Here is a 106,216-nt window from a genome sequence, read left to right as displayed (position 1 = left end):
CTTAAATCTTTTTTTGTTTAGTCCTCCTCATGCAGATCTTAGCTGTCCAAAAACACCTTGTGTCTTGACAGTGGAAATCCATTTGCATCACTGTGCTCTTAACTACTACCAGTTGTATTTTTATCCCCGCGAGGATTTGAGTCTAACAAGACCGTTCATTGGATAAACTGACGGACTATTACCAGGACTCAATCAGCCCAGTTCTTCCTTCACTTTGTTTCACCCAGCAGCCTCACTGACCTGAATAACGAGTCCACCTGCTCACCTGTCCCCAAACACACTTATCACTGCCGTGACGCCAAGGACAAATAACGTATTTGTCGTCTGACCTTGATTCTGACTCTAAACTCTAAAATGAACTCATCTGGAGATGTAAGTGCTTAAGTCGTTCCCCTTTTTCTCATTTTCGTGGTGACATTTGGGCACGTGGCGAAGAAGACGTCGAAAGAGCCCAGAAAGCTGTTAAACATCTCCCTGCCCCTGCATCTAGTGTTCAAGATAACGTTTTATTAATATTAAATAAAACTGTTTTCATTTTTATTGGTCACTAAGTGAACACCATGCAGTGAAACTCATGACAGAGCTTAAAACAGGACAACAAAAATTACTATGGATCAATACCAATGCCAGTTTAAATCAATAAAATTCGTGATTAACATCAATTTATAACTTTATTGTGTTTAAAGTGTAAGCTCCATCTTACCAACCTTGAAAATTCAGGACAAAATATATTTTTTAAAAAGTTATTTAAGGAGTTTGTAGTCTATAGGTTTCATCCAAATTTAGTCTAAACAAAGGCTGTGATAGTTATGATTGGGTTTCCCCCACACTCTTCTTATCATGGAACTCTTATTAGAACCAAAAATCCTCAAAGTCTTTTTTTTTTTTTACGTGAATAGGGGGCAGATATTATAAATTTATCCTTCATTTTCATTCATGATTTCTCTTCGTTGTTACATGAGCTATTCATATTTATCATTGAGTGAATGAAATAACAAAAATAAAATGAAATAAAACATTAAATTCCATATTTGAGATTAGCAGACGTTAGCATCGCTGTTTAAGGTAAACCAGATGTGAAATGTAACAGGCTGAACATGGCATCATTTCATCACCTGCCTTTGTTGTTTTTTAGTGATCATATTTCATGTTTTTCATTTGTTCAGAGAAGTGTAGTGTTGCTTCCGTTGTGAGCAGCTGCATGTAAAATGATTCTTTGAGATTTTGTTTTTGTCTACAACAGTAAATTAATTCTGTCTCCCTCTCAGCCGGTATTGAGCTGCATCATGCCGCTGCTTCTACTCTTTTTCTTTTTTCCGCCTTCGATTCTTGATGCCTTTTCAAGGCCGTGTCCAAACACAGGTGTGTGCCAAACTTGAGATTGGGGCATAATTGATAGGCTACATCCTTTTCTTGTTATTTTTGTATTTCTTGTATCTAATAACACTCTTTACACGTTTTTTTATTTTATTTTAAATGGGTTGTTATAATGATTGGCATAGATATGATTTTTTATGAACCTGACTTTCTGGTGCCCTTTGTAAATTTTTAATAATCAAAATATAGCAAATGCACATTGTCACATTAAAATGGCAGCACGAGAAAGATTCAGGTAAAATGGTGAGAATCTATTCTTCATCGGCAATTACAATGAAAGAGTTTTACTACATGCTAATCAACAAAACTATATTCAAAGCATATCCCCGTCAATATCACCCTTTTGTCTCAGTAAAAAGAGAGATGTGTTCAGGTTTCAGTCACGGTAAGATGGAAACAAGTGAAAGTTGATCTCTGTACATCATGGATTCCATCCGTCTGTTAGACACGGTGTCAGACAGCCAGTCTTTACCGAAACAATCTGTGCTTCCTCGGATTCATTAGTCATGAAGTGCTGAGCCAGGCAGGGTTAGAGCAGCTCTCACTACAATGCAAAGGTAGATGGGAGTCAATAAAAATCCTTAGGGGATTTATGGATTAGGACTTCTCATCAAAATGGAGGGGGAAAAAAACATCTATAGAGAATTACTTACCTGTCAAAAGCATAATTAGTTTGATATGAAAAGTGTATCTCCAGAATCTGCCTTTAACTCTAATATCAGTCATACGCAGCGTAGCCACGAAAAGATTATTGGGTATTGATGCACATCAATGACTGTGATTGTAAAGTTTATTTATTTTAGTAACTCAGATTCAAACATGACACATAAAGTAATTACATTGTTTAATTCTGCTGTTTTTGATCATTAAGGTGCTTTGCAACTAATGAAAGCCCTGAACTGAATTGCTCACTTCTGCTGAAGTTCAAATGTTGCAAAGGACCAACAAAGGAAGATGTTTAGTGCAGAAGCTTTGGCAGTTGTCCTGCAGATAGTCACTTCCACCGTCCACTAGAAATTAGGCCAAAGAAAGGAAAGGAGCCGCTAAAGAAACTGGCTAATCAAGCAGCGCTATATCCAAGCATATAATTTTTAAGCTTAGTTGAAGAAAAAGTGTGTTAGTGCAGCAGAAACAAAATGTCCACGTGGCTTCTTTTTATGATTCATTTTATAATATGTCTGTAATCTGGTCTATGAATTGGAGCTTATGCAAAAATATTACTTTCGCTGTGTTTTACACACCTTAAGAGGCGTTTCGTGTTTAACGTGTTGAGGAAGGTTTGATTTTCCAAGTCATTATTCCAACTTCAGGGCGTATTCTTGATCATTTTTACAATTTGCTAAATAATCTGGGTTTTCAGAGTTCTGGATGCAAGCATGCAATTGGAAATGCTAAGATTGTTGTGGTACAAAAATACATGTCTTTGGCATTCCTTGTTCATGTGTGTGATTTTATACTGATGTCATGTTCGAAATAAAATTAATAATAATAATAATAAAGTTAAGGGAAACGATAGTCTGTTATACAAGTGTAAGAGAATTAGTTCCATTTATTTAAAAAAAACAACTTTTTCTTGTGTTTTCTAAGCGCTACTACCTTTATGACATTTCAATAATTAACTTAACTCTCTCATTTTCACATATTAGGTGTTTTAAATATTAATGCTAGTCGTTTCCTGCCTAATCCAACCCATCATTGACTAACTGACCACACACAGGGTCTGGCTAGCTATTATTATTATCATTAGAAAATCCCTTGAAACCACGCTGAGAAAGTTGCAATTTTCCGGCATAATGGACTTGCTTTATCATTTGTTGTAAGTGTGGGGATAAAAGGCTGACAACAGAGTAAATGTAGAAACTCTCGATGATCTATCGCTAATCATCCTGAAACAACAGTGCTGCTCTCACCTGATCTTCTCACAGACCTCTTCAAATCTCTACGTAGTTAAAATCCCCAAAATAGCTCTATGGATTCATAACTCGCCTCCTGTGTGCTGTGAAAGGTTCCTGTAATGATCTGCACTGTGATGAGGAGACAATTTGATTTATGTGTGGGGGGGGGGGTCTTTTTTAGCTTCTTCTTGCGTAAAAATGCCAAAATTAACCACAGAAAGAAAAAGAAGCATAATCAACCTTGTGTTGCTTGTTTAAATCCACATGCCTCTAAAGCGGAAGCCCTCATATTTTAAAGATCGGGGTTATATTATTAACGTTTCCTCTGCAGTGTCTCCTTCATGCCGGTGCCGGCATGTTCTTCTGTGATGTTGTAGGTCATATCCCTCTTTGTGAAGGGCACAGTGGCCTCTGAAGCGATTCTCTTAAGTCCGAAGGGAGGGGCGGGCTTTCTTTGGATATTAGGCTGCTGTCCATCATCCGTGCTGCACTCTGAGGTCCCCAGAGACACTGAAGGAGGGGAAGGAGGAGCTGAAGGGAGGATGAAGAGTGGGGGAGAAGCGGAGGAGTTGCATGTAATTCTGTGTGTGCATGTCTATCAACCGCTGAAGCCCCCAGACATGGGGAGGTGTGCTCTGCTGCAATGCGTAAAGACAGCTTCATCCAGACAGCAGACACGCTGACTGAAATGCCAAATGACTGACTGGTTGACAGATGAGTATTACACGGCGCTTGTGAACTGACAAGAACAGCTGATTGCCTGGCTGGCTTAAATTTTTTTCTTTCTTTCTTTTTTTTTTTTTAAAACACAAAAAGATTTCATTATTCGGAGAGTCAGTGTATGTCAGACCAGTGGAAAGCGATTAGGAAGAATTTGGGGAAATTTATTTTATCGTAGTAAATAAAGTTACTCCAGTCAAAACAAACTTGAAGCGGAGTTTGTTGGATTTATCTCAAATGCTGGCGCTCGGATCTGGAAACGATGCGACATCCGAGCTCAAGGATTTTAATATTTCGACTTGGGAAAATCGGGTCAAGTTTCAAACCGTAATTTCCCCCCCGGAAGTCAGAATTGTGACGTGTAAAGTTAGCGGTAGGCCAGCAGTTACGTTTGCAGTGACGTGCGGTGAGGTTCATGGCTGGTGAGGCACTAACTTAATCAAAATTATAAGACCCCCTGCATGTTATTGTTTACATACGGAAATTTCGCGCATGCGGACAACATTGAAGGGAAAAAAGAGTATACTTTCACATGCCATCCATATAGCCGCTGCCAAGGTAGAATAATTCCGTTAACTGGAAATATAGATATTATTAATTTAAGCCTTTGAAGTACAACTCAAACCACCTTTTTCTCTCTCTCTGTATCGGCCAACCTACACGTAGACTCGTTGCGTGTAGCTTCCCTTATTTACTGTATCACTAGCTCGCTGTTACTGTCTCTTACTCTGCAGTTGTGGAGTCACAATGTCTGGGATCATGAGCGCCCCCTGCCATGGGGCAAGAGAACTGCCTGCCTCACCTCCAATCTGTTCTCTGCCGTTTCTGATCGCTTCTCAGCTCACGAAACACTTTATACACACACAGTTAGTGACAAAAAAACACTGTACATTATATAGATATGCTAAATGATGGGAAAATCAGCTCATATATTAAACGTTTTTTAGCCATTTTATTGGCGACGTGCAGACAGGAGGATCATGCTCTCATAGAGTGGCAATCCCAGGTGAGGCTCAGCTCGCTGCTGCCTCACCGGCTTCGCTTCCGAGCATTTGAATGGGAAATTGCGAAAATTCAGCGATTTTTGAAGAAAAAATTATCAAAATTGGTTAAGCTAAATGAACAATAAATACTTTGTAGTCCAAACCACAGGGTGAAAATAGCGATATAATTTATCTTGCATATTATTCTTCCATGATGGCAGGTGAGGCTCTGCCTCCCCTGACCGCACGTCACTGCATGTTTGGTATCCAATATGGCTGCCAAGTAGAGAAAAGATTATAGAGACTGGTTGTATAAACACTTTATCAACACAACAGATTGTGTCTCATCAAATGATTGTCGAGCATAATGCTGTTCAATAGTTATTTGCGAACATGTTATATCAGATTAGATGCGAGAAGTAGAGTAAAATTCATTAGCGCTGGTCAGTTAGCATCGCAACAACAGATTCCTCTGTTTTTCAGACTTACTTTCTACTTGAGCAGGGCATCACAAAAAAATCCCAGCTTAAACCTCTCTGTGGATAGACTCAAACCTCTGACACTCAGTACTGTTTGTGATGCTAGCTGCTATTAGCAACAAAAGCAGACAGCAACCTATTTCTCTCTGTTTTATGCATCAGAACATTACGGGAACATACTCGGATGTGAGCATGTGAAACTGTCGTGTGATTGGTCAGAATTTCATCGGCGTGTTTGTTTATAAGAAAAGCATCGCTGCTCCACCTCCAGGCGTCGGATTTACAGCTAGAGATCCCAACGGATAGTTTTTAGGATCAATTGTCTGAGACCATGTTGGACTAAATCATTAAACTGACCATAAAGAAACAATTACATGCAAGTTGATTTACTGTATAATCGTAATTTATTTTTATCAAAAATTTTGATTGATTTTTGTAGAAAAAATAAATACATTTCTTGCACCACATTAGTTTTAGCCCGCCATGAAATAAATAGTGATAAATCCTTTTTACAGTTTTATCATTAAACAGATAAAGTTCTTTATCTTGGCAGTCTGTGTGTCTGGCCTTAACCGAAGCACCTCAATAAAAAATAAATAAAAATGAAACTCTCTATCAACAGAGTGATTGGGTTTCCACCCAAGCATGACATCATCAGAGCCATATTGTGGTGTCAAGAGGTCCTTCGCTCCCGGAGGTCCAACAGGAGGACAAAGGACTGGGGAAGGAAGCTGCTCAGTGTGTCGACTGGAAAACCTCCAGTGACACTGAAAGACAAAAACAAGTGTGAAACCGTGAGGATGTCATGTTTCCTCGGGAAGAGTTTCCTGACGTACAAGAGAAGCAAAATAAAATCTTGTAAAGCAGGGGTGCCCAAAGTCGGTCCTCGAGGGCCGGCATCCTGCACATTTTAGTTCTCTCCCTGGTGGTACCAACAACCTTTTCAGCATGTCAGTTTTCTTCTTAGGCCTTCTAACGAGCCATCATTTGATCCAGGTGCGTTAAACCAGGGAGAGAACTAAAACACGCAGGATGCCGGCCCTCGAGGACCCACTTTGGGCACCCCTGTTGTAAAGTAAATGAGAGTGAAAGGACAGATGATGATGCTGTCTCTCAAAACTCTCAACTACTGTGCAGCTCCTTTTCGTGTCCTGTTGACCCCGGTCACCGGGCAGCAGAACCGCCCCCCTGCATCGCCCGCATCCCTTAGCAACCGGGCGCGGGCCGAGCAAATCCTCCCGCTGCCTCGGTTCTGATTTATACTCGTCCTCTCCGCACCTGCGTGAGAGGAGAGAAATGAAATACCGCAGGAGGCAGGGCTCCCCCTTTCTCCTCCACAACAACGGCTGGAAAGCGTCCAGACTGGAGTGCATCGTGCCCTAGAAAGCTAGTGCAGTGGAACTGTCACGGAGCAATGCGGAGCGGAGAGCAGGGGGGAGAGTGGAGAAGCGCCAGCGGCCGGATTCACGCCCACCGCTCCGACACCTACGAGTTCGTGGGTCGTGGCACAAGTAGGTGGTGAAAGTAAGAGATTTGGAATATGGTTTTCTGCATACGCTGCTGCACTCTCGTCATTATGCAAAACGTGCAAGCAAAAGAACTGTTTCATAAAGAAAAGTGCAAAAAGTGGATGCTTTAAAATATTCAGACTCATCAAACTAACAAAAATACATTTTAAAGACTTAAACATGTCTCTTAGCAAAAGTATTCACACCCTTTGAACATTTTATCACATTACAACCCAAGATCAGCATACAAAATGCAGATAATTTGCATATTCGAATGAAATTTGATTCAAATTAAATTTTTCAAACATTAAAATGGAAAAACCTCAACCCTTTCATGTGGTCACTGCAGTGGACAGCCATCTAAGAACCATTTTCTTGTGGGTTTTTATGTTATAAAAGCACACAGGCCACTGAAGTGGACCATCCATAGTGCATCATACAATATACTGTCAACTACTGGCCATCCACTGCAAGTGCAAGATTTTTTTTGTTTGTTAAATCCAATATGGCAGACAGATGAAAAAGCATGCTGACCAACTCAAGAATATCCAGTCTGTCCTACTACTGTAGAAAACTCTTCCAGAAAAAACTATTGTGACATCAAGTAACCCCTAAAGACCACTACTACTGATGTATTTAGAGAAAATTCCAACTAATCACCTTTTTACAATCTTTTTTTTCCTACCTTTTTTATGCCTTAAGAAAATCAAAAATACTTTGGGAAGAAAAATGCTGACATAAAGAATAATTTTTCATGCATGAATGGGTTAATTTTGAAGTGTAACCAATAGATTCTCAATTAGATTTTGGTCTGGACTTTTACTATGCCACATGAATATGCTTTCATCTGAACAATTCTAGTTCAAGTAGCTGTAGTTAGGGTTTTTTTTCCCCCCACCGATGTGTCAAGTCTTTTGCTGCCTATTTTCTAATAGTAACACCGTTATTCAACTCCACCCATATTTCATAAGGATTGCTGTGCACGAAGCCTTCTCAGACACTAAATATCACACAAGTGGACTCGGCTTACTTATAAGGTGACTTTATGATATCGAGTCAAAGTGAATTTTATTTAGGGAAGACGGTGAACAGAAAAAGAAGGTTTACGTTGGCTGTTTGTGGCGACTGTCTTGCTATTCAGCCCTGCAGGAACAGAGGCTCAGAGAGCTGAATGTGCTCTATAGAGGGGCATTTCCATCTGAGGAGGCAATTTGCACTCCAGGCAGTTCCTTGCAGAGTACATCTGACTGGACGTTGATGTTTAATGGATGCTCCTTTCAAAAAAAAAAAAAAGCAGAGAAAATCTTTTATCAGAGATTTGGATGTTTTAATCTTTGTTAGGAACAAAGTGTTTTGCAGAAGAGAAAAAAAAAGGGCTAAATGTCTTCCTGAGGTATCCTGCTTGGTGTTCTTTGAGTTAATCTCACCAGATTTCATCCCAGTGATTTAAAAAAGAAAACAAGAACAGTCCCAACCCGGAGAGAGCGAGGCAGGGAACTACGAGACTCGGCATCATCAACGTTGTGTTGCGCAAGGAAGGCATAGATGCAGGTAGAGGTGAATTTGGGTGTGCAGTTTTTTGCAGGAGAAGCCAGTTTGTGTGTGTGCGTGTGTGTGTGTGTGTGTGTTCGCTGGCTGCTCACAGAAGTCATCCTAATTAATAGCAGAGTGTGTTTGGCTTAAAGCAACATTCCTTAAATTAGAAAGCACGATGTTGTCCAACTTGGCCAGATGAACGACACACATTAGTGCCCGTATTTCTGTGAATATTACTAATGTTAAATAAATTATCTCTGTCTGTAATCTGTCATTATTCATGCTTTGTGAGCTGCAGTCGTCACGTTTTTATTTTTGTCATCCTTCTTTTTGCGTAGTTCCTTTCTTCCGCCTCTGCCACCACCACACACACGCACACACACACTCCATGCATTGATGGCGTTGATGAGGACGATTGTGCTGACACAGCAGTCTGGCAGTAACCATGTCTAATGTCTGACAGTGAGAGTATGTTAGGGTGTAATGGCAGCTTTTTGGCCAGTGGAAATTATTAGTTTTACACATTTATATATATATCCTTTCAAGAAAAAAAAATTACTTTTGAATTAAATTAATCATACTACAATAGATTTGTTATGTCTTATTGGTAGCATATCAGGAAATAATTCACCTACCCTTACGATTGGATTAAGCAGCTTATACATAGTTTTGCATTCACACCTCCTTTTCCACATTTTGCATTGTTACAACCACAAAACCTCAATGGTTTTTCTTTTGAGTTTATATATAAAGAAATCAACATGGGTTGATTTTTTTAAAAGTTTCTCTGTTTTTCTGTCTTCGTGTCCATCACATTTGAAATAAACCAAAATCCAATTTCTAATAAAGTGGCGAAAGCCGTAATGAAAACAGTTGTGGACGCCGCAGCGTCGGACATGTTGAGAGAGATTAAATGACATCTGAATCACTAATGAGGGGAATTTCAAAGAAAGTAGGCTGCCCTGGGGTTTTACTAAGAGGGATCTAAGTAAAGGGGTCTGAAAAAAAATACATGCTCACCACACTTTTCAGATTTTTATTTGCGAAAAGGAAGCAAAATGTGCCCTGTTCTTTTCCACTTTGCAATCATGTGCTGCTTTGTGTTAATCCATAAAATACACTGAAGTTTCTGGCGATAGCCACACAAAACATGAGGAACTTCGAGAGGTTTGAATACTTTTGCAAGGAACTCTGTCCTTTTAAAAACATTTCAATTTCAATTGTTTCCTTTTAAAGTGTCGTTCATGACACACGAACGCACAAAAGACTCTCTCTGAATTGGGTTATTGTTTCCTTTCAGAATATCGATCGTGTTGCCCGCCTCGCTCTGGAGACAAAAACACACTGACGGCGAAGCGCTGATGGTGAGCTTTCCGGCGCTGTGGCCATCTGTGAATTCATTGCATGCACTCAGAGGGGCCCATGCATATTTGATGACTATGAAAAGGTAAGGCTTTGGTAGAGTGTAGTTTTGATAGTTTGCTTATTACTGTTTCTACCTTGTAAAAAAAAAAAAAAAATGTTTTCAGGGTTGCACAAAAAAAGAGCAAAAGGTTTGCGTAAAAATTCAAATCAAGGAACGTTTGGGTCTGATTGATTGAAAGCCCCCTCCTCCTGATGCAGCCCTGTACTTATGATTGATACTCTCTCCTATTTAAAGCTTCACCTTTGAAAATGTGCAAGGGCAGCTTTTTAAAGGGTCCCGCTGCTGTTTTCTGCTGATGTCTAGACAACACTTTAGCATTTTTTTTCAAATTTGTTTTCCTCCCCCTTACTGTCCACCCCGCATGAATGCTGAGGCTAAAAACGCGCGCACAGCCTCTCCCTGCCTCACATGTGACTTTGCAGATATGATGGGTGCCCTTGAAAGGAACCTTGGCTTGCATTGCAGGCATTATGATGGCTGAGTGCAGAACTTTGACTACACTGCTGCCCCCCTGTGGCCAATGAGAAGAGTTGTGACTCGGGCAGAGATTTGCCTTGTTAGCCGGAGCTATTTTAAGTCATTTGATCGGGGAATTCCCCTGAATGACTGCAAGGACAACATCAGCAGCCCGGCCTGCAAAAAAAAAAAAAAAAAAAAAAAAGTTTAAACAAATAAATGAAACCTATTACAAATTTAAAATACAAGAACATTTGTTGGAGCATGGCACAAGTGCTATGAACAAACTGCTTTCAATATTTATCTCCAGATCTGCTTTTTTTGTCACCCTTATGTCTTTCAGATCCTTAAACTAATTTTAATATGGGATAAACATAGCCAGAGAACACCTAAGATATACATTTCAACTGATGATTTCATTTATTTAGATGAAAATAGCTCTGCAAACCAAGTTGGCCCTGTTTGAAAATATGATTGCTGTCTTGTTCAATTATGAATGTTCTGTTTTAAATGCATTAATTTTTTTGTTCAGTTTCACTATTTTACAGTTTAATACTGATTACTGCTTCACCTGTAAAAAAAAAAAAAAAAACTTAAATAGAAAAAACTAACAACAAAAAACATATGTAAATTTGTAGACGGGGCCGGATTTACCAGGATGTGGGCCCTTGGACAGAAGCCACTTTTTGGTGCCCTATTCACTAAGGAAATTTTGATTTACTAATACAAATCACAGAACTTTATAAACAAATATCCAGCAGCAGGTATGAAGTGAAACACTGTAGCTTTAATACATCATCTAGCCAATAACTCCATGTTGTTTCCAAATAAATCGGAAACATCATTTTCTTCATCATAAAATGATGTTTTATGACTTCATCATTTTCAAATACTTGAATTTTGTTTATATTTTTAAAAATAAGATAAAATAGTGCAACTCACATGATTTGGGCTCATGAGTTTTATCTAAAGTCTTGTTTTTGCAAACATTATACACACACTTATTAAAAAAGACACATTTTTGGGGCCACCCAAAAAAAGGACGCCCTGGGCTACTGCCCCTTTCAGACCTTTGTAAAGTCTGGCTCAGGTTGTGGAGGTGGTGGTGGTGGTGGTGTGATGGTCTGGGGCTGCCTTGCTACTCCAGCAACTGGATGACCTGCTTTAATTAATGGAACCAAATGTTCTGGTGTCTGGTTGAAATGGCTACCTCAAGCTCAAGCAGCAGCACAAAATATCCAGAACACACCAGAAAGTCCAACTGGTTTTGGAGTGGCCCATTCAAAGTCTGGAGAAACTTTATCAAGATTCTTGGGTGTGACTTTAAACAATCATTAATGCTAGAATATGTTAAAATGTGTTTATTTGGCAAAAAAAAAAAAACTAAAAAGGAAGAAATATCACTACCTTCCTAAAATAATGGCCTACGTTATTTGTTTTGCCAAAAGTAACTTTGGCCAATAAAAAAGACTGAAAGACTTAGACTATTATTTTATTTAAGATATTTAAGGAGAGGAATACCTTTCAGTACACTGTGTCTACCATTAGACATATACTGATAAGCCATTGAACATGCACAGAGTCTTCATGTGTGTTTAATGTCATGCTGTTAGCGTCTTACTGCTAAACCTAATCAGCAGAGCTCAGTATACTGAATTACCATCTGAGTGCAGGAAACACCAGATATTGCCGTTTAGCTGTGTTTGATTGGTGGTGGAATGCTGTGAAAAAGTATTTGCTTCTTTGTATAGTTCTTCTGTTTTTGGCTAGTTTGTCACACAGATACATTGGAGGGTTTTCCAGCAAGTCTATGCATCAGGTCATGTTCCAGTGTCTCAATCAGATTCCAGTCTAAACTTCCACTGTTCCACTCCAAACACCAACAGAATGGGACAGTGTTGTGAGAAAGTTGTTGCCCCCCCCCCCACTTTAAAAACTGAAAATCTGACAAATATCATCTGAGTGAACAGAAAAAAGAACATTAATAAAGCAGCTTAAAACAAAGTGTGTTTGTTTTAAGTTGCTTTATTGTCGTTCTCTGCTTCCTCTGGCTTTAAAAGAGTTTACTTTGAGTCTTCCCTTCCACACCGAAGAGTGTTTTTGTAACTGTGACCTGGGTAGCGCTCGGTTAAAGTGGGTTAGCGGATCAGAAGAAAAGATTTCAGAGTTTGCGTCCAGCTGCTGAAGCTAAAAATCAACTGATCCTGATCTCCGTGTAACTATAAGAAAACCTGAAGCATTCCCTCATGGGGGCGTAAACAAATCACACAACCAAAGATGGTATTCCTTTTTGTATAAAAACACAGACACTTAGTCCGTCGCCCCTTAAATTTTTATTTGAACTAATCCCGTTGGAGCCTTTTTTCACTGCAGAGATAACGACCCAGAGAAAGCAGAAGCATTTTCCTTTCCTGAGCCTGAGCAACCGCACAACAAACCCGGCAGATAATCAAACTGTACCTGGAGTCACACACCGTCGGTGGTTACTGATAAGTCCTGCGACGCAGTTTTGTTAGCGTGGTTGTCCGTCCAATTGGATCATATTATAGTTAGGAAGTGCAAGGCTGCGGTTTGTCACTCAAAAGCATGACAACATTCTCCCTCTGCTCACCAGTCTGCTGGACTGACTTTCTCACTCAGCGATCGCCATGCATATGTTAAATAAAATAAAGTACAATGAAATATAAACGGGTCAAGATGAAGGAAAAAGTGCTCTAGAGGTGTTCTGCTTCAAGACAATGGTTGTTCTTCCACTTCTTTTTCAGAAAACATTAAATGGTCAAAGTGTGTTTTTTTTTTAGGCTGTGTGAATTAGAGCCCCTCATGTTGCTCTACACAAAAGAAAATGTGCAAAGCATGAAGTCACAAGGCCTGCACATGAGCTGGACCTGTTCTGCAGCAGATACTTTCTCACTGTGAGAAACCTTCTTGCTGCAAGGCAATGGTGCTGCCAGACCATAAACTAAATATCAATAAATGAATCCATTTAACTTGAAAACAAAAGCGTTTAGCTTAACGGATCCAGTGAGTCGCCTTCCATTGATGATAAAGAATAAATGAATCGGGGAGAATCTCTTTTTGACTGGACACCTTCAGAGTTTCGATTCAATTTCACAATTGCGCTTCAACTTTAACACTTTAAAGATTTAACGCTTGCATGATAAATGCTGACTAAGACAGCAAATAACAACTCACACTCCAAAAATGAAATGGATACAGAGGCACGTGGAATATAATCTCATCTTCCACGTAGCTGTGAAGGTGAAAGATAATGGGGCATGATTTTTTTTTTTAGAGTTGAGGTATAAAACAATATCCTGATGAAGGACAGTCCAATCCATCATTTGAAAAAGGAAAAGCGTATGGCACAACTGCAAACCTACCAAAAAAATAAAAAATACAGAAAACTGAATAATCTTTGTTAAAGGCTGCCCAAGAATGGGGCGCAGCTTCACCCTCAAGGAGTGGGAATAGAATACTTTTGCAATCGCTCCGTGCAGGGGTCAGAGAGTTGCTGCCGGTTTGTTCGATAAGAAACGTCCACTTCCCCTGAATACTAATGCTCGTGTCAATAAGCTGAAAAGGCGAGGAGGTGCAGTCAGAGAGCCCATCGCTATAGGCAGCGGTCAGTGCTGCAGAGCAGCACTGCTGATGGAGCAGATGTAGCTGAGAGTCAGACCCAGACTGAGAAAATCCCCTCAGAATCACGTCACTCTCTAACAAGGAACACAGACCCCACAGATGTATAAAAAGCAAAGCTGTGTTTTGTGTGTGTGTGTGTGAAATCCATGAAAGAAGAAACAAAGCAGAGGAGCTATAGCAGAGAAATTTTCTCCCTGTGCATGTCCCACTGCGTCACACTCTCCCTCACTGTGACTCACTCTCACACCACCTCGCCCAGCCTCCACGCCTAACTATTGATCTGCCAGATCTGGAACTGACCCTCTTTATCCTCCGTGACTTCCTGGTCCTGCTTCAGGCCCTTGATCCTGAAAACAACCCCCAATGCCCTTTCTTTTCAAAAAAAACTTTCGGTCTTTGTCATCCCACCCTGGCCTCCTGTTCCCGGCCTCACTCCCAGAGAACGCCCTAACCCGCGGGAAGGAGAGTTCTTATGCAACCCCAGTCTAGGTTGAGGAGGGGGAAACAACCCTGCAATGCAGCAGAGTAATAAAATAAACAGCAGCTTGTGAGGGCGGCAGCCCAGACAAAGCGCTGCAACCGTGACCGGTGCTATTTGCTGTGCACTGGTTGCTGCTATGAAGCCAGCTTTAAAAAGCTTTTATTCACATAAGGTTCTTCAGGAATTGTTTTTTGTTTCTCCTCCTTTTTGCCTGTACGGAAAAAACTTTTTTATTTTATTTTTATTTTTTATTAAAGCTATTCCATCACCTTGTATGTCTTTATCAAAACACACACATGTAGGCATTTCATATCTTTTTTACAGATTCAGGTTTTCATACGTTATGCTTCCCTGGACGGACCCCGTCTGATGCAGAAATGCATCAATGTTTACATTAGCTATGCATCTATACCACGTGACTGCATTTCCAGCAGTGACAACCTTTATCTAGGCACGCCGTGTGCGCGCGCATTCACGTTCCCTGTTGCCAGGCTTCCAGACGTAGCAGAGCTCTCAGATGCGCAAGCTAGTAGAAGTAACTACGAACACTTCCGGTTTCCTGTCCAAAAAATAAAAGCTTTGAAAACAGATTCAGGTTTGCAGCTTAGTTGTAGTGCGTGAAATGCTAAATATGTTCTATAGTCATAAATTATTCTTAAATAGCAAACTAGTTAATATTTATATTAAAAAAAACCTATCATTCATTTATTTATTTCTAACAAATATACAAATGTTATTTACTTATTTATTTCAATTGTGACAGAAATTGACAAAATTGAATAATTGTAACAGTAATTATGTAATTTCTCATTTTTTCCCACTTAAGTGAGCAACACTATTTTAGAAAATATGCAACAATCTAAAATATATATAGCTTTATTACCGGTTCAAACTCGTTTTTATAAAAAGTTTTGGAATCTTTTCTTCTCCACATATAACATAAATTTGTTTTCACAACACAAATTTTAACAGTAAATTCAAACATTTTGCAATTTTACAATTCAGACTGTTCTGTATATATACTCATTATACATAATCATAGTTCATCTCTTATAGGAGGCTTTTTAAATACATGTACTATTTTTCCTCAAATAACATTTTTATATTTATACGATGTTTGCCTTATGCATAATATTTGGGATAATTAAAAATCCACAAAGCTATAAAACTATAATGTATTTAATTAACAAAAATAAATTAGGTTCCTCTATTTATAACCTTACTGATAATCAATATGGATCATTTTCAAGAGTGAAAGCTGTATTAGTAGTGTTTTTGTTTGCCTTCCTCCTCAAACAGTAGGTCATAAATGAAATTAAAAAGAACTGTTTGCAGTTCACTTTATAGACTGATATGGCTGACTTTTTTATTTAATTAATGTATGACTAATAATATATATTTTTTTCTGTTTAGGATTACTCCAAAATATTAATTGCAGACACTAATATTTTCATGTAATTTAATACAATTTATCAAAAGTTTAATAATGTTGATGAAAAAATATAAAGAGTTTAAATTTTAAAGATTATGCACCATACATACAAAGAGCCTTCCTTTTCATAGATGTGGCAGTCCACTCTGGTAAAGTCCTGGATTACTGTGACCTCGTATAATGTGTTGGATTTGATGTAGCTGGCTGAAGATTTGAGGACAGAGCCTGAACAGGAGGCTCAGAGCCAAAGCATAATGACTTAAATGGGTTAATTAAAGCGTTTATGACTTTTAAAAGAGACTTTTAATAAGCTAATGGGGGCTCCGATTGTAAGGTTTGCTTTTTTACCGGCAGACGCAAAGAAAACGTCTAGTCAGAGGGCTTTTATTTTGAAAGCTCACGCCTCGAATATCCGGTTTGGCTCCGAGAACTGTTCGGGAAATTAACAGAAAACTTCCCCGACCACTGTACCACTGCGGCATGTTCATGTTGGCTGTTATTATATGAAAACTCGCCGCGGAGGACCGAGTGAACCTAACAATCGATGACTTCAGCCTGAAGTACTCACAACGCCTCTAGTTTAAGGTAAACCTCATTACGTTTGAAACTACGCTGGCGCACAACACCATGTATCCCAAAACATCGAAACTTTAACGAACTTATGTGGACTCTGGCTAGCATAAGCTAAGCACAGGCCACTGCGAAACATCCCGTCAGTGAGTGAGGATGGTTTTTGGCCAACGTGTCCGTCACAGGAGGAGTGGTTAGACTGTAAAAGGTCTAACTTCGCGGTTATCTTTTGTTTACTCCTCCAACATGCTAGCTGATAGTAGCTTAACGCCATTGATAAGAGTAGCTCCTTCATCTTAACTGCCAGAGCGGTTGCGACAAAATCAGCCGAACAAGAAAGTGAGAAAACAAGAATTTATCTGGTCTTTAAAGTGAAATCGTTTCAGGAAATCCTTGACTTGATTTAGTGTTGGGTTTTAGCAGTGGGTGAAATTGCAACTCGGAGATGGGCCCCTTAAGTGTGGTCTTCTTATGGAGGGACAAAGATGGCATTAGAAGTTAACAGTAGGTGTGAAGGTACAGGAGCAGCAGAAAGACGTTCAAGTTTTTAACTGGATCATTACACACATCTACTTCTAAATAAAATACTTATTACTGGTGCAGTTTAAAAAAGTAGAGTAGCTTCGAAAGTGGATTGATTTAATTAACACCTAAAGTGGTGTCATAGCATAAAATACTCTTGTTTATTGATTTGATCTATTAAAACAAATACTCTGATGGAGTGAATTGATGTAGTAGAGAAATTACCTGTTCAATGACAAAGTGTTTTAATGCATCTATAGATTCAATTCAATTACGTTCAGTGCTGATGGATGTGAGCAGGAAGGATCTTCTGTAGCAGTCTGCATTACAGCAGTTCTGAAGAAGCCTCTGACTTGAGAAGAGGAATCTTGAGGGTGTCTGTTATTTTCTTGATTTTATTACTAGTCTTCCTTCAGAGGTTCCCCTGTCATCCCCACCAGAACAGAACCAGCCTCCTTTATCAGGTTGTTTAGCCTTTTTAAGTCAGTGGTTCTGACTTAAATGCTGACTCAGCAGAAGATGGCAGAAAAGATTACACTCTTTAAGGATCAAGTCATTACAATTATCCATACAACGCAGTGTGTAGTTCTTTATTCAGGCCTCAATGACATAATCAAAATAAACTACGCCTAATTAGTAATACGTTTTGAAAGAACACTCTCCAGTCAAGATTTGTAGACTTTCTATGTCAAACTTGAAAACACAAAAAACTTAGTTGTGTTTTTAAATCCCACATATCCTGCATTAAATCCTTTAAATCTGATCCATAGGTTGTAAAAGGAGGCAGATCAAGGGCCTTTTTTATATTGTAAAAAAAGCAAAAAAACTTCCTTCTAATAAGCAACATTTTTGGAAATAGCTGCCAACAAACTCCAAACATTTTTTCTTGTAAACAGCTGTTTGATATATGTTCTGCTTAATTGATGCTAATCAACCGTTTTTTTTGTTTTGTTTTTTGCATGTCCAACTTGTCAAAAAGAAGTGATTTGTCTTTAGCTTTGTAGGTGACTCCATTAATCTATTACAGCTTTTTTGTGATTGAAATCCTGGTGTGTTTTTAATACAGAACAATACATTCAAATCTATTTGAAAAAATCAAAAAGTAAAATTAATAAATCCCTTATTTGTCTTTACAATTTCTCCATATTGCACAGCACTTTTCATCTGTGTGTTTTATCTAAAAGGGTTTGTGTTACAGTCTATACTTGGAGGTACACTCCTCTCTCGCAGTGTTTAAACATAAACTCTCACCTTGTTTCCTATACACAGCCAGAACATAATATATCTCCTCTACTGACAGACTCTCTGTTCCTTCAGGTTACATGAGAAACCCCAACAGAACAATACCTGGTGTATTATGACTCTGCAGGTAGCGTTAACTTTGGATCAAGGTTGAAGTTGGGAATGTTTTGAGAACTCTCATTCTGGTCTTGGTTGAGTTAGTGATACAGCGCGTACAGCTGTAAATTGATCTTGCACGAGAATAATTAAAATCGGACTGAAATCTGTTCGATTTTTGCTGAGATTGTATTGGGTCAATATCGGTATCGACCAATGCTGAAAACTGCAATTTCAGTATCGTATCGGAACTGGAAAAAGTTGTATCACTTCTAATTTAAAGTAATATTTCAATTGTGCCAACACATTTCCTGTTACTGGAAATGTAAATAATAAATAAAATAATATTTTGGAGTCCTGATATTCAGGGTACAGATGAGGGTGATGGCACAGAGACTCTCCAAACTCAGACTTGAGGTCCACCTCAGATTTCTTGGTTGAAAGACCAACAATCTCACTCTGCCAGGGTTACGAAGACCTTGTACCACTTCCAAAAGTCTGTAGCAGTATGAAAAGATGCAAAGTTAAAAGAAGAAGAATTTAAAACAGCTTAGATCAGGTAGAGTGGCTGTAAGTTGAGCTGAAAAACGATTGTAGGTTTCCCAGTAATGCTGTGGAAAATGCCAGAACACTGATGGGTGCACAGTTCATGGCCTATGGCTTTGTTTGCCTTTTTACTTCATCGAAGTAGCTTGATATGGAAGTGACTCTTTTGTGTACTTTGATATCACAGTAACTACTTTTTTCAGGGGGAGTTAGACCAGGATGTCGCTACCGTATCAACAGTTTGCTCAGCTTCGTTTGCAGAGCTGATGGCGTTCCCTCAGGTCACACATGGAGTGACACGTCGTCAGCTGTTATCTGCCTAATAAGTTCAACGTGTTTGGGGAGGATATGAATCACATCACAATCATTTTCCTTTGGGTATATATTGCTCATTTAGAGTCAGAATGGTTTAATGTAAGATAGTTACTGTCTGTGGAATTGGATTAACAAACAACCCAAAATCTAAGGGTTTCATTTAGATGAATGAAAGAGGAGGGACTGTTCTTTTCCACTTTCCTGTCTGCCTGGAACGCGTGCTGTTGCTGCTTCTTCCTCGTGCTCGTCCAATCACGAGCCGCGGCTCGAGTCGTTGTCCCGCTTTCGCCACACGCGGCCCCTCCCCCCCTCCGTCTCCATGTCACCAGACCTTTCTCCCTTTCTTTCTCCTCATGTGTTTGCTGGTTGGTGCATGCTCTCCCTCTGCTGCTTAATGTTGGGATAAAAAAAAAACAAACCGGAGGATTGAATAGAAAAAAAGAAACCTGGAGGGAATTTTTAGCTTCTAATCAGCACATGTAGAAGATGGAAAAGCAGCCCGGTGCTTTGAGCAGAAACCCTCATGTGAGTCGGACAGTCTTTTTTTTTTTCTTTTTTTACCCATTCGTGGATCCTTTTTTTATTTTATTTTATTTATGTTGAGGTTCTTTTTTAAGCTTCCTCGCTCTCACTTTTGCCCGTTTGCGTGTTCGTATCTGTGGTGTGTACGTCTGCTTCGGCTGCTGTGTCATCTCTTGCGTCCTGCATGCATCCCTGCCCCCATGTCACACCGTCGGCTGCTGATGTTGTCTTGCGATGCTCGAGCGGAAGCCGCTTCGTTTCTGAATCTCATTCGGGTCGATCAGGCAACGTGTGACACCTACTCAGTGAAATTGATCGGCCCACGTGACACAGATGTGCCAACATTTTTTTAAAATGTATTTATTTAGCATTTTTAGACACGCAACACCTAGCTTATTGGTAGAAATTGACCTGAACTGATTCAAGTTCTAAGATGCTTCAGATGCCAGCCTAATTGGTTCTGATGGGGACTGGGGTTGAAGCTGATTCTCGACTGGTTCCAAAAAAAACCCACACATGGACATTTTTTTCCCACATCCAGGAAGCCACATCGAGTTATTATTTCAGCGGTGCGCCGAGTTTCTCTAAAAGAAAGTTTTCTATATATCGCAGCGTTTTTCTTGTTAGCACAACAAAAACATTTCTTAGTAGTACGTGTAAAATCTGTTTTATGTAACAGTCTGTCAGTATTTATAGATGGCTCTGCAAACAGATGTTGTTGCACATAATTTCACGTGGTATCTACAAACACCAGCTGGTAATGCTTTTAAACGCTGATATTGTTTCAGCATGAGTACCAAACCACGTTCATGAATGAAAATGAAACCACGTCGGTCAGGGTTAACAAGGTGACTTGGTTTTCTACCATAAAGATAAGAGAACATGAGTCGTTTTCCTGCCATGACTGACTTCACATCCGTGTTGGAAGCTCAGAGTTTTATTTCCCCTTTTCTTTTGATCTTCAAATCTTAAACTAAACGATGCACAAAAGTATAATATTTTTTTTTAAAGCAATAGTTTAGATCTAGCTAATGTGTGGTTTTACTAAAGCAGGTGCTTTAGTGATCTGATACTTTATGCACACAGGAGGGAGGAAAAAAAAAAAAAAGTACTGGCGAGTTTGACTTGTCCGGTCAAAGCTGTAACAAAAAAGCAGGCGAACCGGGTGAGTGGAAGATTTTAGTAACAATCCCTCTGTTGACAGGTCAGTCAACAGAGGGATTGACTCACCTGTCGCTGTACCTGTACAGCGACTTCCTAACTCTCTGAGGTTCAAGAATGAAAACAGTTCTTCATGTTTCAAAGTAATTAATTTTGTCGTCACAGTGACGTCAAACAGAGCTGCGAAAATGCCTCGAAGAAACGGCTCTGTTTTTCACAGAACGACCCGAACGAGTACGACAGCTGAAATTGCTTCAAGAATTCAGATGTTGCAATTGTTTTGTGTGCAGAAATGTCAGACATGAATAGTTTTGCCCTGGGGAGTTATTTAATTGACTTTTGTGGTATTCAATTTCCTTAGTTAGGATTTCTGGTGACAGAGCTGCTCCTTAAATCAGCAGGGTGTTTTTCACACGGTACATTTTAATCTAATTAAATCAAAAGTTGTTTATTCAGGTGGCTTTTACATGTTCATGCAAGTTAGTTTTAAAACGGTCAAGGAACGAAAACTACGTGTAAATGTGATTTTCCATATATTAGGGATTCACAATATATTGTAAAATATGTTCTGTGTAGAACTGCTTGGGCATCACTAAATGTGAGCTAATTATGAAAATGTACTAATAAATATCTGCTCATGATTTTTCTTTAAAGCAGCAGAAAATAATTTAGGAGGCTATTGATTGGTTCTGATAAAGCCTTACTATTTCAATTATCTAAACTAACCGGTTTGTAATCCTGTACCTAAACCATGACATACAAGGTTATGAATGGATTTTTATTTATGGGACAGTATACAATGTACATTATTAACCACTGATGGAGAGATGTATTGTACCAGATCATAGCTACAAATGCTACTTTCCACCTGTAGTCCCCATTTAAAATAAGTTTTTCCACAACACAATCACAGGAAATACTTTGTATTGCACTCCGTTTCCAGTTATTCTGGTTTGAAAGTGGGATGCACCAATTTAAAAATTTGCTTGACTTAGCTACAGTACAGTGTAGAACTTATGTTTTGATTAACCATTTAATAATTGGACATCAAAAGTTGCTTTTTAAAATTATTACAGAATTTGAACCGGGCGAAGCTAATACCATGCCACTTTTGGAGTGCAAGATATTTACAAAGATTATTTTCTATCTCAAATGTATATAGATTTGTACAGTTTTGGCTTAATTACTACATTTAGGATGTTGTTCTATCAGCAAACTGTCTTTTTTTTTTTTTTGAGTCTGTGTACTCCAGTTAATGCGAGATTTATTTCTAAATTAGTTGACGATTATTTCAATAATCAGTTAATCACAATTAATTGTTTCAGTCCAAAATTTGGTGACGGCCAAAATCGGAATTGGTCGGTAAAACACTGCAATCGACGCACCCCTAGCGAAAACAAAAAATATTTTGAGTCTTCTATTATCGATGCAGGTATGAAACTTTCCAATGGATAAGAGGCGAAGCATGGTTGGTCTAAAGTGTCACGATGTAACAAAACAAACACAAAAGAAATGTCTGCTTTGTAGAAAAGCACAAAAAGATTTGCGTGCTTATGGTGCTAGGTGAGTGAGTTTTGCTAAGAACCAGTTCTTTGTGTTTTGACTGCTGAAGCCTCAGTATCAACATTGAGCTGAAGCCTACTGAAAAGTAGAGCTGGATTTCAGAGCGGGATCAAATGCCAAATCTGAAGGTTCTATACATTGAAGAACTCAGGGCTGGAAGATAACCAGCTTAACTCTTGTGACCAGTACAAGGTTCTTAAGAACACTTCTTTTTTTTTTCAGCAGCATAACTCAAACACTGTTATCGTTTTTTTTAATTTTATTTATTTATTTATTTGCTTCTTTAAATGGTTGTCCTACACAGAATCTAAAGAATGTGCCAGTTTGAGCATCAAACGTATTGAAAGAGACTTTGAATGATGTGGCTTTCTGGCTGTGGAGAAACAAACAGGTTATTAACTGGTTTTTTGGATACAAGAGTCATGGAACAACTCTGAGATCAGCCAGGGATTAACGCAAATGAGAACAGTGGGGAAAAAATGTCAAACACTTACCTTAAAAAAAACACAAAAAGCCATGATGAGCCAAGAAAACATTGCAACAATTTCATTTGACGTTTAGCACTGGCTTATCACTGTTTCAACAAGTTAAATTCTGAAAAGACTTCTGAGTCGGATCAGTTATAAAAAAATAAGCTACATTTCCTTGAAGTTTGCTTAACCAGTTAAGTGGCGATGCATTGCTAGATAAATATGATGCACATGAGCATTGAAAATTAGCCATGGCTATAAGTGCTAATGTATACAACAAGTAAAACATATTTATCTGATGGGTTTAACTTCAAATAAATTAATCAATCAACCACCGCCTGATCAGGCTTTTCCTAGCCGCTACCAATTTCTGGTTTTCTTTTGACTCTGAAGTTAGAGAAAGACATTTAGCTTTTTTTATTCATTTATTTATTGGATAGATGAGAGGGATTTAAATCCAGCAGAAAATAGAGGAATTATAAGATTATCCTCAAAGTATATGCTCATCGTGTATTGTACATGTATTGTACATCGTGTATGCGATAGTGTATTGAATTCTTATTAAACTGTGACAAGTGTATTAATTATTTTTGGTTGACCTGCTTAAATGGTTCCTTTGTTTCCGACTATTGATTGAGTAGCAGAAAAATATATAATTTTTTGGTATTTGATTGGCCTTTTCAGGAAAAACTGGCCAATTTTCATACCTCTGGCTGATTAATTGGTAGATTTCTAACACTGTTGCTTCTTATTGTCAGTGTACCACTGAAAAAGCTGCTCGGACACTAAAGAAAGTTGAAAATTTCAGAGTTTAGATTAGTCTCACATTTTACTTTAATAAGACGTCAGAATATCCTGGTGTTAGCCTGCTGTCGGCCTGTTTACACTAGCATTATGTGTAATTTTCCTTTGTTGAATAAGGTGGGTTTGACACGCCTGTCCAAATAAATGAACTTATTCAAGTGACCAAGCATGAAAATTTGCCACACCTGCGTTCATGTCTTGTTCAGAACATTAGCTGTTAAAACATGCTAACAGGTTCTCCCAGTCAGTCCACATTCAAGATTCACCTGTCAAGATTTGAAGTTGAGGGGGGGGGAGATACTAGCTGTCAAAAACACTCAATATATCTGAAATAGAATGAAATAATGTGTATATATTTTTCTTTATTGAAGTTGAGGCTTGAGTAGACGATAAAGCTTCTTGGCATGTTTCATGTATGTGTCAATTGCTCTTATAGTGCAGTTTTGTTGTATTTTCATGCTTCAGACTCTAAATACATGGAAGGCTCAGGTGAGTATGACCCTGTGCTTGGACCTTGGAAGGTCTACAATGATTAACCTGCTTTAGCAGAAATATTAACCTGGAGGATCATCATCTAATCTTCTGGGCTTTGTCTCCTAGGAGCTGTACTATCTGAGAATGCAAAGAACCAAAGAGAAGATGGAGCGGGGAAAGACTGAAGAAGACCTTTACCAGGTAGGACGCTTCTGCCTAACTGGATGAAGGGAGTTGGCTAATTGTGGCAAATTTAAAAAATACCCCTTATATTTTCCGCATTTTTTTCACATTAAATAAAAAAAACAATGTATTTTAATTGGATTTTTAATAGTGGCGCACCAATTTATCGATCAGCCAATTTATCGGTGCCGATTTCCTTAATTTTGGGAGATCGGTGATCGGCCGATTTTTACATATCCACCTATCTTATCTAGCTCGGCAAAGGTCTAAGAATCAACCACTGTCCTCTTTTGTTCTCCAGTGAGAAAGGTTTGACTGACAGACCGGCCCACCAAGTTATGTCTGCACGTCTACTATTAACAATAGTCACCCCACTGTTGCCAACTCAACAACCTTCTTGCTATATTCAGCAACATTTCAGACAAAAAAAATTGAATCGGCCAAAATCAAAATTGGCAGGTTAAGCTTTATAAAAGATCGGTAATCAGCAGTCGGCTAGAAAACTGCAATCAGTGCAGCCCTAATTTTTAATGGTAGATCTATGCAAGGTTACACAAAATAGGGGCCTGGAGGGAAATATGCATGATTATCATGATTTCCCACAAATAAGAATCTGAAAAGTGTGCTATGCGTTCATAGTCAGCCCTCTGACTGAGTGAACTCACACATTCACATGTTCATTTCATGTCCATACTTTGACTAGGGCTTTTCTTCTGCAATTAACTAGTTCTGGACAATAAATTGGTTTTCTCCATTTGTCAAATTTTCTGTTTTTGAAGATTGAATTTTTGGAAAACCAGGATGTTTTTTGTCACATATGCACGCTTTGGGATGTCATAGTTCAGAGCAATGTCAAGCCCACTCAAGAACTACCATTGTGTTTCTTTGACAAGCGTCTATGTATTTCAACTTTGAAGTCAGGTCAACTCAAAGAATGATTTAAATAAAATAAAATTTTTTAGAGATATTGTCTGTCATTTCAATCTTTTTTTAGAAGAAAACATAGGGAAAAAATTATTTTTAAGGAATATATCACCCGGACCTACAAAATCCGTGACAATGCTTGAATAAAAAATGTTTTTTCCCAGGTTTGATAAGTGTTTGATTTCTGTATTGTCCTTGAAATTGAAGAAGAGACACTTTTTTTTTCTCATGGTCTGAAGTTAAGTCAGACCAAACATTTCTTATTTACATCAGTTAGAATTACCAAACTTATTTCCATTTGCCAGAAAACCAAGAATATTTTTTGGTAACTTTCTTTGTATATATTGTGTTTAATCATTAATTTGAGCAGGAAGGTTATTTACCTTAAACATTTGTTTGGATTGTTTCAATGTAATGAATATTTAATATCGATGTTGAAATAAAAGTTGGTTTATATTTTATGTTAAACAATCCTGAAATTGTTTTTTTTTTGGTTAAATTAATGTTTAGTTCTCTGTGTACTGTATATGGTGTGTGTGAAAGAGACATTTCGTGTGAAAGAGACATTTCGTGTGAAAGAGACATTTCAAAACATAAAATTTTGTTATGTTGTAGTTTACCTGAAATACTATTACAACACATTATTAACAGTGATGAATTATAAAAAATAGTGCATTGAAGTTGCCTTTCTTTTTTTTTTAGTTCACTTGTATTGTTTTTATCTCCAACGTGGTGCTGGAAAAGTTTGAAAAATTACCTTGAAAATGCTTGAATTTTACTGTGTGAAAAGTGTAAGAACCCTGTAAGTACAAAGTAATGGTGACTCTGTTTGGCTGTCATTTTTTCTGCAGAACAAGAATAGACTGAAAGTGTGTGTGGCAACATGCAACAGAGCCGACTACTCCAAGTTAGCCCCCATCATGTTTGGGCTCAAATCCCACCCTGAAGAGTTTGAACTGGAAGTCGTGGTTCTTGGTTCCCACCTCATCGACGATTACGGGTGAGAACCTGGAACAACTTTCCATCCGTTCTTCATGGTCGTCAAGGTTTTAACGTTCTCCGCCGTCTCCCTAGAAACACGTTCCGTATGATAGAGCAGGATGACTTCGACATCGGCTCCAAACTTCACACCATCGTGCGAGGTGAAGACGAAGCGGCCATGGTGGAGAGCGTCGGGCTGGCCCTGGTGAAGCTCCCCGACGTCCTCCAGAGGCTACGCCCCGACATCCTGATCGTCCACGGCGACCGTTTTGACGCGCTCGCTCTGGCAACTGCTGCCGCACTGATGAATATTCGGATACTTCATTTGGAGGGAGGCGAGGTAAGAGGACGCTGTATTTTCTGCTTTAATGGGAACTTTATCGTGTTTGTTCTGAAAATTAAAACTATGCGTTTTCTTTTCCGTCTCCTTCAACCCCTGTACAGGTTAGCGGCACTATCGATGACTCAATCCGACACGCCATCAGTAAGCTGGCGCATTATCATGCCTGCTGCACACGCATGGCAGAGCAGCACCTCATCGCCATGTGTGAGGACCACTCGCGCATCCTGCTGGCCGGATGCCCCTCATACGACAAGCTGCTGTCCACTTATCACCGGGATGACTACATGGATATCATCAAAAGCTGGCTAGGTGTGCACAGATTAATTTGGTCCAATCAAATAATGTTTATTCAGTTCCTATATCTTTTTTAAATGTATTTGCAAAATGCATTTTTTTAACATGTTGAAGCCCTCTTGTCTTGCATAGATTTTTTTTTATATATATGTAAGGCTACATAATTTTCTCAAAAGAACTCCTGCCACTCCTAACAGGCAACTTTCCATTTTTGTTCAATTCAAAAATATATTAATTATCCCAAAAGGAAATTAAATTATTAAATGTCATAATTCATTCGCTCTCCAGTAGCAGTCTGTTTTGCAACAAATCCAAAGACACCTCTGACTGAAGACTGTTGCTGTATGACATGACATACTAACAGTCCAATATCCACGCAGAACCATGACACCATCAGTAGTTGGCAAACTGCTAGTCAACCTCATTTGCTTTTGCCGCTCCTCTTTAAATCTGTCTGTTCGTCTAGTTAGAAAGATAGAGCGATGTTGGGGATATAATCCTTTAGGATCCATGAATCTATGGATTTTGATTACGCAAAATAAATCCAAATTTTACATGTCTGTAAAAAATGCTAATGCTAACGGTTTCCAAGAACAAGTAGTTTCTGCTGTGGGAATACAGTTGACTGCAATCAGAGACAATAGGCTGCCTTTGAAAGTCATTGAAGAGTCTTTTCTGAAGGAGAACAATCAGAGCTGATTGGAACAGCAGTCTGCAGAGTCAGGTTAGCGCAATGCTAGCTACAAAGGATTCTGCAGGTGTGGCCACAGTAGTCAAAACACAGCAGAAATTCAAGGAGATCAAACAGTTTTACTTTAACAATAAAAAAAAAAAACATAACAAACGTGGCGGAGCATGTTCTTTATTGTGGAAATTAGTCTGCTCTCCCAAACCAGGATAAGGATCAAGAACGTCGGACGTTTGTTATACTTTAACAAGACGCTAAAGGCCTGTGGCTCAAAGCAAACACGCAGGCGGGCCCAGTTAAGGCCATAAAATCAGATAAAGTTAAACTCTTCACAATGCATTTTATAGAAGGGTTATAAAGTTGAGGGTATAAAGCTAAGATTGAGATTTGTCAAAGTGGGAAAAAACCCTGTTTGTCAGATTACCTTGCAGGTTTATGTTTTCACATAAAAAAAAACCATTGTGCAGGATTGAATTCACTTTAGTTTACAGAAGAAATTTGCTGTTTTCTGATGGCTTTGCAGGTGACAAAGTGAAGGAAAATGACTACATTGTGGCGCTGCAGCACCCCGTCACCACAGACATCCAGCACTCCATTAAAATCTATGGACTGATGCTGGACGCACTGATCTCCTTCAACAAGAGGACGCTCATCCTCTTCCCTAATATCGATGCCGGTTAGTTACATATGTCTTACAATTAATTACGTGTTAGAATATAATCAAAAAGTTGATTTATTGTAAGCATTTAATTCGTTAAATGAAACGCACATTTAGATTGATTAATCATACAACGACGTATATTTTAAATGTTTCGTTTTGTTAATTTAATGACTTTTTTTTTTACCGTGAATAAAATTGCACGAATGAAATTTTTGGGGGAAATTTACAGTATTGCATGAAATCAATGAAAAATTATGTTTTACTTACTTAGGAGGTATGTCAAGGTAGGCTGCACTGCAAAAACATTAAATGTTACTAAGTATTTTTGGTCTAGTTTTGAGTGAAAATATCTCAATACACTTGAAATGAGACAAAACTAACTTAAAAGTAACTTTTCAGCAAGATATCCGAGTTTGTTTTAAGTCAATTTCTTAACATAGATGAAAAAATATTTGTTCTATTGGCATATTATTTCACTTATAACATGGCAAAAAATGTCTTATCAGTGAAATAATCTGCCAATGGAACTAGTACTTTTTCCTCACTATCACTGGATTATTAACTTAAAGCAAACTCCATCTTGCTGAAAATTTCTTTACAAGTTGGTTTTGTCTTATTTCAAGTGTATTGAGATATTGCACCAAAATTACCTGGTACAGTTTTGTTTTTGTAGTGTGCAGTATGTACACACAGTACTTGGTCTAGTTTACTTTTGCATGAATTACTGTGTCTGACATGGAGGAAGAGCATCTTTTTAGCAATATTTTTATTTTTTCCTTCCTCTGAACTTTCTATTAAGACCCTCAGAAGCAACTTCCTGTACCGCTAGCGTCTTTAGTAGTGACCTTTCCTTGCTTCCTCTCCATATGCATGTTGTCAGTTGATTGTGATGTCTTAATTAATATTCAAATTTAGTTCGAAAGGAAATTTTGGATTCTCAGAGTTGAGCGCTTGAAATAAGCTTGACATTTTAAAGCAAATTTCTGAAATATATTCTGATTTGCTGAGATGCGCACCAGTTTGTTTGTTGAACCCAAATAATGCGTTTAGATTCCTCCAGTTAGTTGATTGGAAACGTGTCGCTGCGACTGAAGCAAATCCGTCTCACCTAAACAGGAAGCAAGGAGATGGTGCGCGTCATGCGAAAGAAGGGCATCGAGCAGCACCCCAATTTTCGGGCAATGAAGCACATTCCCTTTGAGCAGTTCATCCAGCTCGTGTCGCACGCCGGCTGCATGATCGGAAACAGCAGCTGCGGCGTCCGGGAGGCCGGGGCCTTCGGCACGCCGGTCATCAACCTTGGAACAAGGCAAACAGGGAGAGAAACGGGTAGGTTTCACTAGCTCTAGATAGCTGTTGTCATGGTGACACCTTTAAGAATTCATTTGATTTACAAAAGTATATACATCTTTTTTTTTTTCTTTTTCTTTACGGAATAATTAAAGTCAGAAGTGTTAGAGGATATTATCTCAAGTTGCTACTTATGAAATATGTCAATTATTTTGCTCTTCAGCCAGAATGTATGTAAAATCATCTTTCTTTATACAGGCAGCGTATCAATTAGTAATGAAAAGTAAGGTCAAATAAGTTGTAGCATTAATATAATCATTTTGATAATATTAAATGTAATAAAAACAATATCATGTAGTGATGACGTTGTGGGCAGAATACTTCAAAGACCTCCTCAATCCCACCAGCATGCCTTCCATTGAGGAAGCTGAGCCTGGGGACTCTGGGTTGGGCTCTCCAATCTCTGGGGACGAGGTCGCCGAGGTGGTTAAAAAGCTCCTCGGTGGCAAGGCTCCGGGGGTGGGTGAGATCCGCCCGGAGTTCCTTAAGGCTCTGGATGTTGTAGGGTTGTGTTGGCTGACACGACTCTGCAATATCGCATGGACATCGGGGGCAGTTCCCCTGGATTGGCAGACTGGGGTGGTGGTCCCCCTGTTCAAAAAGGGGGACCGGAGGGTGTGCTCCAATTATAGGGGGGTCACACTCTTAAGCCTCTCTGGCAAGGTCTATTCAGGGGTCCTGGAGAGGAGGGTCCGTTGGATAGTCGAACCTCGGATTCAGGAAGAGCAGTGTGGTTTTCGTCCTGGTCGTGGAAACTGGACCAGCTCTACACCCTCAGCAGGGTCCTGGAGGGTGCATGGGAGTTCGCCCAACCAGTCTACATGTGTTTTGTGGACTTGGAGAAGGCGTTCGACCGTGTCCCTCAGGGAGCCCTGTGGGGGGTCCTCCGGGAGTATGGGGTACTGGGCCCTTTGATACGGGCTGTCAGGTCCCTGTATGACCGGTGTCAGAGCCTGGTCCGCATTGCCGGCAGTAATCTAGGCTCGTTTCTGGTGAGAGTTGGAGACCCAGGACCCAGGACACGCTGGAGGGACTATGTCTCCCAGCTGACCTGGGAACGCCTTGGGATTCCCCTGGAGGAGCTGGAACAAGTGGCTGGGGAGAGGGAAGTCTGGGCCGCCCTTCTTAAGTTGCTACCCCCGCGACCCGACCCCGGATAAGCAGAAGAAAATGGATGGATGGATCATGTAGTAATCCATCCAGTAATATAGTAATATTTTTGAGCCAAAAACAATCTGCTAATAAATTCTGGCACATGATACCGATACTCAATTGCTGTTGTATTTTTGTTAGCGCTAAAATTTAGATTTTTTTTGTATAGCTTTGTTTAAAAAGTTGGGCGGAAATTTTTTTTTAAATGTATTTATTTTTCCAAAGGCTGCTTGTCACAAAAGCCAAAAGATCCCATTTATTACAAAAGGCTTAAATAAGTTTACTGAGAGTCCACACATCTGAGAAATATATTCTGCACTGGAATATTTTTTGGAGTTTAGGAGGTTTTTAACGCCTGAATGATTCATGAGGTCACATTAAGTGATTTAAAAACACAAAATTCTGATGATGGCTAAGATATGGACAAAATAAAAGATGAAAAAGGAGCCAGCCCATAGAAAAAGCATGAAGAACTATTACTGTCTTAATATATTATAAGACAATCTGTCTCCTTGGAAACAGAATGTTAAAACATGAGTGCCACAAGTTTCCAACACACCCATATTTTCCACATTACGTAACACATTAGCAAATGCTTTTTCCACGTTTGTCAACCTAGCAAAGGGTTGATGTGAACATGTAGTTATTTTGTTGAGAGAACACCTCACTCACAAAGAATCAAGTTACGTTTCCTTATTTTACTAATCAACCCCTCCATGTTTTGACTTTTTAAGCATGAGTTTATCTTTAAAACTGCAACAACATTTCTGTCTTTCAGGTGAAAACGTTTTACATGTCAGAGACGCTGACAGCGATAATAAGATCTACCACGCTTTGGAGCTTCAGTTTGGAAAGCGATATCCGGGGTAGGAACTTCCTGAGTTTCCCACCGGATTGATGGGCTCCACTTGACTGTATTTTGGGACCTTTCTGCACTTTTTGAAAAAAAAATTTATTCCAGTTTTAAGTTAAAACAAAGATGTAAACATTGATTAAGTAAGCTGGAATCCAGTAAAATATTTTTTAAATTTGGATTTAACTTGATTGACAAAGCAAATGGCACATCTTCTTACAGAGAGACACCGTGATAGCCTGACATTTTACCACATTTAAGAAAATCTAGTGTGACCTTTGCTAGAGGGGATTGAAAATTAAGTTCACTGAATTCTTTAAAAGTAAAAAATTTACCCAGTTTAGCAACTTGTAAAGAAATTTGTCTTTGAAACAATCATTATAGTCCCTGCGTGTTATTTAAAAAATGACACGCATAAACATGTGCATTTGTAACTACAGCTCGTAGTTAATCGAGTGATTTGATCAAAAAAGTATGTTTTTAAGAAACGTAATGACGTTAACATTTATTTACAGCTCTAAAATCTACGGTGACGGCAATGCAGTGCCCCGGATTCTGAAGTTTCTGAGTAGCATCGACCTGAAGGAGCCGCTCCAGAAGACCTTCTGCTTTCCTCCTGTGAAAGACACCATCTCCCAGGACATCGATCACATCCTGGAAACACAGAGCGCTCTGGCTGTCGACCTGGGCGGCACCAACCTGAGGGTGGCCATCGTCTGCATGCGGGTAGGGCTAAGAGACGATTACCTAAAGAGACCGATAGCGCTCACAAATCTAATGGAAAAGTTTTATTAATTTCAGTAATTTAATTCAAAAAGTGCTTTGTCATGAGAATAACTGTTGCTGTTCAGAGTGCTATAGCAAAGCATGTTCCTGGAAAGTTGCGTGGAAGGAAAAACTGTGGTGGGAAAAGACTGCATCTGTATTATTATTTTCACACAGTTGTTTCTTCAGTTTTATTAATATGAGGATTTCTTTTAAAGTAGAGCTTGAATTTCATGGAGAGAAAAAAATTTGTGAACTTAAATCTGCGATATGGACTGAAAGTTTTGTCATGATATTTTATGGTTCTATAGCACAATCTAAAACAATTAAAATGGTTGGAACTCTTTATAAAAGAATTTAAGGCTTTGAACAAATGTTAAATGAAAATTTTTATTATAAGAAATTTATTGTGATAAATGATAAATGATTTACACAACATGTAGATTTATTACCTTTCTGAATCTTTAGCTGTATATTGTGAAAATGAAACTGTTGATTCAATAATTTCCATTCTTTTCCCTTTCTCTCTTTGTCCAGGGCAACATAGTAAAGAAATACACAGAGCCTAATCCGAAGACCTTCGAGGACAGGATGCATTTGATATTAAAGATGTGCAAAGAAGCAGTGCAAGGTGCTGTGCGGCTCAACTGCAGGATCCTGGGCGTTGGTATGGAAACGTGCAGCTCCTCCCCCTGCTGGACCGAAAACAGCTGTGAAGCTGAGCTACGGGAATCTCAAACATATATTGTTTTTTTTTTCTCCACACGTTAGGAATTTCTACTGGCGGCCGTGTGAACCCGCAGGAAGGCATCGTCCTTCACTCCACCAAGCTGATCCAGGAGTGGTCCTCAGTGGACCTGAGGACCCCCATCTCGGACGCCCTGGGCCTGCCCGTCTGGGTCGACAACGACGGCAACTGTGCCGCGCTGGCCGAGAAGAAGTTCGGCCACGGCAGGGGGGTGGATAACTTCGTCACAGTCATCACAGGAACAGGTGAGAAATGAGTATGGCGTAAAATCACTCATTCAATTTTATGTCACATTTACTACTAACCCGCTGTTATGACATCAAAATTGAGAATCGTCACTAACACTGCAAAAACACAAAACTTGCCGTGTAGTTTTGGTCCAGTTTCTAATGCAAATATCTTAGTACTGTTGAAATAAGACAAAACTGACTTACAAGTAACTTTTCAACAAAATATAGCTGAAAAGCTTTGAAAATTATTGATTTAAAATTATGTTTTAAGTCAGTGACTCCCTCAGTATTGACTTTTAAAGTACTAGTTCTTCTGGCAGATTTTTTTTTCATTTAAAACATGGAAGAAAATGTCTGGTTATAAGTGAGATAATCTGTGAGTGAAACTAATACTTTGTTTTAATCCGTATGAAGGAATTATTTACTTTTAACAAGCTGCTATTTCTTGCTGAAAAGTTGCTTGTAGGTTAGTTTTGTCTTAATTCAAGTTTACTAAGATATTTGCACTACAAACTAGACAAAAATACTTGGTAAGATTTTGTGTTTTTGCTGTTAACTGAGCATAATTGACTAAAGTTGCTTTAAGAAACCTTATTGGAAGTGAGGTGGATGTTTATTTCTACATGTAACGACTTTATTTTTTTCCCCTAAGATTTAAAATGTAAAAAAAACGTTATTCATTTTAAAAAACTGAAAATCCATATAATTATGTTGCATTTATGAAATCTTTTCAAGGTTTTTTTTGGTTTGTTTTTTTTTTGGCATTTTTTTAACCAAGTTTAACAATTAAAACCATGATTTCTAATTCATCACTTGAATTGTTGTATCAGGTGCACTGATAGCTTAAAAAATGTTCATATTTTGCCTCCCTAGGTATTGGAGGAGGTATTATCCATAACTCCGAGCTGATCCATGGCAGCACCTTCTGCGCCGCTGAGCTGGGTCACATCAAGGTTTCTCTGGACGGCCCAGAGTGTTCCTGCGGCAGCCAGGGCTGCATCGAAGCCTTCGCGTCCGGAATGGCCCTGCAGAGGGAGGCCAAGCGATTGCACGACGGTGAGCGCCATCATGTCTGCTATTTCATTTTCTTTTTGACAGCACTATTCAAAAAGTTGTGACCTGTTGGGGCTTCCTTTCTCCAGAGGAGCTGCTGAAGATGGACGGGATGGATGCGAAGCTTGCCGAGCCGATCACCGCCGCCCACCTCATCAGCGCAGCCAAAAACGGCAACTCCAAGGCCAACGCTGTCCTGGACAAAGGTTGGAGCACAGACGCTGACACACAATCACATATGCAGAATTTTGGTTTAAACTGCAAACCGTAAAAAATGAAAAGCCTATATTGACAAAAAAAAGTAGCCATCAAGACATCTGAAATTGTTTTTAAGTGTCTTATTTTAAAGATAAAATAAGGCGCTGATTATAAACACGCCAGTGCACTATAATAATCGGAGTTGTAGCCATTGAAGTGATCAAAATTATAGAGAAAAACGTTTTACTGTTTTATTTAATATTTCAGTTATCGAAGAACTTCAGGTTGTGAGCTAATGAGGCATTCGGGATGATTTAGATTTTTAAATACATTAAAATGATTCATCCCCTTTAACCGAGTCGTTGAAAAATAAATAAAAAGCATTCACTGAAGTTCAATATTTCATAACGTAGCTAAACATATCTTATAAAATTATTACATTCAGTCTTTGAAAATATACTAGTGACTAATGGGATTTATTTATTTTTTCTTAATGTGCAAAGATTACCCCGAACTTTCAGCAGGTGGTATTTTTTGTGCACAAAGCTCTGCCCTTTGAGAACACAAAGCTGTTTGGTCTGGCTGTAATTGATAGACTGTACATAAATACGGATTAACTTTTTACTATACTGCTCTACATTACAATGTCACCAGGTGACTCTGAACATTTCCAAGCTATGAATTGATGATTAGAACAAATTGTGGATGTGCCATAACTTTCTCCACCTGAAAAGAAACAAAACCAAAGTTATCATCTTTAGACGTAAAGAGGAACGATTCAGAGTCCTCATTCAGCTTCAGTTGTTAGCTAGAAACTAGTGAAGACAAAGTGATGGTCCCACACCTGAACCTTCAGAGACACATAAAGACAGTTACAAAATCAGCCTTCTACCACCTGAAGAACATTTTCAGGATTAAAGGACTAATGTCCCAGCAAGATCTAGAGAAACTCTATCTATGTGTTTGTCTTTAGACACATTGATCACTGCAGCAGTGTATTCACAAGTCTGCCTAAAAAAAAATCAGTCAACTGACCCAGAACGCTGCTGCTTTCTCACTTACAACACACAAACTCTGCGTTTTGGTCATAAACTCTGGTCACCTGTTTTTTTCACTTGCGAATAGCTTTGGTAATTTTCTCATCAGCGAGTTGAAGGTTTATTTTTGCTTTGGATGAAGAAGAAAGCTGAAAAATTAGAAGGAAAATCCAACCGTGTTGTGTCTTCTTCCTGTCGCAGCGTCCCTGGCGCTCGGCGTAGGGATCGTCAACATCCTCCACATAGTCAACCCGTCTCTGGTGATTTTGTCCGGAGTCCTGGCGTCTTACTACCAGGCCCCGGTGCAGCAGGTCATGTTAGAGAGAGCGCTGTTCTCCGCCCAGAGCATCAAGGTCGTCAAGTCCGACCTGGAAGAACCGGCCCTGCTCGGCGCTGCTAGCATGGTGTTGGACTACGCTACAAGGAGGACGTACTGAGAGAACTGGAAACGCACTTGGAACATGTTTTACCAGAATATATCAAGTAAACATTGATAAAAGGAGGAAGGGCTTGTAGTAAAGACTTGAATCTTGTATTGCAATGAATCCTTATCCTAATTTAAGCTGTTTTTGGGAGAACAACCCTAGAAATCGATTGCTTGTTTACAGATATTAATGACTGTGGTTTGAAACTGGGGAGGGCTGAAGAGGTGATTAACTAGTTTATTGCACAATATTCCGAGTTTTTTTTCTAGCTAAATTATTGGGTTGGGTTTTTTTTTATCTTTGTTGTCATTTGCCATCTAAACTGTGAAGCATTTTCCATTTGCCTTTGTGTTTTGGTGAATTTAGGCAAATCTAATACTACATGTTCCATAAAGTTTATCAATGTGTCGTCTGCTAACATCAGCAGCATGACGATGGCTAAGCTGATTCCACTATGGTTCAGATTATAAACCATTTGAAGCCTTTTATTTAATTTTATTTCCAACAGATCTGTACTAGTTCTTGGCTCCATCAGTCGAAACAAAGATGCTCCGGATCTACCGAATCTTTTTAAGTCTTTAAGCCAAATTTCTGTGTGCAATATGTCGGTGGCAATCTTACTGTTGTAGCGAATCTGTCTAATGTGTGGAAATTGGTGAAGGGGAACAACAGAGCAAAGGACATGTCTGCTAACCATTACTCAAGAGGATGTTGTTTTCTAGAGAATGAAAATATTCACTTAGCTTTTAAATGTGTTTTTTTTTTTGTTTTTTTACTTTTTTCCCCAATATGCTCAGATTTATGTTCTCCCATCACAGGACCTTGTGAGTTCTCCGAAACCTTTTCCAAACCCAAATAGCGCCCTTGAAAGAATCCCCAGACGTTCCCACCTTAAAGAGCTGCAATTCCCAAAATATTCCATCATTTTAGAGGTACTTTGCTTCAGTTTAAAGCTAGCAGTCTTTGCTGTAAGCCCAAACTCAGTGGATCACTTTTACCTGACTGTTTTCTGGTATTAAATCTTGACTTTAGTCTTGTTTTGACAAAGTGGACCTTATTTCTTTCACTGCAGTAAAAAAACTGTTTGTTCTGATCAAATTTTATCATCATTTTATTGTGTTTGAATGTTTCTGGTGCTATTTGGGCTGCAAAATAAAAGTACTTATGTGTGTTTTGGGTGGGAGAAGGAAATGCTAGTTCTAAACTGACATACAAGTGGTGGGAAGTAGGCAGAGTACAGTTCCTTACTGTAAAACAAAGTTTACTGAAGCTCTTAAGCTTTGGGGGTAATTTTTATTTTTTAACAAAACTCAGATGTGACCAAAGTGTTGAGACATTCTGCTGAATGTTCTAAATCTGTTAAACCGGCTTAATTTGTCAGGTTTCTCTATATAATTTATTATTGTCTTGTCTTCCGGAGGGGGAGGGAATGCCAGCTATTGTTGTGTTTAATGTTATGAATTTTATTTAGACTGCACATCACATGAGGCTGTACTGACAGAAAACCTTCTTACAGCTGCTACAGTCTGGTGAGATGGATGTATAGAATGTTTTCCACATTACCACTGACCTTATGAAAACGTTCGGAGGATGCCTTTTGAAGATAAATAATGAGATTTGTATGTACTTCTACATGTGTTGTACATTATGTGCTGTATAAACTTTAAAAATATATTTCTAGAAGCTTAATGATTTTGTTGGTCCAATTAATAAAACATTTTGGATATAAAGAGTCTTTATGTGTTCAGTTATGTTTCGCGTTAGAAGGCGGTGTCCCTCAGGGATCAGTTTCAGCACCACTTTTGTTCAACCTTCATATAGTTCATAATATAAAATAAAACTTGGTTTTGTGCATCATTTATGAAACTTGGTTGCATTTGTACACTTTCTGGCCCACATTCATGATTTTAAGGCTCACTCAGATTACGCTCATGTTGTAAAACCCAGCCTTTTTTTCCTCCCACCTGCATACTTCAACAGGCAGGTGAATGTTTGCTTGTCACCTGAGATCTCAAGAGAGACTATCGGAGTTAATTATTAAACAGTGGGGCACAGTCCTCTAGCAGGACACAACGTTTGTTGCAAGGACGGCGTTACAATGTCAGCTTGTGCGCTACGGAAGGAAGGGATAAAGCTCAAAATGGATACTTTGTGATTTTGTAGAATCACTAGAATTTGCTGGGGTCAGATTAAAGTAGTGTTATGTCTGGTAAAAAAAAAAAAAAGTATCCCTCTTACCAAGTATGTGTTGTCTAGTTTCTAGTGCAAATATCTTGATACACTTTAAAATAAGACTAAACTAATTTACAAGTAGCTTTTTAGCTAAATATAGGAGCTTGTTTTAAGTAATTCCTTAATATTTATTTAAAAATGCTCATTCCCGTGGCAGAATATTTCACTTACAGCAAGACATTTTTTCCTAAAAGTGAAATAATCTGCCTTTGGAACTGGTACTTTTTTTAATCAATGCAAAAGAAGGTGTACGAGGAGCAGAGAAACATACCTCTGAATCTTATTTTGTCACATTTCAACACAAAATCAATAAATTTTACAAGGATTTTATGTGACGATTTTAAAGGGATAGAGGGAGGAAGCATAATTTTCTTTTTTTTTTCCCCCCTTACAAAAAAACAGTTATTTCCATTTTTACTTATCTTTTTGGGCTCAATACTTTGATCCACCATGACCGTTTCACCCTGATTACAGCCGCAGGTCTTAGATTTACGGTATGTCTTGTCTTCACCGTCGAGACAAACATTTGCCCATTTTTCTTTGGGGAAAAAACTCAGGTTCTGCTAGATTCTAAAAAAGTCCACTCCACAGCATGATGCTTCCTCCACTCTGTTTCACTTGTTCTCCATAAAGATATTTATGCCCATGTTGTCTTCATGGTGGTACTTGCTCACTAATGTTCTCAAATTAAACTTTGAGGCCATCACACTTATCCTGAAATTATACTAAAACCAATTGTACTTGGTTTAGAAAAATGGACTATATTAATTGGTTTAGGGGTCTCAAACTCCAGTCCTCGAGGGCCGCTGTCCTGCAACTTTTAGATGTGCCTCTGCTGTGCCACACCTGAATATAATAATTAGGTCATTAGCAAGGCTGGGAGAACTGATCTACACAAGGAGGAGGTAATTAAGCCATTTCATTCCAGCGTTTTGTACCTGTGCCACATCTAAAAACTGCAGGACAGCGGCCCTCGAGGACTGGAGTTTGAGACTCCTGTTAATTGGGTAGCTTCTTGAATGCAGATGGTTGCATAAGTGTTGAAAGGAAATCAGGCTGCAATACTCTCAACTTGTTTGCATGCTAAGCTTTTCAAATTATTTTGTAAAAATGAATAAATAGATAAATGAACACAAAAATATATGGTATTTATGCATTACTTTGTTTTGGTCAATCCCTGAAAGTTAAGGTGAAATACAGTGGAATCTGGGATTTTAATTAGACAAAGTATGAAAAGGTGTCGATGTTTGAATAGGCTACTTATGCAAGGCAATGTGTTGTATGTAAGCTAAATTAAGAGAAGTGGAGTACTGTCCTGATAGTATTATACAAGTAGAAGGAATTAAAAGAATAGGCTGAAAGCATACCAGATTAAATAAGAATCTCTCAAACCTATTGCGACGACACACCTGTAATATGTATTTAAATTCTTCTGGACTGGAAGGCCCATACTGGTTCATATGGGATTCTGAACAAAGGTAGTTATTATTCTGGTTTAAATTGAGAACGTTTCTTATTAGTACTTACTTAATTTTTCATCAAAACAGTGTTCACAAAGGCACAGCCACTCTTTAACATATTTTCAGAACAACATTTACGAATAAGACATTATTACATGACTTTTGTTACTAACGTGTCAACAGAAAATCTTTTCTTGATCCCTTATAAACTTTAAGGGAAATAAAACAAGGAAATGTTAAGAACTTAACAGTATATCAACAGAGCTGTATAAAAACGCTACTTATAGTCTCTGTAACTGCGGGGGGAGGAGGATTAACAGCTTTTACACACGTAGTTGATCATGGGACCCGCAGGCAATGATTAAAGAGATGTAATTGGTCCAATTCTGATGTAATTTGTCACTGATTGGCTACTAATACTGCCAATCCCCAATCCTGCCTTTTGATTGGTTGTCCCCCTGTTTCCGCTTCGACAGCTATAGATTTGTCACCCCTCCCCTCGCCCTTCTTCCCGTTTAGCTGATAGCTCTCCGTGGGTCCCAGCACCTGCTTGTCGTTTCTCCCGTTTCTCCTCCCGCAGGCTCTCCCGACATGGATGATTTTGACATGCTGAACGCGCCCGCCGCTGGAAACGGCGTGGGCTCGGACGAAGACCCGGCCGCCGCTTTCCTGGCCCAACAGGAGAGCGAAATTGCGGGGATCGAGAATGACGAGGGCTTCAGCATCCTGGACGGCGGAGAGGTCCCTTCGTCGCTCAGAGACTCTAACGGTTCGTCCCCGCTGTGCTCCGACGGAGGGACCGTAACGCCTCCATTCAGGGTTATTTCGCTGGTCTCTAGCTACCGTTAATACCCGGGGATATTACGGAGGTGGAAGACGTTAAATTATAAATGCTCGCGGTAACACAAACGGTAATTTGACACGGCATTTGGTGCGCCTAGCTAATGCTAATGCTAATGGAGCTGTCATTTGTTTGCTGTCGGGTTTATTTAAGATTAATTCGAGTTCCTGGAACAGTTAAGAGCTTGTATTATGATTCGGTGTGGTTTCGTAATGTGCTTTGTTTAATAAATGCAGTATTTGCCATCGTTTCATATGGGCTTAAAGGCTTGTGATAACATCAGTTTTCTTGGCCGTGTCATTCATTGCTGGTTGCCGTTCACACAACGTTACTAATAACCGCAGGAAGACATTTATGTAGGACGCAGCAACCTTTGACCATAATGTGTCATTTTAACTGTTGGTTAGAAATGCTGACATGTCATACATAAAATTGTGCCCATATGAAACTCCTAAAGCGTTAAACATTATTACTCGAAATTTTTCCCTTTGTGTTTTTATATGTATGGTTTTATTTTCTAACTTTTTGTATTTTTTATATTTTTTTTAATAGACGGCGCCATCAATGGAGAGTTTCACGGGGTAATACTTCCATTATTTTCTCCTATAAGTTTCTGTTTCCCCCCCAGTTTGACTGAATTCGCAGCTACTTATGTCTTTTAACCTTTCATTAAAGAAATGTGTATTTAGCCTTTACAGGCTTCACAAACCGATGGAAACGGATGTTTTAGTTTGGACTTTGTTTCTTGCTGTGGTCTTGATTTTGGGGGGGAAAACTAAAATTTTCTACCTCAATTTTACTGGAACCCAAACTTTATTCTGCATACCTTCTTACACTAAACTTAATGACTTTTTTTTGTTGTTTTGAAGCTGATGAGAGTCATAGAACCACATTTATTTTTTTCAGTAGAGCATGAGGAAAATCTTGATAAATTGTTTAAACTGTTTGTTTTACAATGTAGATACAAAACCTCCTCAAAATGAGTTTTGGAATTGACACTTGCTTGACGTGAAACTTTGCATAGAGACAAGCTTTGCACATTTTCAGGCTGAAAAATCCCCAACTGGTTTCTTTCTGTATTTTTTTGTTTGTTTTCTTGCGAAATGATAAGGTAAAGTCGGAGATGAACAGAGTAATGTATATGGTAGAAAATTCTCACCGAGTTTCAGTTTTTACTATATCATTACTTCAGTCTAGAACCGTGTGCCTCGAGGTTCTGGTAGTTGATGACTCCGGCTTCCTTTTCCTGTGCTGTCATTGCAACATTTCGTCCTTTGCACCGTCAGGACTTCTGGCAGAGAGAGAGAGAAGAAGCCCACTTTTAGGAATGGATGTGGTGCCTGCAAATGAGAAATAAAGGACGAAAGATGCCAGATGCAGTGTTAGGATTATAGTCAGGAGGAATCTATTAATCTTTCAGAAAGCTATTAAATAATACGTATATATATTTTTATCAGAACGTCATTGAAAAGTTAATGTTTTGTTTTGAAGGAAAGCAACGGCCCATCAGATGCCTATGCAGCCATTTCCAACGCCGACCGGCTGCAGGCTGAACCTGAAAGTCTCCGGAAGTGGAGGGAGGAACAACGAGAGAGGCTGGAGGTGCTAGGTAGGTTCAGAGAGATGACTCGGTTCTGAAGCAGCTCATGAACGACTTTCTGTGCTGCGACAAGTAAAAGCCCAAAGAGTCAAAACCAGTAGTTCTTTTCTCTACATGGTGCGATCTGCACAGAGAAACGGTCAGTTAATTTCTCTGATTTGTTGATCATCTCTTGAGTCCACTTGTGATTCATGTAGCCACATCTCTATCGGTTATCGTATTCATATTGCAGTCATATTTATTCATAGTTACATCGACCTCCTGCACTGAATTTGCAGCATGATTTAAATGGCGAACCAGTCAGTGTTTTACCGTTTTCCTATGTTGAATAAAAATGAGACATCCAGCGCAGTTTCTCACTGAAATAAAGTCTGTCCTAATGTAACATTTTTGTTTTTTAGTATCAAACTTGTCAAAAGTTAGTCGCATAGTAAAAATGCTCGAAAAGGCTTTGCTCAGGGTTCCTGTGCAGTCTGGAAAATACACTTTGAATATTTTATTCCTGTCATGTAAAAGTTGAACCATTCCTTATATCTTTCCTTTTTCCTTTTATCCTTTTTCTTTTTCTGCGCCATCCTTTCTTACATTTTTTTCTTTCCTTCTGATTTTCCTTATGTTTTCCTTCATTCCTCCCGTTCATTCGTCATTCTCTTGGTTTTTTTTCACCTTTCATCCTTGTTTCCTGCCTTCTTTTCCTTCTGCTCTTCCTTATTTCCTTTCAATCCATCCTTCCTCCTTTGCTCCTCATCTTTCTACCATCCCTCATTTAACTTGATCCTTCCTTGTCCTTTAAAAAAAAAAACACACGACGCTAAAAAGAACTAACAAAACAAACAAAAAAGACAATTAATACAGAAATAAACATTGAAATTCCTTTTAATGGTAAAAATTGCAGTGTACAAGAGTCTGAGTTTAATATGTTTTTTGTCTCATTTTTCATTCTTCTCCCGTTTGTTCCCCTCCCGTGCCTCGCCGCATTCCCTCTGCAGATGCCAACTCACGCAAGCAGGAGTCCGAGTGGAAGGAGAAGGCCAAGTTGGAGCTGGAGGACTGGCATGCCAGGCAGAACGAGCAGCTGGAGAAAACTAAATCCAACAACAGGTAGAGGCTTTGTGGCGGGATTCCAAAACGGCAACCCAATACGGGTTTACGCTTGGGAGGCCCTCAGCTGTTACTGCAGCCTGGAAAACGCGTAGAATGTGTTTAACTGTTTAGATTAAACCAAAACAAAGCATATTTAGATTTAGATTTGAATCAACAGGATATAGCCTTTTAGTTAGTTTCTCACTCATCTTACTGAATGTATGCTGCTCTGCGGTGTCCTTGGTAACGACAAACACAATCACCTGTGAGCCTCTCCTCTTCTTTGAGCTGGTGAAACTCTTCATTTTTAAGGTCAAAAAAAGCTGATGGTTGGACTTTATATCTGAGTGCTAACCGATGATAACGTCTGTTTTTTTTCTATCCCCTCCTCCCTGTTACTGTTTTTTTCTCGCCTCTCCTGCCTTCTCGCTGCTCTGTCGTTGGGCGGATGTTTGTCCAGAGTGCTGGATGAAGACTTCTACAAGCAGCCCTTCTCTGACCTCATTGGTTATGTGTATGTTTATCCAACTAACATCCTCCTTCTTAATACCTTTTTGTTTCCCTCTCATATCGCTCACGTTTTCTCCACAGCACACATCACAGTTATCTCATAGTAAATGAGTCACCCTTTAGTATTGCCATGTTTCTTTTAAATCCAATTTATTTTAAGTTTTGGATTTCTCCCTTCATAAATACTACGTCCAGTGATGTTTACAGACCCATTCGTCTGCATGTCAACTGAGTGGATGCCTTTCATGACGCTTATTAGAACTACTAATATGAAATATTTATTAAAATGCTAAACCACTCACTTGCATGTTGTTACACCAGAGGTAGACCGATTGATTAATTTGTCCAAAGAGGATCCTGAAATTGACTCCCTACTAACTTTCTTGTCGTTCCCAGCAATTGCCAGAAGGTTGATGAAACTGAAATCTTATTAAAAAAATGTTTCACTTTTTTTATTTGAATTCATCGGAGTGCGAATAAAATTTGAATAAGTACCAGGGCTGCGACCGACAATTATTTTAGCAATCGATTATTCTGACGCTCAATTGATTGGTCTGATTTGAAAAATTGGCACCTTCTGTAGGTTTTTTTATTTTTATTTAACAACTTGCAACTTTCTGGACAATATTAGAGATAAATTAAAAGATGCAAATGAGCAAATCAGTTATGTTTTTGAATATGACAATAAAATTCTGTTTCCTAAAATGCAATGTGTACAGTAGCATTTCCTTAGTGTGTTCATCTGCAGCCTAAAGAATGACGGCTAATCTGCAGATTATTATTATTTTTATTTATTTATTTATTTAATTTTTATGAATTGGATAACAAAAGATGCTTAATAGGAGATTTTTTTATTTGTAATATTTTTACAGAGTCTGAACCAGGTGAAGCTAAAAATGGGATTGAGAAGTTCTGGGTAAAAGAGATTTACAGACAAAACAAAGTCTCACCGCAAATATTTTATATAAATAGTATTTTATCTTTTGCACGGTTTTGGCTTACTTACTGCCCTGACTGCAAATTCAGCAAATGGCCTCTTTTAGAGTCTGTGTACTCCAGTTAACGATTACGGTAATCTATTACTAAATTAGTTGACGATTATTTCATTAATCACGATTAATTTGATCGTGTCAGCCGTAATGAGAACGTGCTCAAACTGTTCAGAGGTTGGAATACACGAGTCAAAGTCGAGAGTAAAGTTTTTGACTAATTAGCCAATTAAAAGGAAAACTGCATCTATTTCTGTTCTTCTTCTTTCTGTAGCTTTAATACATCGGCCCTTTAGTTTCGGTCCACTTCAACATTAAAACATGCCTCACAAGTCGTCAGTCACATTCATCCAGATCGTCTCCATTCTTCCAAAACTGCTTGTTTTCATTCTCTGTTCATCACTCACACCTGTGCCGTTTTCTCCTGAAGTTGCATCAGGATATAGGAAACCTTACCAACAATAATTTGCTTCTGTTTTTGTTTCAAAATAAAGCGTTCTCATGTTTTTCTTTTACATTTTCTCTTTGACGTAAACTTACTGAGGAGTAGGGTGCTTAAGGATTCGCTTGAAGCAGTTGTGCGTTTGCATTAATCAGTCTGTGATGTTGTAGATGATCAATTTGTTCACCTTTTGGTGTATTTTTAAACTTTATTGCTCTGTGGTTCAATATAATGTAGCTTTATAACGTTTTAGATTAAACTTCCCGCACCTTCAAGATAACTTTGCTTCATGACAGACAACTGCTTCAAACAAGACAGCTCTCATGCTGTATTAGAAATGTGTTTTGTAGCTGCTGACGTGCTGATAGTCGAATTTCATGGCAGATAATTGAAGGTGAAATGGGATGGCTGAAGTCGTCTTATTTCGAGATGCACCAGGAATTTGATTGGTGGCTGGATTTGATCGATTTTCATCTTGACGAGCCCGAACCGGAGAAAAGGCGGGCAGTGACTCAAAGATCCAAACTATGTCTGATCAGTGAGTTCACACTGACGACTACACTCCTGATGTAGAAGTTTAAAAAAGATGTCAGAAAGATTGAAGAATATTTAGGGGAAATAAACCAAACTTTTTAAACGCGTGGAGACGTGTCTTGAGGTTGTGAGAGTGAGTGACACTTTGAGAAGAGTGTTAGGGTTAGGGAGCTGATTAAAGAAATGTTTTGAGCTTTTAACCGCCTGTTTATGGCTGCAACTAGTGATTATTTTAGTTATGTTATATTGAAATAAATTGGCACATTCTGCAGGCGTTTCATTTGACTACTAGTCCCCCTCCGCCCCCCCCCCCCCCCCCCCCCCCCCCCCAAATATTAGAAATGTATTAAAAGTTGTAAACAAACAAATTTTTGTAAAATGAAAATGGTATGGCCTAAAATTCAACAACACAGTATTCCTTTAGTGAATGCTTGATTATTTGTGGCAAAGGATGCATCTGTTGCTAAAAAATACTGCTAACTTATTTTGATTAATTGAATAGCAAAAGGAGCTTAAAATGTTTTTTTTAATTTATTTATGTTTTTACATAATTTGAACCAGTTGAAGCTCAAACTAGGTCACTTGAGTTCTAGGTAGAACATATTTGTAGACAAAGGAGTATTTTTGTCTTTGCAGTTTGCACATATGTTTTTGTACAGTTTTGGATTAATCATTTCTCTTGAGTGTTTTTTCTTTTAGCAAATGGCCATTTTTACAGTCTGCGTACTCCAGATAATGATTAATTGATTACTAAATTAGTAGAAGATTTCAATAACGGATCAATCCATGATTAATCGCTGATGACCACTCGTGGCTAGAAGAAGGTTTTCAGTGCCGTTCTTTGACATTTTGTATTAGTTTTGTGAAGGAAAATCAAAATGTACTAAAGTCAGCTTCACGATGTCAAAGTTTTAGGAAGAAACCGATTGAAAATGAGCCACTCATTTCTGATTGGTGCATCTCTAGTATTACAGGGGGCTGATTACCACTTTATGGAAGGTTTGTTTTGCACATCAAATCAGCATGTGGGGGTGCTGAGGTGGGATGCAGCCCACTTTAATACTACTAGCTCAAAGTATCTGCTGTGAAACGGGTTGATATGCCATAGACATGTGCAGCCTTTGGTTTGGACTTGACCTCAGAGCTCTGACCTGTATGAGGCTGATTGACAGTCGGCGTGGTGAGAGCTGGATAAAATGCTCCTTCTATTTGTTCTCACACAAATTTCAATTCATTGGCAAATAGTTTTTTGCTTACTGAACCAAAAGCTGCACAGAAATGATTTCTGTAGGTAGAATAAAGAAAACTGTCGCTTTGGCATGTTTGGCTTCCACATCTGCAATGAGCTAATTTTTGTTGTCTTTCATTTCACTCGCCCCTCTCCTTCTCTCTCTCTCTCTCTCTCTTTTGAATTCTGACCGGTGAAACTGTTTCTCCCTGTTTTCTTTTCCTCTGCGCCTTAAAGCACACACATTAACCATCCTTGCTACCGCCTAGACCAGTTAAGTAAACAAACGAAACCCCAGAAACTTTTAAGTATTTGATATTTTCGAGGACGGAATCCATCTTGTGACTGTTCCTTTTTTTTTTTTTTTCTTTCTTATTTGTTGTTCAGTTTAGTTGCTTCGTCTTTTAGCTCCACTGATTGCTGTAATGTCCCTTCTTTGACGTCGTTGTCCTTCTAGTCCCTTGTGTTTGGTAGACGGTTGTGACGGTGAATGTTGGTTAGTTTCCCATCCCCCATTTTACTGTGTTTACTTTTTTATCATTATTATTATTTTGAGCTGAATTTGTGTTTACGGACAGTGTGGGAACTCCGAGTAAATCAGTGTAAATAAAGATCAACTCTGGGGGTGGTATTATGTGGGTGGGTGTTAGGACAGTTTCTTTTTTTTTCATAGCCTGGATTGGATCTCAAAAGGTCTTGGTGATTAACTTTATTTTATATATATATACAGTATATATATACTTTTTTTTTTTTTTTTACACTTTTCGGTCCGTTTTCAGATATGTTCGTTTAGTTTTTTCACACACAATATGAAAGAAAACCATACCTGCTCCTTTGCCGCAGCACAGCGCATGGCTAAGTCGCAGTAGCTTGGTTAAAGAAAAAGGGGGGGGGAAAGCCAAAGCTTTCTGCTATTGGTCATATATTTAATGAATGTTCTCTACCTGGGTGAGATTTTTTATCAAATGTGCACCCACCAGGCAAGCTTTAGCGTATTTGTATGAGTTAATGGTGTTTAACCAGCTAAAACTCTTTTTCAGCCTTTTATTTGTTTTGGCTAAGTTTGTCTTCCTTTTTGATGATTTTCTTTAATCGGTGGTATTGTACCTCTGCTTGGTGTTGTGGCTTGTCTCACGAGTCGGGTAATTGCGGTGTTATGTGTGAGCAAAGGCGCGGCCGTTTTGCAGACAGTAAAGCTGTGGGTTGTAATTAAACTTGATATTTATGATGGGACTAACCTGTGCTGAGGCCGACTCTGCAGAGCGAACAGTCCAACCCAGCCAAAAGTTGAGAAATCCTCCTGTCGGATCTAAAAGTTTTGAGCAAGATGTCAAAAGTGAGGAGCTAAAGCAGAATGAAGCATGGGTGCACCGATAAACCAGTTGGATGATAAATCGATCCCAATAATTTTGGGTGATTGGTTATCAGTCGATACTTGACTACTTCTGCAAATTTCAAAAAATTGGCCACTGTTCCCTTTTGAACTGCTGCCAGAGACTCTAGCCTGCATGTGTGTGGTTAAACGATAATCACAATAATTAGTAACAAGTTGCTATATTTAGCAACTTTTTAAAGAAAAAAAAACAAAACAGTATTGGCCAAAATCAGAGTTGGCAATTGAGACTTTTTTGAGATCAGCAATCAGTCAGAAAAAAGGAGTCGGTGCATAGGCCTGTCGTGATGACACATTTTCCTGGGCGATAAAATTGTCCCATAAGTTATCGCAATAACAATTGGTCTCAAAACAATACTATTGCTTATTTCAATTACCATTAATGGTATACATAATGATGCAGGAACACATTCTCAAAGATCAATAAGTTTTAAATACCAGTGAACATTTAGCACTAAAACTGGAAGGCATTTTGAATAACCAGAATAAAAAAAAAACAAGAACAACAAATAAAATTAATTATGAAGTCTCTGTAGGCAAAATTGTCTTGCAAAAGTAGGACTTGTGATGAAAGCTCCAGACTGAAAACTTGTCATCTAGTTTTTAGTAGAAAGAAAGAGAAATTATAAATCATAGAAATGGGATTTGAGTTTGTTTTAACTTACCAGCTGATTAATTGATTTATTGCTTATTAGGACAGGCCAATCGGTGCACTCCTTACATGAAGGTGACCCAGCATAAACCTGTGTTGGCTCTCTGCAGAGGACTTTCTCACGTTGTTTGTTGTTTTTTGGGGATTTTTCACTTCTTCCTCCACTGACCGACCCGTTTTTCCCCTTCCTCTTCCACCTTCTCCTCCTCTCATCAGGGCGGCCGAGGAAGCCATGATTTCGGATCTGGACGAGAACAACCCCGGCACAGAGTGGGAGCGGGTGGCTCGGCTCTGCGACTTCAACCCCAAGTCCAGCAAGCAGGCCAAAGACGTGTCCCGCATGCGCTCCGTCCTCATCTCCCTAAAGCAGTCCCCGCTGGTCCGTTAGAGACCAGAGATCTGGGGAAGTCCATTCCATGTCATGTTTTCCTTTCTTTTTGTTTTTATTTTTCCACCTCACACGCCAACTACTGAATCCACATCTTTTGTCTTCGAAGGTGAAGGGGGACAGCCCAGGTTTCCATTTTCACACAGGCCTGTAGAGATTATCACTTCTCTGACCCCTTTGAAAGCTTTCCGTCTTTCCACCTCAGACTAGTCGAAACCTCACGTTTTGTGGCCCCATGTTGAAGTCTCGTTGGATTTGACCAAAGTGTTTGGTCTGTGGTCCTTCGTAACACTGTAAAGGATGGTGAGTTGGGACACTAAAAGGGAAAGATTGATGTTCGTATTTTTTTAAGGCTTACAGCTACACTACATCCTCCGTCGCCTCCAAACAATATCAGAATGCTGTTGTATAACCTCAACATGTCGATCCGTCGTTTGCCCTCCAACATATCACTTCCTGTTCTCCTTTTAGTGAAGTATTAGTGTCCGTTTTGTATTTCTTATCTTTCTTTTTTGGGGGGACCAAACTCCAAATCCAGTGTACTTTACTGTGTGCAGTGCTTCATTGTGGCATATTGTGTTCAAATTTCCAATCTATGCATTTTTTCTTTTTTTTTGGAAACTTCTTTTTCCCCTCATCCAGTCAGAAGTGAAGGAAGTCCAGTCATTACAAAATGTGTGACCTGTTTGTATGGGTGTTGAAACCCTAACAGTGTGTGTATGTACTTTGAGTGTACCTATGTACATATACAGAAGGCTATGTATACAGTATATAAACATTTATGTCACTAAAATTAGACCGTTGTGGTTTTAAAGACTAGATACTAGCTAGTTGTTCCTTGACCATGTGTATTCATTGTCCATTTGATTTCAGTACAAGTAAAAAAAAGAGGATGAGAATTTTGCTGTCCTGTCATTTTTCTGCTTATTACTGTATATGGAGACTGGAGCTTAGTTACAAATGTCTCCATATCATATGTGTAGTATCCTTAATATGACAAATGCTGATGGCACTGGACTTATCACTCTTAGACTTAAACAATTGACAAAGTACTTTTTAGACTACAAAGCGAATTCGTAAAAGTTTATGTCCAGCAAAGAGATGAAACTATGACCAAGCTTTTGGAATCATCTTGGAAAAACATTTTGGGCATTTTTTAGTTTTTAAGTCTATAGAAAAGGCAGAAAATCATTTATCAAACCTGATTTAACAACTTCTTTTACTCTGAACCTTTTCTAAATGTCTGACTATTCATGTCAAATTTGACAAATCCCACACACAGAAGAAAATGATGAAAATCCATGGTAACTTTGGACCCTATCCAAATGATGCTATCCAGAAAATGCCAAACTAAGTATTTTTTGTTTTTTTTTTCAAATCAAACTTATCAATACTTGGCCGTCTTCCCCTAGTTGTCCACCATGTTGGGCACGACTCGCTCATGCTCACCCACTTCCTGGACAAGGAAGTCTTGGCATCAAGGAATAAAAAATATGAATAAATTACTTGGGGAAAATATGTTTTTTGCTTCTACGTGTCAATATCGTCCTACTTAATGCGTGTTTATCAGCTATGGAGGACCAAAACTGACAAAAATAAAAGAAATCTACATTTTTTTAATTTTTATATTATTTCTTGTTGGCCAAATACTTTTTCAGATAGCTGCATATCCCGGTTAAATAAAATTGATCTAGTGTGGTTTATGAAATTGCCCTACAGTCCAGTGAATATAACATAATGTGACGCCATTGTTTTTTAAATTTTATCCATTTAATTCAGCTTATTCCGGTTCTGCTGTGTCTAAAACAAGGTACATTTTGTCTGGTAGACTTTCTTTCTTCCATGTTTCACAGTCACCAGTTGTCATTTTCCAGTTTGGCTAAATCAAGATAAGGTCTCTCCTTTAATTTTGCAAAATACTTTTAACAGCGCTGACCTGTCTGACTAATGACTTTCTACTCTTTGAGCAAGTACAAAGAAATGTGTGGCGTCTTATTCATGTTGCAGAGCCAAATCTTTGACCTTACCGTAGTTTTCCCACACTATGGTGCTGCTCTGTTGTGCTATTGAAACCATAGTAGCCAAAATACAAGGACCTTGAGGGGCAAGAAAACAGAAAAAGTAGACAAGAGACAGAAAAAAAAACACACAATTTGATCAAAAACACATTGTAACTTTTTAAAAAAAACTTTCAGTGAAAACTAGTATTTCATTCAGATCTGGCATTGTTTGTCTGAAAGACTGGCACAAAGATTGGTGAAAGGACAAGCTAACTTATTCGGAATCAGCAAAGAAAAACACAATAAGTATTTAAAATACAAGTAGGTTTCTCATGCAAGCAGTCAAGACCAGTTTCATCTTAAATAGATTAACTTTTTCTCTTCCCTCATTTATTGTCCTGCACTTCCACTGATGTGTTGTTTCTGTTGCATTGCTGTGTAAAGAAGCCGACCAAGTGTTGATGGCTGCTTTAATTATGGCTGACTAGGGCATTCATAGAGTCCTAAAGGAAGTTATGAATCCTGTGCAGTCCTTTGCCCCTGTGCAGAACATTGCTAAGACAGAGTGTTTGTACTTATTCCAAATGTACAATATAATGGAGAAGCCATTATATAGTGACAGAAAAGTAATGGCACGGTGTCCTTTGTTTCTTTTTGTTGGAGTTATGTTAAACTGTACATGTTTAGTAGGTGGGTGCAGACGTCTTGACAAGCCAAACAAATATGAACAACATGCAAAAGAGACACAAATCTATAATCTAATTTATGAGAAAACAAAACAAACAAAATAAGTTATTTTTTTGCACTAGTGGTCTTTATTACCTCAGTAGCTACACAGGAATGACAGAGAGAAAAGGGGAAGGCATGGCGTAAAGGAACTAAAGCCTGGACAGCTGCAACTAGGAGTGTAACCTTAGTATGTGATGCAGCTGTTCTTCCACTGAGCCACGAGACATAAGAAGGATTTCTTATTAGACACCAATGTTGGGGGAAAAAAGCAAGTGAAAAATCTAGGGGGAGTTTTTTTGTTTGTTTGTTTTATTTTTATTTTAAAATCAGAACTAGGGAGGTCGAAGCACCGAGTTTCTTTAAATCAAGACTATAACCCACCTGTTTAGAGTTTCCTTTGAACCATAATAAGTCATAAATAAGTAGAATTTTAATTTTATCATAGTAAAACTAGTGTAGCCAGCAAACAGCAAAAGACATGCAAATTTAATTTATACTGTTTTTTTTTTTTACCAACCCTCCACCACCACCACCACTACCCTTTTCTCAAATTAATAGTTAGTATTTTAATACAAGACTCAAACATTGGTTAGTTTCTGCTAAGAACATTGAAACGACTAAAAGATGAACTTCGTGAAGTTTTTTCTAGGTCAGGTAATCTGGAACAAAAGAAAAGTGGAAACAAAGAAAAAAATAAACATGTTTTTGTTCATTTTTGACAGTAGTATTATGTTTTAATGATTTTAAACAGAATACCAAATGAAGTCATGTTTTGCTCATTTTGCTTTTGACCTAGCAACCATTCATTCATTCAATCGTAGCAACAAAAAAAATAAAAATTTCCCCCCCATTTCTGCTTCTTTTTTTATATTTTCAATAGTTATTATAATATTATAATATAGTATATATATAATATATATATAGTTTTAATAATATTAATATTTGAGACAATCAGCTTTAAATTATTGTCATAATTTTGCTTAAAGATAAAAATAAAATCCTGAATGGCCATGCTTTTACTTTGAAAACCCTTCCGGCTGCTACGTGGAACACGTACGCTCTACAAAGGCGGAAGTAGTTCCTGAACGCAAAGCACTCCACTCGGTCGGGTTAGGCTGCACTGCCAACTGAGAGCACGTCCTGCTGTCCGCGCTCTTCTTTTACAGATTGCCACCATCCAGCGCCACCAAGATGCCTCTGGAGTTTGAGCTGTGTCCCGGTCGGTCCATCGGAGGAGAACATCCGTGTTTCATCATAGCTGAGATTGGACAGAACCACCAGGGAGACCTCGAGATCGCCAAGAAGATGATTAAAATGGCAAAGGTGAGCGAAAGTTTGCTTCATTTGGAAGGATTTGAGTGCAGGCTAATTATTGTCAGCTCTCCCACGCTTCGGTTTTTAGCTCATCTAATGATAGAAATCAGTGGGAAAAGTGGAGTAAAGCATTGGCGAGTTTTTATGAATGGAGGATATTTGCTAAACTGATAGAGACGGTGGATTTAACATCTGGTTGGTTCACAATAATGAACTTGTCACGCAGAGTAATCCTGTAAGTTTCAAACTGTGTCTCTCCTTCCTGGCGCGCTGCACCTGTAAGGACGCTGACAGGTTGGTCATGTTCAGGTGTGGCGATCATAAAGGGCCAGTCTGAGCGCCACACATCACTGCTGTGTACTAGTTTAACCAGTCCGGGTCTCTCTTTCTTTCTTTCTTTCTTTCTTTCTTTCTTTCTTTCTTTCTTTCTTTCTTTCTTTCTTTCTTTCTTTCTTTCTTTCTTTCTCTTTGATCGAGCTCTATGCTTCATTCCATGTGGTGGAATTAATTCTGACATTAATTCATGATGGATTAGACGACATGCTAACAGTATTCCTAGCAGTGATATAAATCATTGAATAGTGGTTTAAAGAGTGTTTCTGATACTGTAATTAACAAATAATTGACATATAAATATTCAAATCCATTTTATTTAGTGCATACATTTTTCACTTTTTAGAAAAATATTGAAGTTAATATTTGTTGGATCTGCAGTTAGTATATATATATAGTACTTTCATACTAGTGGAAATGTGTTTATTACACCTTCCAAACTACAACCGTTGCCCAAATACCAGCCCTCCAATAATCTATGCTCTTTAAAACAAACAAACAAACAAACAAACAAAAAACAACTTTTTACATAAAAACATAGAAACTTTTTTGGTTCAAAGTTAAGATATCTGATGTATTTTCACATATTCGCCTCCTCAGGACTGCGGTGCTGACTGCGCCAAGTTCCAGAAGAGCGAGCTGGAGTACAAATTCAACAAACGAGCCCTGGAGCGTCCGTACACCTCCAAGAACTCCTGGGGCAAAACCTATGGCGAACACAAGCGCCACCTGGAGTTCAGTCACGATCAGTACAGGGAGCTGCAGAAATACGCTGCAGAGGTGGGGATCTTCTTCACGGCTTCGGGGATGGATGAGGTAAGACGGGTCTGAGTTCCGAGGGTTACTTTCTTATTTGAGCTGCTCGGTCATTTAACTGCAGTTCTGGCCTGCGTCCTTTAGATGGCAGTAGAGTTTCTCCACGAGCTCAACGTGCCTTTCTTCAAAGTTGGATCCGGGGACACCAACAACTTTCCTTATCTGGAGAAAACGGCCAAGAAGGGTGAGACCGTCACCTGCTGCTTCAGGCTGAGGCTTTGGGTGTGATAGAGAGAAACGTTGCTCAGGTTTCGAGGAATGTTGAAAGCAGTTGTTTCTTAGCAATGTATACAGTGTATACAAACAAAACCAAGCTGACAAGAAAAGTCACAGAAGAAGAACTATTGTTTGCTATGGCTACATCTACTAGCTTGTAATGCTTGTTTTATGAAGGGCAAAATTTTGAAAAACAAAGTTCCTAAACGGCTGAAAAGATAAAGTGTAAACAGCAGAAATTTGTTAATTTTTCATTTTGTTCACTTTTTCCTCATCATTTTCAGGTGTACTTCAAAAACTGACCATTTTACGCAAACAAAATAGTCTTGATTTATTACTCATTTCCTAATATTTTGCTTTTAAGAAGCATAAGAAGGTCGTGGGAAATGTTTTTGTCTGAGCCACTAAATACCCGTAAACTAAACAAAGTTTTGCTGAATAGATTTATTTATTTTTTTACAAAGACACAATATGTTCCTTCTAGTTATTCTCATGAGACAAGTAGCCTATATTGTACACTAGGCAACACAGGAGAACTCTTGTTTTTCTTCTCCTTACTTTTAATAGAAATAAAAATAACAGTTTGATATTCTTATTTATATTAAAAGAAAGCAACCACTTTTAAGTTCCTGGTCTTTCTTATTGCAGCATATTTGTTTCTTGGTGAAATCAAAGTCCTGGACCTAAGCAGCCTTAAGGAGCCACGTAAGCCTTTTATAAGGACGTTCTCCTGTCGTTTGCGCCAGGCCGTCCCATGGTGGTGTCCAGCGGGATGCAGTCGATGGAGACGATGCGCCGCGTCTACAAGACGGTGAAGCAGCACAACCAGAACTTTGCCATCCTGCAGTGCACCAGTGCGTACCCTCTGGAGGCTGAAGATGTCAACCTCAGAGTCATCACGGTGAATGAATTTTATCTTATTTTTTTTCCCATATGTGTCCACTTGTGACATTTGGGTGGGGAGATACAGATGATGTGAAACAAAAATGTTAAGTTGTAAAAATACTGCTTGTTTTTTTTGCTGTGCTGCACACGGTGACGCGTTACAACCACAGACTTCACTGTGTTTGTAGTTACTTTATTCAGAGTTTGTGTGAAGTAACACAAAGTTACGCATAATTGTCAAGTAGAAGGTAAATGATGCCTTCATTCTAAATGATTAGTTTTTCCTGAATAAACAACCTGAAAAGCGTGGTACAAAATTAATATCATAGGCCTCCTTTGTTAGTTTATCATGTAAAAAGTCAGTGAAATGGATGAAAGTTTGCAACCAGAAAAAAAAACAACTTAGTGTTTTACGTATGGATACTTTTGCGAGGGACTATATTGGAGAGTCTGAAAAAAAGCAACAGGCGTATCAGAAGAAGGGAAGACACAATAAATGGTATCAGTCGAGAACAACAATGTTTCTGTTCTTCACCGCAGGAATACCAGAAGGAATTTCCCGATATTCCCATCGGGTATTCCGGTCACGAGTCTGGGATCAGCATCTCGGTGGCAGCTGTGGCTCTGGGAGCGAAGGTCATCGAGCGTCACATAACCTTGGACAAGACGTGGAAGGGGAGCGACCACGAGGCCTCGCTGATCCCCTCTGAGCTGGCGGAGCTGGTCCGCGCCGTCCGTCTGGTGGAGCGGGCGCTGGGAAGCGGCGTCAAGCGGATGTTGCCCTGCGAGAAGGCGTGCCACGACAAAGTCAGTGTGACCTTCTCCTCTGCGATGAGACGCGCAAAAGTTTGGCAGCGAAGAACGTTTTCATTATCTGTAACAACGTTGCTCCCTGTCGTTACTTGTCCTCCAGCTGGGCAAATCCGTGGTCGCCAAGGTGAAGATCCCCCAGGGAACGGTCCTGACGCTGGACATGCTGGCGGTGAAAGTGGCCGAGCCCATGGGCGTCCCGGCAGAGGACATCTTCCAGCTGGTTGGGAAGACGGTGACGGAGCAGGTGGAGGAGGACGACAGCGTCCTGCCGGAGGTGGTGGACAGCTACGGCAAGAAGGCCAAGTGTTGATCACAGCAGACGGTTGAAGCTTGTTCCAAATAAAAGGCACTTATTTCTTGAGGAGGTTTATTTTGGGGTTTTTTTTATTCTTAATGGAATAATCTGGATGTTCACACATTAAGTACGAGGGTAATTTTACTTCCTAATCATAAATTGGAAAGTGGAGTAAAATAGCTTAAATCTTTTGATGGATGATTAAAAATATGTATTTTTCAGAAAGTGGTCTTGACGCGAGACGTTTTCTGGGTGCCTTCATTTCTTGTCGGTGCCTTCAGAAGCTGCCAACCACCAGGTGGAGCTGTAAGGAAAAACATTCTTTGCACTGAACCTTAACCCTCCACTGCAAGAAGAAAGTCACGTTGAGCCCATGGAGAAGCTTTGATCATTTCATTCAGACTGCTGAGATCAGAGCCTGTTAGCCCAGCAGGCACTGTACTGTCCATGCAGCTTTTTAGGGTGTAACAATTAAATAAACACAGAGTTGATTTTTAAAAAAAAAAGTTTTTTAACTGTTATTCTTTTTCCCTGTGTGTGTGTCTCTGGTACTCCTGTTATAAATGTGCCTGAAAGTATAATTTCCCTTTGCCAAAAACTTTAGCCCAGGTGTTTTTGACGCATTTGTGTCTGAGTTGTGTCTTAAAGAAAAAACCTTCTAATAAAATCTTGGCAAATATTAGTGTTGTCCGTTTCTCATATTGAGTATTTTGGTCATAAATCTGGTAGTGACATAAACGCTCGATTTGGATTTTTAGCATCCAGACATAAAGCATATTTTATTTTTGACATGTGCTATGATAAATTTAACATACTTAATTTGCTTGTGTGCTACCGTAACATCTGAATTTGTTACCCTGTGAGGCTAAATCTTCCTTTTGGTGCAAAACCCTTTGGAAATATGTGAGACATTTTCCACATTTTAACACTTCAAGTTTCAACTTTGCATTAATGAATATAATAAGCCAATCAAAGATGACAGAAGTAGCAAGTCATGCTTAACTTCCAACCACATCACAGTAGTTTGTATGAAAGGTATCAGATGTAGTGTGGATTTGGGATATTTTAAATCCCTCTACTGCATAAATTAAAAGGCAAATTGAATCTAATCTTTTGTTACTTAAAACATCTATTTACTAATATGTGACATATTTTCACTGATTGATAAATCATAGAACAGGAGCTAATTGCTCTCTAAGCATCTTGTTTCTATTGGTAATAAGAACTCCTCACCCAAGGCTCAAGAGTAAAATCACCAGGAGTTTCTGGCTAAATCAAAGAATACATTTGTCAAATTTTTATTGAGTCTCACTGTGGATATTTCAGTCCAGCTGCAGAGTGTGACCCCTCTGTAGCTGGAATGCACTCCCTTATTGGAGGACCACCACCACCCCGGTCCGCCAATCCAGAGGAGCTGCCCCCGATGTCCACGCAATATTGCAGAGTCACCCAGGTGCTTGACTTGACGGCGTCGTTTAAGTCACATGTGTTGTCACTGATCAACCCCTTCATCCTGAGAATTATTTAGGTCATCGCCATCTGTGAGTCGCTTACTTACCGGAGCAACATGTGAGATGAAGCCTATCAGATGAGAGGTCAAATCTCTTTAAGAACCGGGAAAGAAAGTCATGTTGCCTTCTGCTGAGGCATCTTCTAAGACCCGTTTGCAAGGAAGCAGAACCGAGTCAGAGGTTTGTTTTGAGAGCTTGATCGCTGTCTTTCTGTCTGTAATGTTGCACCTAAACATCCTTTAATTCGCAACATTTGTGAAAAGCAAGAACCTCAGATAAAAACCCTTGACATTAAAAACCTGTGTGGTTCTTTGTAATCAGTCATAGTAATATAAGTGGGATGAGCTCATTTAACAGTCAGCTCTCATGAGAGGAGATAAAGACCCATTATATTGATCTATCTGATTACCTCAGCTATCCGTCCTCGCAGAAATAAGGTCCCTCCCTTTCTCTATATAACTTAGCAGCTATTTAAAGCAGAAGCTTTGCTCGGTAAGCTGCTGCTGATCCCAGCTTGCAAAGGGAACATCTTTCATTCTGACTTTCTCTTTCTGGGAGTCCAAATAAAACCTCGTCTGGCTCTATTGAGTTTTTTTTAACAGAACTAAACCAGAGAGTCTGATAATGGGAAACCCCATGCACAATGACAGATTCACTGTATGATCTTACCTACCTCTTGAAATGTCAATAATTATGCATTTGTGCAATAAACCGAGATCCTCTTAAAGCCAGCCACTTGAGTTTGACTACTTGAGTATTTGTTGATGTAACAAAAGTATATGAGATAGACAGCGGGGCTCTTGTGAAGGTTTCTTCTGCTTTAGTAACTTGAAGTTTGCCTAAGATGCACCACGACCATAACCAGTGTGAGGTTTAGGTCAGCTTGCTTGATTGTGTAACTAGTTTAGCCCGTTCAGAACAGTACATGGTGCTTAACATAGCAGATTACAACCTACATTCATCACGGCTGAGGTTAAACTCTACAGTCCCCAACTAAGTGTGTCCTCGGGTCATGTCTCGTTATTTCACAGTAGCAAAAGTGAAAAATGAACTACAGAGAGAGGAAGGGTAAAAGGGTATTTGTAGTTTTCCATCGTTGTTGTGAGATAATCTCTCAGATTCCAGCCAGCATGAAGGAAACTTCCAACATCACAGAAGTTAGAAGTTAGAGAAATTTGTTGGAGAAAACTAACTGGAGAGTGGTGAAGCTTTTCAGTGTTGGATGACATGGAGGTGCTGTTAGCGTTGGTCCATTGCAGCAAGAGGGCTCAGGGTTTTGCATCACTCCCATAGTGACATATGTGCTATAATACATTTAACATACTTAATTTGCTTGTGTGCTACTGTAACATCTGAATTTGTTACCCTGCAAGGCTAAATCTTGCAGGTGGAGTTTGCATTTTCTCCCAGTGAATATATGTGTTGTGTTCAGGTGGCCAAAATATTCCAGGATATGTCTGATAAACCACCTTTAAATTGCCATTTGATGAGTATTTGCATTCATGGTGATCAGTTTTGCCTGTTTTTGTTGTCCTGATTGGTGAACTGCTCTGGGTGCTCCTCTCACACATCAACCATTGAAGACAGACACTAAAACCCAGAAATACAATGGATCGGTGAATTACTTGGTTTTCAGAAACACTTGTGCTCAGTTTTTAAAACTCTAGTCCATATTTTTCTCAGTCTGTTGATGTCAGAAACCCGTCATAGATCATTGGCTGTGCTAAAGTGATGCGCCATGAAACAATATGGAAAACGTGGTTTTCCACGTTCATACAATCATTTACTAGCTTGTAAATCATATTTACAAAGGTCACATTTCTAATAGTTTACAGTCTTTATTTGTTCAAGACAATGACTAGAATGAAGCCAAGAGAGATCAACCCTGGTAGGGTTTCCAGTAGCAAATCCTAAGAGCGATTCAAATATTTTGACTCTCTTCTGGAGTCAGGCCTTTGGGGGAGTTTGATGATGCTTTCTGGTAGTCAAACTTGACCTGCCTCTGCCAAACAAAGGCCCCCTACAAGTTGGTCCAACAACTTAAGAAGAAGAAGAACAGTTGAGGCTTTGTGTCACACAAGCTGGATGTCACCAGCTTGTGTGATTTCCAGCTGCCACAATCAAGTTTTCTATTGCTTTTGGTCAAGACAATGTTCTGTTTATTGGCACCTTTTAGTAAAGATATGTGAGAAGGGGACAAACGAGCTATCTGGCATTTTGGGTGAAGAAAAAATAAATGTGCTGGACTGGAGGCGTGCCCAGGGAGTTTCTCGCCTCTCACCCAGTGGCAACAGCCGCCAGCTGCCCTCCAACCCTGAAAGGATGGACGGGTATAGACCATAACTGAAGCTCATAAAATCCTGTTCTGACAACATGCAATAAATGAGAGAATTTACTGAGGTGCTGCTTATAAATTATATTTTTAATTAGGTCATAATAGGAAATGAAGAGGTCACATGGGAGTTTAAAATATTTGCTGGTCGGATCAGAATGTGTCAGAACTGTTGTGCAACACATCATGTTGGATTGTCTGCAGGGAGCAGGTGTTGTACTCAGAGCCAATTACAGGCCAGAAGGATGTAAGAGACAGGAGGGAGGGTGATGTCATTCCCAGAAGCTTGATATTTATAGCCAGCTTGTAGCACAATCATGGTTCTGTCTGAATGAACATAAGTGAGGCTAAATTTTGATTTGTATTAAGAAAGAAATGTTTGGTTTTTGCAGTTCAAACTCTCCAGATCCATGGCGTGTTTCTCAAACGGTGTTTGGTGTAGTTTCTTTGTGTTACTTGCGCCATGTCTTAACAAGATGATATGTCACAGTTCCAAAAGAATCAAAGTGTGTCCAGCAAGGCCAGCTGCTTCTCTTGGATCAAGGATAAAAAAGAGACTGTGGCTACAGTCAAAGAGGAGGAACGCTGAAGGAGGGTGTGTCTTGCTCTGAGCCGCTGTCTTTGGAGCTCCACCTCTGCTCGCAGATGAAAATCCACGATGGATTAAGTGTTGGGACCTTCAGTTTGAGCACTTGACATTTGGGGTTGATCTGCTTTGGGAGTCAATTTACAGGAATATCATAAAAAAACAAAAAAACAAAAAAAACCCCACTGGATTTGACCGAGCAGCACCTGCTGGAGTCTTTCCTGCAGACCGGCGGCTATCCGAGAGTGGTAGGTGAAATGCGTTTTTTCTTAATTTGCTATGCTTCAAATGGTTCATTTGTTGATTTAACAAAGGGTTGCTCCTGCATTAAAGTTATATTATGAGAAAAGTCTAAAACGTTTTTTTTTTTTTAAATGGATCTACAGTTACTAAAAAAGATCATTTGCACTGTAGATTGAAATTGTGTAGAACTTCAATCAAAAGTTTAGAGTTTTCCAAATGTTGCTCCTGAAGAACTTCAAAACAATGCACGAATGAGCTTTAGCTCTTCTTATTCTTGCATGGGGTTGATTTTATTGATGTCTGCTCTTTGACTTTGTGCATCAGCACCAGTGAGCACAGCCTCAGGCTTATCTAAGTATATCTTCTCAGGGATTAAACTGCGTCTTAATGAGCTTTAACTAATGTGCAATCTACAGTTAAAGGACGGCTCTCCAGTGAAGGTTCTCAATGCAAGAAAGCTTTGTCACTTTACAAGAATAGTTGCTAATGCCACGTGCAATTCGAAACATTCTGTGATTTGCACGATCTCAGGTTTGTTCGTATGATTTCCCTTGGTGCACCGTAACCAAGGCTGCAAACGTGTCCCCCCTGCTGCTGGGTAAATCTATGAGCTGCATCTCTTACGAGGCCTCCACGCCCAAAACAATAACGGTGGCTGTGTTGAAGTTAGTAACGCCGCCACAAGGGTCGGAGGCTCCATGAGAAGAGATTCGTGCCAAGACGCTGTACGCTCATGGAGTTGCCATGTTCTCTAGATGTTTTCCCAGATTTTTTTTTTTTACAATTGTATTTTAAAATTAAGACTATAATGATACAAGGAGCTCTCTAGCTTTAAGTTTGAGAAGGTCGTGTTGACTTTTCTGAGCGGAGAACCATATGGAGACGGGGCTGTTTGCTACTTTCCCACGTTATACAACATCTATGGTGAAATTCTTCAAACTTTCACCAGATGTGGATGTTGTCTCATTATGTGTAAAGACGACATCAGCAGCAGTTTGTGTCTCCCCTTAGCGAGAAGACGGAGGAACTCCTCTAGGCTCCGACAACCAGCCAGTAATGCTGCACTATTTTTATTTTATAAGAGTATAAATATATATAGATAGAGATTTGCAGATCTTCCACTTAGATTTTGCAATTCTGACAATTTCTTCTTCTGATGTGTTCATTTATCACAACTAACCATAAAAAGTCAGCACTGAAGGCTGAAGGGAAGCTATTTTTTTATCCTTGTTGGCATCATCTCATTTGGGAACCAATTACATCACGACAATGTTTAGATTTTGTTAGAAATTGAGCAGATTATGCAATTTAAGGACAGATACAATCGTCCCTGTTGAGCTGCAAAGACTTAAACTGATGCATTTTGCAAATCAGTGGAAATTTTGGGCTACAAATTGAACTGAAACGACAAACTGCTGATGACCAGGCGAGTGAAAACAAAGTCAGATCGGTCAGTGATCAGCCCTGCAAAGAAATGCAGAAGAAAATGAAAAGAAAACATGCATTTTATCCATATTTACTGATTCGTTTGATGTTTCCTGAGAGCAATTTTTAGATATTATTCCCTTTAGCACGTTATGTGCGACGTGATTCCATCCACCAGTGTCATTGCTTTTAAACTGTTTTGTAATTTGTTTTGGACTTGTGTTTTAGTTTATTTCACTTTTGTGTAACCAGATTGTTGTGTGATGCAGATTTTTGCCCAGATCCCTCTTAAGATCTCAACGGGGCTTTTACCTGGTTAAACAAAGGACATAATAATGATAAATGTCTTTGTTTTGCAGGTAGTAATATGAGGAAGCCTTTGAATGTGCTCGATCCCGGAATAAGACCAGAGGACCTCCAGGGTGTTTAGACCGGGGAGCAGCATGCAAACCAACCGGTGAACCGCTGCTGCCTGCCGAACCCCCTCCCTTGACCTTAGCCACCAGCACCACCAGCCCAGCTTTTTCTTTTCTTTTGGCGACGGGAATTCCAGACACTCCAGCTCTGTCTGCCAGCCTGCGCCATGGATTTCATGCTACCCATAAGAAGTCAAGAGATGATAGCTTTCTCCTGCTCCGATCCTTTCCTGGATCCCCACAGTGTCAACACCCGGTTCCCCCACCAGGCCGTCAAAAGAAAGCTGCGGCCTGGACGGATTCTCGGCTTCGTCGTCAGCCTGGTGGCAGTCTGCACAGTTTGTTCACTGAGTGCCTTGTCGTTGGCCACAGCCGTGGCCACTGAACAGAGAGAATCAGTTGCCGAGTCCCCAGCCGACGCAGCAGTGCCCCAAAGAACTCTTTTGCAGCGCCAGAATGTGTCGGGCGCCCCGGAGGACACGCCGGTGGCCATGAAGTCTTCCCACCTGGACATGAACCAAGGAGACTACCCAACAGACTACTTCAGCGTGGAGGACAGGCGCCAGGGCTACGTGATTCTTCACATGTTTGGAATGTTGTACATGTTCATAGCCTTAGCCATCGTTTGCGATGAGTTCTTCGTCCCCGCACTCACCGTCATAACAGAGAAGCTGGAGATCTCGGACGACGTGGCCGGGGCCACCTTCATGGCTGCGGGCGGCTCGGCCCCAGAACTCTTCACCTCCGTCATAGGAGTCTTCGTCTCCCACAGCAACGTGGGCATCGGCACCATCGTGGGCTCGGCCGTGTTCAACATCCTGTTTGTGATCGGAATGTGCGCCCTTTTCTCCAAGGAGGTGCTCAACCTCACCTGGTGGCCTCTGTTCAGAGACGTCTCGTTTTACATCATCGGGCTGCTCCTGCTCATCTACTTTTTCCTGGATAACCAAATCACGGTGTCGGAGAGTATCAGTCTGTTGATGTGCTACACCTGCTACGTGACATTCATGAAGTTCAATTCTCAGATAGAGAACCTCATCAAAACCAGGCTGGGGAGCAACCAGGTGGTCGAGCTGGAAGCCGCTCCAAAGGTGAGCCTCGTCCATCCATCCATCCATCCACCCACCCACCCACATCCATCCATTCACCCACCCACATCCATCCAGGGACGTCACCAGGCCTGTTTTAGGGTGGCCGAAGCTTCCCTAAAATATTCTTAAGTTCCTCTAAATAATTTGGTGGGTTTTTCGTTTTTAACAGAAAAAGAAACTACCGACAAATTCAATATAATGCATCCAGGATATGACTTTCACTAAATAATCACAATTTTAACTCAAACATGGACACTAATTTGACCGTTTCCCTTTACTTCATGTTATAATAATCTGGGTAATCGATATAAAATATGGCAAGAATTGTTCGGAAGGTAATGCAAGCAGGAACGTTTGCACAAATGCCCTGCAAAGAGTACTTAACAGTTTTTAGGTGTAGAGCCACAGAAAATTATGATTATTTTTTGCTACAAAATAGCGATTAACTGTAAATACTCATATTTTGTATTATAAATGGTTTTTATTACCCTTAACACTGTTTTAAAAGTGGAAAAGCAACATCACGCGCTACGTTTCTCACGCATGCATCTCCTGGGGGCTTGGCTCCCTTTGTCTTTAAACCTAGTGACACCCCTGCAGCCATCCATTCATACATCCATCTATCAAATTCCTGCAAAAAACATCTGATTTTATTCTTTTTACATTGCATTTCTTTTTGATCAACAATTATAACTCGTCTGAGATTACCACACTTTATTTGTGTCAAACATCTGATGTTGACCAAAGGGTCGCATATTGAAGCCAAGGAACTAAACAACAAAATTAAATAACAAATGAAACATGAAACACGATCAATGAAAATACAAGACAGTTATTACATTAATGTGATTCACATATTCTATTAAGTAGGCCCACGGTGAAAACCCAATGTGTCAGAATTGCAACATTTCTGTTCTGGAAATCTAACGGGGTTTAAGGGAAAAGGAGCAACGGACTGGAATGTGTTTGTGTTGGTATTTTATTTAGAATCTGTGTGGCTGTAAATAGGCATAACGGAACAGAGCTGGGACTTTTTCATGCTGACTAAGCCTGTACATCTAGACCTCCTCTTCGGTCTCTTCTTTTTTTGACCTTGTTCAGACCAGAGTCCAATAAGGCTCTTAAGCAAAGGAGTGATGTAACAGTTCTGGGCCAACGTCTTCAAGTAAATCAGATTAAGGTTCTGGGAACTTTTGGGCTGGAATACAAACCATGCAAAGTAAAAGAGAACATGGCGTATTCTCCTGCGCAATGTAAATAAAAGAAACACGATCGTCTGCGTTACTTTGCCAGCAGAGTCACTTTTTGCTTTTGGCTTTTTATTTTCTGCAACCATTTTCTGTTTATAGCTGAAAGAACTATGACGACTATTAATTATATCATATGAAGATTCTGAGGCAATATTTTCAAGAACAACAAAAAACGAGTGATTAGGTACAACCCGCTCAGTGTTTGAAGCATTAGTTGATGGGAGTTGCTTTTCTAATGTCCTGCAGTAAATACCTGTGCTGCTCTACTTTATGCCAACTTTTACATAAAACGGCAACAACTAAGAAACAGTTAGTTTAGGTTATGATTTAAATGAAGAATGTATAATATACTAGTTATTCTTTATTAAAAAATAAACCGTAAACATGAACTTTTAAAGCTGAAGCACTCAGGAGTTTTAAAATGAGACTTTTTAGCCTCTTGTAGTGGCTAGCTATGCAATTGCAAAGTTTTGAACGCAACAACGAGGGGAAATGATTTTTGTTTTTATGTAAAATGAACAATAAGTAGTTTACATATACATTTAAGGAAAGAAAATCAATTTTCTACCCATGAATAATCCAACTTTGCAGCTTTAGCTCATGAGAGAATAAATTACTTTCTAACTTCCGGCATGAGCTGGCTGTGCTGCGCTGCTAATGTTGTTTTACGTAAACAGAATGACAAGAGAAGATTCGGTTTAGGCAGTGTTTTTTATGAAAATAAATAATTTATGTGTACATCTTAAGAAAAATAAATTTAAACATAATGGTTTTTTAAACTATTCTTTTCCAACTTCCTGTAGTGTTTAGCTGTACTGCCATGCTAAGAGTAGCTTATACATAAACAGGAATAACTTGTATTTGGTTTCAGAGTTGCTATTTTGATATCAATCCTCTTTTATACAGCTAAAGCAATGAAAAATAAATAGTTTTTATTATTTTTGTTGACATTGCGTGAATATTCATATTTTATTTGCACCAGCTCCAGTTTCAGTCCCCAGTGGGCTCCTTGACACACTCAGAATTGAAAAAATATACCCACTCTGGCTTTCCATTATTTGATTTTTAAGTCAAAAACATGAGCAAACATGAGGATTATTTTTCAATGCGTTTCATAAATATTTTTTTGTGTTTTAAATCTCCTAAAGCAAATTTTTTTTTCCCCGAAAAGAAACAAAGAGAGGTCACATTTTGGGGGGTTTTACCCAATAAGTTACATTAAAGGCTGTTCAACATTCTAAAATATTCACACTTGTTGCCAAGAAACGTATGATTTACTGCAACTTGTTTAATTCAGGAGTTAAACCTCGCTACGTTTATTATTGGAATACTCAAAGTTGTTCTGCCTTAACTTCCTGGATCTGGGTGAGATATTCAGGCTGCACATCTGGAGAGAAAATTCCTATGAAATAAAGTTTACAAGGTCCTCGACTGGCCGCTGAACCCTTCTGGAAAACAAAATGTCATTAACCTCGATATCCTCTCCCTAAACTATTCCCCTGCTGAAGACGACACAGATCTGTCAGAGCATAGAAACTGTTTTTTTTTTCTCCAGCTGCCACTGGCACAGTAAACAAACACTAAAAATATAAAACCTCAGACTTTTCTCCTATCACGTTATTACGCTTTTATGCTCTTTTATTTCAGACCCCAGCACTTTACTTCTTTAAGACACTAATTTAGGTTTTTTGCCGTCGGTGTGTTTGTTGTTTTGTCGGTGTTGTGTGACGAGGAGTTTCTTTTTTTTTCTGATTTTACTACATTTCATTGTAACCACATTATATCACTGTGATACGACAACATTCGCAAAAAAACCAACAAAAAAAACCAATAGTTAAAAAATGTAAATATTGCATGAAAATTTCAAAATTTCCACGTTTGTTTGTTTGTTTTCTGGATGCTGCGAAATAAGACAAATTCCTACAGAAAACCGCGGGAGGTTTGAAGCTGCGGGCGTCAATGAAGAACGGAGCAAATTATTTAGCTTGGAAAGTTTATGATTTACACATCGCTTATGAGAAAAAACTGCAGCACGTAATCCCAGTGACTTCCTAGGAGAATGGTCCACACACAAGCACAACTGGTGCATTTATATATATATTTTTAATATAGGCCATCATTTTTAAAATATTACATGTGCAAGCTTGTTTGTTTATTTATTTTGGTCGTCAAAATCAAAGCGAAATTGAACCTCATGGTCACATCGGTCATGTTCAGGTGTGCAGAAAAAGACAAAAATGCAACACTTGGTTTTCCCGGTGTAGTGTTGATACAAAACACACGTTTACAACAAAAAGTGACATTTAACAGCCACTAGGCCTGCGTTTGAGGTAAAATAAGTTAAAGTTAATGAACGGCTTAAAGGATGTAAAACGCCACCTGTGGAAGGCTGATCTTGGGTCCAGCAGGATCTGTCCGTCCCTCACTACTTTAGGAGATCTGCTTGAGTTCAAACTTAATAAAATCAGATTTCAGGCTAATGACACACGAGAACACGTTTGAGTTCAACATATAAAAAGGGAATGCAAAAGTCAACAAAACCTCTAAATTATTTATGTGACTGTGGTCAAAACCTCTTAAAGTGCAACATTACTGAAATACTGAGGCAGAGAAGAATAGAACCAGAACATTTTCTGACTTTCTAGATGTGTGATTTAGAGCCTTTTTGGGCAGCAAACTCTTTATTTCTGAACTGATTAAAAAAAAAGGCATGAGAAAAGTCTGCCTCTGACATTTCTGCCCTTCTGGTGACAGAAGGGAGCTGTGTCTCCCTTCAGCAGCTTTTCTCCTCCTGTCCCGGCACTTGATGTCCAGATGCCTTGCCCTCATGTGTCAGTAGAGGCTAAATAATCCTCCAGGTTAATTCTTCCCAATCCCATTAGAGCCTCTAATAATAGCCAGACGCTCCCTCGGGGAGAAGGAATCATCAGAACCACAGAGAGAAAATGTCGGCCTGCTGCTTCTGTCCAACTCCAGGCAGCAGAGTGTGCGTTTCACCGTTCAGGCCTCGGCTGATGCCTGATGGGAGTTTACGGATGTCAGCTGGGTTTGTTGCTCAAGAAGCAAATGGGAGAGATCTGCGGGTTTGCTCTCTGACGGCGGTAGAGTCAGCAATCCTCTCTGATCCCCTGATCAAGCGCTTACCGGCCGTGACGACAGCAGTCAGTCACCGTCCGCGGACGGCGAGTCGTCCGAGAAAACATCAAATATGAGTTTCAGCTGGAGGTGCAGAGTTGTCTTTCGACAGTTTGGGTTTCAATCAGAGTTGTTGCATTTACTCAAGTACATTTACCCGAGTAACAATTTTCTTTTAAATGTACTTTTAGGGGTATTTTTTTTTACTACGCTGGAGTTTGATTACTGCTCTTGGTTGAGTGAAATTTCTGGATTTTCTACCAACTGAGTGAAACACAGACATGTTTCAACCAAACATTCACCACATGCAGACACACACCTGCAGTTCTTGTTCATGGTTCATAAGCTTTATCATTTTATACTTTTTAATTTTTTTTGTTGAAAGAAACTGATCTGGAAAATCTTTATCTTTTGCCTGATTTTGTTATTTTTTGTTACTTATATGAATTATTGTAATTTTTGTCCCTGAAGTACCAAAACTTCCACTTAACCTTATATTTTAATCCGACGGATTATGTAATTTTTAAACATGAAATGATTGATCCTTCTGATCAGTTACTCAGTACTTGAGTAAACTTGTCAGCAAATACTTTTTTACTCTTATTTGAGTCATTTCTTGGACGGCTATTGTTTGCTTGAGTAAAAATATGGCGAAGTAGTGCTGCTCTTATTTACTGGGAACTCTACCAAACCTCTGGGTTTAGTATTTGTAGCTAATGCCACTGACTTAAAGGGGGGATTTTGTTTTACTGTAAATACTTAAAAATATATGAATTGGCGGCGGATGAAGGTAAGTTTGTGGTTGGTGGTTACTGATGGAGTTCGCACGCAGGCTCGAAAATCAGCAATCTATAAGTGGTGATCCCCGCGGATTAATCCTGGATAAGTCGCACAGCTCGACAGTCAGGTGGACGGCGAAGAAGAGACGCAGAGACAGAGAGAGAGAGAGAGAGAAAGTAGATCTGATGGAGCCTCGGCGGCATGAGGGCGATCAGGATGAGGGGGCGTGAATCTGCTGACCCGCGGTCGGTGCTTCTCGCCTCGGTCGGTGGGTTTGCGGAGAGACCGCCAGGCTCCAGAGGCGGTCCGGTGGGGGGGAAATAGGAGGGAGGAAAGGAGACAGGAGTTGGGTGTTTGTTTATTCTTGTTCTACGAAAACGTGGATGCTGTTGTAAATGATTTGACGAATTATGACTACGTTGAGATTTCAGTAAATGTAACGTTTGATCAAAGTTATTATTATTTTTGTCTTATTAATTATTAATTATCCGTACCACGAGCATGTGAGGGTTAAATTCAGATTTTTTTTTTTGTTGTTTAGAAAATTTTTCTCGTATTTATTTCCCTCGAATGCTGGAATCTTAAGGTTGCGTTTTAATAATTATTTTTTTTTATATATACAGAATTTAATCTCAGTGCATGGAGTTTATTGAATTGTTGCAAAGATAAGTTAAAAGACAGAAGGATAAAAATGCACGTTTAACAAGACATGTCAAACATGTTCTATGATTACATTCATGAATAAAACATAAACAAAGGCAAACCAAATTTCCAATTGCAGCAAAGATTTGTAATAGAAATCAAACTGTGAATCCGATGTGGCTGAAGAAGTAAAAGAGGAAACTTCACTGCAACTCATCCTCCGTTGTATGTCCCGGCAAAAATGTCATTTTTATGATGACCTTTTAAAAACTCTTATATTTTGTCTTTGCTTCCATCCATCAACCAAACTCTTCCATAGATCCGCCCCACAACTGGAAACACACAAACTCTTTTTAGTTAAACAAACAAGCTTGAAAATCTTCTGAATAATTTTTAGATATTGCCTGGAAGTAAATTATTTCTTGCCTTAAACATAATTATAGCCTTCATGAATTTGATCCAGTTGACCGGTTTTCATGTTCAGTGATGGATTGTTATTTTATGTGAAGGACCAACACAAAGCCCCACATCATGCTGAAGTTGAAAGGAAATGATAAATAGGGTTGAATTTATTTTTTTTTACTTCTTAAACGCTGGATAGTGTACCACGCATTTCTATTAAGCCCCTTTACTCTCGTATCCTAATGAAATTTATCATAATCAATTTTTTTAAAAAAGAATCCCCTAAATTGGTCCACTGGTGTTAAATCTGAGTATAAATGGAGCTGCTCGGTCTTCAGGTTTAATCTGCTGACAGGGCCGCTGTTGTTCGCTCTGCGCGTTATAGAAAATGTCTTGATGGGAGATAAAAGGATATAAATGTAGATTAACCTGGAAGAAAACTTGTTAAAGGCTGCAAAATACTTGAAACTGATCCAAGGTTCGCCTACCAGCTGGAAAAAAACAAGCTGTCAGAGCCTTTAATAACGCTAAAATAAAAATATTCATGAGTTTACACGGCTCAGCTGGAGACCAGTTTCTAAATGACAATATGTGGAAAGACTTTAAAGGTGAGATTCACAGACAATGGTTAATCTTTTAAGCTAGGCATTAAAAACAGCAGATAAAAACACAGAAACAGATAAGTGTCTGATCTCTCAGTTGTGCTCTGAACAGGTTTTCTATTGCTTTGTTGCGTGTTCAGTCGGCGGGGAGTAGCCGTCCCAGTTACGACACGTCATCCCCGCCCAGAATCTGAGATCATTTCCAGCATTTTTATTGCTTGGAGGGGAACCGACGTGATTATCTGAACAGAATCACATCTGTTCAGAGTTGAGCTGATTTGTCAAGAAGGATGTTCGTATTTTACTTTGGTTTGCGAAGACAAATGGGAAAGAATCCGGTGCTTAAATGCAGAGAAATGTGGCCTTTAACAAAAAAAAAACAACTAAATGTCAAAAAATCCTGCACATTGCGCTTTTAAATTTTAGCTCCTATCTTAGTCTTGTGAATTTCTGGCTCCACGGTGTATTTGGAAAAGACAGACATGAATAAACTATTATTATTATTATTATTTATCATCATGTTGTTTGAGCAACTGGACAGACATAACATTAAATTGTTTCACAAGCTCTAAAGCCTGTTAAGGACTTCAGGATGGTTCTCACTAAACTTACCTCCTTTCTGCTAGTGGATTTGGATTTTATTTATTTTTTATTAATTAGCGTCACATGTTAGCAGCTATAGTAGATCTTTGGAGAACCAGTCAGCACATTTTTATGACGCCGACTCTTTGTAAATCTGGCTAGATTTATTTTACTTCTGATGGTATCTGATTTTATTTATCATTCCACCTTCAAGTATCAAAAATAAGGTTTCAGCTAACATTCAGGATATCAGGATGACGTCATGCCCAGCTCAACAGGGCTGAAAGGAAAAGTTGTGGAATTTGTAAATGTGACCTCCTCAGTTATCAGGCTGGCAATACAAGCCAGTTTGTAATTTAGCATTTGCAACAAGAAACAAAACTTTATTTCCGTTTTTACTGTATGATGTATGACTGACACAAAACAGCCAGAAGCAGCTCGGTGGAGCAGCTATAGGCAGCATTTTACAGCAGTTGTCTCTTTTTTTTTTTAATGTGCATGGCAGCCATATTGGATTTTGATGTTTGGTTTGATGGGAGAAAATCTTAAGGGGTTTAACTTGAGGGATCGCAGCATGGGGACTTTCTGAGTGAGTCTGGGGTGACAAGCTAACAGCAGCGACTCTGGAGTCTAACATTAAATGTTGAAATCTTCATTGTTAAAAAAGTTTGCTGAATTCATTTTTCCTGAACTGACATTTGTTGTTAGTTTTGTAAATCATGTAAAAGTGAGACGATTTAATAACGTGATGGGGCAGGATAATTATTCTGTCATGTTCAAACAAGAACATCACATATAGATTAAACAAACCATTGACTTATATCGAGCTGTCAAATAAGTACATGTGGAAATAGTCAAAATGTTATGTTCAAAAGAGTTTGAGGTTTTTTTCAGGTTAAATAAATAATATTTTTTCAACTTTAGTGCAGTTAACGTAAATCTTTCATTAAACGTGTGTATTCTGTCTCGGTGACAGGGCATGGTTGCAGGCTAAAGCATCCTATTTTTTTCAAATTATACTTCCATAATTTTAGAAACATGGAATTTTGTATTGTTTTTGTTGCACATATTTCCCAGGAATGGATCTGATGTTAAATGTAGCACATATTTCTTAAAAATTTCAACATTTTGTTCACTTTAAGTTAAAAACACAGGAATCCAATTTCTTGATTACACCTATTACACCTTACCAATTTATTATCATATTTAGAATCAGTGAAGCCCTTCAAAACATTGACCCACATGCTTTGCAGGGCCAACCCAAACTTGTGCAGGGCCCTGGGCATTGTTTGATCTACGGGCCCCTTCAAGCCTTTTGGCTACAACTCACCACCACAGTGTCTTTGATTTGTTTGTTTTTGTTTAATTTGGTGTTTTTTGATTAGTTGTGACATTTGTGTTACTATTGTTTTGAAATCAAATAGTGAGTCAACAATAAAGAGGTACCTCAAATATTTTAAAATGTGGTTCTACAAGGAGTTAATATGTTGTCTGCTGTACAAATAACATTTAAAAATTTGCATTTTTTAATTTAAGTTTAAGTTTTCCAGGAGGCTAAAGTTAGTTAGAGTTGAATTTATATTCTACCATCTTAAACTAACTACACTCCCAAAGTATTATGAGCTTTTAATCTTTCATAACAAACATATTTTCAACGTCTCTTTTAAATTTTATGCCAAGTGGCAATTCTTTAGCTTTACTGGCATGTATCTTCTGACTGGATGTAATATTGATGCCTTGGACTGACCCGGCCAGATTCTTGATTTGAATCTGATAGATAATCTGTGGAGGAAGATAAAGATTAGGGTGATGGTAAGGAGACCTTCCTACCTCAACACCTACAGCTCATTTCCAAAGACAAATATCCAAAATCCAGAAACAGGCAAAAAGATGGCCAGCAATTATAAGAGGAGGTTTGATTGTTGTGATGACTTTGTAAGATTTTTTTTTGTGAACTATTGAAAAGATAAAATGTAAAAAAGATACAATTTTTTTTTCCTTAAACTGACACTTTTTTTTTAACATTGTTTTATCTTTTGAAAGATTTCTGTAAAGCTGGTAATATGATTCAGTTTGTCTTTAACATCCTTCATCTGAAGTTTATTTAGGGTATGAAATTCATAAACAAAGTATCTACAGGGTCTACGATATCTACAATGAAATAAATGAAATATGATGATGTTACATTGGCATTTTCATTTTGTTTTTATGATCATCGACAGTTTCCATTTTTATCTAGAGTTGTGAAGAGGGGATGAAGTCTTGGTTTATTTTATTCCAAGCAAACATTGGTGCTTTGTTGAAGTCTTTTCTGCTGCAAATGTTGGACTTCTTGTTGCTTCCTGGTCATTGCTTTCTTTTCACTTTGTGTTTTTAAGGTATAACTCTGTTACAACAACAAAAGAAAACAAACAAATAAATGGAAAAACTGTGTTGAAAGCCTACAGTTTTATGCAGCTCAATCCATAACCTGCTATTTAACATTTCATCCTTAAAATGATCAGATTGATTTTAAATGTTGTACAAATTGTTTCAGGTAATTTTTTTGCCACCTAAGTTCACTTATGGCATAAAAAAAGATGAGAATCTATAATCTGATATTTTAGCATTCATGTCTCATGTATTAAATTATCTATAGTTTACTTATTTAGTTCCTCAGTGCACAACAAGACGACCTCAGTTTATAAAATATACTGAAGTGAAGTCTTCAAACTGAAGATAGTCTGTGTTTTTTATAATCCTCTGTAAACTTAATGAGTTAGATTTATGAATTATTTAAATGTATTCATCCATTGCTTTCCCCTTTTACTCTGAAGGCAACTTCATCAGGAGACGATGAGAACAAGTTGACGGTGAGTTGGTCTGAAGTGTTTTAAAGAAAAACTATTTATTCATATCAAAGTTACATATTGGTAGGTGTTTTTTTTTTTGTTCTATAAATAATATAAAGGTATGTACATTAATGATATCCTGCGTCTTGTGGATTCATTTTGATCTCACAGGCCAAACCCCGGCTGCAGAGGGAAGGCAGCTGTGCATCTCTGCACAACTCCCTGATGAGGAACAGCATCTTCCAGCTCATGATACACACACTCGACCCCCTCAGTAATGAAGGTGCGACTCGGAGAGAAGATGCAAACTTTTTGCCTAACTCGGAGCATGCTGCTCCTGTCCTGTGTCCAGACGTTCACGGATCTGTGGTTTCTTGCAGGACGGTTTAAAGAGAAGGCTTCCATCCTCCACAAAATGGCCAAACAGAAGTGTAAAGAAGAAGCAGCCACGGCCAACGGTGTTGGTGAGGAACGGCAACAAAATCATACACCAGCTAATTCATTACTTTGTCCAGACTTAAGTTGCTAGCAAAAATGATTCAAGATGCCGTAGCGGTCTCTCTTTTCTCTGCATTTTGAACAAACTCTCACTATTTGTCATGTTTTGCTTTGTTTTCGCCCTGAAAGTTGACAAAAAGCTCACAAACAGCTCAAAGGTCGCCGTTGAGGTCACGCCGCCCATGAACGGAGTCGCAGGAGGAGATCAGGTACGACTTTCTGTCCACAACCTTCAACGTTCACGACATTCTTGACTCAAAAATAAACGAAACCCCTGCAAAAAAAATCAACATATTCCTGCTAATAAACTACATCTTAAAACAGTTTGCGGTTGCAGGTTCGACGGTACTGAAATGCTGTTGTTCGGCGATATGAATGTGTCGAATATTTAACTTCTCTTCAGGAGGGTGAGGAAGAGGAAGATGAGGACCAGCCTCTGAGCCTGGCCTGGCCTGACACCCCGAGGAAACGGATCACCTACCTGCTCATCCTGCCCATCGTCTTCCCCCTTTGGCTCACACTGCCCGATGTCAGGAGAGAGGTGAGGGAATCAAGGTTTTGGTTGTGGTGGGGTTTTTTTTTTACACGACGTGCAATTATAACATGCTGTACGGAAATGATCCTCAACGCAAATTAAGCTTGCTGGCAAAATTCTTATTTGTTCAGGTATTTGCGATAAATAAATTACAGGAGAACAATTAACAAAAGTAAAACGTTATATCCAGACTCCACATTTACGAATCAGGTGTGGTTTCAGTGGCTCCTTCTGCCGGGTGTCAGATGGAGTATCGTATCTGACTGGACCGGGTCAGGAGAATTGTCCAAAAACACCAGAGAAGAAAAGATAGTTGCACAAAACAAGGAAGAAGAAAAAAAACACAATTAAAACCAAAAATCCTAAATATATCTAAAGATACAGCTAGAAACTATCGTAATCCATTTTTTGTGCTTTTGGCTGTAAATGTTGTTTATTTCCACTTTATTTATTGTTTTTGGTTGTTGTGTTTTGTTTGGGGATATTTGAAATATCTTCCAGTTCCAGTGCTAGGTATTCCTTGCAAAACTGAAGTTTATTGGTCTTTGAGAAGGTAAACTCGCATTATTAAACTGTTATCAATACATTACTTGAAAATGGTCTCAAAAGAACATCACTGTTTATCTCAACAGTGAATGTTATGGTGACAGGCCTCGTGCTAACTTGTGCTTCTGCAATAAATGACAGTTTTCTTAAGGATTATGCAAGCGTCTTGTCATTATGCCAATAAAAGTGAACTTTGTTGTAACCGGAAACACGTAACAGTGGAATATTGTAATTTCCAATTTCCAGCGTTGTGATACCAAGCTCTGATTTTGAACAGTTTAAGTCTTCGAAGTGACAACTGTGACGTTTTGAACAACGTGGCTCCATAATAAAAAAAAAAGATTAGCAATAATGATGTTCAGGTGGTTTGACCAAATGTTTACTGTTGTAGCGATTTAAATTCATCCATTCATCTATTCATAAAATAAGCACATGATAGTTATGGTACATGTATGTCAACATTTGCATCATTTGTATTCGGTTATTGGTTAAAGAATGCTTCGTTTTAGCTTTTATTTTTCTTAACTCTATAAATTATCATCAATCATTCAAAGTGTCTCAAGTGAGGCTGTTACCTTGTCTGAAGCTTAAAAATTTGATGAAGAGTGTTAGTTGATGTTTTTTTTTTTCCAGACGTCTGAAAGGTTCTTTCCAGTCACGTTCATCGGCTCCATCTGTTGGATCGCGTTCTTCTCCTACCTGATGGTGTGGTGGGCTCACCAGGTACCTGACAAACATCCACATCAGACTTCATTAACCTCACATTAGTTCCCTACTCTGACTTCTTACTACCTGGATAAGTGCAACTATCAGGACGGTGACAACTAATCCTAATCAATAACCCCTCTAGATCAGACAGAACTGAATATTGGGTCTGCTGAAAGTATTTACTATAGAAAATGTTGCAAAGGTTTGGCATTTATGATATTAGAAGTACAGTACTTACGTATTGTATCGGTTTGTTACACTTGCATGAAGCTGAGGAGTCTGAATGAAGGAAAACATTCTGCAAAAATGTCTCGGTTATTGAGCGGATGCAGGTGGTTTATTGGTTTAAAATGTTAAAACAGCTTCGAAACCAGAAATAAAGATGTTCATAAAATTAATTCTCTCTTTTCAGGAACTGTCAGTCATCTGAGGATCTGTTTGTTTTTATTGAGAGTTTGTTTAAATCATCTGGTGGGAGCCAAAAATATCAATATAGATACCAAGTCGGTATCAGTATCGGACTGATACTGCCATGTTGCGATACTTGATGCTTAAGTTTCAGATTAACTCTTGAAATTGGATTTTATTTCAGGTTTATAGTTTCTCAACTTTACCTCAAAAAGATTTTGTTTTGATTTGCTCTCAAGTTACAAATGTTTGCCATTTGTTTTTGATTTCTCTTGTCAATGTTTGCCATATCAATATGATGTTAAGGTACTTAGCAGACAAATTCTGTCTTCAGCAATAATTGATTTTTGAGCAAATAACTCAAAGGAAAAACAAATAAATGGAAGTTTGACAATATGTCAAACTTAAATAAAAAGTATTGGTATTGATATTGGTGATCTGGACCCTGTATTTACTTGTTATCTGATCAATAACAAAATCACATCTACTGGTTGAGTCCTCTAAGCTTTTTAAAATACCACCAGTATAATTATACCATTACCAAAACAAAGAAAAGCTGTCTAAGACAGAAACCTTGAGGAACACCTTTGAAGTAATTAAACTCAAATCGTTGCTTTAGGTTGGAGAGACTTTCTGGATCACAGAGGAAATCATGGGTTTGACCATTCTAGCAGCGGGAACATCCATCCCCGACCTGATCACCAGTGTGATTGTGGCACGAAAAGGCCTGGGCGACATGGCCGTGTCCAGCTCCGTGGGCTCCAACATCTTCGACATCACCGTCGGGTAAAGTCCCCCCTCTTTATGTTAACCAATAACATCTCGAGAAGACACCTGTGAAAACCTGACCACCTCTCTTCTTCTTCTTCTTCTTCTTCTCTCCTCCGCCAGCCTGCCGTTCCCGTGGCTCATCTACAACATCATCAACGACTTCAAGCCCGTGGAGGTGAGCAGCAACGGCCTGTTCTGTGCCATCGTCCTCCTCTTCCTCATGCTCCTCTTCGTCATCATTTCCATCGCGGCTTGCAAGTGGAAAATGAGCAAGTTTCTGGGCTTCCTCATGTTCCTGCTCTACTTTGTCTTCCTGGTCGTCAGCGTCATGTTGGAGGACAAAGTCATCATGTGCCCAGTCACCATCTAAAGAAATAATGATTGCAAAAAAGAACATAAAGTTGGAATTTGCTCTTTAACAGTGCAATAACAAACTGCCTGTTTTATGTCTCACACTGTACTGTACTGTACACACACACACATGAATAAATACACACACTTACAAGATGTTGATGCAGATCAAGCAGGAGTTGAAGGCCCGTTGCTTAGGCCGCCCAATCAGGAGACTCTCTTTGCGCCATGTGACTAGATGTCACAGTGAGGACTGTCTGAGAAATGTTGAAACAAAAAAAAGAACTAGGGAGGAAATGGAAACTGGAAGACGGGAGGAACTTTTCTTTTTGAACAAAGGACAAAGACTGAACGTCTCAGTGGGGAGATTCAGAATATAAACTTGACGTGGACACACAAAGAGACATGTTGTTGTTGTTGTTGTTGTTGAGAAGCTTTGGCTTCCAGATCAAGGGAGCCGTCGTGGGAAGAACGGAACAAAAGAAAAGCCAAGGTAAACTTTTAATTTTGATAGCAGCTTGTAGGCTTCGAGATGTTAACAATATGCAACGCTTCAGATTTTACTTTGCAATATGATAGAAAGAAGGATATTGTCAATGATTTGACAGGATTTTCAGACAGCTCTACATGTCCATCTCAGTCATAAAATGTAAAACGTTTAATCATAACTGGGTTCTCACGTGTGCTAAAAAGTATGAACGTAATTTTCTATTCTGGCTGCCTTTATGTGCACTGCTTTAGAAAGGGGAACATGTTGATTTGCTGATTTTACTGTTTGGAAAGCACTTGGTGGCAAGGATGTCTGGTTTTTTTTATGTGCTGACTGCCCAGGGCGGCATTACCTTAGGGGGCAGCTTGACCGCAAAACTGATTGCACACTGCTGGAGGGTAAAGACACTGGAGTTGGTATTGGGAGTCATAGTTCTCTAATTTGAGCTAAATTAAAGGGACCTTTCATTCTTTTTGTTTTTTCTTAAGTAATTTGGACATCTCTTGTTCAACATATAAAACATTTATCAAACCTGAGCTATGAAACATGTCATCTATTTGTAAAGAAAAAAAACCAACCAAAATTATGTTTTGTTTTTTGGCTTAAGACTGAAATAAGCATGAAAACTTTGGTACTTGGACTGGAATGTTTTACTGTGGCTCCAGTCAAATTCTTTAAATTACAGTTTTAATCTCTAAACAAATGGGTGCAGAACGAGGGGCAAAAACTGTCACCGAGTGACGGACAAAAAGATTAGCCCCCTGTTGTGTCGTTCTTGTTTAACTTTTTAATACCTTTCTTCAGATTAGGGATTAATTAAAAAAAAAAAGAAGATGTTTCTTACCAGCAGGTAACGCTGATTTTCACAGCTGATTTTCTGACGTACAACAGATTGCACGTACTGTAATTTCACTCAATTTTCTGTAAGACCACGACTCTTATTGCCATCTAAAAGAGGAAGTAGTGTTCTCGTGTGCACTTCGAGTCGGGAACGTCTCCACAGTCGGTCGGCTTAAAGTCTGGAATCTGGGTTCATGTGTGCATGTAGAAAATCTCAGTCTTTTTCATCCTTTTTTTCTTTTCTTTTACAATGTATGCAGACGTTTAAAAGCTTTTAAAAATATTATTATCAGCAACTACTGCAAATACGTTAACCATGTAATGACGTTCCATAAATGGAAACATTGTTGATGTTCTACAATAAAATAATCCCTTTCTGTACTTGCATTACCTCTCATTTATTGAGATTCGTGGATGTGTTTAGCGGATTCGTGAGGTTTTCTGAAGTGCCAACAAAAGCATGAGAAACTGAACATGGCATCACGATAACAACACAAAACCACTTGATTCAGAGAATTGTTAAGCAGCGTTTCCACGCTTTGAGAAGCAAGAGAAGTTGTTTCCTGCTGTTTCTGATAGAAATTATTACCAAATCTCCACAAGGCCTGTCACAATAACTAATGTTTCTGGATGATTAATCTTCCCAGAAGTTATCGCAATGAACGATAATATTGTTGTTTTGACACAATTTGCTTGTAATATACTGATAATAATCCAAGAACACATTCTCAAAGAATTGAATTGACTTTAAATTCTAATGAACATTTCACACTGGAGCTGGAAGACATTTTAAATATCCGAAATAAATCAACAGAACAACAGAAACTACTAATGCAGTCTCAGGAAACAAAATTATCCTTCAAAAAGATAAATCGTGAAATTGGAAATTATTGAGTTTGTTTTAACTTATCATGTGATTAATTGATATATTGATTATTGTGACAGGCCTCCTCTCCACTAACTTTTTTTTTTTTGGATAAGTAATAGGCCAAAAAAACCCCCAAAAAACAATTTGAGTCTAGGAAATTCTGGTCAGTGACCAAATAAGATTGTTTCTAAAAGCAGATATTTACTTTTTTTGGTTTATTTTTTGCAGCATCTCAAACTGATTTATTTTAGCCACGTTAAAATGTTCTTTATGTTTTTAAGAGACCGTGCTCAGAAACTTTTTCAGTAACGTACGTCTTGGGTTTTCATTTCTCCGTGCTGGAACAAGGGAAGGACTTTTGGTATGCGCTTGCATTTGTCTTGCTTTGTCATTATTGAATATTTCACTATTAACACCAGAATTGTATTTTTCTTTTAAGGTATAAACAATAACACATTTTATATTTATATTTTACCCAAACATTATTTATATTTTCTCACACTTTGAAAAAGAAGCATTTTTTTGCTTCTTTTTCAAAGTGGTCAATATTAGTAAGGTTGTGTTTAATATGTAAACTGAGGTACATGAGTTTAATTTAATAAATGTAGTTGTACCTATGACATCAGGTTCTCATCTAGCTTGCATGTGCAATATAATTTGTGTTTTTTCCCTGCTTTTATTATATTTGGTTTAGATTTTGGAAACTACACATTGAACAAGTGCATTAAAAATATCCCCAAAATCTGCAGTTTTAGCACATTAATGGACTAAGGGATCATTTGTTTGAAACTTTAGGATCTTAATTATGTACTACTTGAATCCTGCTGTAAAAATGTATGTATTATTTACATCTGTAAAAGATGTCATAAATAAAAAATAATAAAAACCTGAGACAACAATTATTTATTTTTGTTTATTGTGTGAAATTGTCTAAAATTCACAGCTGGAACCAGTGAAACCGTTAAGACTGTATTGGTAGCATAATTATTACGACAGATAATACAGGAGCACAAATTAAGCTTCCTCATGTCTCCAGTCAGATCTGCAGAGTCATCTATCAGTTTTGTGCAGAGCTTTACTTTGACACAAGCTCCTTACAGAGTTATATGTGGCTTGCCGCCATAATCAGCGCGATGGGACAGATTAACTGGACCTCTGAGGACGGCCAGAGCGCTCACCTGTGCACCTTTTTGCCCACATGCCTGTTCAGTGACATCTAAGGACATGTGCCGTCCTTGTCTTCCCATGGACACAGAGTCTGTGCTACTGTGCGAGTTATTTGGATGTCAGACTTTATATTGGGCTTTTATGGAAAACAAGCAGTGAGATCAGGTCAGAAGAGGTCAGAGGTTTGCCTTCCAAGAATAAAACGACCCCTAAGAGCAACAATGCAGTGGTTTCAGTTAAATCACATTAACGTGTTAGACCAGCCGGGTGAAAGTTTGGACCTAAAGCCAAACGAGAAACAAGGCAAGACATTGATGTTTATAGAGACTTTGTCGTGACTGAGACTCAGATTGGCAAAAGTTTTAGTTGTACATAGCTGGTAGAGACGTCCCCTACCTCAACATATTTTACTCAAGTATGAGTAAAAGAGCATTACACAAAAAGGACAGATAAATCAATCAGGTTTTTTTGTATAGCACATTTCAGCAACAAGGCACCGCAGTGAAGTTAGTTTCAAGTTGGATATTCGATATTCGAGCTCCGCGGAGTAAGCGGCGTTTAGCTCAAGGTTGATCCGATTTATGAACGCTACTGTCGGCCAGCGGTTCTCCACCGCTCCCGGCCGCAGCGCCCGAAGGTTCACTTAGGGACTATCAACAAATTACCGAACCAAACATTCCTGTCAAAGAAATGTTAATAAATGCCTTGAATTGTAACCAACTAACTAATTGTCAGTGCTAATTCATGCTTTTACATGAGCCAAAATAGCATCTATAAAATTTTAAAGTCATATACAATATTTTCAATAATTTTAATATTAAATAATATAATGTTTTCTTCAATAGCTTCCAGGTCATTTGACCTATTGACTCAAAATCACTTTGAACTTGTTCTACCAGTCTGTATAGATGAGGCACAGTCATTTGTTTTCCATTTTAAATCATTTTCAATTTTTAAAGACTTTATTTCATCAAAATTGAGAGTTTTTCTTCAATAGCTTCCAGGTCATGTGACCTATTGACTCAAAATCACTTTGGAATAATTATACTAGTCCCTATAGATGAGGCACAGACATTTATTTATGTTTTATGTTTCTATTTTATAATTTTTAGGAATCTTTTCCTTAAAGTTTAAGATTGTTGCTCAATAGCTTTCAGATAACGTCATAAAATTACTTATCAATTTGAAATGATTCCAGTACACTTTATACATCACACATAGCATCAATGCCACACAAACATATTACATTTTCATTTTCCACAGATATTTTCAAAACGTATTTCGAACAATAATGAACACAGTTTCTAGTTTTCAGATTAACTACACAATACACATTTCCAACTGCCTGTTTTTTTCTTTTGAAATTCTGTGCTCTTCATATTTATGCACAGGGCATGGTACCATCGGTCACAGTTGTCACACTGGATCTGTTCACAAATACAAGAAAATATACATGTTTAGCAGTATTGAACTTACTCATCTCCTGTCACACAGTTTGGTGTTTAATTGCTTGTCATTTATTATATAAAACATTTCATGGCTCCCAAGAGTCATTTCCTGTGTCTAATTCTGAATTTTACATTGACAACTCTTGATTTCTCACCCAGTCTGTCATTCCAGGGCCAGACCCCGGGGCTTTGTATGCAGCGCACATCGCACACCAACAGTGGTCATCAAATACTGTAATCAAGAAGAATATACAGCATATTCAAACAAGATAGATTGATAGATCGATATATATATATATAACAAAATAGCTAATTATTTCAGAAAATTAATTTAAAATTATTAATACTTGGAGATTATATAAAATACATTTGTAAACTAAAGTAAATTTTCTAAATTATCAATGTTGCATATCGTTTAGATATCTTTGTCTGTTTGGATTGGCACTGTTGGTGGTTTATATTTTGTGAAATGGAATTTGCATTTTGTAATTTTTTTTTTTTTTATTGACCTCACGGGCTGCAGGAGCTAATGAGGGCAGACTCTATATAAGTTGAAAGAGTCATTGAAACAGTGAATTAATTGAACTGTCAAGATGTGCTTGTCACAAAGAAATCAAAACTTAGTGTTCCCCAGCGAAAGCAGCGAGGTCTGTTTAGTTTTGTTATCTTTATTGGTTAAGTTCATGTTTTGTATTACAATGTTTGTATATGTTTTAGTTTTCACATTTATTGAGGTTATTGTGGTGACTTTGATGATGGTGGTTGATCTTAATCAAATAAAATAAAAAACCTTAAATTCACCAGTCAAGACTGGTTCAGTAATGTAAGAGCTGGGGAGATTCTGCAATATATATGTGTGTATGTTTATGTATTGTAAGTCGAAATGCACATGGTATACCTGATGCATCAAGGATTTGAAGAGTGAGAGTTCTTCTTTCACTTTTCATTGCCTTTTTTGTTGTGTCAAAATCTACATCTGGCATCAGAGGGAAGGCTTCCATCAGTGCTTTTGCCATCTAAAGAAAAAAAAAGTTTTTAAAGACTTTTTTTATGGCATTATAATGCATCAGACTTAAAACATTCATGTGGACATATATAGTGTACCCACATATACTAAAACAGGTATGTTTGTTAGTACAGATACCTGTAGTGAAACATCTAAATGTTTCAACATTTAGAAGATGATGAAAGAACTGTAATTACAAATACTGTGTGGCATGTTGCACTGACCCCAGTTATGGGCTACTGTTGGGGGAGTCTGTATTTCTCCAAGTGAATACACACTCTTTCCACAATTCCGAAAGCCCATTTTAACTAACCAGAGAGACTGTATTTGATGATAGACAACTTTTCTCTATAATAATTACACAGTATCCACACTTGTATAACAAAAAACATGAACTCATTAATTTACTTTGACTACAATAACTCCACAGCTGCTTCCGTCTTGTTGAATAGGGTGGCGCATTGTCCCCCCTTTCCATTGGATCCCAACCCAGTCTGTTTTTCCATGGCATGTCCTTCTCATTTTGAAGTATTCTCTGGATAACAAACAAAATGATTTGTGTAAGAGCAATTGTATTCTGTAATTCCACTCATAAGACAACTCACGCTTTCCTCTTATCAGTTTCTGTTAACAACAACAATGTTAAGTTTATTGAAATTAATATTTACATAAACATTTAAATTAATAGAAATATTTTTTACATAATATATTTTGAAAAAATGTTATGGATAATATATTTCAATAATATATTCAGAAATCTGAATGTCACATACATTCAGATTTTTAACTCAATCTCTATGTGGTCACTTTGCAAATTTATTAATTTTTAATACATTTTAAAAATTTATTAGAGCTTTATTTACTGTATTCTTTTAGCTGCCTTTTGGGAGTCCACAAGCTCAGATGATACTTGTGCAGGATCTATTAGGAATACAGTTCTGGCTTCTGCATTGATGTACTAAAACAGATCAACAAAGTAAAGGGGCATAACAAAGAAAAATTTCATTAAAACTAATGTGAATATGTCATGCTCTATCCAAACCATAAAATGAAAAAATATTGATTATAGACAAAAAATCACAAACCAGCAACTTCCAGTGATTGTTGTTCACAAGGACAAATGACAGAACTGCTTCATAGTTGTCAAAGTTTACCTGAAATGGCATTAAAAATGTTCAAAAATTAAATGTTAACATAAAGACAAACTTTAAGCACATGTCTCGCAATTAATCTTTTCCCACATGTCAGTATTTACTTTTACTGACAATTTTGCTTTTCAATGAGAAGGTGTTTTAAAATTTATAATTAATTTAGATCGCAAACAAATGTCTGTGCCTCATCTAAAGAGACTATTAGAATTATTTCAAAGTGATTTTGACTCAATAGGTCACATGACCTGGAAGCTATTGAATAAAAACCCTCAATTTTGAAGAAAAAAATTCCTAAAAAATGGAAAATGGCTAAAAATGGAAAACAAATGTCTGTGCCTCATCTAAAGAGACTATTAGAATTATTTCAAAGTGATTTTGAGTCAATAGGTCACATGACCTGGAAGCTATTGAAGAAAAACCCTCAATTTTGATGAAATAAATTAATTAAAAATTGAAAATGATTTAAAATGGAAAACAAATGACTGTGCCTCATCTAAAGAGACTATTAGAATTATTCCAAAGTGATTTTGAGTCAATAGGTCACATGACCTGGAAGCTATTGAAAAAAAACCCTCAATTTTGAAGAAAAAAATTCCTAAAAAATGGAAAATGATTTAAAATGGAAAACAAATGACTGTGCCTCAATTAAAGGGAATTATTCCAAAGTGATTTTGAGTCAATAGGTCACATGACCTGGAAGCTATTGAAGAAAAACACTCAATTTTGATGAAATAAATTAATTAAAAATTGAAAATGATTTAAAATGGAAAACAAATGACTGTGCCTCATCTATAGAGACTGGTAGAACAATTTCAAAGTGATTTTGACTCAATAGGTCACATGACCTGGAAGCTATTGAAGAAAAACAGTCAATTTTGAAGAAAAAAATTCCTAAAAAATGGAAAATGGCTAAAAATGGAAAACAAATGACTGTGCCTCATCTAAAGAGACTATTAGAATTATTTCAAAGTGATTTTGAGTCAATAGGTCAAATGACCTGGAAGCTATTGAAGAAAAACCCTCAATTTTGAAGAAAAAAATTCCTAAAAAATGGAAAATGATTTAAAATGGAAAACAAATGTCTGTGCCTCAATTAAAGGGACTATTAGAATTATTTCAAAGTGATTTTGAGTCAATAGGTCACATGACCTGCAAGCTATTGAAGAAAACATTATATTTCTTTGACAGGAATGTTAGGTTCAGTAATTTGTTGATAGTCCCTAAGTGAACCTTCGGGCGCTGCGGCCGGGAGCGGTGGAGAACCGCTGGCCGAGAGTAGCGTTCCGAAATCGGATCAACTTTCAGCTAAACGTCGGTTACTCCGCGGAGCTCGGGCCGGGAGCGGTGGAGAACCGCTGGCCGACAGTAGCGTTCATAAATCGGATCAACCTTGAGCTAAACGCCGCTTACTCCGCGGAGCTCGAATATCGAATATCCAACTTGAAACTAACTTCACTGCGGTCAACAACCGACTTAAAAGTGACATAATATTAGACACAAATTTGAATTTAAAAATCAAAAATTGTATACAAATAACACAGCTACAATTACAAACAAACCCTAAACTCAAACTAATACAGTAATTGTTTAAAAAAAAAGAAAAAAAACTGCAGCGCTAAATAGAACATCAGGCTAAGCACGTAGAAAACAGCGACAAACAAACAAGAACTTTCACTTTAATTTAAACTGCACCCATTTCTATATCTCCTGCAATTTTTTGTAAAAATGTTTTTTCATCATTCAGGAAAGTTACTCAGTGAGTAGAGTATCCAGAAATTTTACTCAAATAAGAGTTGCAAATAAAAATATTACTCAAGTTCAGTAAAACTACTCGTATAAAGATATTCCCCCCCCCTAAAAAAAACTTATTCAAGTCAATGTAGTTGAGTAAATGCAGCTATTTACTTACATACATTGGTTAATGTCGTGAGTAACGCCATTAAAAGAAATGTTTCGTTTCCCCTCCTTTTGGCTCTTCTCACTCCAATTCGACAGGTGGCAGCATTGCGCCAATTACTAAAACGACGAGGAAAAAACAACGGAAGCCTTCAGCTGTCAGTTTCATAACAACAGTCCGATGCAGCGCCGAAACAAAGCCGAGCCCTCTCTATGAGACCATTATGGACCGGTCCGAGTCAGAGGGAGCTGATGCTGCCGCTCCCCCGCCAGACCAGAGCCCCAAACCGGAGCTTTCTGCCGCCATGCGGGCTAAGATAGAGAGAAACCGTCAGCGGGCGTTGATGCTCCGCCAAGCTCGGCTTGCGAGCCGCCCGCTGTCCGCCGTGGAGGGGGCGACCTCGGCCAAAGTTTCCAAGACGATCGACTCTGGTGCAGGTTTCTTTATCGAGGAGGAGGAGGGCGGCGAGGAAGAGCGGAAAGCTAAGAAGGTGGTGCATCAGCCAGGTGTGTTTTAGTGGAGACTGTGACTGTATAGTGTGTGTTCAAGCGCGTTTCCCTGACAACGCGATCTCTTGCGGGTCTGTCCTCAGCTCCGGTGATTGAACCAGACTATCTGCTGTGTGATGACTGTCAGAAACCCTTCATGGACTCTTTCCTCAGCAACAGCTTCGACTTGTCTGTGTGCGACAAATGCAGGTATTCAACCTAATGATCTCTGCAGCTCCTACAAAGTTACCATGAACCTCTGGGCTGCTTCTTTGATTAATGCTCAGTTCAGCTGAATGACCACATCTGTGTAGGTTTGCAGTTGTGCCTTACTCTACATTTCCAGGTGATGTATTGGACAAGGAGTAAGCTTAGTTTGGGATATTATTTTATAATCAATCTGCTTTTAAACTTCTCAACATCTTCCTGCTGCGTTCCTCGATCTTCGTGATGCTATATTTTTCATTAATGTTCTCAAACATCTGGATTTATGATTAAATTAAATTGATATCTGATCTGTAAAGATTTTAGCGCACATCCTTTAAAAAAATCTGTAGTCTTGTGTCTGAAATGAAAGTCTTAAAATGTCTTAAATTAAGTTTTATAAAGTAAGTTAGCCTTCAATACATGATAGGTCTTATATTTTGTCTTGACTGGACTACTTGTGTATATTGTATGTATTATTTTTTTTCAAGGAAATTTTCTGTCAGGCAAATGTTTGAGTTGCTCTCATACATCTTCATTGCGTTATGACTCGAGACTGTTGAGGCTACTGCTAACTCAATGCTAACATACCCCTGCTAGCTAGCTTTTTTTTTTTTCCCTTTCTTTTTTGCATCTTCCATTGGTAAATACAAATTTATGGCCAGTTGGCTGGACAAAGTTGTGGAAATACAAGTCTTAAATTTAATTCATAATGGTTTTAAAAAGTCTTACATTTGGTGCATGCAGAAACCGTGTATTTAATCGATACCTACTGACTGAACTTGCATTATGCTGATAGCCAAGTGCCTCAAAATCTCTCCAACTGCTCTGAAGAGTTGATGGTTTCAAAATGACTGAAAGTCTTTCTTCTCTTCAGAGACAACGAGGAGAAGCACAAGCTGATCTCCAGAACTGAGGCCAAGCAGCGCTACCTGCTGAAGGACGTCGACCTCGACAAGAGAGAGCCCCCTCTTCGGTTCATACTGAAGAAAAACCCTCATAACCCACGCTGGGGAGACATGAAGCTTTACCTTCTGCTGCAGGTGAGATGCATGTATTGTATTGCTCTTCCTGTCATTATGCTTTGTCTACAAGCAACCAAACTTTCTTGAAATCTTCTGAGGCTGTTTTGATCAGCAATTCCAACTCTAGTCATCACACCAGTATATTTAAGACATTTAGCTAATTTAACACCACTCCCAGACATTTTGCAAATTTGAAGCTTCTACTTTCATGCCCAAGAGTCTAAAACTACAGTATATAATTATGAGAAAACTGAAAGCCACACAGCTGTAAAAATGCCCTCCCGTGGATTCAATGTTTAGGAGCCAAAAACAGTCAACTGTGGATGTTTTGACATGAAAGATGTGTTGGAATGTAGAGATAAATGTCTGAAATAATTGTGTACCTCAGGTAGAAAAAAGATGTATGGAGGTTTGGGGCTCAGAGGAGGCGCTGGAAGAGGCCAGAGAAACGAGGGAGGAGAACAAAGAGGTCCAAAAACAAAAGCGCTTTAACAAGAAAGTCAGAGGTTGGTTTCCTGTTTGACGCACAAGTCCTTCGCCGGCAGAGCCGACTCTTGATGTTAAATGTGTTTGTGTGTCAGAGCTGCGCAGGGCGGTGAGGAGCAGCACGTGGACCAAAAACACCAGCGCCCACCAGCACGAGTACGGACCAGAGGAGGTGGTGGACCCAGAGGAGGACCTCTACAAGAAAACCTGCACCACCTGCGGACATGAACTCACCTACGAGAAGATGTAAACACATCTACATTTGCACAGAGAAAATGTTGCAAACTCAAATGGACCAAGATAAATGGGGCTTCTTCAGGGAACAGTGAAGCTTCTTTCAATGAGATCTTAAGTGGAAATATGACAAGTCTGTATAAGCTGGATATGTACATCAATTGGAAGAAGTTTTTGAAACAGAGGTGCAAAGGTAGAAATATTGCATGTGCATCAGAAAATTCAGTATTTTTAAGCCTTGAGACATTTAGAAGCTTCCAGCGTGGGTTTGCTGGTAGTTTTAGAAAATGTCGCTGACCTCTGAAGTGCCTTGAAAATGCATTCATAACCCTAAAATTTTAACCAAACTGTCAGGCAGAGAACCTGGCATGCAGTAAACTGCTGTGGGTTGGGAATCAAACATGCTTCAGCTCCTTACAGCAGGCGCAACAAATGCAGGCTGCAGCCCTCAACCACCGAGCCAAGTGGTGCTTCAGAAACCACATTAAATGTTAAATCATGCATCATTTTACATCCTCTTAATGCACTGTGAAAAATCTGGTTGTATATTTTAAGATTCATTTGCAATTCCTTGTGACATCCACATACATTGGACAATGTCCAAGTTTGTTGGAAAGAAAACCTTGTAATCATTTTTTGCAATAAAATAGTTTATAAAAAGTGAAGTATGTTTTAAAATTGTTCTAATTGTAAGGATTTGTCAAGTGATGGCATAAAAGGTTTGTTACAGAGATCCACTATGACTTATTCCTACAGTTTCAAAATTAGTGGCAGAATGAGTTGATTACAGTTAAAGACAAAGTTTGAACAGCCTCTGTAATTTACTCATTCCTAGACTCAGAACAAACATCTGTATAAAGGTTAACCTTTTGAGTGCACTACTTGGACAACTGAACTGGCCCAGCTTGTGATCCAGTGGAACTTTGTGCCTGTAGAACTTCTGGTTTGTAGTTTAGACTGTTTTCTTTGCAAGATTTTTGCAGTAAGGGAAAAAAAAAAAATTCCAATCAGATTGCTTCTACCTTGCAGGGGTGTTGTTTGTGCTCAATTTTAAAAGTGTGCTTTTGAAGTTATGTGTTTTAGCCATTTTTCTAAGTCTCAGTATCCAGTGACTACACAAAACTTGAGCACAGCCAGTCATTAAGTAAAGCAAGTTTTTGGAAATGGACTACAAATTTCTACATGTAACACGTTATGAAATTCTACATTTCTCAAGAGAAACATGCAAGTTTCAAGTCCATGTGAATGCACCGCTTCCCTCTGCCGATTAGCTTTATGGAAATTTGCATTTAATTTTTAGCAGGTCTTGCACCTGGCCACAATAGCAAAAGTATGAAAGATTCAATGGCCATTTGCATCATTACAGAAAATGGTCCAGAGTAACAAAACCACGATCAGAAAACTTGTCAGTTTGACAGTTTCTCTATTGAAATGCATTTCAGTTTTAAGCTGCAGCTGTACCCTGGTTTTCCTGAACCACGTTAGTTCACAGTACATTTACTGTAGCCGATACAATTCACACCCATGTTTAAGTAGTCTAGTCGTAGCAGGTCATGCTTGGGGGCATTTACAGAATCAGAACCACCATCCATATTGTACACAAGTTTATTTATGATTAGCAAAAAGTTTTCATTTAAAATTCAAAGGTTTTCTGGACATCAGGAGCCTTAAACTCAAATTCAGTCTGGGTTGTATCAACCTGGACTTCCTCAATGTCACCCTAAAACACAAAAATATATTTTTTAATCATTAAAGACTAGCAGAATTTCCCAGTTTAATGTGCAGAGACTTACATCATTGAAGTACTTCTCAATGAGGTCATGTGCAGTTTGGTACACCATCTCATTTTCATGGTTCTGCAGCATCTCGATCTGTTCCAGTCCTCCCAGCTCTTCAATTAACAGACTAAGCTTTTCGGTTTCTCCAAGTTTCTCTGCAGCCTGAAGTTACAGTACAATTAGAAAGATAAGATTTGTTTCCGGTAAAAGAAATTTTAAACCAGTTTAAAAAAAATATATAAATAAAAGTTACTTCTGTAATGTAGGCGTTTCTACTTACGATGAACATGTTGTTGACTGCTTCCAGTATAATCAGGATGACTTTGGCATCCTTGACCTGCAGCAGGTTGATTATTGCTTCCAGAGCTCCACTTTGCACCAGACTCACCACCTGCTCTACAGTGCCCCCATTGGTGAAGTTTGTCACTGCCCAAACTGCTTCCTTCTGAGTCTTGAAGTCTCCCTTCAGTTCAATTTTAGAGAAATTACAGAAGCAGTCACTCATTTGTAAGCGATACTGTTTAGTAAAAGGGTTGGGATAAACAATGCCTTTGAAACGCTAGTCGACTTAAACAATGGTTCAATTCTACACAGCTTTATTATGGAGTTCTGCTTAAAAATATGAGGTACTGTTCACGACCTACCATTGTTTACCAAGTATCAGTAATTTGCCAGCATTGCTACACAAAAACAAATCTTTGAGATCTGGAAGTATAAAACTAAAGTTTTTTCCAGTTGCTATTTTAAGTGTAAAAAATCTGAAAATTAATATTTATGACCATTACAGCAATAGTTGTGTTGACTTGCATTTCTGAGCACTTCTACGAGAGGCAGAAGCAATCCGCAAGTGATGAGCTGCTGGATTTGCTGGCAAGGTCCTGCAGCGATGTTTGACAGAGCCCACGCTGCCTCTTTCTGCACTGTAGGTTTTGGGTTCCTCAACAACTTTGGTAGAACATTGAGAACGCCAGCATCAATTGCCATCTGGGTATGCAGGTCAGAGCCACTCACTATGTTCCCGATGGAGCGCAGAGCTGGAGTCTACAAGTCAATCGAGTACCACAGATTGCAGTCGAGCACATTTCCAAAGTTAAGAGTCTGGGGTTAAAGCAGAATTATGTCTTGCAAGTACAAACATTTGTATAAAAAAAAGTTTCGGTTTACCACAATAAAGAGCTCCTTGTTGTTCATGAGTTCCACCAACCGTGGGACAATGCCAGTCTTCACAACTAGATCAATGCGATCATTACTGCCATCTGTGAGGTAAGAGATTGCCCAGCATGCATCAGACAAGATGTTCTTGTCACTGAGATGAAGCAACCGGACCAGAGGAGGAAGCATCTGCAGAAAATGCAGGTTGTTAATTCCCCATGTAGAGAGACTTCACAATTCCAATCCAGACTGGGTTTTAAACACACCTGCTGAACTGCAAACGAAGGGGGACATGGCTTCTTGTTTCGGCACAAGTTGGACAAGGTCCAAGTTAGGTTCCGCAAGTAGCCAACCTGCAGATATGGAGACTTTAGACCTTTAGGGTTCTCTCACCTAGTATTACAAACCTATGTAATCAATTGTGATTCACACCACAAGTCCAAGCAGGTTAAACAACAAAAAAAGTTCCTTTAACCGTCCTGCTTAAGAGTGGCTCACTGGTGTGTCTGGGGAAATGCGAGCCAGCAAGGCAGGGATGACATTGCACCCAATGAGGATGTCACGATAAGCTGGACCATCACCTGTAAAATGTCAAAGTAAAAATAGTTGGACATGTTTTCTGAATTCCTTCAGGAGTCAATGAAGTAAAGCAGAAGATTCTGACCTGCAATGTTTCCTAAAGCCCACACAGCCTGCTCGCTGATGTGCAACATTGGTGAGGCCAGCAAGTTGATGAAAGCTGGTACAGCACCATGTTGCACCACCTGCAGAACAACATTTTTTGAAACCGTTTCATAGGCCCATCATAACCAGTGGTTAGCATCTTATTAGTCTTGTGTTGCCTCATGTGCTGGCGTAGATACCTGCTGGGTATGCCAAGAATTTCCAGAGGCGATGTTAGTGAGAGCCCACGCCGATTCGAATTGCAGAGTCGGCTCGTCATCCATAGACAAGAAGGACACAAACCGTGACAGCAGACCAGCGTCGACGATCTCCTTGAGCGGAGGATCACAGCCCTTAGAGAGCAGCTTCCTGAGGGAAGAGCAAAGTTCTTTTAACTGTATGAAGTTTGACTACTTAGTCCAACACAGCCCAGTGATGTTCAGATTGAAGCCAGGGGAAGTTTGGTGTACATGATCAATACTGCTCAAGTGTGGGATACATGTAACAGTCACGTGGCTTTAAGACCCAAAGTTTACCAGCAGAATAGCGCATCACACTGACTTCCCCAGAGTCCATCGTGGATCCATGTGTTTGCAGAGGAAAGTGACTCGTACATTATGCCAACCACATGTTGAAAATGTGATTCAGCAGACCACACCACTTTCCATTTCTTCATGGTCTAATAATCGCTAGCACCATCAATAGCAAGTCATCAGCACAGGCACTCTTTATGATCCGTAGTTATCCAATTCCAGACAAATTTAGATGCAGTGTGCGTCCAACACCTGCCAGAACCACAGTTATCTTTCAAAGCAAGTTGAAAGCTTTAGCTGCCTGTGTGATCTTTGGGTCACAATTGTTGAGATGTTTGTCTTACAGCTCTGACATGCAACAAATAAACTAGAGCAGGGGTCCTTCAAATTCAGGCCTCAAGGGTCAGTGTCCTGCAACTTTTATGAGTCTATGCTTGAGCACAAAAAAAGCAAATAATGCCAAGAGGATTTTAGAGCACTAGACCACATACTGAAGAGGCAAGTCAGATATTTGACTCCAGTGCATTGGACCAGGAACACATCTATAATCTGCAGCTCTCACAGTCTGAATTTGAAGACCCATTGAGTTCAAATCTTCACAATTACATTATTTAACCACAGACTAAAGAACCATGCATGCAATCTTAAGCACAGAACTGTTTGGACTTTATACTTGGTAGGCCATTATATGTCAAGTGCCATGCATCAAAGATGATTTGGCCATGTGCTACAAACTCAAATCATGATACTGTAAGGATGGAGAGGGAACCAGGATAACACACGCAGCCTATAGTCACAGGAATAATCGTATCATAACTGCACTTTTCAAAAATAATCTAGCCACCTCAATATATTACATCTGCCCAGTCTTTCTGCTTTAACACAACTATAAGAGACAAATGCAAAGTTTCAGCTTAAGATGTCCCTTCAACCAGCAGGTGCGGTGATCATTTTACCTGTCACCATGTTTATGTTTGGCCAATGAGTGGGAACCCAATCCACCCACCTGGCTGCCAGACATCCTCTGGTCTGGGCCTCCCGATCCTCGCTGTTGACGTCTCTGATTATATCCTCGATTCTGAAGCTCAGCTATAGAAACAACGCGGTTAGAAACCCTACTACTGGTCCAAGTTGTAGTTCAAGACTCCGTGCAGCCAGCTGACCGTGTCGTTGTGTTCAGATGAGAGGGCCTCCTCGTCGGGGAGAGAAGACAGTATAATGTTCCTCCTCTTGAGGATACTCTCGTTCTTCTGAGCTTTGCGCAGCTCCACGCACTCAGACACCCGTTTCTCTCGGAGTTTCTACAACAGGTTACAGGTTTGTTTGTTTATTCAAGTTGCCCCAAAACCCAGCACTTTGAGAAACCACTAATAACTTACTGCCAGATCTTTCCCCATGTTTTTAAACTTGGAGACTCGCTTGTTCACGACGCTCTCGGTGGACATGTCGGCGGCTGCGTCCAGCGGTGTTGGACCTCGGTCGGTCTACGAACTTCAACGTTTGGAGGCCAGAGGTTATAGCTGGCAGCACCGCCGCAGGTGAGTCCAATTAAGACTAGGTAATTATCGTCCATGCGTATCTGTAGGATATGGTGGCCCACATGTACCACAATTCAGCGAATACGTCATTAAAATCGAAGTATTAATATAAATAAAACTTAAGTTATGTGCGCTAAATAAACACATAAATCTAAAGCCATTTAAAATTTATATTAAATACAAATCACAAAAATTTAGATTTTTCAACATAAGAAAAAGGTATATGTAGGTACCAAGTAGTTCAATATGTATTTAACTTAATTGCTTCATAATAGTGTGTTGGAAATCATCAAATGATTTTATCTGCCAATCATAGTCAGCAGGTGGCGCTAACGCTGCTCTAAAGAAGGTGATTTGATGTGTAGGTTTACTTATCAAACGTTTTCTTTTTGACAAACCATGTGATTTTTTTCAGAGTTTAAACAATTTTAAAAAAAGTGAAATAGCTGTGTGCATTTTAGCAAACTTCGAATTTGGGTTAAGGATTCTAAATGTACTATTTACATAATGTATTTATTACAGTTGTAATAATATTACTACATGCAACAACATTTATCCAAATACCTATTCAGGCTAATCAATCTAAACATGATGCAATTATTTATTACATTCAGTTCACAATATGTAAACGAATGAAAAAATGCTTTAGACATTGAAATTACTCCACTATATATATATATATATATATATATATATATATATATATATATATATATATATATATATATATATATATATATATATAAATTATTCCTGTATTATTCCCCGCTTGTATTATTTGTCGAATTGTAGCATTTTAATATCTTAATTTATATCAGTGGTTCAAACTGGATCGTTCAATCATACGAGATTCATGAAGTTAACTGGACGGCATCAGCCCGGAAATGCGTTGGTCCATCCTGACCAACAGATGGCAGCAGAGAATCAGCTTGTGTCTGAAGCTGCACCTTTCAGCAGATCCACATTTTTGACACCAGAATAAAATATTTAAATCGATCTTGTGAATAAAACTCCTGTCTTGTTCCACTTAAATCAATGGAAATGTGTTCAAATATACAAGCGAGTTTAATTCATTCATGTCTATTAAAGAAACAGGAAAGAAAAAAACCAAACAATTCACACTAAGGCAAGCAAAACAGCTAAAATTGTCAAATAAAAATTTGAAAAGTATTTATGCTGTATGAGTTTTTGTTTTAATTTTGTTATGCTTCACCCACAGATGTTTGTAAGATAACATTAGTGAACAAACACCATCATAAAGATCAACGACCATGAAAACTGTACAAAAGTACGCTTTGCAATTTGCTACAAGAGCGTCAAATCAAACATGTAAAGGAAAGCCGGTGCAAAATAAGGTTACATGGGTTAGAATACTAACACTGCACATGACCCTGAAAACACCGTCCGGTCCTCACATGATGGTGGCAGCATCATGCTGAGGGGATGCTGTTCTCCAGCAGGGAAGCAGGAAAAAGACAGGAATGTCACCTTCCAGCTAGCCTAAACAAGCTGCAAGAGCTTCTGTTTAATAGTTTAGATTCAAGCATGACCGTGTATTAAAGCGGCCCAGTCAAAGCCCAGATCTAAATTTAACTGGGAATGTGTGGCAAGACCTGAAAATGTATGTTCAGGTGGCCTCTGTCAAATCTGACTGACTTTCAGCGATATTGGAAAAAGCCCTGGCCAAAGAAATCAGTCTCAAGATCATTTGCCTCCTTCAAGAGATATAAAACCATAACGAATAATTTGATCAAAATGACTGAATCAAAGTCAAGATTTAATGCAAATATGCAAGTTTTACTACATTTCTTGTGATTTGCCTTCAGGAGACTTTTGTCATGTCAGTGGTAATTTATTTATTACATTTTTTATTGCCAAACTGTGTGAATTTTATGAAACGGAAATGAGCCACTTAAGGCTGCAGGTTGATCACATGATCAAATTCATTTTCCCGCTCTGTGGGTTTGCTGTGTGCTGACTCTTCAAGCGCTCACGGTTCCTCTGGCACACACCGAAGGGTGTGAACTGCTTCTTCCGATTGGCTAAAGTGAACGCTGTGGATCGGACAGAGGAAATTCCACTGTGTAGATTAACGGCTTCTCAAAAGTGTAAAAGCAACACGCAGGGGTTAAAAAGTCATATGAGATCAGGGTTTCCCCCAGAAAACTTGCTAAGCCCGGTGGTCGAGGCGCCGAGGCGGACCACTGCCGGTCCACTGGGTTTTTATATTAAAAGATGTCAAGTAGACAGGAAGTGTAAAAATATTACTGGGTAATTACATGTTACGGGAAAATATCGCCAGTGAAAAGCTATTTAAACCCACAACTACAGAATCTTAAAAACAACAAATTTAAAAAAAAGTGCAGTTAAAATGAATGTCAGTTATTTGCACTTCTGTTTAATCCAAATTAAGTCAGCAGCTCCATAAGGTCCTCCAGGGCTTCAGGGCCCCATAAATGCTAATATTTTAACACAGACCACAGATACATAAAAGCAACATTTGTTTATTGTGATTATCAATGGTGCTACATTTGATTTAATGGTTTTAGCAAAGAATTTAAATTCTTTGCTGAATTTACTATTTAAATTCGGAAGCTTCCGCTGTGTGATTGGTCCGTTCTGATGGCTTTAAATGCATAAAGTATAAACATATCTTCTATAAACCTATATTTTATGAATAAATCTGCTCTGCCAGTGAAAAGCTCAGAGCAACAGAGAAGCTTGAAATCCAGTTTGATTCAAAAGAAATAAAATAAAATAAGCAAATAAGCTTTTTTTTATTATTATTATTTTCCTAAAAACAAGACAAGCAACACTTAGCCTGGCGGGGGAGTGCAGGGGGTTAGTAAAGCATGGTGGGCCGCCAGGCTTATAATACACTGAGGGAAACCCTGATAAAGTGTCTTAATCTGTACATCACTGCCCACTTAATAATGATATATTTTTAAATAAGCTTTCTAAGAGTATATATATCTATATGTATATGTATGTATGTAGGATTAAATAGTCTGGTGCCCCACTAGATTATATAGTATGGTGCCCCAGTCATTGTTGACTCATGGTTGCTAAAAACTTTACAAGACCGATTTTAGTGACTTAGTGAGTGTAAAATATTGAATAAAATGTTGTGCTGGGGCGTGCTGTGGTGGCGCAGGGGTTTAGCACGCCCCACGTTTGGAGGCCTTAGTCCTCGACGCAGATGTTGCGGGTTCGGCTCCCGGTCCGGTGACCTTTGCCGCATGTCCTCCTCTTTCCTGTCTGCCTACTGTCACAAAAGATACGAGCCACTAGCGCCGCAAAAACTCTTCAGAGAGGAAAAAAAGAAAATGTTGTGCTACATGACTGGCTTTATTTTCACTCTTACATTTAACTTTATGACACACAAAATTACAAGTGGATCGTCCATATTGTCTCCAAGTGTATTCTGGGTAAAGCTTGTCACCAGCCGTCCACCAACGTCATCATCAGTCACTTGGCAACAGACGGCAAACTAGATAGAGCATTTCTACGGACCAAGTTAACATGAGTGGAAAACCATGGAGCGGCAAAGTGGAAAGGATGGAAAAAAAGAGAGCAAGGAAAAGCCAAAAACTGGACGCATATTTTTGTTCCTCGTCTTGGAGATGAACCGGACTTTTTTGTTGGCAGCGATTCCGACCCGCCAAAACTGCCAGCAAGGAGCCGGACTAGTTACAGGTAGCAACTCTGACATTATTCACAAAGTGTGAGTTAACTGTAGACTTAGTGTAAACTGTATCAGCCCAGCCGCCGAGCTTACATCCCCTTTTCTCTCTGTCGGTGGTACAGCGGCGATGTCAGGGACTGAAGGCTGAGTTATAGTCGCTTCTGACAGTTCGGGTTGGGCGCGTTTTTGAGCCAAGACAGCAGTATGGCGTTTATAGTTAAGGTTTACATTGGAGCCGCCTGGAAGAGCAACTTCCAGATCGTCCAGTTTGTGTGAACGGGGGCGACATAATTCATCACAGGGAGTTGATGTAAATATCCATGCATGTCAGCCTGTGTCCAGTTTGAGTGAAAGGAGGAGCGACCGATCCCCGCTGAGGTAAACTTCAAAAATAAAGCAGCGGCAGCGCGCGAGGTAACGCACAGAGGCTTCAGCTGTGTGATTGGCCCGTTCTGTCGGCTTTAAATGCATAAAGTATAAACCTATATTTTAGGAATAAATCTACTCTGCCAGTGAAAAGCTCAGAGCTACAGAGAACCTTGCAATCCGGCTTGATTTAAAAAAAAAAAAAAAAAAAGTGTTTTTTTTTAGCCTGGCGAAGGGGCTAGTAAAGCATGGTGGGCCGCCAGGCTTACAAAACACCGGAGGAAACCCTGGAGAGGTTTCAACTTTTTTTTTATTCCACTCAAAAAAATCAGTAAATTAAAATGTTGCCTTAAGAGTAAAAATATTATGTTCCTTTTGTTGTATATACTAGGACTTAATAAGAAATCTTTGAGATACAAAAAAAGCACCACCAAATATCTTGTGATATGATGAAACTAACAGCAAAAATTGAGGTGTGTGGATATTTTTTTTTACATCTGGAGAAAAAGGGGGAAGACTGCCAGCCTGAGAGCGTCATGAGAGTGGCAGCATCATGTGGTGGGAGGTGTTTGGCAGCAAGAGGGACTGGTGCACTTGACAAAATAAACGGCATCATGACGAAGGAACGTTACGAAACATTGATCCAAAATTCCAACTAACAATTGTCAGAAGCCTGCTGGAAGAAAATCCAAAATGTTAAAACCCAAAATCATACACGGGAATGCTGCTAAATGCTAACAATTATGTGTGCATGTAAAGAACGTTCAATACATCTTTTATTATTCTGGCGTTTAGCAAATAAGATGGATAATTTTAACTGAGCTAGGAGAGGAAAGACAGAGCAAGACAACTGAGAAAATTGTTTTGAATCTTTTCGTGCACTCTGCTTCCACCGGCATGCTCCGAGGAGACACAGAGTTGTGCATTCGTAATTTAAAGTTCCCACTTTCTGATTTATTAACAACAAAAAACTAACATTAAATATGGACCAGTTGCAGAATTCCTTTAGTATTTGAAACAAATATTGATAAAAAAACACAATAATCCCATAATATGAAATTGTCTTTTTCTTTTCAAAATACGTACCTTTGTACTGAGTTACGTTTATATCTTGAATTTAGAGTCTCTACAATTGATTCACTTGAACATAGATTTTTCATTAAGGTATTAATAAGTGATTTATAGACAATAAATTATGCACACACGTCTCTCTCTTTGATCTTTTCCCTCACCACCACCTCCTCCCCCTTTGTGGTTTTCAGACCAACTTGAGGTGTCCATGGGAAATCATTAGTATAGATTATCCTGCAGCACTGCGTCAATACACCCACACACACACACCCATACAGCGATTCCTTGCCAAGAATTTGTCCTCAGTAATGCACTTTAAACAAATGGGATATTTGAAACATCCCTCTGCTTAGATGAGATGCAGAGAAGTACACTCTGTGTGTGTGTGTGGACTGAGGAACACGGACAGACAAACTCGCTCTGATTTTACAAGAAGAAAAGAAGAAGGACGATGCAGTGTGCGGCAAAGACAAAGGTGGGCCTTGTCTGTCTGCAGGAGTCAGCAGCTCTCAGGTATCAAAGGAGAGAAGCAGAACCACAACAGGATGTGGGCCAGAGTGACAAAAGGAGAACAAGTGAGAGCTTTTAATTTGCGCGTTGTTTGACTTTTTACGTATCAAAGATGGTGGGAATTTCCACTTGGAATAATAATTTTTGAAGAAAGAAAAATGACATTGATACGAGACATTTTTGGGGATTCTGAGAGCAGACTGTGATTCTTCTCATCCTGACCTCATGCATTTCCAACATCTCTCTCTCTGACCTTCTGGCTACTTGTTACAGCACCGTTTAGCTCCAGCTGGTTAATATTTCATGATGCCGCTCCAATACCTGCCCATCGATGAGCAGGACGAGACTCACCGCGGGTCCAATCCATCACGCTCAGCGCCGACGAGGCTTCACAGTTGGGTTACGTCTGTGTGTGCTGATAGATCGTTTGTTTGTGCTGACAAAGCCACAGTGGCTTCAGACAAATGGTCTCAACAGCTGGGAGGTCGAAACGAGCCATTCATCATCTGCTCGCACAGTCGGATGGTCAAGAGCAGAAAATGCACAAAAAGTCATTTACAATTATGTGGGAAAGTGAAAAAAATGTTCAGCTCCTCATGAGGAAATGTTTCTTTTTGTCAATTGTTGGAAAAGAAGATGATTTAATTACAGCAAAACCCCCCGCCCCAAAAAACAACTTTGCTTTATTAAACAAAAATACATTTTGTTTTATTCATTGGACAAAATCTATGAGCAAAAGATGATGGAAAGATGGAAAAAGTTAGGCGCTAATTGTTTTCATAGGTAACTGAAATAAAGGCATGAAAACGTGAGCTTGTCTGTAATTAATAATTACTGAGATAAATGAACTTTTCAACAATATTCTAAGTTCATAAATAGGTCCGCAGCACACACACACACACACACACACACACACACACACCTACAAGCAGGTGGGATTTGTTAATGGTCGTTTATCCCAGCTAAAAATAAGAATAAATTGTTGACTCTGTTAATCTGCAACCTCAAATTGGCAGTGAGAAATTGTTACTATTTAGTACTAAAACACAATATTTGGGTTTAGGACGTTTAGACACGTGGAAGTTTAGGCAACTGAACCAAAACCCCCCAACATGCTAAACGTTAGGAGAGCGCATTAGCAGGAAGGAAATATCTGATTGTTAAAGAATCAGACACGTGCCGGTATTAAACTGTGGGCCAAGAGCAAACAAAATCTCCTATTAAATACGTATCGCAGACTCTGATAACTCCTGACAGCAACGGCGCCGATGTGCGGTTGTGACCTGGAGCCAAGCTGCAGCTGTGAATGCTATAAAAGAGAACGGGAAGTTTTCCGTGCATTGTCCTTGAGCTTGTCCGGTCGGACGCTCATCAGCATGCAAACGTGAAGCCTCTTTTAATCCACCTGTGTCCCTGCAAAGCGGCGGTGCTACTTCCGCACGTGGGTGACGCGCAGTAAAAAGTGAGAGCAGTTTAAAGACAAACCGTGGCTCTAGAGCAGGGGTCTGAAACTCCAGGCCTCGAGGGCCGCAGTCCTGCAGTTTTTAGATGTGCCACAGCTACAAAACACTGGAATGAAATGACTTAATGACCTCCTCCTTGTGTAAATCAGTTCTCCAGAGCCTTAATGACCTAATTATTCTGTTCAGGTGTGGTGCAGCAGAGGCTCATCTAAAAGTTGCAGGACTGCGGCCCTCGAGGACTGGAGTTTGAGACCCCTGCTCTAGAGTGAGCAAACTCAAGTTTTTTTACTCTCACATGTCTGGCTTTGGTAGCATTTTTAACACGTGTTGCAAAAGTATTAATGTTCATTCGACCTTTTTCACATTTTGTCAAATCCCAGAGGTTTTGGGGGTTTTACGTGAGAGATTGTCAAACGTACTTTATTCTAAACAAGGGTGTGTGAAATGCAGCTTGAGAGCCATTTGTGGCTCTGAATTGTGGTTCTCACAAAAAAAATTCTTAATATACTTTTTTTTTTAAAAGTCTATAAAGTATTTCCCTTTTATTAACCATGTTTTTGCTCTAATTTAAATCATGTAGTAAGTAAACCCCCAATTCCATATTTTTGTTCAAAAGCTTCTTTTAGCCCGAAAATGAAATTAATCAAAATTGTTATGTTTTGAGTCAAAAGTGATTTACAGATCGCTTTTTTAAACACTATTAGTCTATGTTAGTAATTTTATTAAAATCTTATTTAAGCAGATAAAAATGTAAAAAAAAAAAAGAAGTCACACAAAAAAAATTTATCTGTTCTGGCTTGACGGAGCCAGCGCAGTATGATACGTCATCTACCCAGAATGCATTGCAGCATAAACTATATGGTGTGTGACAACATCTTATTTCCATTCATGAAAACTAGAAAAACTTACAGCATTTTTACTTGTTTTTACAACAGAAATAAATCTTTTTAACAAACCTCTAAGGACTTCAGGTCAGCTCTATTCACACTGACGTTATATTACAGATCAACTCTATTGTAACAATTAGGAGACTTCTGAATCAAGAAGTCACCTGTGGGTTGCTACATGACACAATGTTAGAAAGTTTAAGCGTTATGAATACTTTTGCAAGACATCAGAATGCACAGAATTCAACTTTTAAAAAGCCAAAATGAATTCCTGCTCTGCTTGGTTGACATCTGAACCTTCAGCAACATTTAGGCCTCGAAGCGGCTGAGCGTCATTATCTGACCGTGAATCAGCCAGATCCCCGAAACAAGAAAGGGAGTCAAAGTGGTGGGAGAACTGGGTGAGGGGCTGCAAAGATGCAAAGCTGGACATTTCAAAGGTGTTCAGACAAATATGAAGCCAGGACAACAACCAAGAGTCCACATGGACTCTACTAAAGAGACGGAGAGAGGGTCGAGCGGAGGACATAGTCGACAAAAACATCCTTCATTCTTGACCGTGCGCAAAAAAAAAAAAAAAAAAGCGCCAGCTGGCAGGCAGACAAGCAGAGCGGGGGGGTTTCGGGGGTCCAGACAGAACACTAGAGGGCGAGTGGATGCTGGTGTGGGGGAGCGTGAGGCAGGTATCAGGTGTATCTGAGCAGAGAGGCCCCCGACACGGGCTTCTTCTGTTCAGCCAGCTCCCCGGGCTGGACAAAGGCTGGACCTCTGGAGCTTCGCCGGCCCGCAGACAGACCAGGTAATATTAGAAGGACTTAATGGCTCCAAGACAAAGGAAAGCTGGTTAAAAGAAGTTTGCAACATGGGAAAATGTTGGGTTAAAAACTGTTTTCTAACGTCCTGAGCTGTTGTTGTTGTCAACTGGGACATTTTTTCCCACCATGAGTCCTTATTCCCAAAAAAACACACGAGCCGGCAGGAATGTAGATACATTTAGTTTACTAATTCTATCAATAACCAAGAATCCAGTGTAATAAAACTGATAATTCCCCAATATAATAATATAGAAAAGTGACTATAAGCCCACATTTTTAAAACTTTTATTTCTTCCAGTTATTTTTTATGCAAAATATTGCAATGATTTTTGAACAAAAATGCTTATGTTGGCAACAAACCATTCCCCCCAAATTAATCTTTGGCTTAATACGCCTATGGTGTTGAGAGTTATCCCATTTAATGTGATGTCAGCTCAGTATTTGCAGGCTTAACAGTTTCAGCTTTGCTGGAAAAACAAGTTGTTGACATAAATCAGTCTGAACAGGATTGTAAAGGTTTCCCCCAAAACTTTTATAATTCAAAGAGAGAGACTTTATCTACAGAGGAAACACAGAGCAGCGATGAACCGCACAAAGACGGGAGACTCTACCAAAGTTACTCTTGGAGAGCATCAACGGCTCATCGAGGAGGAGAACTAAATGTGTTCAGGATTAAAGAATAAGAAACCCACTGGACATATAATCTATGGAGGAGGATCTGTTCTGACAGAACACAAAGTTCAGTCTCAAAAAAGAAAAAAAAAAAAACATCTTAATGACCCACAAAAATTTAGTGAAAAATTTCTGAACCTTTACGAGACAAAAGTAGGACTTTTTGGGAAATGTGTGATTATTAGTGATATCTGATATAATGTTCTTTTACCAAACAGCATTTGGTAAAAAAAAAAAAAACAATATGTCAAGATTAGATTACATCAAAAATAATAGTGGTAGCATGATGGTTTTTTGGCTGCTTTAATGCTTCAAGACCTGAATAAATTAACTGAATTTAACCATGAATTTTGCTCCGTATAATCCAAATTACACCTGCAAGTCAATCTCTGAATGGCTGAAAAAACAACAACAACATAAATAACAGTAATGTAAAAGTTAAGGTTTTTGTTTTGGCACTAAAAAACAAAATGCTCGTCCACAAACTCCACTTTTTCAAATTTCCTCAGGTTATCTTTGTCTGATATTGTTTGTGAGAGATTTAAATGTGACCAAAAAGCAAAAACAGATTAAATGTGTGTGGAGTCAAATATTTTTTCTAAATTTGGTAAAAAAAGAAAAAAAGAAATTGTGCTGATACAAGCTGTGCCAAATTGAAAAAAGTTAATTCTGTAAAAATCTGTTTTTATTATTAATGATTATTATTAGTCGAACAATCAGCCTGCAGTACAATTACGCAATTGATAATATCAAAAAGCATCTGCTACATTTAAAATACATTTCAAACGCGTTAGATGTCCAGAGAAATTTCAAGTGCTACAGTAAAAAAAAAAAAAAAAAAAGAAAGAATATGCAGATGAGGGTTTTAGCCAGCCTAGCTGGCATATTTAACTCCACCTCTGCTTTGTGCAAATACTTTAAATACTCACTGATCTTAAAATGTTGGGGGGGAGAGAGAAAGGTTGGACACAGTTCAGTCAGCTACTTTTCTGAGCGCGTGTTCCTGACAGAGACGAGAGTTTGTTCATGAAACCGATCCGTGCTGCAGAGCCGCCGCGTCTGTGTGCGACAACACAACAACATCATTAACATCTGTGGAAGAAAAGACAATTTAAGGTGATGCAGACACAGAAACATGGAGCCGAATCCAAACAACAATTATCATACTTAAGTGACACGAGGATATGTTTGTGACGGCGTGTGCTTGCAAGCTGCTGCTATTTGCTTTACATTGTTCATTTGGTATTTTACCAAAGATGGAACATTCTAAAGATGA

The 106,216-nt window shown here is 38.8% G+C and overlaps 7 protein-coding genes and 1 long non-coding RNA gene across 15 annotated transcripts; 5 read left to right on the top strand and 3 right to left on the bottom strand.

Annotated features, from left to right (window-relative positions):
• Positions 1–16,379: 16,379 nt before the first annotated feature.
• On the top strand, positions 16,380–37,840 carry gne (glucosamine (UDP-N-acetyl)-2-epimerase/N-acetylmannosamine kinase). 5 transcript variants are annotated; one of them, XM_032563274.1, is made up of 15 exons: positions 16,380–16,520; positions 24,212–24,235; positions 24,347–24,421; positions 26,179–26,327; positions 26,402–26,648; positions 26,753–26,960; positions 28,157–28,309; positions 29,411–29,623; positions 31,575–31,662; positions 32,165–32,375; positions 32,952–33,081; positions 33,186–33,407; positions 34,266–34,448; positions 34,535–34,651; positions 35,882–36,117. In XM_032563274.1, the coding sequence occupies exons 3-15, from the start codon at positions 24,365–24,367 to the stop codon at positions 36,115–36,117; spliced, it is 2,214 nt and encodes a 737-aa protein (XP_032419165.1). In that variant the 5' UTR covers positions 16,380–16,520; positions 24,212–24,235; positions 24,347–24,364. The 5 variants fall into 5 exon arrangements, with proteins under 5 accessions (XP_032419165.1, XP_032419164.1, XP_032419162.1 ...); XM_032563271.1 differs by lacking the exon at positions 16,380–16,520 and adding an exon at positions 19,560–19,751; XM_032563273.1 differs by lacking the exon at positions 24,212–24,235.
• Positions 37,841–40,281: 2,441 nt separating this feature from the next.
• On the top strand, positions 40,282–50,356 carry clta (clathrin, light chain A). Of its 3 annotated transcripts, XM_032562690.1 has the most exons (7): positions 40,283–40,566; positions 41,191–41,219; positions 42,130–42,247; positions 43,228–43,339; positions 43,782–43,835; positions 47,262–47,297; positions 49,286–50,356. In XM_032562690.1, the coding sequence occupies exons 1-7, from the start codon at positions 40,389–40,391 to the stop codon at positions 49,455–49,457; spliced, it is 699 nt and encodes a 232-aa protein (XP_032418581.1). In that variant the 5' UTR covers positions 40,283–40,388; the 3' UTR covers positions 49,458–50,356. The 3 variants fall into 3 exon arrangements, with proteins under 3 accessions (XP_032418582.1, XP_032418581.1, XP_032418583.1); XM_032562691.1 differs by lacking the exon at positions 47,262–47,297 and having other exon boundaries at positions 40,282–40,566; XM_032562692.1 differs by lacking the exons at positions 43,782–43,835; positions 47,262–47,297 and having other exon boundaries at positions 40,284–40,566.
• Positions 50,357–53,254: 2,898 nt separating this feature from the next.
• nansa (N-acetylneuraminic acid synthase a) lies at positions 53,255–57,540 on the top strand. The gene is made up of 6 exons (XM_032564018.1): positions 53,255–53,509; positions 54,434–54,649; positions 54,734–54,833; positions 55,612–55,766; positions 56,291–56,557; positions 56,664–57,540. The coding sequence occupies exons 1-6, from the start codon at positions 53,378–53,380 to the stop codon at positions 56,871–56,873; spliced, it is 1,080 nt and encodes a 359-aa protein (XP_032419909.1). The 5' UTR covers positions 53,255–53,377; the 3' UTR covers positions 56,874–57,540.
• A 3,662-nt stretch (positions 57,541–61,202) lies between these two features.
• On the top strand, positions 61,203–78,522 carry slc24a2 (solute carrier family 24 member 2). Its single transcript, XM_032563935.1, has 10 exons — positions 61,203–61,535; positions 63,315–64,462; positions 74,672–74,707; positions 74,858–74,969; positions 75,067–75,150; positions 75,314–75,393; positions 75,588–75,725; positions 76,899–76,988; positions 78,001–78,167; positions 78,273–78,522. Exons 2-10 carry the CDS (start codon positions 63,539–63,541, stop codon positions 78,520–78,522), a joined length of 1,881 nt encoding a protein of 626 aa, XP_032419826.1. The 5' UTR covers positions 61,203–61,535; positions 63,315–63,538.
• Positions 78,361–87,467, bottom strand: LOC116720588 (uncharacterized). Of its 2 annotated transcripts, none has more exons than XR_004339419.1 (3): positions 87,387–87,467; positions 78,656–78,760; positions 78,361–78,518 (listed from the first exon to the last, which is right to left on the bottom strand). It is a non-coding gene; the product is annotated as an uncharacterized LOC116720588 (long non-coding RNA). The 2 variants fall into 2 exon arrangements; XR_004339418.1 differs by having other exon boundaries at positions 87,383–87,466.
• Positions 78,856–90,472, top strand: xpa (xeroderma pigmentosum, complementation group A). The gene is made up of 6 exons (XM_032563937.1): positions 78,856–78,996; positions 87,469–87,876; positions 87,963–88,068; positions 88,940–89,105; positions 89,476–89,593; positions 89,669–90,472. Exons 1-6 carry the CDS (start codon positions 78,909–78,911, stop codon positions 89,821–89,823), a joined length of 1,041 nt encoding a protein of 346 aa, XP_032419828.1. The 5' UTR covers positions 78,856–78,908; the 3' UTR covers positions 89,824–90,472.
• LOC116720587 (uncharacterized) lies at positions 82,964–85,677 on the bottom strand. Its single transcript, XM_032563938.1, has 6 exons — positions 85,408–85,677; positions 85,186–85,280; positions 84,731–84,857; positions 84,215–84,332; positions 83,472–83,548; positions 82,964–83,295 (listed from the first exon to the last, which is right to left on the bottom strand). Exons 1-6 carry the CDS (start codon positions 85,486–85,488, stop codon positions 83,185–83,187), a joined length of 609 nt encoding a protein of 202 aa, XP_032419829.1. The 5' UTR covers positions 85,489–85,677; the 3' UTR covers positions 82,964–83,184.
• A 924-nt stretch (positions 90,473–91,396) lies between the features above and the next one.
• Positions 91,397–95,440, bottom strand: LOC116720585 (importin subunit alpha-5-like). Its single transcript, XM_032563936.1, has 12 exons — positions 95,313–95,440; positions 95,097–95,234; positions 94,940–95,022; positions 93,601–93,769; positions 93,402–93,501; positions 93,236–93,318; positions 93,004–93,090; positions 92,750–92,926; positions 92,393–92,626; positions 91,866–92,048; positions 91,601–91,747; positions 91,397–91,527 (listed from the first exon to the last, which is right to left on the bottom strand). The coding sequence occupies exons 1-12, from the start codon at positions 95,376–95,378 to the stop codon at positions 91,441–91,443; spliced, it is 1,554 nt and encodes a 517-aa protein (XP_032419827.1). The 5' UTR covers positions 95,379–95,440; the 3' UTR covers positions 91,397–91,440.
• Positions 95,441–106,216: the final 10,776 nt, after the last annotated feature.

The sequence above is a fragment of the Xiphophorus hellerii genome, chromosome 5 (genome assembly GCF_003331165.1).
Source record: "Xiphophorus hellerii strain 12219 chromosome 5, Xiphophorus_hellerii-4.1, whole genome shotgun sequence".
In the NCBI taxonomy this organism is placed as follows: Eukaryota; Metazoa; Chordata; class Actinopteri; order Cyprinodontiformes; family Poeciliidae; genus Xiphophorus; species Xiphophorus hellerii.
Note: the sequence above shows the minus strand (reverse complement) of the source record. Positions and strands in the feature narration are given on the sequence as shown.

Bases quoted from the DNA above. Each gene is read 5' to 3' on its own strand.
- gne (XM_032563271.1), top strand. From the start codon at position 19,713: ATGGAAAAGCAGCCCGGTGCTTTGAGCAGAAACCCTCAT. The intron at 28,310-29,410 runs GTTAGTTACATA...TCACCTAAACAG, and splicing joins CTTCCCTAATATCGATGCCG to GAAGCAAGGAGATGGTGCGC. The intron at 32,376-32,951 runs GTAGGGCTAAGA...CTCTTTGTCCAG, and splicing joins TGGCCATCGTCTGCATGCGG to GGCAACATAGTAAAGAAATA.
- clta (XM_032562690.1), top strand. From the start codon at position 40,389: ATGGATGATTTTGACATGCTGAACGCGCCCGCCGCTGGAAACGGCGTG. The intron at 43,836-47,261 runs GTATGTTTATCC...TGCGCCTTAAAG, and splicing joins TCTGACCTCATTGGTTATGT to CACACACATTAACCATCCTT. The intron at 47,298-49,285 runs GTTAAGTAAACA...TCCTCTCATCAG, and splicing joins CCTTGCTACCGCCTAGACCA to GGCGGCCGAGGAAGCCATGA.
- nansa (XM_032564018.1), top strand. From the start codon at position 53,378: ATGCCTCTGGAGTTTGAGCTGTGTCCCGGTCGGTCCATCGGAGGAGAA. The intron at 53,510-54,433 runs GTGAGCGAAAGT...TCGCCTCCTCAG, and splicing joins AGATGATTAAAATGGCAAAG to GACTGCGGTGCTGACTGCGC. The intron at 56,558-56,663 runs GTCAGTGTGACC...CTTGTCCTCCAG, and splicing joins AGAAGGCGTGCCACGACAAA to CTGGGCAAATCCGTGGTCGC.
- slc24a2 (XM_032563935.1), top strand. From the start codon at position 63,539: ATGGATTTCATGCTACCCATAAGAAGTCAAGAGATGATAGCTTTCTCC. The intron at 74,970-75,066 runs GTGCGACTCGGA...GGTTTCTTGCAG, and splicing joins CGACCCCCTCAGTAATGAAG to GACGGTTTAAAGAGAAGGCT. The intron at 75,394-75,587 runs GTACGACTTTCT...ACTTCTCTTCAG, and splicing joins GAGTCGCAGGAGGAGATCAG to GAGGGTGAGGAAGAGGAAGA.
- xpa (XM_032563937.1), top strand. From the start codon at position 78,909: ATGTTGTTGTTGTTGTTGTTGTTGAGAAGCTTTGGCTTCCAGATCAAG. The intron at 78,997-87,468 runs GTAAACTTTTAA...CCAATTCGACAG, and splicing joins GGAACAAAAGAAAAGCCAAG to GTGGCAGCATTGCGCCAATT. The intron at 88,069-88,939 runs GTATTCAACCTA...TCTTCTCTTCAG, and splicing joins TCTGTGTGCGACAAATGCAG to AGACAACGAGGAGAAGCACA.
- LOC116720587 (XM_032563938.1), bottom strand. From the start codon at position 85,488: ATGCCATTTCAGGTAAACTTTGACAACTATGAAGCAGTTCTGTCATTT. The intron at 85,281-85,407 runs GTTTGTGATTTT...GATCTGTTTTAG, and splicing joins ACAATCACTGGAAGTTGCTG to TACATCAATGCAGAAGCCAG. The intron at 83,296-83,471 runs GTGAGAAATCAA...ATTTGTGAACAG, and splicing joins GCCCTGGAATGACAGACTGG to ATCCAGTGTGACAACTGTGA.
- LOC116720585 (XM_032563936.1), bottom strand. From the start codon at position 95,378: ATGTCCACCGAGAGCGTCGTGAACAAGCGAGTCTCCAAGTTTAAAAAC. The intron at 92,049-92,392 runs GCAAGTCAACAC...ATTGAACTGAAG, and splicing joins TCGTAGAAGTGCTCAGAAAT to GGAGACTTCAAGACTCAGAA. The intron at 91,748-91,865 runs GTAAGTAGAAAC...CTGTAACTTCAG, and splicing joins CAGTCAACAACATGTTCATC to GCTGCAGAGAAACTTGGAGA.